Source organism: Akebia trifoliata, chromosome 11 (assembly GCF_017979445.1).
Source record: "Akebia trifoliata isolate Shusen 1 chromosome 11, ASM1797944v1, whole genome shotgun sequence".
Classification (NCBI taxonomy): Eukaryota; Viridiplantae; Streptophyta; class Magnoliopsida; order Ranunculales; family Lardizabalaceae; genus Akebia; species Akebia trifoliata.
In genome coordinates, this window is record NC_141385.1 from 37,075,109 (window position 1) to 37,198,668 (window position 123,560).

Genomic DNA, 123,560 nt, shown 5'->3' on the forward strand with positions numbered 1-123,560 from the left:
TACACTCTGCCACATCAGCACAGTATTGAACTCAGTGTCAAAGGAAGTCAGTTCAACATTATTGAGAAAAAAAAAATGGGAATGGAATATATATATATACATATTTTTCGTGTAATTCTCCTCTAGCACTTTTAAACGGTTGAAAAAGCACCACATCATGTAGCATTAAAAATCACTTTATTTAAATTTGAGAGTTTAAAGCCGTTTATTTTCAAACTTTTGATCAATTGCAAAAACGTAACATTTTTTTATATTAATTTTGTTTAAATTTGATCTAAACCATAATGAATCCTAAAAGGTTATGGTGTTATTTTTTCTTAACATGGCACTACTCTCTTGATTGTGGAAAAAATACTATACGTAAGGAAACTACATGAAAAACATACTACAAAGGATCTACTCCTAAGGAGAAGAGGGAGAGTTAACCACATTTTGTTAAAATCAGAAGGAGAGAAATGCATGTGTTTGACTAATGTTTTAAAGATCAGACTGAACCAATGGTCTGATCATGTCCAATAAGATTTTGTAATAAATTATAAGTCAAAATAAATGATCATTTTATATATATATATATATATATAAAATTTTAAAATCATTTTAGAACACTTTGGATTATAATAGAATTTAGCGAGATATTGGGCTAAACTCGGGTGCAACCCACCTCTTAGGCTTGGGTTGGGCTGAGGACTCAGCCAAGCCTACTGCCGGCAGGCATAGGCAAGCACATGAGTTTTTAATTATCCATTTTATTATGTCATATCTTCGTAATCACTTATAAATATTGGCTGCTTCACTATTCAAAATAGACTTTTTTAACTACTTATATATTATTTAATACATGAGAATGGGTAAATGTAAATGATTACTGATTGAAAACAATAATGATTCAGTAGGCCTAAAACATATATTTAATATAAATAAGATATCTTATTCTAGACAAATTAGTCAAGAAGTTGAGCTAAAAAGAATGTGAAAAACTTAAATTCAAGTTCATTTCTATAACCATGTCAATTAATCATACATAGAACATATAAACATCGGCCCATTCAATCTAACTCTTATTTCTTCACTATCATAATAAAAAGAAAATATCGAATTGAAAAGAAAAATCCATGAATCAAATCAACCCCTTGAAATGAAAGAGAACTACATATATGGTCTTATGATGTATCTTAAATTATGATTAATTATTATCCATTAATACATAAATCCCACTGATAGAACTTATATTTTCCATCATGATAGGTCAAAATTGTCACACAAGTCAACATAAAGAAACACAAAAATGTGATTTTAGGATAAAAGTGGGGTCCATTGATGGAGATAAACATTCATGATGTGACCACCCTTTGAAATTCTCTATTAATCAAAAAGAAAACAAACATAAATGTCTTATTCCTTTTCATCTGAGTTTTCAAAGCTGGAAATGGAATCTTGCTTCCCAAGCTAAACCTCATAGTTCATGAACCATAAAGGGTTAACTATAAGTGGGAATTAGCTGTTAACCCTCATTAAAGTTTGGATCTCGGGTACCCGTTTAAATTATGCCCAATAAAACCAGTCCTTTCTTATTATTGGATTGGTTCATAGTTTCAAAACCTAGTGTTTTGAATTATTTCACATCATATCCATACTCATTTCACTCATCCGAGTCATCTCACTTTCGACGAATTAACCCTTTTAAATTGATCATAACAATTTAAATACGTATAGAATCACGATCCCTTGAATCCTAAGAATGACTTATGTAAAAACACATGATCTCAACCCTTTGAATGCAAAAAAAATCAATGATTGAGATTTATCCCTAAGATAGTATTTTAGAGATGTGTATTATCAAAATACTAATAAATCTGAATCTTTGGATTTTGTATTTAAAGGATTGGGATCATGTGTTTTTTTTTTCATGAGTCATTCATAGGAGTGAGCGGAACCCAACTCATAAGTATAATATGTTATTATTATAAAATGGAGGGGTATATCCTCATTCTCAAAATGTTATTTTTATATAAAAATATTTATTACGTATTTAAAAATAAAATATAGGATTACCATTTTATTTATTTTTTAATTTTCATATATTTAGTTGGCATTTTTAAAATATTGGTTAAGTTATGTCACATTGACTATCTCTCCCAATTGTTTTTGAAATCGGGATAGCTAGTCCATCTTAATTTTTTTATTATAAAATACCGTTTGTCAATTATGATTATTTTTCTTGTTTTTAGTATAAAATATAAACAAAGAAAATCATAATTGATCCTTTTGACAACCAACATAATCAAATCAAATGATCACAACCTGCTAATCCATTAATCAAATTTAATTTTAATGAAAAAATATAAAAACCAAATGGTCTTTACTTTGATCTTTGTATATTGGATATGATATCTTGCTGGAATAACTTTCTTGAGGAAAATTCTTAAAATATTTATGTATTTTTTTAAAATTATTGAACTAAACATATCTTTTAAAACACCAACTTTCCTTTTCATTACCCTAATTTTTTAAATTATTTATCATACCCCAATTAAAAATTAAAATACACCCTTCAAACATTTCAAATGTTTGGTTCAAATTGAAATCTAATATTATAACACTTTTATTTTATTTGGTAAGTTAGGGCTATAAAGGACCTCACCCTTTTCATTAAGAGGGATAAAAATGTTGATACGCATTGGAGATATTCCTTAATAAGATTAAATTAAATCTACTAATAAAAAAAAGATTAGATTAAATCTAGAGGGATATTTGAAGAATCACATAAAATACGTAAACCAACAATTTGAGTTCCTTTGCTAGGAAATCAGCCATTGCATTCACTTCATGCCATGAAAATTCTACCTTGACCAAATCAAAATCATTCTTGATGGAGTGAATTGATCGTAATAACAAATTTTTTAATACCTCAAAAGCCTCACACCTTTTAGACCTGTAACAACAGTTTTCAATTCAATATTTGCTATATCACTTGAGGTTTGGGATCCGTTGACTCTAAAGAATGACTCATAAAAAAAACACATGATCCCAATTCTTTAACTACAAAATCCAATGGTTGAGATTTATGAGTATCTTAATAATAAAAATCTTAGGGATACCTATTCTTAAGATAAATCTCAGTCATTAGAATTTGTATTTAAAGGATTGGGATTATGTATTTTTTTCACGAGTCATTCTTAAAAATCAAGGGATCTTGACCCATCACTTGAAGATGAAGGAGTTTTACTTATAAATTTAACATTATAACACTCCTTCAAATAATTTCAAGAGTTGTTTTTATAATTATGATTTGATTCATATATAGTACTAAACCCAAAAAAAAAAAAAATAACAATCTAGCACAAAAAAAAAAATCTAACAGAAAAAAAAAAAAAAGAGAGAGAGAGAGAGAGAGAGAGAGTTTTTATTGGCATCCCAATTTTTACTTATGCTCAATCGTTCATTTAATTTCCTTATTTTTATTTGGGGTGTATTAAATAAAAGTTAGGGTGCCAATAGAAGCTCTCTCATTTTTAAAAGCGCAACTTTCATTTTCATTTCCCAGATCGACTGCTGGTAACATTTTCCCATTTGGACGGGTCTGAGTATACCAAACCCGACCTGATATCCACACATTGACATTGTTGATATCTATCCATGACATGTCATTGTCAATTGCCTTAATAGATATTATTAGACAATGAATATACCTTACTTTCAATATTATTTATTTAAAATATATATTTTGAAAGATTAAAGAAACCTATGTGTCTCAACTCTAAGTCTTGGATTAAACCTATAACCATAAAACCATTGAACTTCCACCACCACCACCACCACTACCACCCCCAAAACCAGAGCCATGGCTGTACCATCCAATCAAAACCCACCACCTGCTTTTGTAGAAACAATTGATGAGATCATGAGAATCTACAGATCTTTACCTCCAAGACCCACCATAGATGAAGTTGAAGCAGCCATGGCTGTTCTCAAAACTGTAGCAACTGAAGAAGAAATCAAACTTGATGAAATTTCCAAACAAGTTAAACCTACAGATGTCCCAGAAGAGCTTTTTTCTGTGTCACAACAGGTGAAGAAGAACATGGTCTTATTGCAGAGCCATGAACAGAAGAAAGAAGCTCTTCACATTGTTGATCTTGATAATATCTTTCAATCCTTTGATGACCTTATTCAAAGAGCTTCTTTGTTAGTTTCTGGAGATACCCAGAATGACAAACAGATTGATTTGGGTACCATAGGTTCTAAAAGTGAAAGAAAGAATGGATTTGTTATAAGTGATGAAAGTTTAATTAAGAGGAAGAAAGATGAAGGGATAGAGATTGATGATTCAAAGAATTTGGTTCGTAGTTCTTCCATGAAGATTTGTTTATCTTCAGGTTTGTTTTTTCCTATAAATTTTTATTTTTATTTTTTGCTAAAAAGGGTTATTATGATTGATCTGTTTTTTTATCATTTATGTATTGTAAATTATGATATTTACTGAATCTACATGGTGGGTTTTTTTAGTAATTATGGATTAGATTAGTGAAAATAGGGAAACCCATGTGTTTCTTGTCATATTGGAATCAAAGATAAGGTTTGAATTTACAGCCATGTATGGAAGTTTATAATTTTCCTTTGGAAGAAATTTCATCTTTTTATGGAAATTTTCATTATAGTAGAAATTTCTTTTTATATATTTATTATCTTTATTTGATCTAGTCAGGAACAGTGGAAGTTTACAAAAAATTTAAAATTTTCCAAAGGAAGTATTTTTTTGGTAAAATTTTCTAATCATCCATACAATACAGGGTCTTAATTATAAATGTTCTGTCTCTTTTAATCACTCTCAAATTCTAAGGAATAAAAAAAAAATCCTTAGAGATGATTTTAAATCTAGAGGGATTATAAAAAATGTTATTTTAAGCAATAAAATAGGTGCATTATGGATTTAGGGTGTCGGAGAGATGGAGAGAGACAGAGGTAAGGGCTGATTCATTCGATGAAAAAAAAATATTCATGATTCAACTAGTAGCTGATCAGGCAATACCGTATTCACCATATTTTCCCTAATTTTTGGAAAAAGTTAGAGAATTTTGTGACAATGTCCCGAATTTGTGGTTAAACTCTACTGCAGTGACGAACATTAGATTATGTTGAAATCCTAATTTAGAACAACCCAACTCTTTCTCATTCTTTGGATATGTGTTGTGTACTTAAATAGTCAGTGGGACCTAATTGTGAATTCTGAACATAATTACACCTAAGTGGGCTTTAAGCTTAATTTGGTTGAATGATCAGAATAGAATGAGAACGAGGACTGAGTCTTCAAATCCCTATCCTTTATTCTATCTTTTTGTTTGTTAAGTTTTCCTTAATTTTCTTGATAATCATCTATATGGGTTTTGGAATGTTTCCCTTCCATGGTCTCAATGTAGTTTTCGATTACATTTATAGGTGGTGAAGAGATGGAGAAATTAAGTCTAATGAAGGTTGCTGGTATAATTGAAACCTCGGCCAAAACCCGATCTGGGGTTCTTGATCTACAAGGCAAATTGATGGACAAGATTGAGTGGCTCCCATTATCAATTGGGAAATTATCAGACATCACTGATTTAAACTTATCAGAAAACCGAATCATGGCTCTTCCACCCACCATTGGTGGTCTCAAAGCCTTGACAAAGCTTGATATCCACTCAAACCAACTCATTAACCTTCCCGACTCATTCGGAGAACTTGTCAATCTAACTGATCTTGACCTTCACTCAAACCGATTAAAATCTCTCCCGGCTTCTTTTGGGGACCTGACGAATCTCGTCAATCTCGACCTCAGTTCAAACCAATTTATTCTCCTTCCCGATACATTGGGGAATCTAATCTGCTTAAAGAGATTGAACGTGGAAACAAATGAGCTCGAAGAACTCCCTTACACGATCGGATCTTGTTCTTCACTTGTGGAGCTGATACTAGATTTCAATCAACTAAAAGCTCTTCCCGAGGCAATCGGAAAGCTTGAGTGCTTAGAGATTGTTACGTTGCACTATAACCGAATCAAAGGATTGCCGACGACAATGGGTAACCTTTCTAAGTTGAAGGAACTTGATGTGAGCTTTAATGAACTTGGATCCATACCTGAGACCTTGTGTTTTGCAACTAGTCTTGTGAAATTGAATGTTGGGAGGAACTTTGCTGACTTGACTTCTTTACCGAGATCAATTGGTAATCTCGAGATGCTCGAAGAGTTGGATATAAGTAACAACCAGATAAAAATCTTGCCGGATTCCTTCAGGTTATTGTCGAAGTTGAGAGTTCTTTGCGCTGATGAGACTCCGTTAGAGATACCACCAAGAGAAGTAATTAAATTGGGTGCTCAGGTAATATCACTTCTTCTTGATGAGTCCATTTTTCCTATTTGAGCAAATTTAGTCGATTTTTCATTGTGCAATCGGGTTTATTTGTATCCCAGATACAATGGAGGCCAAAAAGAAAACTGACTTTTTGTCTATTTCTCAGGAAGTTGTTCAATACATGGCTGATCTTGTTGCAAGGAAGGATGTAGTAGTTCAACCTTTCAAGAAGAAAGGCTTCTGGTTTTGGTTTTGCTCGTTGTTTCGGCCTCGAACAAGGAATCCCACTAAGAGTATAGAACCCATTGCTAGTCTTCGACCATAATTATGCAAGTTTGAACATGAGCGTATGCTTCCTTGTGGATGCGTTTTATGTTAATGCTTTTGTTGTCTTCACCTTTGCTATGTTTGCTGTTATTCTCTCTGTAATTTGTTTTTTAAAGTTCTTATTATTCCATCCCTGCTCATGTAATATAATACTTGTCAATTGTATTCCTTTGTTGAGATGAAATATATTTGCTTCTATACTTATTGTGAGACAAATCTCATATTAGAGTGGCCAATACAAGTCTCTCTTTATTCAACTCGGTCTAGAGCCTTATCTTCGGGCAAAACATATATCTTTACATCTTTTCTTACTACGTTTGTCAATGTTTTTTTCAACTTGATGGAATATATTTGCTTCTATGCCGATTGTGAAACAGATCTCATATTGGAGTAAAAAATATGAGTATTTCGTTATTCTTTCAATCTATAGCTGTATCTCCTAGCAAGAACATGTATTACATCAATGTAATTTTCTACCTTCCTATTATTGTTTTTTAAGCCTGAATTTTGCCCCAAAGTGAAAAGCACAGAGATGATATTGAAGTAGACATTGCACACTAACCCAAAGTTGGAGCCACTTTAGAGATAAGATTAAAATTTCAAGTGCAGAAAAAGCAACTATCATGGCCGGGCTCTGAGAGAAAGATTTGAGGTCAGCTAAACGAATCATGTTCCTCCATTCAATTGTCCTAAAATTGTGTTCATATCTGCTTTAATTATCTCAATCTATGTTCTTTTAGCTACTTGAGATCGGAATACTACCAAGTATTGACTTAGGGGGATAAGTCGGAGATGACATTAGTCATGACTTTCAGCCTTACGCATTTGCACCCTCGTGAAGAGGATTTTCCAACAATACCCATTTGCATAAAACTCTGACCCATTCAAATGTTGGCCACTGAGTCAGGTCAACAACTTGTGAGTCTATTTTGGACGATTCAAAATCAAAGAAATAAATTACTTCACGTGAATCACGTGATAGGGATATATTATTTGACACGTGTTTATTTATGTATTTTTATTATTTAAAGAAGTCAAACCATAGTTGTAAAACTATAAATATTTTTTTTTTTTTAAATATAAGTTTTAATAATTTAACATAAACAAAAATAGTTTATATTTGTTATGCACAAAAATATTACTCAATCGAATTCTGGACCTTACTCATGCATTTTCGAACGAGTTAGGCTGAGTTGCCTAGTTGATTCAACAAGTAGATGTCATCAAACTTTGGAGCCAAGTCAACCCGAACTCAAACTAAATCGAGTTGACTTCATCAAGTTTACGAGTTTTAAAACTATGGGCTAACCTACATTTTTGAACCAAAAGAAAAAAAAATCCTGTTTTTTGAAAGAAAGTGGGCGTGACCAGGTGAGGCATAAAATCTGATGTCAGTGCTTAGGTTTTATGGGTGGTGGTGGGCCCATCAGTGAAGCTTTGGTGAACTTGTTTGTTCTCTTTTGGGTAGTTAGGCTTCTCTTTGTTTTCTTGTTCTTTAATAGAGTTTCTCACTTATATAAATACTAGTGGGCCTTACACGTGCGAATTTAATTCACAAAAACTGCCATAAAATGAAAGTCAATTTAAGTCTCACTTAATAATATTTACCTATTTAGGATCTTTTGAATATTCTTTTAAGAAAATGATTTAAACTACCATTTTAACAATTTTACAAAGTGGCTTGATCTAAAAAAAAAAACATATCTATATATACCTTAAATAAAAAATTTAATCAATTTATTTGATTATTAATATTTTTGTGAAAAATAAAAAATAAATAGTTTTAGAAAGTTATTATTGCCACACTAACTTTTACTAACACCACACCAACTGTGTGCAACTCTTTAGTGATTTACATAGGCATTGGTGTGGCAATAGCAACTCTCTAATTTTATTAAAAAAATTTCATAAATTTAATATAATTTTATTTGACTCATTTAAGTTTACTTGCTAACTTTTGAATTGAATCAATTCGATGAACATTCAAGTCGAGTTTTAAAATTATGTTTTAATTATTGAAAATTATTTATACATTTTAATAAATCTAACATATATAGATCAAATCAATTTGATGGTGATGATGATCATACTCATCTCCATCATTATCTTTGTTGTAGTCATTATCATCATCCATCTGAGTTAAAGATTGCTAGTTTGAGAAAGAAAAAACAAGGATTTTTTTTTTCTTTGGTCTCTAAGAGATGACCATAATTAAGGGGCTTGTTACTAATTTTAAAACATAGAAGTACATAAAATATTCTCAAATAAATATAATTCTTTAAACCTCAAAAATTATTGACAGGGTAGTCACAATATTTTTGTTTCAAAAATCCTTTTTAGATTAATATTTGATAAAAGAGTCGTGCTGAAGAAACATTGTGGGGACATCGTGAGGTAAAAGTATTTATGGTTATTATATACATCCACATCAGAAATGTCCCTTACAATGTTACTTCAGCATTATCCTTTATAAAAGAGTACTAAAGAGTTCAAGTAATTTTAGAAGAGATTTTTTTTATACAAATTTTCAAAAAATAGGCCTTTGCGATCATTGTCCCAAAAATAAATTCAAATTTAAATATCATGGATATCTCTTTCAAGCATAGCATGACTTTGAGTCATGATATTAAGATGGCTACCTACAAACCAATGGGATTGATTCAAGTAAGCCTAACAAATTCAACTTCTCGATATAGAAAGAACTGCAAGATCCGTAAATACCTAGGCTAGTGACAAAAATAAGACTTCATGGTCTCACGCATATCTTGTAGATTATTGGACTCAATGAACAAAACAAAATGCAAGCTGTTGTAATAATTTAACTATTTTAAGATTTTCAAATACAAAGTGGTTTTAACTATTTTGGTTAAAAGTGGTATACACTTGGCTTTTATCTATTTTGGTGTTATTAAACACAAAAGTAACTTTTTACTTGTTTAAATATATTGGGTATATCCAACACACATGTGATGAGTTTTTAACTTGTTCTCCACCATTCTTTTCTTGAGTTGTCCTAAATTTCATTTTCTTCTCATCTTTTACAAAATGAGCAATCTGAGCTGTTCGACTTTCTCAACCATTATGAGTGCACGCTTGGTTTGGGATACCAATTATTGTATACTGGAGGGTGTTTCACTATACCGATTGCACTGAGATATAATCTTTGCGGGGTGCAATATACTCTTAAGGGTGGTGATTTATCATGTCTCAATTGTTCTTTTTGCAATTGATTTTCTGTTTTGTTAGTTGCATCAACATTTTTTCAACAATCTTAAAAGTATATCGATGGATGTTGCTAACATGAACGTTGTCATGGCTACTATGAACTCTCTTTCGGATGTTTCAAAGGTTGAACAGTTCAACGGTACCTTCTTCAAACATTGGCAAGAAATGATCTTTTTCTCATTGGACATGGTAAATCTAACTCACATCATAACAAAAGTTAGGCTTATGGAAGGTATGAAAAATTATCAAGAACTCTTCAAACAATGGGAAAGAGGTAACAAAATCTGTAGACATATTATTCTTAGTACTCTTTCTAATGAACTATTTTGATATATATTTCACGTATAAGATTACTAAGAAAATTTGGGAAAACTTAGTTAAAAAATATGTTTTCAAAGATGTTGAAAACCAAAAATATGCCATAAGAAATTTTGCGAATTTTCAAATGACTGAGGATAGAGATTTGTCATCTTGAATCCATGACAACCATCTTCTAATTCATGACTTTAAAAATAAAGACATAACCCTACCTGAATTTTTTGTTGCGGGTTTTCTTATTGAGAAATTGTTTGAATCCTGGAAAGACTATAAGAATGATCTGAAACACAAAAGAAAACACACAAGTCTTGAGGATGTGATTGTTCACGTTCGAATTGAAGAAAAAAATAGGTTTAGAGACAGATCAGAAAAAAGCCAAAGAAGTAATTTCTAAGGCAAATTTGTTAGAAACCAAAATTTATAACAATAAACCTAGTAATAGACTTAGGAAACCTCATAATAAAATTTTTAAGCCTAATCAAAAGTTCCATAATCTTACCTTCAAGAAGAAAGGTAACAGTTTTGTTTGTGGGAAACCTGGACACCATGCTCCTTAATGCAAATTTAGGAAAAATAATGATCATAAGCCTAATGTTAATTTAGTAGAAACAAATGAAGTCATTGTTGTTGCAGTTTATGAAGTGAATATGGTGGCAAGTATTAAGGATTGGATGGTGGACTCTGGGGCCACCAAACACATCTGTGGAACCACAAATGCTTTTAATTCCTACATTTCTGTGGGAAAAGGCAAAAAACAAGTGTTTATGGACGATCCAAGGCCCTCGCCTATTGTTGGGATAGGCAAAGTTCTTCTCAAGCTAGCTTTTGGAAAGATCTTGACCCTTAGTGATATTGTGGACATGGGATTTTCATCATTTTGAAACATCCCTCCACTTTGGGGTGTTTTGGAGTCGCCACCATTCATTTTTGAAAATGGGTGTGAATGGTCACCTGAAGTTGTATTTTTTGAAAAATATGTCATTTTGACATTTGATGACTCTCGAATGGATAGGGTACATGGTCCAACCTTGATTCAAGGTAAGGGGGTCCATTTATAGAGTAGGGAAGGTGTTAGGCACCCTACTCCATCCACCGTACGTGGTAACCTCGGATTCGATCTTTTGTTTAAAGTAAAAAGAAGAATAAAATCGAAAAGATTCGATGTGTACCCTCAAGTGTGAGAGGCTTTCGATATGGGTTCAAACCATTGAGGGCACTCTTATTGAAGAAGGGACCCTTTGGTGATTTAAACCATTGTGGTGTGTGTGCAAATGTGTAGAGAATGGGGTGAGTAGAAGAGGGGAGTTGAAGGGTATTCTTTTGTTCAACCCACCTTATTCCCTCATTGACTTCCTTTGATTTTTCTTGATGAGTCTTCTTTTTCTTTTCTTGATTTGTTTGAGAGAATGTTGAAAGTTGAGAGTTGGGTGTTGAGAGTAGAATAAAAGTATAAAGTTGAGAGAGTTTTAGTTTTAGGATGTATTTTTCTTAATTTTTCAGTAGGTGTTGTGAGGGGAGAATGGATGGGTTTTTATAGAGGTTGAGGGGTATTTTAAGGGTATAATGGGGTGAAGGATTAGAATGATGGATAATGGCATGAGTTTTAGAGAAGGAGGGTATGAAATTTGAAATAGGAGTGAGGGTATTTATATAATGAAAGAAATGGGTAGTGTTTTGACTCAAATGGTTTGGATCTTACCCAAATCCATTTGGGTAAGAGTGTTTGGTGGGGTGAGATGAGTGATTGTTGATGGGGTGATGGGGGTGTAAGAGAGTTGTCTGGAAAATGAGTGTTAAGTTGGTTGAAGGGGTGAGGTGTTTAAATTTATAAGAATGGATTGTGTAAGGGGTTAGGTGTTTAAATTTTTGGGAGGGGTAGTGAGAGGATGACATATGTTAAGAAGGAGGAGTTGATGTGGTGATGAGAGGAATTGATTGGTGATGATGGTTGGTTGATTAGAGATAAAAGTATGGGTTAGTTTGGTGATGATGGTGGCAGGTATGGGTTGAGGTGATTTTGTGGGAGTGTTTTAAAGGAAAGTGATGGGTTGAGGTGTGGGAGATATGGGTTGTGATGTGGGTGGTTGATGGTGTTAGAGAATGGGGATAGGTTAGATTAGGGTAGGGTATGGGTTGTGATATTGGTGGTTGATGGGGTTAGAGAATGAGGGTAGGTTAGGTTAGGGTAGGGTATGGGTTGAGGTGATTTTTGGAGAGAAGTGATGTGGTTGGTTGATTAGATGAGAGAGGTGGAAGGGGGTGATGACATGTGTTATCTTTTGGTGTTGAATTGGTGATTGGTTTGATGTGGATGATGGGTTAAATTGGGTTTGGGTAGTGAATTGGGCTTAGGTTATAAGTTGGGCTTTGGGGTGATGGGCTTAGGTTGGGTTGGGTTTATGTTGGATTGGGTTTAGGAATATAAGATGGTTTTGGGTTTTATGTGATGAGCTTAGGTTAGGTTGGGTTTGTGTGTGGGCTTGGACCATTTATGGAGAGGGAAATAGGATTTTTGAAAGTATGGGCTTTGAGGGCCCAATGCGATTTATTATTATTTTTGAGTATTTTTGCGTCGAGGACCCGCTCAAATTTGGGTGTCTACAGATATATTGCATGTGTCGAACATTTGTTCAAACTTGGTATCGATTTCTTTACTCGAAAAGGTTGGAGTTAAGACAACTTTAGAGTTTGATAAAATTATTTTAACCAAGAATTGAATTTTTACTGTGTAAAGAGTATTGTAATCAATGTATGCTTGTTCTTAATGAAGTTATTAATGAAAATGCATCTACTTCTTTTGCTAATATGATTGACTCTATTGATGTATGACATGCTAGACTAGGACATGTGAAATTTTCTTATATTAAAAAAATGAAAGAAATTGGTTTGTTGCCTAATTTATTTGTTTCTAGTTATGATAAATACGACATTTATGTAGAATCTAAGTCCACTAAAAAGTCATGTAAATCAATAGAGCAAGAATCTGAATTGTTAGAATTAATTCATAGTGATATTGGAGATTTTAAGAGTTATTTAACAAGGGGAGGAAATATATATAACTTTTGTTGATGACTATTTTAAGTATACTATAGTTTATTTATTAAGATCTAAAGATGAGGCTTGTGAGATGTTTTTGAAATACAAAGTCGGAGTAGAAAACCAACTCAATAGAAAGAGTAAAATACTTATGATAGATAGAGGAGGATAATATGATTACATTCCTCTTAATGACTATTGTGAAGAACAAGGTATAATTCAAGAGAAAATTTCACCTTACTCACTCGAGTCTAATAGGATAGCTAAAAGGAAAAAAGAAGATATTTAAGAAATGATGAATGCTATGTTGATTAGTTCTAAGGCATCTACAAACATGTGGGGGGAAGTTATCTTATTTGCATGTCATTTACAAAATACAATAATTTTTAAGATAATAGATAAGACATCTTAAAAGTTATGGAAGGGTAGAATGCCAGATTATAAATTTTTAAAAGTATGAGGGTGTCTAGTTAAGGTCTTATTACCTAAACCTAAGAACAAAAAATAGGATCCAAAACCTTTGATTGTATGTTCATAAGTTATGCTCAAAATAATGCAGCAGATAGATTTTTAATGATTAGAAGTGAGAATAATATTATGAAATCTAATACTATTGTAGAATCTAAGAATGCAAATTTCTTTGAACATATCTTTCCTTTGAAATCTAATTTAGAAAAACTATTTAATGAATCTATTAGTAAATTTAAAGGAAAATCTAGTAATAATCTAAATATAGAACCTAAGAAAAGTAAAAGAGTAAGGAAAAAAATTAACTTTGGAGATGATTTTGTACTTATCTTATAGATAATGACCCTTAAACTTATAGTGAAATTATTACTTCTTTAGATGCATCTTTTTGGAAAGAAACCATTAATAGTGAGTTAGAATCAATTAAATATAATCATACTTAGGAATTAGTTGATTTACCTCCTGGAACCAAATCTATTGGTTGTAAGTGAATCTTTAAAAATAAGTTAAAACTTAATAGGTCAATTGATAAGTTTAAAGGTAGGTTGGTAGCTAAAGGCTATAAACACCGTTAAGACATAGATTTCTTTGATACTTTTGCTACAGTAACTAGAATTTCCTCAATTAGAATTCTTATAGCTTTAGCTTCCATTAACAAATTAGTGATTCACCAAATGGATGTTAAGACTGCATTCGTAAATGGTGATCTAGATGAGAAAATCTATAAAAATCAACCAGAAGGAAGTATTATTATAGGTAATGAGCACAAAGTATGTAAGTAAATTTTTTGTATGGGCTTAAACAACCTCTCAAGCAATGGCATGAAAAGTTTGATAAAGTGTTATTATCTAATGGTTATGTGATTAATAAATCAAATAAATGTATTTATAATAAGTTTGTTGATAATGTTGGTGTGCTTATTTCCGTATATGTTGATGATATGCTCATTATAGGAATTAATCTTGACATTGTGATTGAAACTAAAAACTCTTTATCTTTCAATTTTGATATGAAAAACATGGGTGAAACATATATTATATTAGGGAGTAAAATTATTAGAACTTCTGAAAGTATAATCCTTTCACAAAAATATTATGTAAAAAAGATTTTGAGAAAATTTGGACATTTTGATTGTAAATCAATGTCTACACCTTATAATGCAAACTCTAGATTAAAGAAAAACAAAGAACATAACGTAGTACAATTAGAGTATGCTTAAATTATTGGTAGTTTTATGTATTTGATGAATTGCACACATCCTAACATTACTTACACAGTTGGAAGACTTAGTCGTTATACACATAGTCCTAATAAGAACCGTTGGAATGCTTTATATAGAGCATTTAAGTACTTAAGAGGAACCATAAATTATGGTTTAGTTTATAGTGGATTTCTAGTTGTATTAGAAGGATATAGTGATGCTAATTGGATTTCTGATTCAGATAAGACGAATTTTATAATTGGTTATATATTCACCCTTAGAGGAGGTGTAGTGTCTTGAAAATTTTCCAAGAAAATTTGTATAACTCATTCTACTATGGAATTAGAGTTTATTACTTTACAGAAAGCTAGTTTTGAAGCTGAATGGCTTAGAAACCTCTTAATTGATATTCTTTTGTGGATAAGACCAACTTCGTCTGTGTCATTACACTATGATAGTCAGGTTGCAATAGCCCGAGCTAAGAATAAATCATAAAATGGGAAGAGTAGACACATACACCTAAGACATAGTATTGTACGTCAACTAATTGATGATGAGATTATATCCCTTAATTTTGTGATGTCAGAGTTGAACTTAGCCGATCCTCTGACAAAACCACTAGGTAAAAAGCTAGTGAATGGGACATTGAGGGGAATAAGACTTATGCTTATAACAAATGATCAACAATGATGGTAACTCAACTTATGTGATTGGAGATCCCATGAATTATGTTCATATGGGTAATAACAAATCACTAGTTGATCTGGTAGTGCACTATCATTAATTATTATATTGAGAGTCCCTTTTTATGGTGTAGATAGTGAAAATTGCAATGTATGAGGTTAAGCTACACTCTTAATATATGCCATATTATTTTATAGATGGTGTGTTTAAGTTCAGTGAACACTTGATGGATCCACCTATATGAATTTGGGAGTAGGACCGCTTCCTATGAGAATTTAACCAAACTTTCTAGAGCACTCATGAATATCCAAGTATGGTGCACAGCCTATTTGTGTTAACCCGATTAGAATAACTCAGATTTTGAAAAGTCAATGTGGGTTGTGAGTTGACTGGTTCATACTAAAGAATTATGGTTTATAAAACTATTATTTTCACCAAATTCTTGTGGAGTACTATTTACTCACCCTAGGTGTTGACTAATAATCCAAAACACACCAACTCTGAAGCATTGAATTTTCATGCTCCTTAAAATTTTCCTTATTAGTATTTTAAAATGTTGTAATAATTTAACTATTTTAAGATTTCCAAATACAAAGTGGTTTTAGTTATTTTTGTTAAAAGTGGTGTATACTTAGCTTTTATTTATTTTGGTGTTATTAAACACAAAACTTTTTTACTTGTTTAACTATATTGGGTATATCCAACACACAAGTGATGAGTTTTTTACTTGTTCTCTAAAATATTTAATCCCACATCAACTATGAGAAAGACTATGTCTTTATGTACAATCTTGCTTTACTTGTGTGGGAAAGTTAGAAAGGATAGGAGGCCCACGCGGACATAGGAGCCCAAGAGGAAAAACCCAAGATTCTAATTGGAGTTTAGGTCCGTTGATCCAAAAACCTTAATGTGTGTGAACATGTACGACGTAACCGTTTTGATTAAATTAATTGGATGATTATGGGGTGGTCAAACTTTGGTCTATAAAAATGAATTTCTCTAACAACAAATAAACACAGAAACTTTCTTTTCTCTACTATTCTCTTCTTGAGTTGTCCTAAATTTTCTTTTCTTCTCATCTTCTACAAAATGAGTAATTTGAACTGTTTGATTTTCTCAGCCATTGCGAGTGCACACTTGGTTTGGGATACCAATTACTGTACCGTAGAAGGTATTTCGCTATACCAATTACACCGGGGTATAATCTCTGTGGGGCATGATATACTCTTAAGGGTAGTGATTTATCACACCTCAATTGTTCTTTTGCAATTGATTTTCTATCTTGTTAGTTAGATCAACATTTTTCAACACAATCAACTCAATACAAAAGAAGCAAATAGCCAATAATGATAAAATTTCTCCTATTTAAAGTTAAATAAAACACTTAGTCCTATTGGAACGTTTTTTGTTGACATAACCAATAGTGGCTACCCAACTGGACACAAGGACATTCAAATACACCGGAGTTAAATAAAATATGTATCATATTTGTTAGCACATATATAGTGAGTACATAGAAAAACAATATCTTTTATTACTTTAATACTTTTGAATCATCGTTTTCTCTCCTCTTTTATTCGGGCTTGGGATCCAAAATATAAAATATTTAATTTTATCCTGACGGAATTAAAAATGATTAAAATAATATAAGAAATCATAAATCAGACATAACTAAAAAATGATTAATTAATCAAGTATTTCACTATACAAACAAATGCAATATACAACAATACAGTCTACAATGTTAAAGACAAATGTTTCTCACTTCCCATTGAAAAACAAAGCAAATAAAAGAAATGAACGAATTTTGTGTAATATTGCATACCTGAAATAAGAAAGAATTGTGTAACGGGGAGTGTGCTATTATGAAAAAGGGGTATTATATATTATGTTCTCCTTCAAGTTTTTCTATAATTATAGATAGGTGATGAATCGACGTGGTAAATAATATACGGCTGACATGGCAATGGCAAGGGCACATAACCATAGATTTCTTCTCAGGTATACACAAGGTAAAAGATCTACGGTTTCCTACCCTTGCCACGTCAGCCACATACCAATCGTGTACAACTTACCGAGTTGATTTATCATTAGTCTAAATATATTATGTCTTCTAATTGGGCATATAAATGATTATTATCTATTTTATAAATTAAATGATGGATGAAATGAGGTTCTTCATGAAGAACGAGTTTCCAATATTTTGGGAGTGGATTCCAATATTGAAATTCATACTCTCTTGAAAACGAATTCCCTATCGACATATATGATATAACCCTACATTTCTATTTCCTAAACTCAAATCATCTTTAATTTATAGGGTAAAAATTCTTATCCTCATTTTCAACTTCAAGGCTCCATCTCATTAGGCCTTCAAACCTTAAGAGCAAAAATAGTGCTTTTGAGAAAGCTGAAGAAAGATTAAAGACAAGTTAGAATATAGAATAAAAATGAAAATTTTCCAGATCTTGAAGGGTTTAAAATGACTGATTATTTTAGTTGAGGTTGAAGAGGAGGACATTTGGGTCATTTTTCCTAGTCTTTTATTAAAGACCTGTTCATGCCACGTGTTAGACATACATAGCAAAAATCTGCCTGATTGGTGATTCCTTCCCATTGTATTCTAGAATTTCCCCATCATAGGCTCATGGGCTTTTTTTAAGCCCACAATGAAACTATAGATAGGCCGAAAGAGTGCCACAAGAGGCCCAAACGAGACCGGGAGTTGGGTTGAACCCAATCCCTGAAGTATAGGATCTGCATACATAGTTACTCCATTACTTCCTTAGAGGCTCTGTACTCTGGACTCACTGGAACCCCATCACAGGTCTCTTATTGCTCAGATCACAAGGTACGGACTTACTTCAACCCATCTTTCTATTATTATAATTTATTAGTGATATTTAGAGAATAAATCAAAATGGGGTTTTCAGGAATTTGATGTTTGTTCATGATTTGATCAAATAATTGGGTTTTCAGTAAATCTCATTACTTCTCATGTTTCTGCTGTGTTGCAAATTATGGGTTGTTTGGTTGGAGTCCAAACAGTTTGAATTCTTCTAACATGAGTCTGGATTTTGAGTTCTTGTCAATTGGGCGGTGTTATTTTTGGTTGAAACAACTAAAACGATAGATATATGTCCTGGTTATAGTACATTTCTGTTCTTTTTGGGTGAGAAAAAAGCAACCCAGAAGCTTTTTACTATTGTCAATTTTTTCATCCATCAATGATTTAGTTGGTAAAGTTTTCTCTGTTTGGGGATCAATAAATTTGTTGGGATTTTCTTTGGGCATAGTTTTTACAAATTAAAAATTGTTTTTAGATAACAATTTTAATGTTGGAATTTCTATCTCTTAACTAAGATGCTATATATCAGTTAAAAATGTTTTTGAATCCGTGTACTAGGCGGATTGCCATGCTAGGCTATGAACTGTTTAGACAAGCTTAGACTAGGCGCTCACCCTATTTTTGAGGTAGGGGTGCCGAGTTGTCTAGGCACATTTGTAGACAAAAAATTTATTTTTATTTTTTTGATAAGCAAGCGGATTAGTGGTTATTAATTAGTTGGTGGAGGCGGTTTTTGAGCCCAAGTTGTGGTATTGAGCTGTGACGCTCACAGACTTTAACCAACTTAGCAAGATAGCAACTTCGACGAGGTTTTCACATTGCTAGTACTTTCGGTATAAAAGTGTCATTTTTAGAATTATATAAAGTAATAGTGCAGAGGATATTGGATGATTAATAGTCTACTAGTGCCATTCATGAGTTCTTAGATGTTTTTAAAAATTTTGTTGATACAATTTTACGATGATTATTAAGTGCTATACTTTTTGAGAAAGAAAGATAGTTGAAGAGAAGATAACTTGATTACTAATTTTGATTAACCCCTTTGAATGCATTTGTATTCCAGGGAGCAAATGAGATTTTGTATACTAAATACAAGAAAATGGCCGAGTTCTTGGATGAAAGCTCAATAAATCGGGGGAAAAGAGCAAAAATTATTGTTGAAGATACCATGGATCAGAAGACGAATGTATATATTTGGGACATGGATGAAACACTTATATTGTTAAAATCATTGTTAGATGGGACGTATGCAGAAGCTTTCAAGGGTTCAAAGGATATTCAACAGGGTATAGAAATCGGTAAAAAGTGGGAGGATCACATCCTTCAAGTCTGTGATAAATATTTCTTTTATGAACAAGTAAGTTTGTGGTTTAATATTGTTAACCATCCAGTTGCCTTATTTTGTTTGCTTTGGCACATATAATGTTCAGTTTTGGGGATTATGTTCTAAAATGAAGGCTATATCACTAATGTGTTATTGTTGGAGATGGGTAAATTTTGGGACCTTGGAGACTTGCCTACATTCTTGATCATGCAAGGAATATTGTATCAAATTTAAATATTTTGTATAGACACAGTCTGATGATTGCTAATGGGACCAAGAATTCTCTTGCAAAAGTGGGTATTCCAATAAATAGGTGGTATTTCGGGACAATCTCCCTATTTATTTTTATGAGAAATTTCCAAAAAACATGATCAACTCTTGACAAAATTCCCATTCCAGCTCACTGTTCATTTTAATTCCTAAAACATGAAGAATGAGATCGCAGGTATTTCAAAGTGACGATTTCGGTGATTAAAGGTAGTGAGATAGCTGTTATTTTTTTTTTTTTGAAAAGTGACAATCTCACTAGTTATAAAAGTGACTATCTAACAGGTTCACTACTTTTTAGTGAGATCGTCACTATATAAAGTATAAACCAGTGAGATTGTCACTTTTCAAATAAATATCAGTGATCTCGCTACCTTATATCAGCGAGATCGTCACTTTGAAATACCTACGATCTTGTTCTTCATGTTTTGGGAATTAAAATGAATAATGAGCCGTAATCGGAATTATGAAATGTTAATTTAACCTATTTTTATTCCTTCTACTAAAACATTTATTACATATAACAATGGTTTTAGGACCGTGGTCTCTATTTTGAAGTTGTTGATTTTATAACTTCAAAAGTGTTTTGTTGAAGTTTTTGTTTTGATGTGTGGTGCAGATTGAGAACTGCAATAAGCCTTTTCTTGATGCCTTGAGCGAGTATGATGATGGGAAAGATCTGTCTGATTATGATTTCAGCAATGACAGCTTTAGTCCTCCTTGTGATGATCCTAACAAAAAGAAATTGGCATATCGGCACCGTGTCATTGCCCATAAGTATGCAAAGGTGTTGATGACAAATACTTTTTTAGCATTAAATCATTTTAATTTTTTAACACATCTAGATTTTTATTATCTATGCGCTTACTGATTGGGGTTAGAATTCGTTGAAAATCATATGAAGTTCTTTTCTATTATCTACACATTCAACCCATTGTGCATAGAATCTAAATAACTTCATATCAAGTAGTATTTATATGCATTGAGTCCGTTTTTTCATCCCTTTGTCTGTGTTTAAGACTATTATTGGTAGGCTTCATTTAGTAGTAGGAGGATTATTTTCTTAGTCTTCTCATGGTAGGGCTTCTGCTTTGTATCTTGGCTTATATATTACCATTAATTATTTGGGTCTCACAAACAAATTTGGATTGCATAATTTATGGAGTAGAATAATTCAAGGGACATGTACCAAAGGATAAATGGGCCAACTTGATGTTTCAGCATTGTCACAAAAACACAAAAGAGAGAGTTCAGGTTTTGTTTCCTTTGAATATTCAAGTTAGCCATGTGATCATGGCTAAGAAGTTCTCTCTCTCTTTATATGAACGATAGATAAGTACAAACTTCTAAAACAACTTCACAATTGTCTAACAGGAAAATCTTTGAGACACCTGAAATTTATTTCTTGCCCAACTCAAAATGAGTCTCTTTGTGAAGCATTCCCAATATTTGCGGCGACACTTAGATTGCATTTTTACACTGTTGAATAATTCTGCTTTATTAGATTTTTTAATCTTTTGTCCTTTTTTGTCTTTTCCTTTTATTAGTCTTTGTAATTTCACTTTAAAGCCTAATTAGGGTTAATGAAATAATCAACTTTTTCTCTCCATCGTTTTTTTCACTTGGTATCAGAGCTAGGTTCCATCATCTCCTCCCTCTCTCCCATCCTTTCCTCCTTGCAGCAACAACAGCTGGCTGATTATTGAGCTACAGCAACAGCAGGTGCTGTTTAGTGGGCTGTAGCAATAGTAGGTGAATGTCTGGTGGGCTGCGGCAAAAGCTATTGGTTGGTTATTGGGTTGTGACAACAGTAGATGCTGTTTAGGAGGCTGTAGCAACAACATGCTGCTTAGGAGGCTGTAGCAACAACAGTGCTACTTTTTTCTGGCTGCCAGGCAACAACAGGTGCTGTTTAGGAGGCTGTAGCAACAACAATTGCTATTTTTTTCTGGTTGTCAGGCAACAGCAAGTGCTGTTTGGGAAGTTCTGTAGCAACAACAGTGCTATTTTTTTTTTTGGCTGCCAGGCAACAACAAGTGCTGTTTAGGAGGCTGTAGCAACAAAAGTTGCTATTTTTTTTTTCTGGCTGTCAGTCCATTGTTAGTAGGGCACAACAACAACAAATTGCTGTTTGGGAAGTTCTGGGGCACATGACAGCCACTGGACCCTTGGTTGAGGCCTACGACAACGGTAGAACCAATCTTTGGTGTCCCACTATTGGTTTGATGGTTGTTCGGGTCACCTACAACAATATTTAATTATCTTCCACGCCTCTTACGATCGTGTATTGCTACCTTTAGGGTGCTGCGATCAGTTTTTTTGAACTCTCTTCAAACCAACGCCCATCTACTCTTTGATGTCCTCCGAGGCGTCTTCTTTCTCAATCACTGGTAATAGTAATGGATCGGGTGGTCTTCCCTCTAATTCGACCGACTTTCCAGGCATTCAAATTACCACAGTGAAATTAAATGGTCCCAATTATCTTCTTTGGGCAAGATCGGTTGAAATGTTCATTGGTGGAAAAGGAAAAATCGGTTACCTCACAGGGATGGACAAACAACCTGCATTGACCAACCCTAATTACTCCAACTAGTTTGTTAATGATTCTATGGTCCGTTCTTGGTTAGTTACATCTATGCAACCACATATTGCGACAGGTTTTATGTTCTCCACGACAGCAAAACAGATATGGGATTCCGTTAAGAGCATCTACTCGCAACGTCAAAAGAATATCCGCATTTTTAACTTGGAGTGTGAGATTTCCCGCCTCTCTCAAGGTGACTCTTCAGTCACTACATACATATCACAACTACGTGCTCGATGGGAAGAGTTGACCTTCTATTCCTCGTCCTATGCGTGGAAGGACCCTTCTGATGAGAGATTATATGCGTCGGTTCTGGATAAGAATCGAGTCGTTCAGTTTCTAGCCGGTCTCCGGGATGAGTTTGAGTATGCGAGAGTTCATTTATTGGGTATGGATCCGTTTCCGTCCTTACAGATTGCGTATTCTTATGTATTGGCTGATGAGAGTCGTCGTACAGCTGCCTTACCTCATTCTTCAGGAGACCACTCCGTCATGCTTGCTCGCCTACCTTCTCCACAGCCTCCCAGTGAGTCTCTGCCTACATGTCAGCGACACAAGTGTGATCATTGTGGAAAGTTGGGGTACGTAAAAGCCCGTTGTTATGCGCTTCATGGATGTCCTAATCAGCAACGTCAACAATCTCAACGATCTTCAGCTCATGTAGTCTCTCAGCCAGCTACTGATCTAGCACTTCCTTCAGCTACTACCTCTTCTTCGGATTCGGTATCTCTATCTCAAGCCGAGCTTGACAAGTTCAGGAAATTCTTCAATTAGATGGAGGCTTTATCTCAGCTAGTCTCTATTTTCGCTCACTCAGGTACCTTTACATCTGCACATAGTGTTTTCACCATTTCCTCACCATGGATTATTGATTCTGGTGCCTCAGATAATATGACCGGTACGTCCTCCCTATTCCAAACCTATAGTGTTCTGGTCATCGCAAGGTTCGCCTTACTGATCGTTCTTTGTCCTCTATAGCTGGTTAAGGTCAATTTTCTGTTACACCTTCTTTATCCTTAACTAATACACTGCATGTTCTTCAACTTACTACTAACCTCATATCTGTTAGTAGCATTACCAAAAATTTGAATTGCAGTGTAACTTTTTATCCCTCTCATTGTGTCTTTCAGGATCTGGGGTCGAAGAAGACGATTGGCACTGGATGTGAAGTGAATGGCTTGTATATCTTGGATGCACCCGATTCACCTAGCACTCATTCTGTTTCTCAGCTTAGTAGTAGTAATAATAGTCAATCTAATAAGGCTCTTGTAATGCGTTGCTACTTACGCTTAGGTCATATTTCTTTTGGATATTTGAAACACATGTTTCCCGAATTATTTCATAATAATAATTTCCTTGATTTTTCATGTGAAACTTGTCAATTAGCTAAACATGTGCGTTCTCATTATCCTATTAGTATGAATACTATTGCACCTGCTATGTTTGACCTAATTCACTCTGATGTGTGGGGTCCTTCCCCCGTTAGATCCATTCTAGGTTTTCGTTATTTTGTCTTGTTTATCGATAACCACAGTCGTATCACTTGGGTCTATCTTATGAAATACAAGAGTGAAGTTTATGGGATCTTTAAGCAATTTCTTGCTATAGTTCATACCCAGTTTGGTCGTACCATCAAGACATTCCGTTCTGATCATGGTATTGAGTACACTTATAGTGAGGTTTTAAAACTTTGTTTAGAGTCTGGCATTGAGCACCAAATGTCCAATATTAAGACTCCTCAACAAAATGGTCGATCTGAAAGGAAAAATCGCCATATTCTGGAGTTAGCCGGCGTCCTCTCTATTGGCATGAACGTGCCACAATCCTATTGGGCCAATGCAGTTCTTACAGCTGTTTATATTGGACTCCCTCCTGGGTTCTTCAGTTTGCCACGCCCTTCTCTTCTCTAAGCTCCATCCGGATTGTCCTTTGTTTCCACTTCCTCCACGTGTGTTTGGGTGCGTCTGCTTTGTTCAAATTCTTGACCAAACTCGTACTAAACTTGACCCAAAGGCCGTTAAATGTATTTTTTTGGGTTATTCCTCTACCCAGAAAGGATATCGATGTTATCATCCTCCTTCTCGAAGGCGTTTCATCTCTTGGGATGTTTCCTTCTTTGAGCATATCTCATACTATAATGGGTCAATTGATATTCAGCCCGAGTGGTTTCCTTTATATTCTCCTAATGATGATCACTCTCCCTTATTATTTCCTCTTCCCATGCCTGTTCCTCCTTCTCCACCCCCTATCAGCTCGTCACCTCCGTCTTTGAAGGTTTACTCTCGGCAACCACGCAATACGACCATCACTTCTATGCCAGACCAGCGCTCTTCCTCGCCTCCAGCTCCGCCTCCTATTGTTTCTTGTGATGATCGTCCTATTGCCACTCGCAAGGGTAAGCGCACTTGTACTTATCCTATTTCTAATTACATATCTGATTCTACTCTCACCCTCCTATCGGAGCTTTCTTGCTTCTGTTTTCGCTGTTTCTCCTCCTAATACTGTTGCAGATGCTATTGCCCATCCTGAGTAGCGAGCTGCTATGATTGATGAGTTGACTGCTCTTGAAAAGACTCAGACTTGGGAACTTGTTTCTCTTCCGCCTGGGAGGAAGGCTGTGGGATGTCGTTGGATTTTCACCCTTAAGTATAATCCTGATGGCTCTATTGCTCGTTATAAGGCCCGTCTGGTGGCAAAGGGCTATGCTCAAACTTATGGGATTGATTATCAGGAGACATTTGCTCCAATTGCCAAGATGACCACCATTCGAGTTCTTTTTTCTATTGCCACAATCAAAGGGTGGCTTCTCTTTCAGTTAGATGTCAAGAATGCATTTCTCAATGGTGATCTTCAAGAAGAAGTCTATATGGTCCAACCTCCTGGTTTTCTCACACCTTCTTCTCCTACACATGTCTGTCGTCTTCGTCGTTCTCTCTATGGATTGAAGCAGTCTCCTCTCGCATGGTCTGAGCGCTTTACGAGGGCAATGCATCAGTTTGGTTTGCATCAGAGTTTTGCTGATCATACTCTTTTCTTGAGGCACTCTAAGGGCAAAATTGTCGCTCTAATTGTTTATGTGGATGATATTGTCCTTACTAGAGATGATAGTGCTGGCATTACCGCAGTCAAATCCTACTTAGGCCGTCAGTTTGAGATTAAGGACCTTGGCCATCTTCGTTATTTTTTGGGTATTGAGGTTGCACGGTCCAACTTTGGTATATTTATCTCTCAACGTAAATATGTCCTTGATTTACTCCGTGACTCTGGTCAGCTTGGTTCTCGTCCCGTTGATACTCTTATTGAGCAGAATCACAGGTTGGCTGATTCTGAAGGGGAGTATTTTTCAGATATTGGTTAGTATCAACGTCTTGTGGGAAAATTGATCTACTTGTCTATGACTCGCCCCGACATTGCCTATGCTGTTAGTGTCGTAAGTCAGTTTATGCACTCGCCTCGAACATCTCATTTTAATGCTGTCTATCATATCCTTAAATATCTTAAGGGATGTCCTGGTCGAGGTATTTTGTTTAGTAATCATGGTCATTTTCGTATTGAGGCGTGGACAGATGCTGATTATGCTGGGTCAGTGACTGATAGGCGATCCACTTCGAGGTACTGTACTAAAGTTGGTGGTAACTTGGTAACTTGACGTAGTAAAAATCAGGATGTGGTTTCTCGATCCAGTGCTGAGTCAGAGTACAGAGCTATGGCACTTGGAGTGTGTCAGTTTTTGTGGCTCAAGACCTTATTAATTGACTTGTGTCTTCCCGTAACAACTCCTTTTTCACTATATTGTGATAATAAATCAGCCATTAACATAGCAGCAAATCCAGTTCAGCATGATAGAACGAAGCATATCGAAGTTGATTGACATTTTATTAGAGAGAAGATTGTTTCTGGACAAATTTGTACTCCGTTTGTTCTGACATCTCAACAACTCGTCGATATTCTTACTAAAGGTGTTAGTAAAACCGCCTTTGAAGGTGTCTTGTCCAAGTTGAGAGTTGTTGATATCCATGCACCAACTTGAGGGGGAGTATTGAATAATTCTGCTTTATTAGATTTTTTAATCTTTTGTCCTTTTTTGTCTTTTCCATTTATTAGTCTTTGTAATTTCACTTTAAAGCCTAATTAGGGATAATGAAATAATCAACTTTTTCTCTCCATCGTTTTTTTCACTTACACCCTTTTGCGTATTTCCCAAGAGAGAACATACAGCTTCTTTTTATCAAAAGCTCTTGTTCATGTTCTACACTTTGTAAGTTGGATTGTTATCCAAGAAGAATTACAATAATTGTGTAGCCCTTGAGATATACTAAAAGACCTGGAATCTTTTTGTTTACCTCATGAAAATCTTCGTCTTGGCAATCTATCAAAATTAGAAGAGTTGCATTTCTATTTGAGGAGACCCTGCCCCTGGTGCGAGACTGGGTATAATTTGTGGCACTTCTTTGGTACTCTATAGACCACCTTTCTGATTGTTGTCAATGCACATCTTCCAGAAGCTGGAAGACGATAAGTATGTGTATACCATGTTCAAGCTTTTGTTTTGCCTCGGAGTGTCTCAGCTGAAAAGTCTTGGTCTTGGAGGTGTATGGAATGAGATACTGTGGGGTTTTGTACGATTTGCCTCTTTTTTTCTCATTCTTTTGTCTAGAGATCTTAGTTTTTCAACTGACTAGAGACATACCTCAAGACTGAGACTTCCAGAAATGTGTGTACCTCACCATTGTCTCCCAGTAAATATTGGCTATGTGCAGTTTTTGAGAAATAGTCCATTGTTCCATACCTTGTTTTAATCTTTTGCAAAGTCCATTGATGGTTGAAATTAAGTTTATGCCATCAATGCCATATGGTCAAGTTCCCAATAATAATAAAAAAAAAATCATATAATCAAGTTAAATGTTTGATCCATGATTCTTTTTTTTTTTTTTTTTCTTTTTTCAGTAGATGCTTCTCCCTTGGTAAACTTCATTCTTCTGGCTCAGATTTTTTTTTTTTTTTGGTGGGGTGGGGAGGGATTTGAAGTCTTTCTCTTCTGTATTTATTTTCGTCCCATTGCTTTTGTTAAAATAGAACAGTATGATCGAGTGAAACAATTCAACACTCTCCATTACTACAGGGTTTGCACAATGTGTTTGATAAAGAGATGATGAAGCTCTGGGACGATCTGTATGATTTAACAGATAATTATACAGATAGATGGCTCTCATCAGGTATTTTATTGTAAAGCCAACATGTTTTTCTTATGCATTTATAGCTGTTTAAACATTTCCCTCATTGATTCCAAAGTTTGATAAAAAAAATTATTTTATCTTTCCTTTCCCAGATGGTAGATCAATGAAAACATTGCTGACATAGTGACCCCCTAAAGGGGCAATTGGTTAGGCATAAGAAATTAATTTGCATATAATATAATTCAGTTGATACTAATTTTTCCATACCAAGAATCCGGGATTGTATCATCCAACCCGAACACTGAGCATGGAATGTTGATGGGTGGTTCAATTCTTTGATACCCAGAGACGCCAAGAACATGGAGGTGTGGATACTATATATATGCTTCAAATGGAAACATCCAATATGGATTTGACAGATATTTTAAAAAATTTCCGGATAACATTGGCTCAACAGGTTCAGTAAAACTTATACCAATTTTTCTTTAGGAAAAAAGGAGAAAAGAATAGGCGAATACAGATACTTGTGAGACAATATGCAAAATGGTGAAAGATTGCCCTTTCTTTTGCAAGGATAGTTTGATTCTTGTCTTTCGTACCTATAAAAAAGAGGATTTTTTCCTGTGCAGTGTGGGACTTAGTAAATTTGTGCTTATCTTTCCATCTGAACAATTATTTCTACATTATATATGTTCCACTTGTAAGTTTTGTCATTATTTAAATGCAGCACGTGCATTCTTGGAGCAATTTTCAGGAGGAAATGAAGTATCAACTCCTTTTCTTGCTTCACCTGCTGGGGTCAATGATGCTGTTGATACCAAGTCCCAGAACTTTAATGTCTTGGTCACATCTGTGTCATTGATACCCGGCCTTGTCAAGTGCTTGCTCTTTCGACTGGATGATTTAATAGTGCATCAAAATGGTCAGTTTTGCCTCCTTTTTTTTTTATTTCTCTTAGATTTAGTCTATATTAATCTAGGCTTGCTCTTGTTATCTTTGTTCCCTTAGTGTCTTCTCTGTCATTAATGAATAGAGTATATGGACATTGCATTGGATGCATTGTAGCCTATTAGATGAGTAAATATATCTTTTGAATTAAAAATATGTGCAAAGTCAAAACTTTTTTTGTTCACATTTTCTAAAGTTTCTTTCATATAAACTGTACAAAAGGTTGCATGCATACGACAGCCTCACGGCATTGAGTGGCTCAAGAAAGAGGATGTATCAAACTAAATTTTCTAGGGAACTCTTTTAGTGCTCCTGGGTTAACTGGAATTGAAGGCTTTTTTGAGAGTATGGTTTAAAATATCAGTATCGTTCAATGCATGAATAAGATTATAAACCATGGTGTGGAGATGACAAAGGATCCATTTTAAAGGTCCAAACCCATTTGGGTTTGGTTGGCTCAATGATTCTATAGCGGGCTGCTTGTAATTGAGGGGGGCTTTGCTTGATGCCATCTTTTGAGCATTTTGTGAAGTCTTGGGTCCTAGCAAATCAGCCAAGATCATTGATCGTATTAGGAACGTATTTCAGTGGTTCATCACAACTCTATGATGGGCCAGATCATATGAGGTTTATAGGGTTGATCGTTGCACATGGGCAATTCTCTTTCCTAGTTTTTTCACCCCTTAAAAAATATCTGTATTATTTAGAAATTAGTTACAATGAAAAAGGTTGTATTGGTTTTAAAAAAATAATCCAAAATGGCATAAATAATGGCTGTTAAGAGTAATGCTTATATATATAGGGAAAAGGTTGCATGGACTGAGGTCCAAATTCGGGCCACATGTACTTACCCCATTGGTCCAAATGACAACTCAACCCTCTTGTTTGTGGTCTGGATTGGGTTTGAGAGAAAAAAATCCCCCAAAAAGTTTTTTTATTTTAGCCAAATCTTAAAGTTTAAAAATGGACAGCCATTGAACTCCTAGATTTAAAATTTAAATCCAACGGTAAAAAAAGCTCTTTTCTCAATTCTGGTTTTTTTGGGAGTTCATAAAATTTCATGCTCTATATGCATGTGGCATCTGATGGTGTATTTAGGCATTACTTTGACATATGGTCCATAGAGATACGTGGTCCTTCGGTCCATATTACCGGATCTCATATATATATTCATATATTCATTTTTGGGTTGAGGTGGGGGTAAAGAATGGTTGTTCTGTTAGTGCATACGTTACATAATATTTTATTTAACCATACTGATTTTTACAGAATAAGGGTTTCAAACTTAAATAATGGTCCTTATTTAAGTTCAAAATTCAAATTTTGCATTCCAAACTCATTTTAAAGCATGTTTTTATTAAAGGGTTAACAATTATGTAATGGTGGTCCATTAAAACGATCTCTGCCCTTTACCAGACCAACAACAACAAAGCCTTATCATCGGCTATAACCCAGTGACTATATTTAAAACCTTGGAATTCACAAAGGAGAGATCAAGAGGGACTCGATGGAATCCATCTTCCCATATGTTTCATTTTTATTTTTTTATAAGCATAAATTTTATTAAAGAGAGAAAAAAAGAAAATACAGGCAGTCGAGATGACCCACTGAAAAAAGCAAAAAACAACTGTCACATAAAGAGTCCCATCTAAAGACGAAGTCCTCAAAGAAGACTCCCTTAAACTCGGGACTTAATTTACACCAAAAAAACAGTAGCCCCAGAATATTCAACACAATATCCTGAAAACAAGAGACCGCTCCTTTCAAAATTCCCATACGTTGTTGGGAAATTGTATAAATTGTGTTGGAATAGCTTATGCAAGTGAGTGCAGTATCTGTTTTTCACTTGCAGGGAAGTTTGAATCCTGTCCTTTGATGGGTCCAACATAGAGCTCTCCTAGTCAAAATCTACTCCGATCAAATGTGTTTAACAATCCGATCTAGTCTTGTCTTTTTTTTTTGTCTTTTTGGTTATATCACAAATAATCCAATCTAGTTACTCACTCTTCCATTTTATATTTTTTGTAGACATTCCGGATGGATCTGATAAAGCTGTATGGTAACTTGCATCATAATTTATATTTATAATGTGGTTATTTATGATTTTTCTGCCATTTCTTCAGTGTACAGCTCCTGGGATGTGGGGAAACTCCAGTGTTTTACATGGATCAAGGAGCGGTTCAAAGGCCCAAATGTTCGGTTCTGCGTAATAGGGGACGGTTTGGAAGAATGTGAAGCTGCACAGACCATGAAATGGCCATTTGTTAAAATTGATTTTCGACCAGGCAGTTCTCATAGGTTTCCAGGTCTGACATCGAGAACAGTAAGCCATTATATTGGCATTATATATGACACCTCTGACGCTGAAAATGATGAAAATTAGCTTTCAGTTTTTGAATTCTCTTTACAACTTAAGTGTCTGAATCATCTCTACTTGCAAACTGGGTTGATTTTGTTAAAGCTCAAACGTTGGATCTCATCAACATCTGAAAGGCTTCCACGAATTGTTATGTTGTCATGTGTGTGTGTGTCGTTTGATTTTATCTGAGAGGCCATATCTTCGATTAAAATGGCTCTCCGAATCTTTTTTTTTTTTCCACTTTACGTTAATCCACATCATTTTCAGCCATGTTCTTGTTCATCGAGATTTTTTATCTATTGAAAGGGTTATCTTTTGTGGGTGTTGCCAATGGTCTTCATTGCAAATGCACATTTTTTTAAGAAAAAAGGTCTAGATTTGTTGGGACATAATCATAGTTTTGGTGGAGATGTGTTATACAGACTTTTCTGTGTAAAATCTATGACCCCTTATATGTACATTTTACTCATCTTTGTGCAATTTTATTCACCTCTTCTTTATATAAAGAAAAGCTGGCACGGAGTAGGGCTGTAACTCGGACGGGTTGGGACGGGTTAGGGATCAACCTTTGCCCAACCCACACTTGACAAGCACCAACTCGACCTCAGGCATAAAATGCTCAACCCAAACCCAATTCAAGTCGGATTGGTTGGGTTGGCTCATTCCTCAATAATACTAGAAAATTAACTAAAAATAATGGTTTATATAAAGATAAGTGGTATGTAAAAAATATATAATTTACAATTCTTTATCCTAGTTTTGATTAACTAAAGTTTGAAATGTGAATTGTGAATGAGAAAAAAACAAAGATATTTTAAAATATTTTAAAATTATAACCATATTAAGTTTAGGTCTGGGCAAATTGGGCAAAGTTCAGGTTTGCACAATTCGATGTCTATGCACGAACCCAACCCACTTTGGTTCGGTCAAATTTTGTTTGTCCAAACCTGACCCAAAGGCGGGTTGAACCCATCGATTATGGGTTTGGCCCACCCAAGTAACAGCCCTAGCACGGTGCACAGAGTCTATATGTGGTGAACTGTGCTTGGATGATATATAATTATTGTAGGCCCCACTTACACTCCTCTTGGTATGCGCGTAGACAAAGCTTAACCATCCAATCAATTGGCCGAATTGGCACTAAGAATCCAATCAATCTGTAAGTCCAATTACTATCGACCCCAATATTTGGGATGAGGCACAATAAGGATAAGGAGTAGGTGATGATGTAAATCAAATCAGTGATTTTAGATGGGCCCACAATGGTCTAGGTCCCACCACATGTTGGGCTAGTCGAAGACTGCTTTTTGGGGAGATTAAAGTAGTAAACGTATGGAATTTGGCATTATTGGATTTCCAAAATCTTATTTAGGTGTCCTGACAAAATCCATATTTGTCTCTTATTTGCTTATGCAGCCAAATATGTCAATGTTGATTTTTTCAATTAATGAGACATTCCATCTACCCTCAATTTTCATCTTTTGATGATCCCATTTACCCTCATTAACTAGCTATTTGGTAACAATAAAATGACATTACAACACCTCCACTGGTGTCAGGGGTTGTTGATTCAATTCGTGATGGTGGAACTATTGTTTATTAATCTATTCTAGGCTTTCGATTTTCGACAATTTTTTTTTCTTGCTTCAACAAATCTTTTTCTAGAAAAGATCATTTTTCCCACCCTATTTTCCATGCGTGATAGAGAAAATTTTGTTTCCCACAAATTTGACTAAGTAGTCAATTATCACTACTGCTTCTTTTACAAGATCAATGAGAAGAAAATAAAGAAGTTTTGCCAAGTGAATCAAGGATTCAAGAAGCTGGGTTTTCATGATTTGTTTCTCTTTTTGGGAGGTGGGGGAGAATCAAGAGTTGCCACATAAATCAGATATTTTATCCTTAAGGGTTTTTAAAGGATGAGGTGAAGGTATTTTGGTCATTTATGAAATTCTTAAAGAAGATAATGGCCGAGAGCTATGTCTTCAGTTTGAAAATAGAAGTGGTACCTTAAAACTATTCATCAAAAACACAGAGAGGTATCCTACAATTACCCCTAAAAAAATTATTAAAAAAAAAAAAAGTATAATACACTATAATTTGCATAAAATTCTGGAACATTGTGTGGGAATATTCAGTATGGATCAAATTTGAATGCGGAGAAAAGCTAGAAAAAGAACAAAAAAAAGAAGGAAATGGTCCCACTCTTGCATGCATAGCTTTCCAAGTAATGGGTTATTTTTGGAGGGTTCTAAAAATTAATAATCTTCTTTCATGTGGCCTCCTATAAACTCCCTTGTCCTTCTCAATTATTTATTTTACAATTTCCTCTTTTTTCTCTATTTTTTTTTTTTTTTTTTAATTCTGTGGACACTATAAATTTCAATATTTTTTTTAACTTCTATGGAAAAGTAAACTTGGTATTTTCATGCAGACTTAGTGATTGAGTTTCATTATTTAAACCCCATCCTACCTTATTGAGTACATTCCGACTGTTGGATTGCTTATTTTAATGGTCAGGATCATTTTTTTTAATATTGGAAGATATCTCCACCCCCTTTGGGATGGAACTTGTCCCTTCAATCACATAGTTCGACCCACGAAAGCTTCTCACCTATAATAGAGTAAGTAAAGAAGTTATCAAGTTTTGACCACATGATCAAAGGGAGCAAACCCATGTCGCTAGTTTTACCAGTGAACCAATCCTATAAAATTTAAAATCACGGCTTTATATATTTTCCATTTTTTAAGAGTCATCGGAACTGACTCTATATAAGAGATAGGACAACCCATCTGTAGCCTATAAGGAGAGCAAGACATGTGGATGCCATACTCCAGAAACTACCAAATCAAGAAGTTGCCAATTCAAGGAAGTCTATGTATCTTTACTTATTTTTCCCAAACACAATAAAATTGGACACCAATGTGATTGCTCTCCACCACTACTTTTCTTTAAACACCCTAGTTCCAATGCTTGTTTCTTGGGACCACATACACAATGTCCCCCTCCATATTTTGAGAGCTGCCGGCACTCTAACTTTTACTTATTACACCCCAATTAAAAATAAAAAAAATAAGTAATTGGTTGAGAGTAATTAGAAGTAGGGGTGCCTCTAGAAACTCTCTTTTTCCTTTTTGTTGTTAGATTTCTATTTTTTTGAGTTTAAGATTTTATATGAACCTAGTTATAGTTGTAAACATCTATTGAAAATTGTTTGAATGAGTGTTATAATGTTTCATAATGTTGAGATTATAATCTGAACCAAACCTCGATGATGTTTGAAGTGTGTTTTAATCTTTAATTGGAGTGTGATAAGTAATTTAAGAAATTGAGATGTAATAAGTAAAATTTGGGATGTCAATAGCAGCTTTCAAAACTTTTCTTCTTCTTTCTCTTCCATTTTTTACTTAGCAGGCAAAATTAATATGGATCATTTAGGACTCATTTTATAAAACTTTAGTATAAGGATTTTTTAATTAATTTTTTCAATAAAAAACCAAAACTACTCTTTCAACTATTTGTTTTTAAATACTTAAATTAGGTTATGAAACTCAGAATTTACATTGGCCTACCTGTAAACCAAATATCAATTGAGGATGATCATGATCATGCTCGATCGTCTCCATCATAAATTTAATATAATTTTATTCTATTCATTTACGTTGCTCACGAGCTTTCAAGTTGATTCAACGAAGATTGGAGTGTTAAAAGTATACATTGAAATCTATTTTAGTGCTTGAAATTCAGACATTACATTAGTCTACCTACACATAAAAAGTCAATTAATGATGATCATGATCATCCCCATCATCATCATCATCATCATCATCGTCATAGTCGTCTCTAATAGATTTAAGATGATAAGTTTTTGGTAAGAAAAAATAAGGGTTTTTTGGGTCATTTAGACTATTTTCCTTATGAATTTTTAAAACATAAAGGTATCTCAAAATGTTCACCAAAATGTGGATCTCTAAAATAAATCACAGTTGTAATTTATCGAAAGGGTAATTCTAGTGTTTATCTTAAAAATTGCTTTAAAAAATCCCTCTTAGACTATTATTTTATTGAGTGAATTTTAGATGCACCATATTTTTAAGATGAGACTTTTGGTACATATTTTAAAAAAGTAGGCTTTTATAGTCATTGTCTCAAAAGTTTTTGAGACAACAAAAATAAGATATATTTGTAATTTTATATACTTTTCTTTTATAAATATAAATTTTTTATAAATATCAAAAGAAAGAGAATACGAATGAAGCCCTCAAGACGAAAAGTAAAAACAGAGAAGACAAAAAATAAGATCCTACTAATTACATAAGATTTTCCATCTAAATATAAAGTCTTCGAAAGAGAACCCGGAGATATCCTTGATTAACTTTGTCCAAAAAAACAATAGTCTTAAAATCTCTATATATACTAAATGTGAATTGTTCTCAGTTCTTTGGAACACACTGTTGGTTTTCTCTTTCCAAAGACCCCAAACTATGGTCGAAGGAAGGATAGCCCAAAAATGCCTTTTTCTATGAGAGTATATATTGTAAGCCCATCCTTTTAACATCATAAGAAAGTTCTTTGGGAAAATCCAATACATGTGAAACAAAGACATGACAGATGATCAAATTGCTCGGGAGAAAGAACAACGAAGAAGAGTGTGATCCATAGATTCACCATTACCCTTATAAAGGGGACAAAAATTAAAAGTGATACATCCACAAGAAATCAAATTATTCAAAGTAAGAATCCTCCCTAAGGAGACAAGTCAAATAAAAAAGAAAATTTTAGAAGAAACAAAAGAAGACCAAATGAGAGATTCTGAAAAAGTATTCTCCGACTTTGGAAGAATGATTTTATAAAAGGAGCGAACAACGAATCTCTTATCCTTAGTCTTAATCCATTCCCTCATGTCCTAATTATTATTCCTGATTTAGACTTCATTCAAGAAATTTAGAAGAAATGTTACCTTGTTTTTCTTCCAATCATAAAATTTCCCCTAAAACTTAAATCCCAAGAATTAGTAATTTCATTATGGATCAAACAGTGTTTAACAAGGTAATTCCTTTTAAGAGAATAAACGTACAATGATGGGTATTGGGTTGATAGAACCGAATTACCATACCACATATCTTCCCAAAATCTCACCATATCCCCTAAACCTATTCTAAAATTGATATCTCTCGCCAAATCATCGACTACCTTGAGAATACCCTTCTAAACACTACAATCATATAACCCCTTAACACAAATAACCCTCTTCCACAAACTATCCCTCTCTCCACCGAACCTCTATAGTCATTTGCCTAAAAGTAATTTTATATACTAATATGATTATATAGTCGTTGATTGTAACTTTTTGGTATTTGACCATAATTAATAACCCTTTTACCATTAAGTTTAAATACATAGAAGGGGGCATTCATGGGATCAAATTTTGGTGTCAAGCCTCTTTTTCCACCTTCTCTCATTATAATAATAGAGATAACGAAATAGCCACATATAATTTTAATATTTTAACCATTTTTGAAAAATAATTTTCTACTATCAACCGATTAAGACAATTAATATTTTACTAAAAGTATTTCATAGTAGGAAAATACTATCAACACAAGCGTTGGGATGTTAGGGTTTCCCAAGAAAAAGACACCCCTATAAAAAAGTGTATTAACCCTAGAAGATCAAAACTACTTCCTAAGAAATTGGCATTTTTTCTCAAATCCTATTGTTAATGGTTGAGATTCGAAAAGTTCTTTATAATATTTTTGGATTATTATTGTATTAAAAGAGACCACTTAGAGGTGATCAGGGGCAGAGTTAGGATTTTGCCCATATAGGGGTAGAAAGAGTATAAATTTTTTTTGTAGGGGCAACTAAGAGTGAAAAAAATATTTGTGGGGGCAATAATGACAGATTTTTTTTTTATACACAGCTAATATCTACCGCAATTGCTCATTAATCCATAGACTTTGAAAATTCTTATGGGGAAAGTGCCCTTATTGTAAATCCAATCCTGGAGGTGATGCACGTTACATCGTTAATCAAATTAAGGAATTTGATTAGTGCAGCACCAATAAAGGAGACATGGTTGCTTACCATTTGTAAAGTTGTTGTATTGCCTTTTCAAACCCCTTTGATAACAAGCACAAATTTATTGTTATAATTTTAATTATTTTACAGTTAGAATCAACAATGAAGAAAATTTTGGTAAGATTAATTAAGAAACTAAAAAAAGTAGAAAATAATTAGTTATTTTCTTGAAGAATTTAATAGTTGAAACACCTAAAAATTCGAAAAACAAATTTGAATATGCCCTCTCTCTCTTGAAAGGTAACATTGTTCTCGACTCATTCGTTCAACATATAAAAAGATATTGAGAACAAAATATAAGTTAAAAGATGATGGATTTTGAGAAGAAAAATCAATATCAAGGATTTTCGATTCAAGTTGAAGACAAGGGTATTTAGGTTATTTTAAATTTGCTTGGGGCAATCTCTGAGGTCACGATCTTGAGATATTTTTCTCAAATAAACATTTGTCGAATTAGGGTAGAAAATTTCATACCAAAAAAACAACAAGATTTAAGTAGTAAAAAAAGACATGAGTAATAGTTTTAGATAAACTTGGATGGCAAGGGATTTCTATTGGTCACTCTAATATTTGTATTAATGGATAGATGACGGATGACATTATAATAAGATAATTATTGGAAGAGTCAAGGAACAAAGTCTTGTCGATTGATTATCACAAATGTCACTCAAGTCTAATCCAAACTTGTTAAACAAATTAAGAAAAGAAGATTTAGACATATCCCTTCTTATTTGGTGAATATTTGATATACCACACTATATTTTCAAGTTGATAACATGCAACACCATTGACCTTATTCTTTTCTAATCAATTGATGAAAAATGACTTAAATGCCCTTTTCTTCCAACTTGTAATCCCTCTCTCCCCAACTCCCCCCACCAAAAAAAAAATATGTCCGCTTTTTTTTTTTTTCATAACAATTTAAGTTCTTGAGGCTTGTAGGTTGAAGAAAATCAAATTTCAGGATTTGCTATGAGGGCCAAAAAAAAAAAATTTACACAAGAGATTGAAGTAAATTATTATGAGAAAAAAATGGACATAATAAACTTTGAAATTCGATTTTCTTCAACCAAACCTCAAGAATGAGATGGACATTTTTTTATAGAAAATAATGAAATCTTGGGTAGAAAAATCAAGGGTTTTATGCAAGAGGTAAAGGTGGGATTTAAGAACTTAAGATGAGTTTTTGTTTTGATAAGAGATAAAGGAAAGGGTATTTAAGTAATTTTCATTAATAGAAAAAAGAAAAAAAGAAATACAAAGGTCAAGAAGGGCCTGTCATCGAATATAGGTGGGGTATTTAAAGTTCCTCACCCTCCATGCCCCAACCTCCATCCCTCACCCAAAAAAAAAATTAAAACAAATAAATATACTGTTAACTCTGATGTTTGGGACAAGTCATCAATAATGATGAGAAAGTCATGTCGATTGATGATTACATATAAGAGTCAAGTGCAATAACTAAGCAGAATAATGTGAGAAAAAAAGTTGTTTTGATGGTACTTAATACACCTCACCAGTTAGTGGGTCTTATCAATTGCAGCTTTTCGTCGATGACACTCATTAATAGTTAGGGGTAATTTAAAGATACATCTCCACATTTTGGTAAATATTTCAGACACCCGCATGTGTTTTCAAGCTGAAGGTATGCTCTTGACCACAGTCTTCTTTTATAGGCTAATGAAAATGACCTAAATACCTTTGTATTTAACTTGTAATAGATTAAAAATCCCTTAATTTTTTTTTTTAACTTACATGATAAAACCTCATCTTATATTATTACTAGAGTTCTTATGTGCCTTACGCAAGGGCAGCCTCTTAAAGAGTTAAGGGGGTAAAAGGAAAAAAATAAATTGAAAGAGCATTATTTAAAAAAATTTTAAAATTGAAGTGATAAAAGAGGAAATATAATAAATTAGAAGGGTATTACTTAAAAAAGGAAAGATTTAGAGAGGAGAAAAGTAAAGACAAGAAATTTAAGGGGATGAGGTGAGATGTTTATCTCCCACCAAGAGGCCCCACCATTATGTTTTGTTGTATGGATTTTCAACATCACCTAAAAAATAAAAGTGCTAGTATTAAGTTTTCACTCGGTTGAATGTAGCAAGGACTCAAAATCATTGATCTGTCCTCGAGATACACATGTGCAAATATCCATAAAAGATGTTTGTGCATCTTGAGATAATAGATTTATGATTCCGTGTCCATGCCTCGTCAGTCGAGTATTGACTGAGTGAAGACTTTCTAGTTAGAAAATCATTACTCTAAAAAAAAGTTCAATCCTTTACCATTTTAAAAGTTATATTTTGCTCTTGAGGTAGTCGATCAAATTAAGAGAGTTGCAATTGCCACACCAACTTTTGCTAACACCATCCCAACTGTGTGCAATTCTTTGGTGTTTACATAAGAATTATAGTGACATTAGCAAAAGTTGGTGTGGCAATAGTAGCTCTCTAAATTAAATAGAATCTTAATCTTGAAGAAGACAATAATTTTTGTTTTTGAAGGTTGAAATAAATGAACTCTTATAGTTGGGAATTAGGGTAACAAATTTCATCCAAGGTTGAAGATAGATGATTGAATTTAGGGTGAAAAAAAAAAATCAAACATTTTTTTAGGGACTGACTAGTTACACACCTCTAACTTTTGGTTGCACACCAAACTTAAAAAATCCTTTATTTATTTTTATTTGTTTGTATTTTTATTATCTCATTTTAACTTGTTAATGCACTCCAATACCTAACCTTTTATGGTTTAAGCTTTATTTTAACTTGTAGTTTTGTATTCTTTACCCATGTTCTACTTTGATCATGTTTTGGGATTGCTTTTGTTTGAGTTCTCTTTGGCTCCAACTTAATTATGGCATTGATTTTCTAATCTTTGTTTAGAATTTTATTTGAACATGTGTATTACAAGATAACGTAACTTTGTAAACATGGTTTTGAAATGAAAAAAATATTTCTTGCAAAAATTATCAAACTAGCAATAATTTCTTTGGATATAATTGAAGAAGAAGAATTAAAAAAAAATAAAAATGAGTGCAACAATTTTTAACTATTTTTGGAATGTAATCATCCAAATGGAGTTCAAAAGGGGAATTTTTAAATGATGGAGTGCAATTGGTAATGGGTGGTGTGCAACTAGTTTAGTTACTTTGTTAATTACATTTTGAAGACAAGGACATTTTGGTTAATTTTTTTATAATTTAGTAAAGGGGCAAGCTATGGACACCCACTTTTTTCTCGCCACAGTCAAATACTCGTTTTAACAACCATCCTTGTGGGTGTATAATGTGGGAAATAGTTATGTACTTGTTTCACCCATCGATTTTATTTTCTTTTATTTAATAGTAACCCATTGAACCTTTCAATAATTTTTGGTAGATACATACCGAACATTTCCAAAAAGGTTTGGTAATAACATACTGAACATTTTTCACATGGGATCCTGTGTAAAGAATTGTTCGATATGTAACTACTGATCTAAGAATGATAAATTCAATTAAAACATATCGAAAAAATATACTATTATATGGTAGGTACATATCGAACAGTTCTTTACATGGGGATCCCATGTGAAAAAATGAGTTTGGTATGTACTTACCGAGATAGTCTTGACAAGTTTAGTCTTAATTTACCGAACGTACTAGGAATTTTGAAAAAAAATTCTAATGCAAATGATAAAAGATAAAATCTACTTTTAACATGGCTCATACGCAAAATAATTATAAACAATTCCAAAAACAAAAGATGATGAAAATAAATGATAAAAACTCCACTCCATCTATCAAAATGCTTAATTATACTACATAATGGTAAAAAAAGAAAAAAAAAAGATTTTATTAAATAATGTCCCTCACAAATGGAACATGATTTTTGATGAATCTCTAAAAAAAAATCATTTAATTACGTGGGAACTTTGATAGAATTTTTCGATAAAGGGAAAAGTTGCATTTGTTCAGTGAATGTTAGGTAGATGTATGCAGTAAAACACAATAAATAAAAAAGAGATATTTACGTACTTATACATTATTGACATTTACCATTTAAGTGGGTGTGGTGAACAAAAAAGTGGGTGTCAATAGCACCCCTTTAGTAGAGAAGAAAGAGGGCAAGGTGTCTAAATCCCAAGGCTATAAATCACCAATTATTATTGAGAGATTAACCCGCTGTTGCATTTTTATTACAAAAATTCTCTTGGAGTTTTGAGAAACCTTACTTCTTGAAGTTTGTTACCCACCAAACCTCATTTTATCAAGTTTGTTACCGAGCAAACCTTTGGAGTGGGGATCCGTCATAAAAATCAAATTTATGAGGTTAATTTACCTTGGAGTGAATTCTAAACTCATCATTTTTTGACATCTAAAAACATGATATGATGTCATAGGTTTGTAAAGGAAAATATTATAACAATTAAAAAAAAAAAAAAAAAATTGACAAAAAAAGAGTTAATTCACTCGTCGAATTTTAGTTTTAAATTTGGGAATTCGGTATCCATACACTTTCAACACCTACGATTAAACTCAAATTTTTTTATTTTTTTTTTTAAATTTTGATTTTGAATATGAGTTATTCCATGAAACCTAGAAGGCTTCCTTTGTTGGATTTCTAATTTGATAAAACAAGTGGACCCAACAATCATTAGTAAGATTTGAAATCTTACTAAGTTGTCATGGTAACATGATTCATATAAAGTAAGGTTTGTTCAAGTAACAGACATGATAAAGTAAGGGGGTTTTTGTAATAAAATCGAAACAGGTAGGTTTTCCAGTAAATCTCTCATTATTAAATGTATAAGAGTTGCCATAGAAGAGTCTTCCACGTGCTACATCCCACGTGTCAATGATTTCTTCGACAGGAATGGTAGTACCATTACCCTTTAAGGAGCATGGTGGTTACATTACCCCAGTGGTTCCTTTTTTATTTTAACATGTCCCTCAAGCTTTTATAAGTATTTGAGATACCTCCTTATCTTTGGTGGTTGATGGCATGACCCCCTTGACTTTGGTCTTTTCTTTTAAATTAATGAAAAGTAAGCTCAATATCGTTACAACTTCATGGGTTTCCTACCAAAATCCATCATTGTCAATTTCTCTAAAAACTCTATCTTCTTGTTGATGTTTGATTATTGAAAAAAAATAAAATTTTAAAGGTAACAGGTAAAAATATTACCATATTTCACAACTAAGTGAGGATTACCCAATAAGTTAGCCATTTCGTCGATTTAATCAGTTAACCCTAATTTGGAGAATTTTATGAATATTTTAAAAAAATTCAAGAATTTTGTAATTATATTTGTAGGGTCTTTTAAATATTTATCAAAACTAAAGAATTTGGATTGTATTGAATTTGATTGTGGGTCGCTCTCTAACAATCTTATTTTTGTTATTTCTCAAGATTTTAGAGGTGTTTCTTCCTCAGTGTATCATTCTTCTTTTTAAATGAAATCAGTATGATTGATGATTGATGATTATTTACCGTAGATTCGATCATCTTTCATAGTCAGATAAAAAAAAAAAAAATGGCACCAATGAAACAGTGGATATAAAGCTCATTATTCTATATAAGTAAAAGATGTGCCACGTGTCACAAAAGAAACTGGTCCACATCGACGTGCAATTATTCATTGTTGCCGGTACACGGAAACACCGATAAAAGGACCACCAGCTAAGATTCGTCCTTGAATTTCATATTTTAGTGGACCCTCTATTATTATTTTTTTTTAATCTTTCGGATGGCTTTGATAGACATATGGCCCCAGCTACGTGGCCCACTCTGTACCGTTTATACCAAGTGAAAGAAGGTGCGGGTGGTTGAACGTGGTGGAACTCACGTGCATGCAAATGGATTACAATAAAAGCAAGATTGCGGGGATGGTGAGTGGGACCCACAACTATTTTTTCATTTTTAATTTCTATTTTTTTTTTTTTTTTAACAAACTTGATTTTGATGGAGTAATTCTACTAACAATCCAACATAAATAGAAGTGGAGGGATCACATCTCTCTCTCTCTCGGCACTACAGATGGCTTCACTCCACCACAGAATTGACTAAATTGCAAGTTAAGACAAGAGAAGAGGTAAAATATCTTCTTTAACACCACTTTTTCTAATTAAACATCTTTCTCTCTCTCTCTCTCTCTCTCTCTCTCTCTCTCAACTTCATCCACAACCTGAAAAGCTGTGAGTTTGCTCCACTTTATAAACTACTGCTCAGTTCATTGCTTATATATTATTTTGTGCCTTATGGGTATCTGAAATTCAGCTTACTTTATAATTCTAAATGCAAATTCTTTAATGGGTAAGTCTAATTTTGTTTTTTGTTTTTTTTGTGTGAATTTAATTACCCCTTTTATTTTGTGTGCTTGTTATCATAAATTTTGTAATAGATGTATGAGCAATTTGGTTTCTTATGCAATTTTGTTCTTCCTCATTTATATTCTTGTGCTTGTTAATGGAAATTATGTAATGGGTATGTGAGTTTTTGATGTTATGTAATTTTCTCCTAATTCTTTTTTTTTATTAAACTTATAATTGGAAAATTCTGTAACAGGTGTTGATTACTTCAGTTATTTGTAGTGTTCTTTCAAACCCCTTTGCCCTTCTTCCTCATCTCAGGAGTATTTTTTATTTTTATTTTTTTTGCTTTTGTAGTTTAGGTGAGAATGGGAGGGAAGGATCTGTTTTCCATTGTCTGAGGCTGCAAGCTTTGAAGAGCTTGGAGGAAAAATACCTCAGCAGATAAGCAATGCCTGTTCCTCTTGCCCCGTATCCGACGCCCCCAGTACCATATACGCATCCGCCGAGTGGTAATTCACCTCCATCTCCCTCTAATTTTAGCCTGATATCAATGATAGACCACCTTATTACATAATTCTTGAACATTTTCTTCTCTTTACATGCATTATTGGAATATATGGGGTAAGGCTTTGATGATCATGTAATTTATCTTTGAAGGACACAGCATTATTATCTTCCGATTATAAAAGCTGTTTTGCATTTGAGTGATTTAACTGCGGCGGAATTGCTAGGGGTTTTCGAGTAAACTGAACATTAGAGTCTATTAACATTTGCTCTCTTTCGTTCCACTCTTGATAGTATGAGTCTATGTCTGAGAATGCTAAACAACTATAGTTTCTTACCAAAGAAATGGGTTTAGGAAAATGTTGTATGATGGCTGGTATTTCTAAATTGGGCTTGGGATTCAAGAGGATAATTCACAAGTAAAGGGGTCTTTTCTATAGCATAGGGGCTCAACCCAAAGGAACGAGCTCCGGAGAAGAGGTTTCTTGCGGCTGAGAGAGTTGTAGAGGTTTGAGAGCTTGTAATCTTGATCATTGATAGTGGATTGATCTCCCTCTCCTCCATGGATGTAGGCAATTTGCAGAACCAAAAATCCTATGTTCTTTGTGTGATTGCTTTTCGTTTTATCTTTTGCTCTTATTATGCTTCCACACAACAAGAAAATTGTTAACGAACCAATTAGTCCAAAAGACAGATCTGTTGGAGAGAGGGAGAACTATGAATATTAGAGTCACGCGCTTAACTGGGGTATGACACACCCAAGAGTGGAGGAAAGCATACACTCAACACTTCCCCTCACCCATAAGGGTGGAATGAATCTGACCTATACGAACCTAATGCTTTGATACCATGTTAACCAACCAATTACTCCAAAAGACTGAACTGTTGGAGAGAGAGAGAACTATGAATATGAGAGGGTCACGAGGCTTAGCTGGGGTCTAACAGACCCGAGAGTGGAGAAAAATATACATCTGAACAAAAACATTCTGGAGATGTGGATGAGTTGTATGATTACTATATTTAATTTTTTCTTCTTCTTATCTGAATGGCTGCGTAGCTGTGAAAATTCTAAGGTTGGTCAGTAAACCAGGCTTCTTTGAAAATCCAATCTCTCTATAGCTTGGGTGTTGTGAGCGTGCACAATAGAGTTGTTATCCTAATCTAATTTATGCAAATCTGGGTCACCTCAGGTGCACAGAGTCAACTCGTGTGTTCTGGCTGTAGAAACCTTCTTGTCTATCCTGTTGGAGCAACCTCTGTTTGTTGTGCAGTTTGCAATGCAGTAACATCTGTGCCAACCCCTGGTGCGGTTGTTTCTACCCATTTCACTCTACATTAATTTGCATATGAAATCGATGGAGTTATCTGAAGGTTTTGACACTCTTTTTTTTTTTTCCTTCTCTTCTATGCTTTGTTGGATTTTTAATAGGCACTGAAATGGCTCAGCTGGTCTGTGGAGGCTGCCATACCTTATTGATGTACATTCGTGGAGCAACGAGCGTTCAATGTTCTTGTTGCCACACGGTCAATCTTGCCCTCGAAGGTATTGTACTATTTGTTTTTCTCCTTTTACTTCTAACAATTTCTATATCCATTTTATTGATAAATCTTACTATTATAACCGATCAATAAGAAATACCTGTAATTGCATAAATCCCAAAAAATGATACTAAGTTTAATAATATGTTGCAGCAAATCAGGTTGCACATGTCAATTGTGGGAATTGTAGGATGCTTTTGATGTACCAATATGGAGCTCGATCAGTGAAATGTGCAGTTTGCAATTTTTTGACATCAGTCGGGGTCAGTATACTTCTTTTGTTACAATCTATCTGCAGTATATGTTAATTACATCAATGTTTTATTTTATTGTTTTTTCATGCTTGCTATACATTCCCCGTGACATATGTTTAATAACTGAATGGGATTTTCAAACTGAGAAAATAATATTCAATAACAACAACTTTTGGTGCTCATTAAGCTCAGGTAATAAGCAACAATCTTCATATAGATGTTGGTGATACTTAGTTGACTAACAAAAACCAAAATCTTTCTTTGTTACCTTCACGCCATTTTTGATGCATGTGTTCTTGGATCGTGCAGGCTTCACCAAGCACTGCCGAACAGAAGTTCAATAATTGAAATTCCAGAAACAGTATTGTTGGTAAACTCAGACTTCTACTTGTTCAACTATTCTTATTAGTGTCTGAAGTATCTTGTTTTATCGACAGGGCAGAGAGCCTAACCTCTCGTTGAATGTATAGAGTTCTTGTTTTTTGAGTTCTTTTTTTGTTGAATAAGCAAGTTTTGGCAAGTTGGATGTGTGCGTATTATTCTATAAGAAGACTTCTAAGTTGTAAGTGCAGTTGGGAAACTTCAAAGAAGGACACTTTGGTTTTCTTTAATTTTTCAATATGTATCATGGCGAGTCCATGACATATATTTATTTCCTTGTATTTTCTGTCATTAAAATGTTGGACGTTGTGAACATTGATCATATGATTTTAAAGTATCTAAACGAACCAAGAAACCCACATCCCGAGGGAAGAGAGTAGAATTTAATATTCCATCTCAAGTGGCCAACATAGGTTTAACATGATCTATCTTATCAAGAACACACCTAAATGATAAAGCGAAAAGTTCAATAACCTTTGCAATCAAACGAAGGTGTTGTTTTCTACTTAAACCAAACATTTAATTCAAGACAGGACATACTGCATGGTTAATGGTTTAGATTTCTCACATGCATGAAAGTGATTGCAAGTTAATCTTGTTTTGTCTGCAATGTTTCCTCTCCACATGGGTATGTACTGATATTTTGAACTCGATCTGGATTATCTGAATTAGACAAAAGCATCCGTATCGAAAGATAAAGTAGAAACCTAAAGTCTCCCACAGAAAGAAAATATGAAAAGCTATCTTGTAAGGTTTAGGATAATTAAGATGTCAAAAACAAATATGAGTCAATTTCAATAATCTTGAGAAAACAAATTTACAAGAAAAATAATTTCTACCAAACAAATGCCAAGTAATGCGAAAAAGTGATTTCATCAGGAAATGATTGTCGACACCATTTAAAATTGCAACACTTCTTCAGCTCAGTTTGGGTTATCCTTTGTCTTACTTGAAACCACGATTAATTTAATAAAAGTGTTACGAGAAACCTTCTTTCTACCTTAGAAACAAATATCTACATCAAAATTCAGTCATTTGAACATTATCCATACATTGATGTTCTTCAAGCGTAAAAGATGAATGTTGCACATATCAAAAGATTGAAATCTTTTCAACCAATGTACATTTTTGGGCATGGCAAATCCAAGTTCTACGAACAAACAAGTTGCAAGTTTTGCGGTCTCAGCACAGAAAATTGAAACATTATTTTTATTAAGTGTAAAAATTTATTGATGAGAGGACAAGATGTCCTCAAAGAGAGAGACAGCAGAAAACGAAAGACCACCCTCTCCCCCATTAAACCAATATCTCACCTAAAGAGGATAACTCAAAAAATGGAGAAGAGCTGCATACTGGCCAGGAACACAAATGGCCCATCATAGCAACCCCTGACGAATTGTCCCATCATCTTATCCGACTTTTCATAAAAAAATCTGTCACACTTCATAACTGAATCTTCTAAATGGACTAAACCAACAGCTTTTCTGAACAATTAAAATGGTCAATCTTCAAATGGTTTAAAGAATATGGAACTCACCAAGAGTCTGGCCTGAGTTGTAAGATAAAAACTGAAGAGGAATAAAAAAGATGAAGGAAAACATCGAGAGGAGAACTGTTAACCAACCAACTACTACAAAAGACCGATTTATGGAGAACTATGAATATAAGAGGGTCATGGGGCTTAATTGGCTATGATACACCCGAGAAGGGAGGAAAATATACACTCAACAGTCCCCCTCACCCATAAAAGTGACATATATGAATCTAGTGCTCTGATAACATGTTAACTAACCAACTACTCCAAAAGACTGATCTATTGGAGAGAGGGAGAACTATGAATATAAGAGGGTTATGAGGCTTAGTTGGAGTATAACAGACCTGAGAGTGGAGGAAAATATACACTCAACACTCCAATCACCTATAAAGAGTGGAAAGATTTGAACCTGTGACATATATGAACCTAGCTCTCTGATATCATGTTAACCAATCACTTACTCCAAAAGATTAAATTAGTGATGAGGGGAAGAACTCTGAATATAAGGTCACATGGCTTAACTGGGATATGACACATCCGAGAATACTGGAGGAAAATATACACTTAAGAGAACCAATAAAGACAAAATATCTTAGATGAACAAATAAAGGTAAGAGGGTGTTGAGTCCTTATCAATAGCGTGAATTGTCCAAACATTGTTGAACAAATTTTTCTTAGAGTATGAATTAGAAGTTACTTTCCATTCCATAATGTTCTTTTCGATATGTGGGGACCTGCCTGTCTTGTGTTTAAAGATGGCTATTGTTATTTTATTATTTTCATGGATGATTTTTTCTGTTGAACATGCTTGTATCTCACGAAGATTTGCAGTGAGGTACCACATCTTACTAAAAAAATTCAAAAGATGAACTCACTCAATTTGATAAAAGAACAAACATGGTATGATACATCAAAAGTACATATTCATTAATAGAATGAAATGGAAAAACTGAAAAAATGGTTATTTACTTGAAATTACTTGAGAAGATAGAATGCTTATAGCCACCTAACATCAAAGCCATATGGCATTAGTGTCCTCAAGCTTATATTTAGAGGGAACCAGAAAAAAAAAATCCTCCTTGCCTAGTTAGCATGTTTGGGCAGGAGGAGTACTATAAAGATAAGTGACATATTAATTTATTTTTTACTGTTTCACTACTCTCTCTCTCTCTCTCTCTCTCTCTCTCTCTCTGTCTCAAATCCCCTCCCCCCTTCTCAATTAAATTAGGCGATTCGACTCCTTTTTTTTTTCTCTGTCTCTCACCCCCCTCCCCCACCCCTCTTTTCAATTAAATTAGGCAATTCGACAGACCCTATATGATTTACAACCAAGAAGATATAATTGAGGCGTAAATTCATCATAAAACCTAAGGGAATCATACCCAAATCATTTCTAAATTAAAGGGGAAAAAAATATCAAAATTTGTCTATGGTGCCCAATTTTTTGAGTCCACACACAAGAATAAATAAGAAAAACCCTAATTATCAAATTCAAGTAACAGTGATGCTAATTGTTTCAGAGACAAAAACTACATATAAAGAATCAATTTGATTTCAAAATGAATCAAAAGAAGGCGAGACAACTGAACTGTGGACTGGTTTTTGATCTTTGGATGAGGAGCAAAGCTTCAACCCCTGCCCTTGAAATCAGCGAGAGAGAGAGAGAGTGTGTGTGTTTTGGCGGTAAAGTTTTGTTTCCGTGAACATGTGCATAATATTTTTTTCGGCTTGATTTTGTTAAAATGCGTCATATTCATGAGAAGGAAAAAATTGTTGGACCACATACCCGGTGGGACTCGAACCCACAATCGCCTGATTAGAAGTCAGACGCCTTATCCATTAGGCCACGGGTACCTAGCTGAAAGCATTGAGCAGTTTATTTTATTTTTACTTTTAAATACTTTAAATTAATTTCTTTTGACTTGTTGGCGCACGCCCCCAACACTCCTTTCTCTCTCCTATCTATAGTGAAAAAAAGAAAATTTTCTGATCTAATCACCTTGTGACATTCAAAAACATGATATGATGCAATGGTGTTGTAGAGGACAAAATTATATGAAGTTTAAAAAATAGTTATTTTTCACCGTTGAATTTTATTTTTAAATTTGGATGTTCGGTAGCTATTGCTTTTCAACTTCTTGGATAAAGCTCGAAAAATAATAATTTTTTATTATTTTTAATATAAATATTTTCATGAAATCTAAAAGGTTATGTTGTTGGATTGTCAATGTGATAATCAATGTGGGCCCAATGACCATTTTTAAGATTCGAAATCTAAAAAAATAAATTTGTGGGCATCGAACAAGAGAGAGAAGCTTTCTCTATTGCTGATGCCATTCACACCACATGTTAAACGTTTGTTGGGCTGTCAGCAAACATGCCAGGAGATGTCAAGGGTGAGCATTAAAAACGACGTCATATTATCAGCACTCTTATTTAAAATATATTTCATAACAATTTTGTAGGACGCAAGCATTTAAACCCTGGAACTCCTTGAAATTAGTTTAAATTCTTGAAATAGATCTTCTTTATCAAAGTCTTATCCCAAAGATTTGGGTTGGCTAAACAAATCATATTATTCCATTTCACCTTGTCTATACTTCAAAGAAATGTATTCATCATTGAAATTGAGTTCATATCCATTTTCACTATCTTAATCTACATTATCTTAGGTATTTCTCGTCTTATAGAACATTCAACTTATTGTGTATTTCTTGACTATGACTTTAACGGGTTTTTGTTGAACATACCTAACTCATTATTTTCTTCTTTCACTATGTATTTGATAAGAAAACCTTTTCTCCATTCATTTCTGTCCAATCCTCATAAATTGTGACTCACCTTTAGAGAAATTGGATTATTATTATAAGTTACTTAGTAGTAGTGTTATACATGGAGAAGATGTGATCTCTTCTAATGATCTTCCAATAGAGAAGGGTTTTGAGCGAACAAGTTAGGGGGAATAAAAAGGAAAAAAGAAAAAGAAAAAGAAAGAAAGAAATATGTCTTCAATGATGATGGTGTGTTTTGTTAGAATACAATAAATCGTGTGGCCTATTAACTTCACGATTTGATGTTTTAATATTGAAAGGGATCCCGATATCGTTGGAATTAGAAAGTATTCTTTTAAGGTTAGTAAGAAACCTTGATAGATATAAATCTTACTAAAAGGAAAACTCTAGGCCTTTAATCTTCATCTACAAAAGAGGATCAACAATCCCAGAATGGTGAGTGGCAAACGAGGTGATATCCATCAATCACTAGAACCCTAGTCGATTCATATAAAGAAGAGGGAGAAGGTAAGTTTAGAACTAAAGGAATTAAACGATTGGGATTCGAGTACTTCGATAAACATGTGGATTGTAAAGACACACCTCCAACGATTCTTGAATCGATGATTTCATTATGGCATATGGTAAGTACCTTAACTTAATTATAATTTACATAAATAGTATTTTTGAGATATGTGATTGATTTTGGTCTTATTGGGAATTATTGTTAAAAAGTTATGTTAAAGATTTATATATTTAAAATCTTATATTTGGTATCAGAGTCTTAGGTTTCTTGAATCTCATATCTTGATTATAGACTATTCATGCATGATGGTTACCATGACTTAAAATTCTCTTTCCAATTTTTCTCTTTGATTGTGCTATATATATAACGATGATTGGGTTTTTAATTGAATTTCAATTTTAATACTAATCTAAGATTTTCATTTTTGAGTTCATAATATTGATCTCAAATTTTGGTTTTGGGTTCATAATATTGATCTCAGATTTTTTGTTTTTTGTTTTTTTTTTGTTCATAATGTTGATTAAAGATTTTCAATTTTGAATTCATAATTTTAATATCAGATTTTTCAGTTTTGGATTCATTATATTGATTAAAGATTTTCAATTTTAAATTCATAATATTGATATTATATTTTTGGTTTTTGGATTCATAATATTGATTAAAGATTTTTGATTTTGAGTTCATAACATTGATCTTAGATTTTGATTTTGGATCCATAATATTGATTTCAGATTTTCGATTTTTGGTTCATAATATTGATCTTAGATTTTCGGTTTTTTGATTTCATAATATTGCTTAAAGATTTTCGATTTTGAGTTCATAACATTGATCTTAGATTTCGATTTTGGGTTCATAGATAGATTTTGAATTCAAAATATTGATATCAAATTTTTTGGTTTTGGGTTCATAATATTGATCTCAAATGTTCGATTTTTAGGTGCATAATATTGATTAAAGATTTTCGATTTTGAATTCGTAATATAGATCTTAGACTTTTGATTTTTGAGTTCATACTATTAATTAAAGTTTTTCAATCTTGAATTCATAATACTGATGTTAGATTTTTTGGTTTTTGGGTTCAAAATATTGATCTTAGATTTTTGATTTTTTGATTCATAATATTGAGTTCATATACCCATGTTTTCAATTAACAATCTTCATATGTACCCATTGGGTTCAATGTAAGGGCAGGTAAATATAGGAAAGTTGATTTTGGATAGAAAAGCCTATATTTTTATAGGTTAGGATTAAGATCATTCTCAATATAGTGAAACTCTCTTATCTTCATCTGTAGATAGACTTAGGCAAACAACATAAATCTTTTGTTTTCTCAAGTGATTTCCGACGCATATACCACAAAATCTAAGAATTTGTACTCTCAAAATGCATTTGACATTCCCTTAAGAAACATACCTCAGAATTAATTTAGGAGCATCGATGGATGTTCCAAAAAAGAAGGTATTCCCAATGAAGGATGTCTCAAGATGATCAATCCATCAATTGAAACTCAATATCGGTCATAAACATGCCATCTTCCCATGAGAACAACACCATATGAACTTAAATGATTAATTAATGCTATATATAAACCTCACGACCAATGTATACAAAGTGCTAATATCCTATTTTGGCATTAATCCCTATTTCACTATAGTGGCCAAGTCATCTAGTCTTTTCTTCTCCATCAAATATGCCTATCAATTCATGACCATTGAACCAAGCCATGATCACAATCTTACCAATCACATAAATCTAGTTGGGACACTTTTGGGCTTTTTCATTGAGAGAGGGACTCTATAATACCCTGAAAAATAATGAAGTGTATAAATATAATATTATATATATATAAATGTATGTTTGGTAAAACATACTTGATAATTTATAGATATAAACTACCCCTTTCTGCACTTATAATCTTTTTTTCTTTGAGGGTAAAAATATAATTTCACATAGGGATAGTTTTGTCACTTTGAAAATATTATCATAAAATATATATATATATATATATATATATATATATTTTTTACATGAGTTTGATGAATCCTTAAATCTAGAAAATATATTTAATCGAAAAATATGAATTCCTTTATATTAGGGATGTAACCGTCATTTTTATTTGAGTAATTTGTATTTTTTGACACCTAAATGTCAAAATATTACTTTTAAAAAATATATAAGATTCTTAGAATATAATTTTACAAAACATATTAGATTTTCTAAATTTTAGGAGACAGAAGATTTTTGGACTATTTTGCTTTTCAAGTATTTTTTTTATAATTTTATTTATTTATTTTTATATGATTTATTTTGTAATAATATTATATTTTATCATGATAAATTATATAATAAAATTTTAAAAATAATATGATGATATTGATGGTCTATTGGTTAAAAATTGAGAAATTTAAAAAAAATTGTATTTTCGTCTTTTTACACGATGTCAAACGAGGAGGGTTTTTTCTAAAATTTTCAAAAGTGAAAGAGTACCTCAAAATATTCTTTATGAATTAAATTTTTTTTCTTTTGAACTATGTGAGAGAAAAATGAGGTGGTTAATTGATGTTTATAGCATAAATTTGAGAATTTTAAATTTGTAAAACTATTATACCACATGTCACTTTCTTACTACACATAACCCTATTTCTTTTTATCCAAAAGTAACATGTGTTTTAATATTATTAGTTGATTACATTGAACTTTAAGATGTTTTCATGTCGTTTAAAAAAATAATAATAATTGGCTATGATGAAATATGAAGTATTTTAATATAGGCAGGTGCAAACTATAGGATCAAGGCCATATCAATTTGTTATTGAATATTTATTTATTTATTTTTGAAGACAGAGGGGATGATGGAGAAGTTAAGAATTAACGTACTATAGTTCAGCCTATAAAATCATAAAAAATGGTCAATGAGCAAGTCATGTACAAAGTATATACATGCTTGCTAGAATTTTTTGTGGGTTTGAGACTTTGGTGCAAATTCACATGGATTTCACTCTTTTGACCTTCAATCACTCTCTTAATACTTATGTACTCACTAAGGAGTATATTTTCTTTGGTGTGGTCTTAAAGACAAGTCCATAGGTTGGAAATGTCCTTAATGGATCATCACATTTGGCATGAGAATTTATCCACTATGGGACTATTTTGTGCATTTAGAGTTATAACCTTGGATTTAGCAAGATGTCATGTTTTTGATTCACAACCCTTTGAAATAAAAAAAAGTGATGTATACAGTATGTGTATGCATGTAATATTGACAAAGGAACTTATTGAATGGACTTAGAAAAGAGAGATTGCTTCACAAATTGTTATGCATAAGCATAACAAGAGTAGAGATTAGAAAGTAAAATGAATACACAAGATTTACGTGGTTCGACAAATTGCCTACATCCACAAAGGAGAGGAAGAAAAAAATCCACTATTAATGAATGATATTACAAACTCTTTGTCCACAACTGCAAGGAACCGTACAAAACAAAAATAATAATAAAATCCTTTTGAAAAATACAATATATATACTCAAAAAATTCGATTCGGTAGCGATTCCCAATCGAACCCATTCCATATTGGGAAAGGTCACTTTTGATGTTGCTTTGCCTTTTGAAATCCAAACCCAATGGGAATACTAGACATTGTGCAAATACATTGTGAAGACTTATTCTCTCCTCCTTAAACTATTTACAAGAAGCTAAAAGGGGCTAAACTAAGAATTAAAACTTGTTATTAGAAACTATATGCTCTCTAAAAAGGTTATTATAAACTTAAAAGGGGAGATTACCTCACCTAAATGAGGGTTTACTCCCTACCTCTTTTTTGCCATTAAAAATAAGAAAGCAAATTACTACATTACAAAAAACGAAAAAGTACTTGAAATTAAATAATGAGAGGAGTTAGGAAGGAGAATTAGAGGGAATTATTACATAAAAATAAAAACTAAAATTTACATCTCACCTTGGTTTTCTCCCTCTTTTTCTTCTTGGTTTAGGCTTCTAGGATGTACAAGACAATACTTGGATACAATTTTTGGGCACTAGAAGGTTTCAAGAAGAAAAATTGACCAAATTTTGGGTTTTACAGTTGCTTCTCCCTTTTCCTTGGATATGTCATCTATTTATAGGCTCTAGGGAGACCCTTGAGGTATATGTGTTCATTTTTCTTAATTTCTAAATATTCTCAAGAATACTTCAATGAATGACTTCAAATACCCTCCATTAACTTGTCATTGATTGTTTTTGCACTTCTTTGAGTCTTACCAGTTATGATCATTAAAGGATAGAGGTTTCAAAGCACTTAAAATTCTAAAGAATCCTAATTGAGAGATAAATTAAAGTGTCTAAGTCCCTTTAATGTGGTTTGTTTCTAGAGAAACTAGTTGCAATGACATGTAATTTGGGATTGGAATTTTGGACTTTTATGATATTTGTACTAACAAGACCCCTAATAACTTGAGGGTAAGAGTGTAAAAGGTCTAGAGGTTTTAGAGAATTTTTTTGAATGGATAAAGGGTCAAGATTCTTTGATTCTAATGAATTTGCAAAGAATTATGCAGACAAGGCTTTGAATTAAAGATTAGAAGGATGAGATTAAAGGCCAATTTTCCTAATTGACTCTTAACAAATTGGAGACAAAAAGGTAATTGGCTTTTTGTGGAGACCAAATGAGATCATCGGTCAAAATTGATAGAATGTGAGAATTACTTGAAAGCCTAGATAGGAAAATTATGTGAAGCCTAATGCAAAGGCATAAAGGGGAAAAAAGAGAGGAATAAACCACTAATGGAGGGTTTAGGGAGTCATTTCCTTAAGTAAATATTGACCATTCATGTGCTCCCATTCCCAGCACAGTTGTCTAATCAAAATGGCTTTAGGTGAGTGAAGACTAGTGCATTTTGGCCTGTACAATAAGTAATTGAAGGTTAATACAACCAATAACCTGGCCTTTAGGTGACCAAAGGCCAAGGCAAGCTTGTATTTGGCCGTTTGTCATACCTTGATATATTCAATTATGCTTAAAATGGGTTCCACTCGATCAACAAAAATTCTCTTGAATACATGCATCTTTCTTCAATGGATTTGATTGAGCTCTCAAGTTTATTTTGGGCAAATTGGGGTGTCTACACCCATGTTTTCAATTAACAATCTTCATATGTACCCAATTGGTGATGAAGTATATTGGGTTTGATGTAAGCGTAAGTAAATATAGGAAAGTTGATTTTGGATAGAAAAACCTATATTTTTATAGGTTAGGATTAAGATCATTCTCAATATAGTGAAACTCTCTCATCTTCATCCGCAGATAGACTTACGCAAATGACATAACTCTTTTGTTTTCTCAAGTGATTTCCGAAGCGTATACCACCAAATCTAAGAATTTGTACTCTTAAAATGCATTTGACAATCCCTTAGGAAAAATACTTCAAAATTAATTTAGGAGTATCGATGGATGTTCCAAAAAAGAAGGTACTCCCAATGAAGGATGTCTCAAGATGATCAATCCATCAATTGAAAATCAATATGGGTCATAAACATGCCATCTTCCCATGAGAACAACACCATATGAACTTAAATGACCAATTAATGCTATATATAAACCTCACGACCAATGTATCCAAAGTGCTAATATCCTGCTTTGGCACTAATCCCTATTTCACTATAGTGGCCAAGTCATCTGGTTTCTTCTTCTCCATCAATTATGCCTATCAATTCATGAGCATTGAACCAAGCCACGAGCACAATCTTACCAATCACATAAATCTAGCTGTGACTCTCTTGGGCTTCTTCATCGAGAGAGGGACTCTATAATACCCTGAAAAATAATGAAGTGTATAAATATAATATTATATGTATAAAGGTATGTTTGGTAAAACATACTTGATAATTTATAGATATAAATTTTATTCTACCCTTTTCCGCACTTATAATATATTTCTCTTTAAGGGTAAAAATATAATTCACCTAGGGATAGTTTAGTCACTTTGAAAATATTATCATCAAAAAAATATTTCCTTATGATGAATCCTTAAATCAGGGAAATCATAACTTAATCGAAAAATATGAATTCCTTTATATTAGGGATGTAACCATCAGTTTTATTTGAGTAATTTGTATTTTTGGGCACCTAAATGTCAAAATATTACTTTTTATAAAATATAAAAGATTCTTAGAATATAATTTTATAAAACATATTAGATTTTTTTAATTTTAGGAGGCAGAATATTTTTGGACTATTTTGCCCTTCAAGTATTTTTTTTTTTTTTATAATTTTATTTATTTATTGTTATATGATTTACTTTGTAATAATATTATATTTTATCATGATATATTATATAATAAAATTTTAAAAATAATATGATGATATTGATGGTCTTATTGGTTAAAAATTGAGAAAATTTTAAAAATGGTATTTTCGTCTTTTTACACAAAATCAAACGAAGAGGGTTTTTTCTGAAATTTTCAAAAGTGAAAGAATACCTTAAATTTTTATTTGAACTATGTGAGAGAAAATGGGGTGGTTAATTGATGTTTATCCTATAAGTTTGAGAATTTTAAATTTGTAAAACTATTATGCCACGTGTCCCTTTCTTATTGCACATAACCCTATTTCTTTTTATCCAAAAGTAATATGTGTTTTAATATTATTAGTTGATTACATTGAATTCTAAGATATTTTCATGTGGTTTTAAAAAAATAATAATCAATGGCCATGATGAGATATGAAGTATTTTAACATAAACAGGTGCAAACTTTAAGATCAAGGCCACACCAATTTGTTAGGAACTTAGACTACTATTGGAGGATGAAAAAAACAAGCTTTTGAAGTATTAAAAATCATAGAAGTCTTCCCAATTTTGTGTTCACCTTACCTCACAATAGAATACTTAGAGAAATATCATTGTTTTCTAGAAAAACACCATCGGAGAAGCCCTTGAAACTTTTATCTGCTAAAGTCATTTGTTCTCGAATAAAATAATAAAATTCTTCATATAATCAAGGTTTAAAATATACTTTATTTCTAGACCATAATATTAGATAAGTGTATACCTATATGTTTTTCTTGATATTTTCGTATAATAATGTTATTTTATTTTACTATAGTTTCCTACGCATCTTTTTTTTTTTTTTTTTATGTAAGAAAAATTATGTGTTTCTTTTTATATATTATTTATGGGAGAAGAATCATTAAAGATGAATGTATCATGATAATGAGATTTGAAAAATGATATTGTTGCATTGGCATAATGGATTGATAAAAATCTTGATTGAACAAAAATGAGTCAGAGTGCCCTAGGGTGAAAGGCCCCAAACGTCCCATGGAAAACTCTACGTTATATGGATTTATGATCTAGTGCATGCATGCCTCGTGTTATGTGGGTAAAAACCTTTGCATGAATTATCATTGTATGACATATTTTCTTTATTTAATTTTTATATCCATTACACAATAAAAGATTTACAATTATTCTTCATTTGCTCGATATGATTATTATCTCGATTAAATTATGGGAGAGTATAGTAGTACCTACAAAAATTTTTCTCACGTTATTTATTCAATTTTTTTTTTTTAGATACTCATCCTGAGAAGGTGTCTTATTTAGATTTCAAAATTTTTTATCTTCGCAATCATTCTATTTCAATTTTATTTTATGTAAAAATAAATGGTGGAAATATTGATAAACACTTGGTGGTTTATTTTATTTTATTTGTGAACTCTATGTGACTAGTCATTCAAGAAGAATATTAGGTTGGTCTTATTAATTTCTTTAAATAATGGATTGAGATTATGTTTATTTACTATTTATTTTTGAGTTTGGAGCAGATCGGATATAAATTAAATTTAATTCAATAAATTATTAATTTTAGAATATTCTACCATTGTGGTTTGATAGAGGTCAAAAATATCTTTCTAAAATGGGCAAAATAATCAAAATCGGATAAGTATTAAATTTTATGTCTTTTTTTTTTTAAAGAAACCATTGGAATATGAAGTTTTGCAGTCTTTGTAAATATATTATGTTTTGGTCTATTTTTCTCCCATAAATTTTTTTTTTCCTGAAAATAATCAAAACACAAAACTTTTAGGTTTACGTGTTAGCTTTCCAACCCCACTGACCGTTCGTGAAAATAGTGAGCGTGTTGTTCGTAGTGACCATTTCTTTAAAATGGGTTTGTTTTGTCCATAATTGGGCAACACACATTTACTAGCTTTTTCTGAAATTTTCTCTCATATTTTATCTATAACTTGTAACTACTGTATTTTTTATGAAAATATATTGGTTTGAGAATCTAACATCATATCAAGGTTTCTTGAAAATCGAATAAAATCACACATACTTTTTATATACCTTTAATAAATAAAAATTTTCTGACCTTCAATATTCAGATCTACATCCTGACTCACGGATTATGTTTCGGGTCGTGGACTAGAATTTTTGGGCATCACAAACTTACTATTCCCTGAAAATATTGACACCTTCAAACAAGTCTCATTCTCGGACCACCTAACCTTGTTCTCCACCATGTACCAATTTAATATTAAAGTAGAATTCTTTAATTAAATTCAAAGCAAATCATAACTTTTTTTCTTCATCATTATTGATCTCAATCACTCTCTAAGCACAATAGAAAGCCATCAAACGATGGTTAACTTCAAACCAGCTTTAACCCATTTAGAATTTGATAGGTGATAGGTTTTTTTTTTTAACTTGCTCTAACATTAATAGATATCTCGAATACTAATCTGACAAATACACAATCCTTAATAAATTGGTTCATTCTACGTTGATGGTGCTTAGAGTTTAGCTCTACCAATGCCAATAGGATTGGATCTACTTGCAAGCTCTAAATCTTCCCAATCTTCATCATCGACTTTGGCGAAATACCAATCCACCCTTTCATTGCTAACTAGCTCCAGTTTTGAAGGTTCCCACTGAAATCAGAAATATTATGTTAAAATGTAACTCTAGACAGAATTCCAGGGATGAACAAATTCCTTCAGCTGAGCTGATCCCAAATTTTCTTATATGAGGCTTCAATGATGATGAGAATGGTACCTTAGGTTGTTTGTCCTTGTCAAGTAGAAGTGCCCTACAACCCTGCATTTGATTTGAGATTGTTTTTAGAATGCTGATTCCATTCTAGCAAACTATTCATTTTAATTCCGAAAACAGTAAATTATTAACTTTGGAATTAAATTTCTACCAAATAGAAAAAAAAGTTAACTACGAAAACATTTTCTTATTTGGTAAAAATTTGATTGTAAAAATGGAAACTGTGTTTGAAGGGCAATTTTCGAAAATCAACTAACATATATAATGAACCAAGCTCTAGTTATGAGTTAATAATTCTGTCTGACCTCATAGAAATCCCTATTGATCATTCCACGTAGCAAGTGAGAAACGATTCTGTATTTGCGGATTAGACACTGACTTATGTCTTGCGTCCGGCCTTCTCTGATCTGATATATCAAATGTCAACAAAATCCAAAACAAATTTGACATGAATTTTTTTTTTCTGTTTGATTTATCAGAATAATAATGAAACTCAATCCTGTTTTATACCATAATTTTTTTTTTTTGTTACCGATTTAAGAAATAATTTAAGGCACGTTGGTGATGCAGATTTTATAGACTTGATTGTGGCACTAAGCCATTTCTCATCTGCTCCATTTAAAGCTTCAAGTTCCTGTAACAAAGAATGTGAGCTTCCTCTTGAGTACCAAAAGAAAAAAAAAATTTAATTAACCTTAATACCAAGTGACTACGAAGAAAAACATATATAATAGCTCAATTGATGTATGATTACATCAAATAGAGAAGGCTAATATATAATAGAATCAAAGAAAAAAGTTAAAAAAATGAACCAATTGATTATCCTAATCATCAAAGCTTTCTTATTTAAATCAAATTTCTTACCAATGCAGATAGTATTTCTTCAACTGTTTTTTCCGAAAAGCATTTGTTGATAATCCCTAGCCTGCATTTTCATTGCAAATCATTCTCAAAGTCATATAGTATTGTTGCATTTAGTTTGGATTTTAGTATCCAATTATTTCCGATAATCCAATTTCAATCTGATACTACATTTCACATATATGGATTATAAAAGCAATTATCCAATAATAAGAATCAGAAATCAGAAATGGGGCGAACCCGTTTCTTGTGACATTGAATAAAAACTGTTTCAAGTATTTCTAGCAAAAGTGCATTTTCTAGTTTAGGTGATTTAAATGAAACAAAGTCAGCAAAAGGAGATTCTGAAATCTGTTCCTAGAAACAGTACAATTTTGGGCATAATCTGATTTTGACAATCCAAATTGGAATCTGGAATCAGAATCTAAGGATATAAATTCTTAATTCCTTGAGTCTTTCCTTATATTAATCACACATTATAAGACTGAGGATAGTAATTGAATACCTACTATAAGCACTTTCTTGCTTCAGAGATACTCTATCTGCAAATCCATCGATTACTTCAGAAACAACAGTTTGCTCCATAGAATTCATTCCACACAATGCTTTTTCCAGCAAATTCTGTCATCAATAGAAACCTAATTAAATTATTCCTTTACTTCTTTCTATATCAGCTTTTTCTCATTAATACAATCCTTTACTTCTAAAACAGAGAAAATTTTTAACGGAGAGATGGCAGGTATTTTTTTCACCGAGATCACTGATTATAAAATTGTCAATCTCGCTGGAAAACATGTTTTTGGGAATTAAAATGAACAGTGTATAAGAATCGGAAATTTTCCATATTCAGCTCACAAAATGGTAATTTTCCCTTTAAAAAAAGAGTCGTGATCCAAAAGGTGTCCGTTCCTATATCAACATTAGGTGTCTACATGGCACATTTTTGTTGGAGTTCAAACACATTGGGCGGTGTGCATGGCTTGGTTAAGAGCTCCAGGTGTTTCAAACTCCAACAAAAGCATTCCATGTAGACACCTTACCTTTATTATAAGAATGGGACACCGTGACCTGTCTTTACTATTATAATAAGAGAAGGCGTAGTAGAAGTGGTTCTGTACCAAAATTTGGACTCCAAAAATGCCACTACGTTAACATTTAAACTTAATATAGTTGGGGTTACTTTGGTAAAAAATCAATGTCCCTCACATCACATGCTTGTTAGTTTTTAAAATTACAAAAATAGTTTTTTTACTATGTAATGTTCAAAATCACCATTTAATTAATATTTTTGAATTACAATTAAGCCCTTCAGATAGATGTGTGTTTGCACATGCCACCTTCTAGTTTTATTAATAAAAAGAAAAAGAAAGGCAACGGTTGAGTGAGGTAGCTACTTACAAAGATACAAGAAAAAATTACAACACATTTAAACAACTCACTCAAGCATAAATTAAATAAAAGTTCCTCTTGGAATAAGAAATCCTCAAGAAATATTCATCTAAAATCCTTCAAATCCTACTCCAAGAGAATATGAGCCTCATAATATATGGACATAATAATCACATGAAAAGGGTGCACCCTCCTTTCAAAATTAGCATTAGTATTCCATTTGTTAATGGACTCTACAAATAAATACCTTGGAATAAACAAAGTGAGTTGCAAGGCCACATGCAAGCATTTCTTCGCCATCCAACCGAGCACCAGTGAGCCCTAAGTATTCTCCTGTAAGCCATTGTTAACATGAATACACGAAAGTGGAGTGATACAAATCAATCAATTAATTTTTTGCAGAGGATCGGATGAAACATGGTGCCAGAATGATGGTTATAACAAGACTATGTCCATGTATAAATTAAGCTGTGGTACGGTTGGCATTAAAAAATTATTACCAAAGAAGCCTGGAAGCCTTGATAGAAAATGAGATGCGCCCACATCTGGGATAAGTCCCAATACTGATTCTGGCATAGAGAATACCTGCAGAAGTCAATGACCAATACTTCTAACTTAGACTACATGTACAAGAATTCACATCTACATCTTAAATAAAAGATTTTATAAACACACTCACACACACACACACACACACACACACACACACACACACAACACGCCCGAAGAAATCATGGCTTTAGCCAATTCGAGTCCAAAAATCCTGTAGCTCCTTATAATTTCTCAAGCCTGAAGAAACGTGGCAATACCAATCTAAATCCGAGAAATGAGGCTCAAGCAATTATTCAAGTCCAAAGAAATTATACCATGGTTTCAAAAACTTTGAGTCCAAAGATAATGTGGCTCAAGTTCAAGCCCAAATCAATGGCTTCACCAATCCGAGTCAAAAGATACTGTGACTCCATTTGATTCAAGCCTGAAGAAATCGTGCCTCACCAATTTGAGTTTCAGGATACACACACGCAGGCGTGCGTGCACACACACACGCAGACAAACACACACACACACATGGAGAGAGAGAGAGAGAGAGAGAGAGAGAGAGAGAGAGAGAGAGAGAGAGAGAGAGAGAGTACAGAATTCTCAGTGACAACTTGAAATCTCCCAAGAATGGATATTCCAGCACCACTACCCATGACAATTCCATTAAGAATTGAAACCTTCAACCACGCTTCTCCGTTAGAATGAAAGCAATATGAATAATAACAATATAAACAAGGACAATGGCGTCAGGACTCAGGACCCTAGTGGTCATCACCCCATGAAGCCATGATCACAAGCTAATTCTAAAATGGGTTATCAAAGAAGGTAAAAAATGCTAGAGTAATAAGGGTATTTTCTTAATAAAAATGACCATAAAAAGGGTTATTGTTAGGTTAAATTACCATTTTGTGAGCTGAAGACGACGAAATTCCCATACCAGCTAACTGTTCATTTTAATTCCCAAAATGTTAACATCAATATTGTAGGTTTTTCAAGTGACTATCTCGCAGCTATAAAGTAGCTAGATCACTGATAATTTTTAGTTTTTTTTTTCAAGTGGACAATCTTGCTGGTTTATATAGTGACGATCTCGCTAAAAAGTAGTGAACCTGAACCTGCGAGATTGTCACTTGAAAAACCTACGATATTGATGTTCACATTTTGGGAATTAAAATGAATGGTGAGCTTGCAAAAGTTAGAGTTTGGATGAAGTCTGGAAACATATGACACTTACAAAAACAGATTTTCTTGGTAGACTAACCTGGAGTTATTTACCATTGCCGTAAGAGTGATTTTGAAACAAATATTGAACTTAAGGGTTTGGTATGTTCTTCTGGTTCCTCTTGCTTAGTTGCATTCCTTAATTATTTCTAAAGTAATATTGGTCACAATTAATTTTGAAATCAAGGTACACCTTGTGTATGAGGTTCCTAATAGCGAGTGCATCATTGATAAGTTGGAAACTTCAACCAATATGGGTCTCATGAACAATTTTTTTATTATAAATTTAATCATAATTAGATGCTTACATAGTAATGAACGAATATAATTTTTCTTCTAGAAAGGTTTTTGAGCCATTGTGGAATCGAACTTACATATGCATTAATGGGCTGGTATAATTGTTCTCTTTTTTTTACTTTAGGTTTTGTATTATTAAAAACCCATGTTGTGGATTGTTCTTAATGATGATATACATTAAAAGAATTACATTTTTTTCAAAATTTGAAATGGGTTTGCTTTGATGATTTCTTTGAGAGGTGCAAAAGACGAGGATACAAATATCTGCGTGAACTTGAGCAAATCCAAGGGAAGTTCGCACTTATAGTTAAGAATCCACTGATTATTTCTTTCATGTGAGTCAGAAAAATAAACTCAAGTTCTTGTTAGGTATAATATATTGGAGTTTGAAGAAAACACAATAAAAAACACCTCAAAGCTACATAGTTTCTTTTTATTTATTTTGGATATGTTATCTTCCAAGTAGTGATTGAAGTAACTTTGATGCTTGGAATTTTTAGAGTTGTGGTGTGTATTTTTCAATTTGGTAGGTTCAATATGTATTTATATTTATATAAAAAAAATTTATCGTGGACATTTTAAAAGAAAAAATCCACCTCTAAATGCTATATATATATAGGGAGCGGTTCGGCAGCTCTAAAGTTTGCCAAGTTTGGTGCCAAACATTTTTTGTAAATCACTTTTGATGGGGTTAGAAGTTTTGGATTAGGCTGATTTTTAGTAAGGATGATCTCCTCATCATAGAGATCATCCTCACAAAAAATCAGCACATTCCAAAGCTTCTAACCCATATTTGAAAAATGTTTGGCTCCAAACTTGGCAAACTTTAGGGCTGCTGAACCATCCCCAAATAAATATATTTATAAAATTAATTATAGAAGCGGATTTTTTTATCCACCACTATAGATACCATTTTAGTGGTAAACCATAGCTTCAACCACTAGTTTTAGTTACAGAGGCAACAACAAGGGAAAGGATTTCCGCTGCAATAGGCGGAAATTGGGAAATTTTTTTGAAGCAGGCAGCTCGCTTCAAAATTTTGGTAGAACCCTCTTCTATGGATTACACGCAGCATATTTAAGGAGGTATCCCAAATATTGATAAAAAATAATGGTGTGAAATAAATAAATAAAAGCCACATGTCCTGTTGCCAAGAGGGTTCTATCGAGATTTTGAAGTGGTCTGCCAGTTTCAAAGTTGGACTTCTGAAATTGTACCCTATTGCAATGGATTGATCTGCCACTGCAGCTCATAAATGATATAGTGTGGAATGGGAATTTTGTCAAAATTTGATCACATTTTGAGAAATTTCTCTTACGTCAATCCCCCAAAAATGATTAGTTACCACTTTCAAAATTAAAATGAATGGTATACTCTTTGGTGGACCTATGTTCCAAAAAATTAGATTGATTGATGATTTCTTGCTGTTGGTTTGAGCAATTTTTTTATCAAGGGATTTAAACCCTAAATGCTTTTTAACCATTGTCTTGGTTAACAATGAAAAGAAGCTCAGATCCAACAGCTAGAATTAATGGAGTCAGCAAGCCCAAAAGTGGGTCTCATGGCATTTTTTTCGTGTTGTGTGACTCTAGTACTCTCGGGCCCTGACAGTATTGTCCTATAAACAAAATCTCTACCAACTTAGAAAGAGAAATAATATTGAACACGTGAATCTCACCAGGGGCTTCTTGTATGTAGCTACTACATAGACTAAGTTGAGCAGTTTTCGGTAGTAAATTGGACCAAAACTCCAATAACCTGACTATCCAAAAAAAAAAAAAAAATGTTAAAATTAAGGTCATAAGACAATTAAAGAATTTTAACGAAGTGAAGTCAAATTACTTCATCTATACTCCTTTTTAAGATGGTAATTGGGCTTCACCATGAGGCATCACTTGCATAGTAAGGAGTAAAAAAAAAAAAAAAATGAAAAATAGAAACTTCTCCTGTGTTAATTTTCATTACAGTCTCTCTCACTACTTTAAAATTTGGGGAAATTACTTAATAGACCCTGTGGGAGGGGACAATCCCTAACTTTTGGGCGTTAGTTTGATAATCCAATTTATTTCAATGATTTATAACAAAAAATAACTAATGAAATTGGGATTATTTTTTTTTTTTTTGTTTGTTAAAGATTTCGTCATAACTTTTGGTTCGAGTGCCTGTTTCACAATTATAATATATTCATTTTGGGCATTTTGAGAACATCTATTCATTATCGAAGTAAAAAAGAAAGAAAAATCTAAATCACATTTACAATGTCGAATTTGTAACTTTTTATACATTCTCGAGTTCAACATTTTTTATTGTTGAGATGAATATTTCTAAAAATAAATGTTGATCTCATCAATAAAAATTGTTGAGCTCAACAATAAGAAATGTTCAACTCAACAAATTTTTAAAAATTGCCCAACTCAATAATAAAAATTGTTAAACTGATCTACACTAAAAATGTTGAACTTGATGACAAAAAAGTTGAATTTTACAATAATTGAACAAATTTTTTCAACTTCGATGCTAGATAGATTTTCACGAAATACCCAAAATACATATATAATAGTTAAGAAATGGACACACAAATGAAAAGTTATGATGAATTCTTCAAAAAATTTAGAATGCCAACTTTGTTTGTTCATTTTTTAAATTATAAATCATCGAAACAAATAAAAAATATATCTAAATTTAAAAAAATTAGGAGCATATCATTTTCCATTCGTTGTTCACGATAAAAAATAGTTGAAATGATTACAATCTCCATTGAATGACCTAAGTGTAGATATGTGGAGATTCAAAGGAGAACTTTCATCCTCATCAACAAAGGATTTTGGAGTCGTCACCATTCAAAGAGTTTAGGAGTGAATGAACACCATAAAATGAGTTTTGAAATTCTTTTTAGACTAATAGTGACTCACTTTCAATGGATAAATAAAGTGTCTAGCTAAAGACTATGTTAGAAGGTTCGATTAAAGGACAAGGAAAGTGTTAGACACCTTGTTCCTATCTATTGATGGTTACCAAAGGTATGACCACAAAATGAAGCATGAAAACTAATTTTGTAGGGTTTTGAAGATAGAGGCGATTATAGAGAGACTATAGAAAAAATTGACTATAGTTTTATTTGTAAATTAGAGAGATGGAAGTAATGAGCAAACCACTACTAGAATTAGGTGCTTATTGGATTTTTTTGTGGGCTTGGGACTTGGATGGAAATTCACTTGAATTCCACATTTGTGAGTCCCCAAACATTATTTTCTATTTAGTAGCTCATTTTGGAGTCTTTATTTGTTGGTTTGGTCCATAGGTAGTGTCCATGGATTGAACAAAACCTTAGTGAAGCCAAGACCTTATGCATGAAAATATTGTCCACTTTGAGTTTATTTTTGTTGGCTTTAAGAGCCAGATAGAGATCTATAAGGACCTACACCTTAGCTCATAGCCATTTGGAAGTTGTGAGCATGCGCATGTTGTGTACGCATGTATGAACTTATAAAGAGAATATTACCTCATAGAGGGTTTACTCTTTAGCTCTTAAGTCTTTAAAGAATTGCACTCTTGCCACTAACCAACAAATGTTGGGCATAGTGGCCAAGTCCTCCCTTTAAAAAAGAATGAGGTCTTAAGTTCAAGTCACCTTTTGCAATGTTTGATTTACTCGTTTGTATGATCTTACATTTATTATCAATAAAAGGGGGGGGGGTTCCTATTAAACCCCAACTTACTGATAAAAAATTCATAAAGAAAAGAAGAAAAGAAACTAAACTAAGAATTTTAAATTGCAAGGAATTGAAATAAAATAAGGAACAACTATTCTACGGAACTAAAATGCTCACTATGGAGTTTATTAAGGACTTATAGGGGGAGATTACCTCACAATGAGGTATTACTCTCTACCAACCTAGCCTCTAACCTAAGAAACTTAAAGACTTACATTGCTAGAAAATTAAAGGTGCCTAAAATAAAGAATAAGGGGTGATAGAAAAGGGAAATTGGAGGAGGAAATTAACTATAGAGAAAAATAAATGTGGCACTCCATCTTGGTGCTCTTCTTGATTTTTCGCTTCTAAGAGGGATGTGAGTATTTGGATAGAATTTTGTGGTATTTGGAGAGCTTAGAGAAAAAAATTTGATAGAGTTTGAAAGCGTAAAACTTCTCCTCTCATTTTCTTTGGATATGGGTCTTTTTTGTAGGTTTTTGGGAGACTCTTGGGGATATACTTATCCAAAATCCTAGAGTTCTCAGTATTTTCAATAAAACCATAAAGAATGACATCAATTTTCCCTCATCAAATTGTTCTTGATTGCCTTTTACACTCTTACGAGTCTTAGCAATCATGATGAACAAAAGATAGGATTGTAAAAGACAACAAGATTCTAGAGAATTTTAGACGTTAAAATTGTTCTAGACATTTGACTTTGGGTTAACTTGCAGAAAATTAGGCCAAATGACATGTAATTTGGTACTTGATTTTTAAACATTCTAGACTTTTTACTTAATTAGGCTTCTAACAATTTAGGGATAAAAACATCTTTGCACACAAATTCTAGAGTTTTCTTATGGTTAGACAAGATGACCATGGCCTTTGAAATATGGTTAAATTACATTAAATTTTCTTTGAATGGTAAGCAAGGTTGGGGGCACTCGAGTAAATTACTTCTATTGAATCTCAACAAATCATGGTTAGGGAGGTAATTCAACTTAAGTGGAGACCGACAATTGATTTGGAGTCAGGATTAGAAGAAGAGGTAGAAGACTAAGAAGCCTATGCTTTGGAAGATGGTAGGGGTTTAATACAAGAGTAAGGAATGAAAGAAATATGATTTTCTTGAAGAATAAGTCATTAAGAAAATGTTTAAGGGGTTATTTCCCCTAAGAAAATCTTGTAAGCACATGAGCTTTAATAAGCTCAACCGAATATGTCTTGGGTAGGGGTGTTGGAATGCAAATCTTTGCTTGACTATTTAACCTACCCAAGGTTATGTGCAAAAAAAAGGCATGAGCTATGAGTGATCCACGGCCTTAAGAAAATTTCCTTTAGGTTGTGGGTTACCTATGGCCTAGCTTAAATTTAGCTTTGAAATCAGCTTTGGTGAGTTGGGCTCCACTGAAATGGACCCCACTTAATCCAATTTGAAGACTTGAATTGGGCTGTTTACACTAAGTATGTTAAGATGATGCGAAAATGATAGATTTTTTCCTTCAAAAATATTATATAAGGAGATGAGGAACCGTTTAGATATAAAAAGTTTATAAAATGGAGTATAAAGTCCCCCCCTCCTCCCCCAAGTTGTATTATGTACTTTTTACTAAAAATTTACTACCCAATTTATTCACCAAGTGATTTCGATTATAAAGAATACATATCTTGATAGAGCTAATTTACAGAGAAAGAAGGTCATTAGAAAAGGTTGGCCCCAAATCATTAGGATAAGGCTTCAATGATGATGTGCTTGACGTCCACTATTGCATTAAAATTGGAACAAGCTAAATATCTAATAAATAATTGTATTTTTTTTTTTGTTTTGGGGGGAAATGTATAGGACATACAAATATTGGTAAGAAATATATAGAAAAACTCTACCTATTGTCAAAAAATTGATGAGTGATACAATATCACCCCCGACACTAAATGCTTTTCCATTTCCCTACAAATGAGAATGAGTAAGTGTATTTATTGAACAAATTGATACGAATACATATTCATATTGTAAAAAAAAAATTATATATATAGAGGCACTTGCATATCAAAAGACCTATCAGTAAGAGTAAACAAAATTTGTGGAGTATGTAAGTACTGATGTAGGCGGAGTTTGGCCATTGATTGGGCTTTTCTAGATCGAAACACATATCAAATTCATGTAGAGCACTAACTAAAACAAGTATGAATCCTTGTAATTCTAAAAGCCCACAGAGGAACTTAATCACATTAATAATGAATGTCATTCAATTATGAAAAGTCCATTTACAATGTTTTCATATAATTAAGGCTTAAAATGATATGGATTTTATTTGATATCCGAATCCGAATTTAGCTGGTTTGGTTTCATCTAGTCTATTCGAATTAAAATATAGTTTGGATATGGGTTGATTTTCTTAAACCCGAGTCGGATACAGTTTCATCCTTATATCCGCCAAGTTTGAAATGATATATTACTTTGCAAGTTGTATTGTAATATTTTTTAAATAATTTTTGATCAACCAACAACGGTTGGGTGTAGTGGCCAAGACTTTTTTCAAAATGGAGAGGTCTTAAGTTTTAGTCATATTTTAGCAATTTTATTTGAAATGGTTTTAAATGATTTGACATTATCCGACTCGAATCAATTAATTCAGTTAGATCGAATCCGGATATGATTTTAATGAAAGTAAAATGGTTCAGATATGGTTTTAGCTAGTATGATCCCTATCAGATTCATATTCGGATAAAACATTCAGATATGGATATGGGCACAATCATATCTGGTCCAAAATCGACCCGTTTTAAGCCCTATTCATAATTAACATTTACTCACAAGGAAATAAAATCACAAAAAGCTACGTATATAGGGGAATAATAAAGTGAGAAAATTTTTTGATCAAGGGTTTTTTGTCACATCATTCACAGTCTCTGCACTGCATGACATGTGTTGCTTAACAAGGGTAGTTTTGTAAATTTTGGAATTCCCTCAATACATGTGGGTTAATGAGATTGGTCAAACCTGGATAATGTGAGCCAAGAATTCTGTAAACAAAGAAATTTCATGCTAAAGCCATTGAGACCTCATGGGGACCCTTAGATTACTCCACAACTTTGGATTTTCAAAAATACCTTTATTTTTTCTCCTTTTGGTAATTTTTGGATGATATTTTTGTTAGTATCAAAAATCATAATTGCATTATTAGAAATACATTCATTACGCAAGGATAATTGCTTTTTGAGAGTTTTGTATTTACAAAATATACCGTCCAACAAATATCAAAATGCTCTTCTTTTTTAACTAAAAGACTAAAATATATGGACATTTTTTTCGATTGGATTTAATTTTTAAATTTGGGAGTTCAGTGGCTGTTTATTTGAAATAATGCACAACATGAAGAAAAATAGAAGATCTCTCTCTCTCCCTCCTATATATATTTGAGAGATGAAGGGAAATGCACAATGTGAAAACATGATTTGGTTCAAAAGGATCCATTGACAAAACTTTAAAAAAAAAAAAATAATAATAATAAAAATGCTTAATGTCACTAGGATCCTCTTAACATGACATCAAAATTTGTTTTTGTACATTGTCAACACAAGCTCATTGACACTGAATTTTTTAAAAAAGTATTCAATGTCAATCGTATCTCTTTGACATGAGATCAGAATTAATTTTTGTATAGTGTCAAAATGATCCCATTGTCATTGAATTTTTTTAATTTAATTTTATTTTATAAAAAAGGGTATTTTCGATATTAAAATTATAAAAATTACTATTTGTACCGTTTTGGTAAAATAAAATATTTTCGAAAATTATAATTTAGCATTTTCGGTAATAAGTTCAAAAGTACTCCGTTTAGGGAATTATTCGATTTTTGGTGCATGTTTTGGCAAATATGCCGATATATTAATCTAGGTTTATGAAAGATTAAGAATATGAGAGGTTAAGAAAATATAGTTCGATTAGATCTCATTGCCTAATGGACCAAGAATCATGAATGGTTCTCTTCAGACTGAAGGAAATTGCAATTTTTCCAAAATTTTGTTTGTTTGTTTGTTTTTTTCTTCTTTACCGTTTTAATACTAAACATCTAAAATTTAATAAATAAATATTGAAGGATCATAAATTCATAGATATGCAGCATTTCCACAATTTTGATATTGTATAATTTAAACGTTTGAAAGAAACGTGTTCTTAAATCAAGAACAATTTTAATTTTGTAAAGCAATTGATCATGATTTCAGTCCCTACAACCTAATATCCTCCAAAAGCGAGCATCTAAGGAAAAAAATGGGATAGATTTTGGCCAACTTAAAAATCAAAAGGTTTTGGTTAACTATGTAACCAGCTGTACGTTTTTAAAATGAAAAAGGCTGAAGTAACATTGAAATTGACATCGTTTCAGACATTTCTGACATGGATGCATGTGTAACCATAGATGCTTTTTATTGAGATATGAGTGAGAAGCATTCATGGTTCTCTCCACACCAGTATTCCAAACGATGTCAATTTCAATATTACTCCGGCACTGACTCTTTTAAAATATTCATGTAGCCGCATAAATTTCCTTGCCTGCTATGTAAATTTTTTTTGTAAATTTACCTTTATGCCCCTTAAAATTTTAAAATTACATAATCAAGATTTTAAAATGAAAGGGTATAAAAGTAGATTCACGATATAAATTTTAACATTATGTAAATATTTTAAATTCGAATTTGCTTATGTAATTAGACCAAAAGTCTTCATCTATTTCTGTAGTTTCATTGGTAAAATTTGTCAAAAGTTGAAGATAAACTTCATTTCATCTGGTCATATACATCAATACATTGTCAAGTCATTAAGCTTATCTCAATCTTCCTCGACGGATAAGCTGATTAAAACAATTAGCCTCTCCTTAAAATAGGGTATTTATGGAAGAAAAAAAAATTCCTTAGGGACCAATCCAAGACTTTAGATCACCCATATTGATCCTATAACCATTCAACTTGTCAAAAAGACAAAACTACTTGTTTATTAAGAGCCCGTTTGGATACACACGTAAAAGTAATATTTTGACTTTTGAAAGTTAAAAAGTATGTTTGGATTCATTTTTGAAAGTTACGTTAAAAAAGTAAAAAATCCTTACTTTTTAAAAGGCAAAAGAAAATTACTTTTTACTTTATAAAAGCTATTTTCTTCAAAAACTACTTTCTTTCTAGTTACTTTTTTTTAACTTTCTACTTTTTATCCAGGCGACTTCAAGTACAAAAAATGTTTTAATTATTCTCATCCAGTAAAGTTCCCAACGTAATCTACTCTTTCTTTTAGAAGTATTTTTTCTCCTTTTTTATTTTCTCTTGGGGATGGTTCTTGCAAATTTTGAAATGGATCCACAAGATATGTTTCCATCTCTTAGTGGAAGAAATTAATGGACAACAACGAGGAGGCGTATTTGAAATTAAATGTTAGTTTCTTACACTTCTAAGGTGTTTGTAAATTTGGAGCACTCCCTTTTTTTATTTTTGGAACAAGGTATCTCTAAGTCTAACAAGCTGACCATGATCCATTGGGCTTTGCCCAACCCATGGGACAATCTTATACATCAAAACTAATCCCTAGGTGTCACATCTCAACAAACACCTTGTCGCGTGACACCATTTAAATAGCCACATTGCTGTGGAGAGGCATATAAAAACTCGAAGTCAGGACCTAGAGAGCATACTCAATCCTTCCTTACCATCTCAACTAATCCCCAATGGGTAATTTTTCACTCTAACTATCATATCATAAAAGTTGACGTGACATCATGTCCAAGTTTAGTGCCTTCTTACCTTTAAAATAACCAACTTTACACTTGACTCTTCCGCGTAGGCTTTGAGGTTCTTCAATAATTGGGAAATATGGAGACAAAAAAAGCATTACAATTGTTAGTTCTTTTTAGATCACATATTTCATACGTGTTAATAAGTAGAAGACATGACTTTAGATAGAGTTAAATGAAGGAACGAGATTCGTCGAGTCAATGTTAGAATTCTATAACGTGTGACCCATTGATCTCACGATTTTTGGTTGTTTAATTGCACTAGAATTTTACACATAAAATGTATTGGAATTTAAGGAATCCCAATATCGATAGAATGATAGATATTCTTTAAGTTTACTAATATATCTTGATGGAAAGGAATCTTACTAAAAGAATAACACTATGCCTTCAATCTTCATCTATAAAAGAGATTAGTGATCCCATATTGGAATACACGAATATAAAGAACTAAGTGTGGAAAATGCACAACGTAGAGAGTTATAAAAGAGTGATATCTATCAATCACTAGAACTCTAGCCGATCTACATAGAGAAAAGGAAGAAGGTGTGTCTAGAAGAAATGACTAATTTGAGTGGGGTTTTGAAAGCTTCGAGGAACACGTGGATTGTAAGGCACATCTCCAACGATATTGAATCAATGACTTTATGATAGCACAAGGTAAGTACCATTAACTTGTTTTATTAATTGAATGAATAGTATACTTGAAGTATGCTATAGATTAGATCCTATTGGAAAATCATAATTTATTAAAGTTTTATGTTTAAGATTTTGCATGTGTAAAAATCTAACAGGCAAATCCCAAATTTTAATTTGCATTAATAAGGATTTGAATATAGATAATGATTAATGATCGAGTCAATCTTTCTAATTAGACAAATGATGAAGAAGTTCAAAGGGGGAAAAAAAAATCTCATGAGAGTTGCGAAAAATGTGTTTGGGCCCAACCATTCCCTCCCAACATAAGTTTTGAAAGTCAAGTCCCTCATCGTTTTCCAAACTAACATGCTCAATGAGAAAAATTACATTGGCATTGATGAAGATAATCTTCTTCCCGGTATACATATTCACCAAAACCAAATCCATATGCAACTTTCATAACTCCGAACTTTCAAAGAAACCTAAGGATAATCAAGGAAGGAAGTTTGGAAGATTTTTCCATATTTAACACACACTTATTAGTGGTGAACAACATACCAATAATAGATAAAGAGATGAAAAATACAAAAATGCCTTAAAATTTGACCTTAATAATACTCAACCTAATGCATAACCCAATTACACCCCTACTAGCAGATTAGTTGATTAGTACGAAAGCGTGATGCATAATCATGGAAATGACACTTACCATATGAAATGTGAGAGAATTGAGTTTTTGAGGACGATTTAGTATTAGTGTTTTCACACCTGAATTTTCTTCCACCCAAATTGAAAGATCAAAAGATAAATATTCATATATAATGTACAAAACAAATTGAAAGAAAAGAAAAATAGGAGTTATGAATGAATACATATCTATAATAGATTATAGATAAATCTATATTTGAAAATAGTTGAACGGAATAATTTGAAATATAAAGAAAATAGAGCAAGTACTATAAGACAATAGAGTAAGTCTTGTAATGTAATTTGGATTCATTCTAGAGTGCTTATTGGAAAATTCCATAATAGTATTAAGATATACTTGGAGAATGATATCTATTATTATATATGCATCTCACAAATAATATTATCTTATAAATGACTTAATAAAGTTTTCGATGAAGTACCTGATCGAGTTCGACATTATAAGATGAGTGATTAGAAGCCATGCAGATATATAGATATGTTCTCAAAAGTTTCAAGAATTGTAAAATGGTGATGAAAAATCACTTGAAATATGCACCAATTTATATGCAATTATTGAAAGTCGTAGGGAGCATACCCTCTGTAGTGCGTCTTCCCTGTAGTGCTTTTTAATCGGTAGAGATTGAAATATTGAAGATGGGGACAGTCCATTACCTTCAATTTTTTAACGAAACAGAGTTTTTGGCTATGTGACGTGGCTATCGTTCAATCGTCTAATATCACTATCACTACCTCAAAAAAGCTAAAATTCGGCATTAATATAGCGTTAAATTCGACAGCCCAAGTCTCACGTTTATTTGGGCCGCCCCAAAACCTGCAGTTAAATCTAACAAAATAATTCGTTGGTAATTCGACGGGCTAAGCCCAACGAACCATCACATTTATTTCTCTTCTAGCAAAGTAACAAGTGAAGCCCAACAAAATAATTCGACGGGCTAAGCCCAACGAACCATCAGATTTATTTCTCTTTTTAACAAAATAAAAAATCGAGAATTTTCATTGAAGAACACCAAAGCTCACATTCGGTCTGTTGTTCATCGAAAACTCAGAGCCATTGGAGAGCACCCAAGAATACCGAACGAAAACTGACATTCGATCTCTTGTTCCATCGAAAACTCACAGAGCCATTGGAGAACACCGAACGAAAAATCACATTCGATCTCCTGATTCATCGACAACTCACATTCGATCTCCTATTTCGATCGAACACTCACATTCGATCTCCTATACATCAAAAACTCACATTCGATCTCCTATTTCGATCGAAATCTCACAGATCCCTGTATCGATATCCCGTTTTGATCGAAAACTCACAAATCCCTCAATCTCCTGTTTCGAGAATTTTCGAACGGTCTCTCACTCTCACTCTATGCCTTTGTCTTCAATCGCTCACGTCCCTCAAATCGAAGAACACCTAGCTCTTTTCACTTCGTCGATGAACTTTTGATCTCTCGGAGCTCAAATCAAAGTTCAAGTCGAAACACTAAGAACTAAAGCTCACAAACCCTAAAAAAATCACTCTAGATCTCTCTTCTTTGTCTGAGGTATTGCTTAATTTCTTTTGATTTTTTTTCTTTGTTGTTAATCTGTTGATACATTGCTTTTTGATTTTGTTTCTTTGTTGTTAATCTGTTAATTTCTTCTGATTTTGTTTCTTTATTGTTAATCTGTTGATACATTGCCTTCTAGTTTTCAATGAAAAATGGTAGCTATTTCAATTGAATAATTTTATTGAGTTAAATTATGTTTTGTAGAGAGCTTGGTGTTTGAAATTTTTGCATCTTTGTTAATCTGTTTATTTCCGTCGTGTGACTTTTGTCATCATTTTTAGGCTACTTCAAGAGTTTGTTGACCAACATGGAAGTGATATATACCTTGTCTGGTTGGTTAAAGAGCAACGCTTCAATCTACCATATACAGCTTGTTTCCAAACTTATGCTTGAAGGTCAGATTATGTGGCTAAACGAAACACAATGCTTCTATTGTTGATTCTAATTCTTTTGTGTAGAAAGGAGTAACTTTTGCATCCATCTTATAATTTTAATGACTATTAAGCATTTCTTTGTAGAAATATGGTTTAAAGCATTATTAATAGAATTTTCATGATACTCTTGCTTTGTTTTATTTTGGACTTCCCTAGTTATCCTTCTGATGTACCTCCCCAATGAATGCTAGTAGTCTTAATTTGGTGTGCTCTCAAGTTCGTGACTTTTAATCTTTATGTCCTTTACTTAAAAGGTGGTTACTTAATTGACTTCACTTGACAAGGTGGAATGGTGCATCCAATCCGAGGATTAGTCATGTTGGATAAGATTAGATAGGACAAAGCACAACATCAACAATGAAATGTGAAGTACTGAGAGAATAAAGTCCACACAAAAGCTCTGTAGATTTTCGAATTTAAAAACTCAAAGCAAAACCTCATATTCTTATTCAATGAAATGTGAAGTATTAAGAGAATAAAGTCCTACATCAACAATTTTCTTATATTTGATTGTTGGTTAGATTTTACCATTCCTTTGAATGAATATTTATGATTTGTATCACATTTTTATAAAAATTAAGAAAAATATTTATTATTATTAGTTTATACTTTAATGTCTGACCCAATTACTTCAAATAAGCTAAAACATAACTAAGCCAGGTTTAGTGATTATTCAGGTTTCATTGGCACAACTCTACTTTTAATAGAAGTACTTCAGTGGAATCACTTTTATAAGAATCTCCATTGCTCAGTGTTAGTTTCTGGAAATAATGTTTGGGAAGTACTGTTTAGATCCTTGAAATATTTCCCAAGGGTGGGGTATTGAGAACAATAATAACTTTTGTCTGTAAAATTGTGTTTGAATGGCCATAATAACTTTCCAATTCTCCCCAAGGCCTATGAACAATCCATGTGAATAGAAATAGTCAGAGTAAGAGTAAGCCCAATCCAAATGAACCTGACACAAAAATTTGATGCATATCCAGATTGGGCGAGTTCTAGATGAGGACCTGATATATTTTTTTAAAAATAATACCCTATAGCGACGGCCTGCGACCGTAGCTAAAGGTTTAATATATTTTAATAAAATACCCTATAGTGACGGCCAATAACCGCTGACGCTATAAGTCCATATACCGACGGGTTGTTCCTCTATAGAGACGGTCGGCGACCGTCGCTATATCCTTAAATTCTATGATTTTTAACTGCCGAAATTTTTTTCGACAAAGCAAAATTCGATAGACCAATTTGACGGTCGAGATTGTCGAATGGTCTCATAATTCGACGGTTTTGGACCGTCGAATTTTGAAAATTTTCACGTAGTGTATAGGGTACTATAGGGAAAACTCACGGCAAAGGATCCACTACCAAACACATAGGATGCACAACGCGTGCTTCATCATCAAAGCCTTGTCCTAAAGAACTGGATTCCATGAGTGTTGCACATGCTTCACAATAAAAATGTGTACATACGTCCAAAACACCATTATTGAGTCGTGATGAATGCACGTGATTAGACATGTGCCTGACATGGCAAGGGCACTGAATCATAGATTGTTTTCATCGGGATACACAGGGATGTGTAGTTCTATGTCCTTGCCACATCCACCGTGTACCTAACGTGCATTCATCATTATTCTTAAAATAAAGTTAAAATGTCGTAATTAAACCTACTTTATTTAATAGAGACAAAAGTTTAGTTGATATGGACATAATAAGAAGATTTCATTTATACGTAAATTTTATAGCACAATGAGTACTATGAGAGAGAGAGAGAGAGAGTGTGTGTGTGTGTGTGTGTGTGATAGTGACTACATCGATGGAAGATAAGAATAAGGTTATCCTTTTAAAGGCAAGAGGCAAGAGGTGAGGTGTCTTTGATTAATTACTTATATTTTTATTAAAAATTATATTTTTTAATAATTAGTTATTATTTAATTAATTATTTTTTACTATTTGGTCTTACAATATTTTGTTACCATTTGGACTTAACGTTCCTAACAATTCTTCTAGTTGTTTTTTTTTTTTTTTTGATTGATAAGCTGGGGTTAAAGGGACCCCACCCTAAAACACTACTAGCGAGTGTAGATACAAATTAAGTCTTCCTCAACAATTCTCCAAAGTTCTTGAAGAGTATTACATATATCTTCAATAACGAAAAAACCATCTGAATAAGTACACAATTTCGCTAAATAATCCGTTGCCTGATTTGTTTCTCTCCACAAAAACTCAAACAAACAACTCACAAAATTTTGGCTCTGTTCTGCAATTTCCAGCAGCATTTCCTCATATTTCCATGATGAAACGATTTCATTCTTTATGCATTTAATAGAGTATAACGAATCGGAAGAAATCAGAATACGATTCAGTCCCCTAGCCTTTGCATATCTCATAGCTTCTAAAATTGCTTGCAACTCAATTTGGATAATGTCATCTACAGAAATATTGCTCCAGCCTACAAAAAGTAATGTACCATCGCTATTTCTGCCAATAAACCCCAAACCCGAGCCTTGCACTGATCGAGCTCCATCAGTATTAATTTTCACCACGTCCACCTCTGGTTTTGACCAAGAAATGAGCTTTAAATCTGAATTAACAATGGAGTAGCAACAGCTCCAATTGTTTAAAATCTGCCCATATACATGACTAAATCTTTTCTCAATCGATAAGCCATCAAACCGATTTTGTATCACCTTTCCAACCTGTTTCAAAACAACTTCCTTTGGGGAATTAATTTCTGCAAACACTCTCTGATTTCTTTCCTTCCAACAGTAGTAAACCACTGCACAAAAAGAAGTATAAAGCAATTGTTTTATCTGTTTACATTGAAATCTCACACTCTTAATCACCTGAATTTCCACCTCTATTGAGTCCATTCCTACTCGCAAAATTCCAAACTTCTTCAAACACTCAATCCAGATCCATCTAGTATATGAACATCGAAAGAACAAATGATCATTTGTCTCTTGATGGCTATAACACAAAGAGCATCGAGACACCCATTTGAATCCCCTCTTATTTAGATTTTCCACTGTAGAAAGCCTTTTCTGAACCACTTACCATGCAATAAAAGAAAACCTTGGAATACAATTACTCCAAATAATTTTCTTCCAACCAATTGGCTCTTGCCTTTCACATAGCGCCTCGTGAGCTGATTTAGACGAAAATTGTCCATTTGATGTAAGTTTCCAAATTATTCTATCCCTCATCAGCATCTTAGGGATTGGTCTCTCTGAAATGATATCAATAATTGTTTGCATGCGATCATTATATGGTCTTGGAAACACCCACCTTCTGTCCACAATAAAATTTCGAATAACTGCATTTGAGTGACTATCGAACTGATTTATAACTCGGTTGCCAAATCTGGAAATAATGCTCCCTTCTTGTAACCATGGATCCTTCCATATGTACGTGTCTTCCCCATTTCCAATTAAAAATCGGACATTCTTTCTAACAAATTCTCTCTCATTTAAAATACCTCGCCATGCCCAGGATGCATTATTTGGGGGTTGGCATCCCCAGATATCTGCATCCCCCACATATCGCTTCCTCATCCATTCTGCCCATAGGGATTTATTCTCCACTAGTCTCCAGAATAATTTAGCCATACCAACTTTGTTTATATCCCGAAGACGTCGAATGCCAAGTCCTTCTTTTTCAAACGAACTACAAACTCTAACCCAACTGATTGGATGAATAGAACGCTCAAGAAAGGGACCACTCCACAAAAAATTATTAAGAATATTCTCAATCTTTTTCAACACACTCACCGGGATATTGAAAGAAGCAGACCAATAGACTTGAAAACTTGATAAGACAGATTTAATTAATTCAAGTCTTCCCGCATACGACAAAAGATTTGATTTCCACCCCTCTACCCTTTTGGATACTTTATCAATCAAAGGTTGACAAAGTGCATGAGTAAGTCTAGAAGAGAATAAAGGGAGACCCAAATATCTGATAGGGAAATTTCCTTTAGAGAATCCAAGAATAGCAAGAATATCATTATGATTTTTACAAGATTCACTAAAAAAAATTTGACTCTTTGCTTCATTAACTTGAAGACCGGATGCCTTGTAAAAAAGAATTAGAACATCTCGAATAGATTTTATTGACGATTCCTCATTATTAGAAAAAATTAGAACATCATCAGCAAAAATCAAATAGGAAATGCTCGGACATCCCATAACTCTATGAATACTCAATTGATTTGAAGAAACAAACTGATTAAGGATACAAGAAAAAGCTTCCATAATCATCGTAAATAGATAAGGAGAAAGAGGATCTCCTTGTGTCAGACCTCTTTCACTTCTGAAAAACCCATGAGAAGTACCATTAATAAGAATTGAAAAACTGGGTGTGGACACACATTCCATAACACGTTCTACTCAAATTGAAGGACATCCTAATTGAAAAAGAATTGATTTTAAAAAGCCCCAATTAACACAATCGTAGGCTTTCCTAATATCAATTTTGGCACAAAAGATTTCTGGATATTTAGAATTGTGAAAATTGTGGACCATTTCATGAGCAAGAAGAATATTGTCTTGTATATTTCTTCCCTTAACAAAAGCCGATTGATTAGGAGAAATAATATCAAGAAGACAAACGGCTAACCTATTTGCAAGTAATTTGGAAATGATTTTGTAAATAAAGTTGCAAAGGGCAATAGGTCTATATTTTTCAAGGCAATTGGCATTCTCTTCCTTTGAGATTAAACAAATTAATGTGGCATTAATTTCCCTCAGCATCCTCCCCTTTTTTTAAAAATCCAACACTGTTACACACACATCTTCACCCACAATATCCTAGAAATTATTGAAAAATTCACCCCCAAATCCATCCGGTCCAGGATATTTGTTCCTTGGGGAAGCAAATATGACAGATTTTATTTCCTCCTTTGTAATAGGATTTGATAATATTTGCACATGTTCCTTAGAGAATTTTGAATTGAAAGGCACTTGCATACTTACAGTATTATTTGGGTTGCGAAACATTTCTGAAAAATATTAAGTGGCCCATGCTCCAATCTTCCCTTCATCTTTGAGTAATTCTCCTTGATCCGTGAACATCTCCATAATTCCATCTCTGTTTTTTCACCATTTTTGCGTTACCAGCGCTAGCAGCATCAGACTCTTCCCGATTCGTTCCTGTTCTTTCCTTGCTACTGCTAACAGACACTTGCACATGCTCTGTTTCAAGATTTTCTGTTTCAAGATTTTCTGCTTCATTTCCAAAGCTTGGAAAGCATTTTCCATTCTCATCGGTTGAACATTTAGAACCACCTCCAGATTTGCTGCCAAAACCGGATTATCCACTTCATGCTCCGCTCCAACTAGTGTACCCATATCCGCTCCAGACTTTTTTGAGGAAGACCCACGTCTACTAACTACACGGTTCCATCCATCTTTTGTTGGAGTAGATTCCGGCCTTGATTATCTCACAAAAGACTCCGTATCTCCACCCAACTCCGACCCACATGCTGATTTCGAATTTGAAACACCTTGAAATTCAGAATTTGTTGCAGCCACGTCACTCCCATCATCTCCAATTTGATCCATCCTACCTGCACCTGCGTCAGCCCCCATCTCATCCAAAACATCCAATTTTTCTCCTACAGCATCATTGTTACGTCCCATCTGTTCCGATATCACTTCGTTTACCCCTACTGGCTTTGCAGCCCAAGTAACAATCGGTATTGCAGGTTTCTTCCTTTCCAACTTCGGACATTGATCATGGCTATGATCGAAAGTTGCACATACTTTGCACGGATTCGGTTTCCATTCATAAACCACGTGTTGATTGTATTTCATTCCATTCTCCCTCTCTAGAATAACTATGTATGGGAATGCACATTTGTAATCAATCTCGATGCATATATGAGCAAACCCAAGTCGTGATCTATTAGCAGTTGCCTCATCCGAATGCAATGGAGTTCCTATTCTACTTCTTATTCGACCCAAACAGATTGGAGACCAAAACTGAATTGGCAAATGCGGAAGTCTAACCCAAATTGGAATCGTAGAGAGCATTTCACGAATAGGTTTAGCATCCACCGACCATTTTCGGAGAATTAAAGGCCTACCTCCAATACTCCAAACTGCAGAATTAAGAACCATATTGCAGTCCTCTGAATTACTGAATTTAAATTAAAAAAATGCATCCTCCATGGATAACATCTCAAGATTACCTTTAATTTTCCACATTCTTTGAACTGCCATTTTTAAACCATGAAAGTAAGGCCTTTTCCCTAGGAGATATCCCACCAGAGAGTTCTCCCATCTAGATGCTTCAGATTCTATCTTCTCTTCTGGCAATAAAATTGTATCACCATTGATCACGTCGGGGAAAAAATCAAGCCTTTTCTCTATCGAAGAAGGGCTACCACCCTTTAGAAGATCTTTCCAGGAAACTCCGGACGAAGAGGCCGCCATTAAATCCTAGAGTAAAAAACTACACACAGAAAGTATGGTGATTCTATATTCTTCTCCGCAAAGAAGGAGAAAATCGAATCTTCCTACACCTTTCTTTTGATAGTTTCTCTCTCTAGAACCTCAGAACTTCTCACCCACCATTCTCATTAAAGATATTTACTTTTGTCTCAATAACAAAGACTTCTAGTTGTTTAAATTGTGTTAATTAAGGTATTAAAAATCTATCAGTCATTTAGGCTTCTATTATCTATATATTCAAACTTAATCCATAATGGAAAGTAGGTCTCTCCCTTCTTCAGCAAAAGATCTTCTTTACTGTTCTTTTGTACTCAAGTTTACTCTAAATTAAATTTTTTTTTTTTTGCTTCTATTTTCCTAAATTAACAATCTGTTTTTCTAGGTAAAGATTTTGGGTGTTAATTTGGATTCTTGTCTAAGGTGCAGTAGACAGAAAAAAAATCTAGTTGATATTGAGCCATTGTATCCTGGGGGTATTGATAAGGTCCCAATAATCTCACTTTGGGACCGTAATTTCACCGAGATTACCATCGTATAAATACTAGTTCCCTTAAAATAATAATAAATTTTATTAAATCCCAAATTAATGTGGCTAACAATAGTTTGTTACTAATTTCAGGTAAAAAGGGCACATTCGGAAACCAACAAACGGTGTAACAATTACTGTTACAACATGCGAGCAAAAAGGAAGCATCCGGCAAAATCTCAAGGATTTTGGGCGCCACGTCACCTCGCCGTGGCTAGCCAAGACCACACCACGGTCATTTCGAGGAATTTTTCTTCGAGATTTTTACAAAAGCTTCGATGGTTGTAATTGATTGGGTCATTTGAGTCGAATTATCCGCAAAACCACCCTGATTACCCGAATACGAACATTATAAATTGCGAGGTTGATTTTAGAGAAAATGGTTCTTCTCTTCTTCCATAATTTTTGATTTTTCTTTCTTTCTTCTTTGTAATTTTTCCTTTGGGTAAGCTTTTGAGTGTAGTGAGAACATCAAGAGTAAGCCATTGGCTCTATTGTAACTCTTTTGAGAGATTATCAAAAAAGGAATCAAGTTGTATTTCTATTTTACATTTTCTTTCCATCTATCTTCTTGCTTTTAGTATTGTTGCAATATGATCCTTGCGATGATCGGCTAGATTCTCATTAGAGAAGTCAAGAATGTCGGAGCAAGTTCACTCCATTAATGCTATTTTAATTCATTACTTCTGTTTTTTATGCTAATTTTATGAATCTCTTCATGATAAGATCTTCCAATTTAGACTTTTATTTCAAGCTTTGATGAGTGTTACTTAGATAAGCTCAAGAACATTCATGCTTTGTGATGAATGGAAGCATAAGTCGGATAGTCTTGCATAAACAAGAGACATTCATAAAGACTTTTGGGTTCCAATCAATGGTTACATCGAATCATCTTCCGATCCACGAGCAATGACTTGCTACGTGGATTGAGTTATGTTTTAGAATTAATTAGCATTTTTGGGTAACTTGCAAAGGTAATCTTAAATTCTCTAAACTCTTTTCCTTATACCTTCAATCTTTATTATTAGTTTAATTTCATTTACAAATTAGTTGCTACTTTCTTCTCTGTTTTGTTTTTACAAATCAATTTATTTTAAGAAAAATCTGTTTTCTAATTCTGTTTTGGGTCTTTTATCTGATTGAATCTTTGAATCTTTATTGTCCCTGTGGAACGAATTCGACTTGCCCAAAGTTTTAGTTCACATCTTAATCTCTACATTTATTTAGCAAATTTTACAATCGATCAAAATGGCGCCGCTGCCGGGGACAGCGAGTTGATTCATTTTCCAATTCGGAAAGTATCCGAAACAGTTTCCGACACAGAATTGAACGTGTTTTGCTTGAAACAGAAGCCAAATGAACAGAAAAAAATTGAAAAAAATTTCATTACAATCCGCAGGATATCAGAAACCATTTTCAATTTGAAAAATCGATTTTCATCAAAATTTTACCGTGCCGCGGTTGCCCCTAGGTGCTCCGCGGTAACGTGGTAATATTTTCTGCTGATTTTTGTTGAACAAGTTTCTGACATCATGGACATTGTAATGGACATACTGGTCTTTTCTGTCGCATTCTGATTTGAATAATTTTTGTTATTTTCAGGTGACGGACTCAACGAAAGTCGATGAAAATTGACGGAAGGCGACACGTGGAATTTTTATCCACTGAATTGATTCTATCACCAAGAAGATCGGCAAATTCAAATTTTCTCTGCATTTTTATTTTTCTTAGAAAACAACTTGTATTAGGAACTTGAACTTGTATTAATTTTTAATTTCATTCGAGAGGACTCGGATTGTAATAGAATTAGGGACGGATGATAGTGGGATGAAACTATCTCAGCCCCTCGAGTTCGTACACCAAATTTGGTGTTGGTGGCCCGAGTCGACTCAACTCGATCATCTCCCGTCTAGAACGGGAGGTAAATTTTGAAACACTCACGTATCACTCGCTAGTGAGTTTCTGTATTGCTTTTGAGTCACTAATCTATACACATTGGATTGCACATAGTAAAAGGGCACCCTTACGAGGATGGCACCATAAGATAAGAATCGGAGTTCATTACCGATATCTTGCCCTTCTAGGAAAATCAAATTCACAGCAAATTAATTAATTAAAATTAATTAGACTGGACTTTAGGTTCCATCGAGCTCATTAAGCAAAGCTAATCAAAAGTTGCACCAATTGCACTTCTTGATCGTGAACAGTGCATAGCGCAATCTTGCCCTGTAGTTCTACGTGAATTCAGGGGATAAACACACGTCCATTCAAGACGAGAGGTGATCTAAGAGTGCCCTTGCTCAGCATTGTGTGCCACCTCTCCTCTGTAGATTAAACTGGCTGTTCCAATTTCAGAGATTTGGGTTGGAGGCTTTGATTAATCCTTTGAACCAGTTAGGAGCTGTCTAGTAATAGGCACCCAGTTCTCATGTGTGAATTTCTCCCTCCTATTGTGTGCAATTTGGTAGTGTATGTTAGGTAGGAGATCGTAGAAAAATCCAATTATTTTTTATCCGGAGATCACAAGGTCTCACCCTCTACCTAAGGTTAGACGAGAAAGCAACACCGTTCTCACTCCACCAGTCCCAGAAATGGATCCACATCCACTTCCACCTCATCACATCCATGAGGATCAACGAACGCTCAATGAGTTGTTCGCACCTATTACTGCCAACCCTCCATCATGTATAATTTTACCTACCGCAAACGTGGCACAATTTGAAATTCGGGCAGCTACCATCAATATGCTGCCCAAATTCCATGGTTTCGAAAGCGAACAATCGTACAATCACCTCAATAAATTCTTGACCTTATGCCAAACATTCAAAAATGGTCACCTCAACGATGAGAATGTCAAGCTTAGGTTATTCCCTCTTTCCTTCGAAGACCATGCTGCGGCTTAGTTAAATTCCTTGTCCTTCAACTCTATCACTACATGGGATGAGTTATCGAGAAAATTCATGGTAAAATTCTTTCCTATGGAGAAGACGGAACAATTCAAAAATGCCATTCGGAACTTCAAGGGAAGACCGGATGAAGAATTCTCCCAGACTTGGGAAAGGTTCAATGACCTTCTTGTCAAGTGTCCACATCATGGGATAGACAAAGCCCAATTAGTTAATTTCTTTTACCGAGGTCTCCCAACAGTTCAGCGTATTCTTCTCGAGTCTATGCATTAGGGTAAATTCATAAATCAAACTCCTAATCAAGCTTATGAATTCTTAGTCGAATTGGCTGAGAATGCTCGAAATTGGAGCACAAACATAGGGGATTTCGATAGAGGAGATTTAGGAGTCAAGAAGCCGGGCATGTATGAGGTTAAGTCTGATCCTGAACTTAAGAATGTCATGAATAGCCTTGTGAGTAGCTTACAAAGTCTCAACAAAAAGTTTGACGCTTTCAGTGTCAAAACCAACTTTCAAGAATCCACTCCAATTCTACAAGTCGCCACAGAGACATTTTCATCATGTCAGCTGTATGAGAATTTCAATCATTCTACGGAGAATTGTCCTACCTTGACTCCTTCGCAGTCAGAGCAAGTCAATGTTGTTGGTAATTACAGCACATATAGGAAACCCACTCCTAACTCCTATTACCAGACGTACCATCCCGATAATAGGTTTCACCCCAATTTTTCATATCGACAAAGTGAACCTATCCAATCAAGAGGTCCTCCAGGATTTCAGAAAAATTTCAATCGTCAAACTCATGCTAGTGTTAACCTATCTTTGGTTCCGCAACCATCTTATTCTTCACCTCAAAATTCTGATCAACGGGCGATCGTTGTCGACCCTATGACCAATTACTCTCCTCCTGTTGTTTAAACTAACTCAGCATTGGAATCAATGATGGCTGAGATATTAAACAACAGCAACTCATACAACAACAAATCCAAACTACCCAGAACCAATCTCAGACAAATCAGGTTACTGCGCAAGCAATCAAAAATTTAGAGGTTCAGATGGGTCAGTTAGCTTCATCCATAGGAGAGAAAAATAAATGCTAGTTTCCCAGTCAAACTGTGCCTAATCCAGCAGGAACTGTTCCAAGAGGATAGTATGAAATCAATAGTCAGGCAGGTCCCTCTAATTCTGTCCAAGCCGTCCACACCTTACGATCTGGCAAATTGGTGGACAATAAAGTTGAAATGCCTGAGGAAGTGCTATCCAAAGAAACAACCTCTAGTGCACCTTCCACAGAAAAAGAAGACCAATCTAAGGAAAGACCTCCTCCTCTCGAGAGTCGAGTGATCATTCCCAAAGTCTCGTTCCCTCATAGACTTCTAGACAACAAAAAGGGAAAACAATTGGAAGGAATCTTAGAAGTGTTCAAGAATGTTCAAATAAATATTCCCTTCTTTGACGCAATTCCTCAAATTCCCTCATATGCCAAGTTTCTCAAAGATCTCACCACAGTGAAGCGAAAAACTCCTGTGCCAAGAGAGGATGTGATGACAGCTCAGTCTTCCTATTTGATTCAACAGACAATTGTTCCTAAATTCAAGGACCCAGGCTGTCCTACAATTTCTGTGCACATTGGAGAAACGATGATTGAGAAATGTCTATTAGATCTTGGGGCTAGTGTGAATCTTCTTCCTTTCTCAGTCTACCAGCAATTAGGTTTAGGTGAACTTAAACCTACGGATATCACTCTGAGTCTAGCAGATAGATCGGTGAAGATTCCCAAGGGAATAGTAGAGGATGTGATTATCAAAGTGAAGGATTTCTATATTCCTGCCGACTTCGTAGTGCTTAACACTGAACCTGTCATTAACCCAAATTCTCATGTTCCAGTCATCTTAGGAAGACCCTTCTTAGCAACTTTCGATGCAGTCATCAAGTGTCGCAATGGTATCATGACCCTATCATTTAGGGACATGAAGGTCAAAATGAATGTCTTCCAAAATAAGTTTCAATCTACTGACATGGATGATTTGGAAGAAGTCAACATGATCGACACCCTGGTCAGTAGCACTTTTGAGGAAGCGGAGAACAAAGATCCGCTAGAAGAGTATTTTGGCCAATTCGGCCTTGAGTTCGATATTGAGAAATCCATCAGGGAGGTGAACTCTTTTCTTGAATCCGTCCCTGTGATGGATTGGCAGCCAAAAATTCAGAGTCTGTCCTCTCTCTCGTCATCCCCAATAGTGGAAGAAATTCCAAAGCTTGAGTTAAAGTAATTGCCTGGTACACTGAAATACGCTTTTTTAGGGAATGCTGAAACTTTTCCTATCATTATCTCCCCTACTCTGAAAAAATCATAAGAAAATCGATTACTTGATGTTTTGCGCGAAAATCGAGAAGTTATTGGGTGGACCATAGCTGATATTAAAGGCATCAGTCCTTCTATGGTCATGCATCAAATTCATCTTGAGAAAAATTTCAAACCATCGAGAGAACCACAGAGGCGACTTAATCCGGTGTTACAAGAGGTAGTCCGAAAAAAAGTCATCAAACTTTTAGATGCGGGTATTATATACCCCATCTCGGATAGTAAATGGGTTAGTCCAGTTCAGGTTGTCCCTAAAAAGTCAGGTGTCATAGTTGTGACCAATCAGGATAATGAACTCATACTTACTCGAGTCCAAACCGGAAGGCGAGTTTGTATAGACTACCGAAAACTGAATACGATGACACGTAAGGATCACTTCCCTCTTCCATTCATCGATCAGATGCTCTAACGTTTAGCCGGTCATGCCTATTATTGTTTTCTTGATGGATATTCGGGATACAACCAAATCCCAATTACTCCTGAAGACCAAGAAAAGACAACGTTTACTTGTCCATTTGGGACCTTCGTCTATCGACACATGCCTTTTGGGCTATGTAATGCTCCTGCAACCTTTCCAAGGTGCATGTTGAGTATATTTTCTGATATGGTCGAAGACTTTCTTGAAGTCTTCATGGATGATTTTTCTGTATTCGGGTCAAGTTTTGATGACTGTTTGAATCATTTAAAGCTAGTTTTGAAAAGATGTCGAGAGAAGCACCTCGTGCTAAATTGGGAGAAGTGTCATTTCATGGTTACCTCTAGGATAGTTCTAGGACATATCATTTCCCATAAAGGAATTGAGGTAGACAAAGCCAAAATTGATCTCATCGCAAATTTGCCTCCACCTAGAACTGTGAAAGAAGTTCGTTCATTCCTAGGGCATGCAGGGTTTTACAGAAGGTTTATCAAAGACTTCGAAAAAATTTCAAAACCCCTGTATGATTTGTTAGCCAAAGACATTTCTTTCGAGTTCTCTACCGCTTGCTTATCAGCCTTTGAGAAGCTAAAAACTGAGTTGACTTCAGCACCTATTATCCAACCACCCAATTGGGATCTCCCATTTGAAGTGATGTGTGATGCATCCGATTACGCTATAGGTGCTGTATTGGGGCAACGAGTTGACAAACTCCCCCATGTCATCCAGTATGCCAGCAAGACACTTAATGATGCCCAGCTCAATTATTCCACCACGGAGAAGGAACTACTAGCAGTAGTTTTTGCCTTAGATAAATTCCGTTCCTATCTTATAGGGTCAAAAGTAGTCATTTTCACTGATCATGCAGCGCTGAAATACCTTCTTGCAAGAAGGATGCAAAAACGAGGTTGATACGATGGATCCTTCTTCTTCAAGAGTTTGATCTCGAAATTCGAGACAAAAAGGGATGTGAGAATATGGTTGCAGACCACTTATCTAGGCTAGTAGTTGAAACTCCCTCTAACTCTTTTCCAATTTCTGAAAATTTTCCTGACGAGCAAATTATGGCAATTTCTAATTCTGGCACACCTTGGTATGCTGACATTGTCAACTACTTGGTGACAGGTCAAACTTCCACCTCATGGAATAAAAAAAATCGCCTGCGCTTCCTCGCCCAAGTCAAATGGTTCTTCTGGGATGATCCATATTTATTTAAATACTGTCTAGACCAAATAATTCGTCGGTGTGTTGATGAGAGAGAACAAAGTGGTATTCTCGAGTTCTGCCACAATCACGCTTGTGGTGGGCATTTTGGAGGAAAGAAAACGGCAGCTAAAATCTTACAGTGTGGTTTTTATTGGCCCACAATCTTTCGTGACGCTCATCTCTTTGCTAAATCTTGTGATAGATGTCAACGTCTAGGAAAAATCAGTCGAAGAAATAAGATGCCCCAACAACCAATTTTGATCATCGAAATCTTCGATGTTTGGGGTATTGACTTCATGGGTCCCTTCCCTATTTCACACGGATTCCAATACATTTTAGTCGTAGTCGACTACGTGTCTAAATGGGTTGAAGTCACAGCTTGTCAAACGAATGATCATAAGGTTGTTGTTCAATTTCTCAAAAATACAGTGTTTGCCCGATTTGGTACCCCTCGTACTATCATTAGTGATGGAGGAAAACATTTCTGTAACCGAGTTTTCGAAAGTTTGATGCGCAAATATTCAATTACTCATAAGGTAGCTACTCCGTATCACACACAAACTAGTGGACAGGTCAAAATTTCTAATCGTGAGATCAAAACCATTCTTGAAAAAACCGTCAATCCGACTCGTAAAGATTGGTCCTTACGATTATTTGATGCCTTGTGGGCCTACAGAACATCGTTCAAAACTCCAATAGGAATGTCCCCTTATCGGTTAATCTTTGGTAGAGCCTGTCATTTGCCAGTCGAACTCCAGCATCGAGCTTATTGGGCGATCAAACATTTAAATTTTGATCTAGCAAAGGTCAGAGAGCTTAGAAAACTTCAACTCACTGAGTTGGAAGAATTAAGGAATGATGCTTACGATAGCGCAAAACTTTACAAAGATCAAACGAGAAACTGGCATGGTAGGCACATTCAGAGAAAATCTTTTCACGTAGGCCAGAAAGTGCTCCTGTATAACTCTCGCCTTCATTTATTTCCAGGAAAATTAAAGTCCCGTTGGACTGGACCATTTCTGATCCACAATATTCACCCTCATGGAAACATCGAGGTATTCAATCCAGCCAATGGAAATATTTTCCAAGTCAATGGCCAAAGGTTGAAGCCATTTCAGACTCTCCCTCATTCATCCGAAAAAGATTAATTTTTGAGTAATCCTGTATACCAGGATTAGCTCTAATCCCATGTCTGGCTGAAGACATTAAACTTAGCGCTACTTCGGGAGGCAACCCTTGATTTTTGTACATATTCTGCGTGACCATGTAGGATTTATTTTTCAATTTTTTCTGCATTCATTCACTTTCTTTCAGGTATACACCCTGTGTAGTGTGCTTTTCACTTTTACACCCTGTATGGAACACTTCTTTTGGTTGTACCCACAACTTTTGCAACGTAATGACATCCGCTTTCAGGTTTACTCTAAACCTCTACTCTTTGATCATTGAGGACAATGCTAAATTTAGGTTTGGGGGTGTGGGATAGCACATTTCAAAATTTCAATTTTTGTACATTGTTTTCGGTAGATTTTCAAATATACCTTCATCAAAATGTTTATATGTACTGTCATCATACGAATTTTTAAACCAGGCTCATGTCCAATTTGTTTATAAATTCTTATTCCTCAAAAATAAGATATTTTGAAAAATAAAATTCACGTCACTTCTGATTGTAGTGAAAAAGTTATTTTGGATTAAGAGTTGTCTTCTTCGCTGTCTAGAATGAGAGGGAAAGCTTGAAAAATACTGAACTTTGACCTCCTTGTCCTTTGGTTGGCTGAATAGAAGAAAAACAGAACTGTAGTTGATATTTTTGAGACAGCAACCATAGGATTAGACTGGGTACCTTGAAAAGGGCTACCTGCTTTTTGAAAAAAAAAGAATATCGAAAAAAATGATAAAGCATGAAAAACGTTGAAAAGAAAAGCAGAAAGATGTGAATGTTAGAACTGAAAAAGTGCAAATTGTGAAAAGAGTCCAATGTGGCCAAAATAGTTCAGTAGGGTGAAAGCTGTCAATGGTAAAAACGTGAGTACACTGGAATATCACAGATAAAGTCCCTTAGAGGTATTAAAGTAAACATCCATACTTCTCACAATCCTAGACAAGTGGCTCAGTTTCGAGTTAGAAGTTAGGCAGACCCAACCATCTTAACAGTTAAGAAGGGAAACCTTGTTTCGAAAAATCTATGTTACAATCAGAAAAATTTGTGCACACACTCAAGATATTTCTGAAAATGAGGAATAAAAAGAATTTCTGCTCAAATAGACCTTTGACTTGATTTTTGAAAATTGGTGTGATGGCATTATATACAATAATTTTGAAGTTGTTATCTTTTAAAATGTTAGAATTTTGTGGGTATATTCACTGCAAACCCTCACGAGTCAAACTCGTCCACTAGGGGTAACCTAGGGGTTTAAGGGCTTACTGCATAAGCTAAATGCATTCGGGAACCTCACGAAAGAGGAGTTGTTTACATTTAAGTTTTGCTCGGGACTACCAAAATTGAGGTTTGGGGGTGTGATAAGGTCCCAATAATCTCACTTTGGGACCGTAATTTCACCGAGATTACCATCGTATAAATACTAGTTCCTTTAAAATAATAATAAATTTTATTAAATCCCAAATTAATGTGGCTAACAATAGTTTGTTACTAATTTCAGGTAAAAAGGGCACATTCGGAAACCAACAAACGGTGTAACAATTACTGTTACAATATACGAGCAAAAAGGAAGCATCCGGCAAAATTTTGAGGATTTTGGGCGCCACGTCACCGCGCCGCGACTAGCCAAGACCGCGTCGCGGTCATTTTGAGGAATTTGTCTTCGAGATTTTTACAGAAGCTTCGGTGATTGTAATTGATTGGGTCATTTGAGTCGAATTATCCGTCAAACCACCCCGATTACCCGAATACGAACATTATAAATTGGGAGGTTGATTTTAGAGAAAAGGGCTCTTCTCTTCTTCCATAATTTCTGATTTTTCTTTCTTTCTTCTCTATAATTTTTCCTTTGGGTGAGCTTTTGAGTGTAGTGAGAACATCAAGAGTAAGCCATTGGCTCTATTGTAACTCTTTTGAGAGATTATCAAAAAAAGAATCAAGTTGCATTTCTATTTTACATTTTCTTTCCATCTATCTTCTTGCTTTTAGTATTATTGCAATATGATCCTTGTGATGATCGGCTATATTCTCATTAGAGAAGTCAAGAATGCCGGAGCAAGTTCACTCCATTAATGCTATTTTAATTCATTACTTCTGTTTTTTATGCTAATTTTATGAATCTCTTCATGATAAGATCTTCCAATTTAGACTTTCATTTCAAGCTTTGATGAGTGTTACTTAGATAAGCTCAAGAACATTCATGCTCTGTGATGAATGGAAGCATAAGTCGGATAGTCTTGCATAAACAAGAGATTCTTCATGAAAACTTTTGGGTTCCAATCAATGGTTACATCGAATCATCTTCCGATCCACGAGCAATGACTTGCTACGTGGATTGAGTTATGTTTTAGAATTAATTAGCATTTTTGGGTAACTTGCAAAGGTAATCTTGAATTCTCTAAACTCTTTTCCTTATACCTTCAATCTCTATTGTTAGTTTAATTTCATTTACAAATTAGTTGCTACTTTCTTCTCTATTTTATTTTTACAAATCAATTTATTTTAAGAAAAATCTATTTTCTAATTCTGTTTTGGGTCTTTTATCCGATTGAATCTTTGAATTTTCATTGTCTCTGTGGAACGAATTCGACTTGCCCAAAGTTTTAGTTCACATCTTAATCTCTACATTTATTTAGCAAGTTTTACAATCGATCAGGCATCGTGCCATTGTTCTCCTTGCACTTCTAAAATTTTGCAAAGGCTCGAAACACCTTAAAGAGAATGACTAAGTTTGTGCCTCGATTTAATTCAACTATTATTGTCTTGCAGGTTAGATAACAATGCTACAAAAATTTTGATAAAATTCCAAAGGATCAAGATTAGATAACATCAAAATTATTAGTCTCTGTTATTTTAAAAATTGATCAACAACAACATATATACCAGTAGTATTAAGATATGATAGTGATCTTCTATGAACCCCACGTATTATAAAATCTAATAGAAGCCTTAATAAAATAATTTTGATGTAGTAACTTCTCAAGTTCAATGTTGAATGAGTGATTAGAAGTCTCATATGAAATCCTATCTTACAAACTACAAAGACATCCAAAAAAGTGGTAACTTAATTGTGATGAAAAAAATCTGGTCACTTTGCACCCTCTTAAATCTAATTATTGGAATACATAGGAAGTAGAACACATATTTCATCATTGAAACCTTATCCTAAACAATTGAATTCCATGAGTATTACGTATATTTCTATCTAAAATGTGCACTTATATCATTGAATCCATCAATTATTGGAATCTTACTAAAATGAGAACTCTAGGCCCTCAATATCCATCTATAAAAGAGGATCGACAATCCCATAATGGTGGGTGGAAAAGGCACATAAATAAGAGAGTTATGAAATAGCGATATGCATCAATCACTAGAACCCTAGTCGATCCATATAGAGAAAATGGAGAATGTGAGTTTAGAACTAAAGGAATTAAACGATTGGGTTTCAAACACTTCAACTAACACTTGGATTGCAAAGGCACACCTCCAACGATTTTTGAATCATGATTTCATTATGGTACATGGTAAGTATCCTAACTTAATTATAATTTATATGAATAGTAATCTTAAGATATGTGATTGATTTCGATCCTATTGGGAATTATAGTTGAAAAATTATGTTAAAGATTTGTATGTTTAAAATCTTACATGTGGTATTAGAGCCTTAGGCTTCTTGAATCTCCATATCTTGATTATAGACTATTCATGTGACGTCCCGTCAAACGCTAACACAAAGCTCCATGTCAGATCTCGAGGCAAAAGGTGGCGCCTCAAAATTTCGGCATAGTCTCCTCTGTTTATGTTAGCATTTCAAGGCGTTCAACCTGCACCTAATAGACGACATACATAATATCCTATATATATATATATATATATATAATATAATAACTAGCAAAAGCTTATATACATCTAATAACATACAAAAATAAGAGTGCAGAAGAAGAAGTTTATATATAGGATTATACAGAAATTCTTCACTCTAACAAAATTTCTAACGTTCAAAACCAAAATCTATATTACTATCTAGACAACCTGACGCCGCTAGGTATAACCCAGTGCTTACCATGAAAAGGACTCTAATCGTCTATCTGACCCACCAGATAATCCTCACTCGTGCTTTATACCTGCCTCGCTAATCTTTGAATCTGAAACTAAAAAAATGGAGAAGGAAATGGTGAGTAACAATGGTTATCCAATAGGGAAGCAAACAATTTCTACTAGTAACCTCTCCTAACATTAACGAATAAATATACTGAATTAGTTTAAAATATGTAAAGTTTTACAGAAAAAACTACGACTAACTGATACATAAAATTCACATTACATCAATCAACAGTACCTATTATAGTATTTTCTTTTTATACAAATCTAATTGGACCAAATAGAAATATTTTTCCTTTTATACAAATCTAATTGACTAAATGAAAATATTAAACATGCATTTCATTTTATATATCAAAATAAGGCAACAGATACATAACACACAATGGTGGAGTAGTGGAATTAGAGAGTTGGGATTCATGACTTGATCGTTCCCAGTCGGGACATGATATTTCATAATAAAGTATTAGTTCATGATTTTGTGGTTGGTCGCTGTTTACCATACTTGCGAGACCATTTATCCGGCTCAAGCTGACTGTTTGACATGACTGTAAGCAATAGGTCTTTTTCGATGTGTCAGAACGTTTGACTACTATAGATTGTTAGTGATCACTGACTAATCATCTTCATCTATGCCTATCAAGCATGTATTTGATTCCCAAATATACAAACCATTTGTGTAAGACCACCTTTACATTACAAGTTCACTGATAAAGATATAGATGAATAAACTCGGATTCTAGTTGTGACTCCACTCTCATACGCCTCTCATACGCATCTCATACCACGTATGAGCTTGGTGGTCCCTACTGTACATCTCAGGATAGTACACCACTCCAGATGATATACACACTAACCCTTCAGGCATTCATAGACTTTTTAACAACTCACAAAATAGTTATATATATATATATATATATATATATATTTTCATTTGAAAATAAAAGAAAAATTAACAATACAAGGTTGAGAATGGATATCCAGTTTCATACTATGCAACTGTGGCCATCCGACCTAAAATGAATAACGAAACGAAAAAGTAAACAGTGCATCGCGCTAACAGAAAGTAAATAAACATGCAACCAGTAACATTATACCTGGATATCTATTCACCAACCTACACGTAACACAATAATGTAAAATGCAGCCATCATCCCTCGGGTGTGACTTTGACATTTTACCGTTTCATACCCTTTTTATGATTTTTTCAGTTTTTAATCTCTCAAATAAAATATCCACTTCTTGATATTCATCAACTCAATATGAGTTCATTGAATATTAAATCATTTTTTCCACTATGAAATTTATTTTTATTAATAACATTGAAAAGTAAAAAACTTAGATCAAAACGGGGTCCAAGTAGTGCACATGACCCAACTGACGGAAATAACCCAATGAAATATCCTACCCACGTATAATTTATTATTAAGTACAATCAAACATATCAAATATGCAAGTTCTTGCATGAATTTGAAACAACAAATTTTTTTTTATATTTTAGAAATATATAACAAATTTTCAATAAAATCCTAAATGCAATTTTCATAAATCTACGGTTACTGATAGAGATTGAGAGTCCTTACAATCTCTGTGCAAGATAATATGTAGCGCCCTGCCAAACGCTAACACAAATCCCAAGGCCGCCTCGAGGCACTAGGTGGCGCCTCAAAATTTTGGCATGGTCTCCTCTGTTTATGTTGACGTTTCATAGAACTCAAACCTTATAAATCAAATCCAAACAATCCTGTATAAAGCAACATATCCACAATGAATAAGAAACGGAAGACGGAAGATTTTATGAACAACAAAAAATAAGGTCAGAGTTGCACAAAAAGGGATAGAATTATACAGGATTATAAAATTTTCCTCACTCTAACATAGACCTCTCCTAGGACGAACAGACTCCTAGTAGAAGTAGTCATGATGCTCACCGGGTAACGAATTCTGGTCGTCTATCTGACCGACCATATGTTCCTCAGCTAATGGCTCAACACCCACTTCACCAACTGTAGGCTCTACAATTAAAAAAAATATGGAAGGAAAGGGTGAGTAACAATGGTTACTCAGTAAGTCCACAAACAATTCCTACTAATAACCTAACCTAACGTGATCGAATAATCATACTGCATCATTCCAAAACATGCAAGTTTTATAATTGAAATTACGATTAACTGGTACATATAGCCAAGGATGAGCAACTAAACAGTTTAAAAATTACACATAGCATCAATCATCCATACTCATTATACATTTTTCGTTTATGCAAATATAGTTGACAATATTAAAATAGTAGACATGCTTTTCAATTTATAATTTGAAATATAACACAGATATATAACACAAGTGGTGGAGTAATGGAATTTAAACGTTGGAATTCACGACTGGATCGCTCCCAGTCGAGACATGATGTTACACATAAATCTAGCTTTTAGTTCATGATTTTGTGGCCGATCGTTGCGCTTACCACACTGGTGACCGTTTATCCGGCTCAGGCGGGTCGTTTGACGTGACCGTAAGTAATGAGTCTCTTTTCGATGTGTCAGAATGTTCGACTACTACTAGATTTTTAGTGATCACTGATCAATCATTTTCATCTATGCTTATTAGGCGTGCATGTGATTCCCAAAATAACATTTCACTCGTATACGAACACTTTTAATTTACACGTTCACTGGTAAAGATTAGAAAGGAATGGACTCGAATTCCAATTGTGACTCCACTCTCATACGTGTCCCATACCACGTATGAGCTTGGTGGTCCCTACCGTACATCCAAGGATAGTGCACCCCTCTAGATGATGTGACGCACTATCCCTTCAAGCATTAACAGCTCACAAAATAACTACGTATGTATATAATTTTTCATTTAAAATAAAAGAGAAATTAATAGAATAGGATTGAAAATGAATATCCAGTTCCTACCATGCAACTGTGGCCACCCGGCCTAAAATAAATAATAGTACTTAGCGCACGCGCTAACATAATCTTAAATAAACATGCAACCCTTTCATTAATAACCTGGATATCCTTTCACCTACCTACGCACAACATACAATGTAAAGTACAGACATCACCCCTCGGGTGTGATTCTGACATATTACCATTCATTCCTTTTTTCATTCTCTCGACATTTTCATTGTTCGTCTCTTCAAGTCAAACAATTCATTTTTAATTTTTCAAAGTCATTTTTTATTTTTCCATTGAAAACCATAAAAATTTATTCAAAACGAGGTCCCGATGATGCATGTGACCAAAGCTGTTAAAGACAAGGAAAGCTGGTGAAAATTTGGCTAAGTGTCAGAAACTCAAATTTTCAAAGTTCTTGAAATTTTAAATGGGTTTTTGGAAATGAAAGCCTCGATCACGAGATTTGACATCATATGATTTTTGTAATCTAATTCAAAGTAATGCGAAAGTTATTACATTTTAAAATTTTACCGAAAACGTCAAAAACTACGTTTTATTTTTGAAATCAAAATTTGGATTTTGATCTTTTGAGATTTAGATCTCGAAACCATTCCCATTATTCCGAAATGGGGGGTAAAGAACTTAAATGTTTTTAATGAAATAAAGGGTGGGAAATCAAGTATAGGCAATAAGGAGGGCAAATCAAGAGTCAGAGTCTGATTTTTGACTCAAAATACATTGTCGACGACAGAAGGGTGTTATGTCGGTGGAACCGACTGTTCTTACCGGCAAAAGGTAATTATCGGTGGTAGAAGCTTCATTCTGTCAGTGGGTGTCGGTGGGACCGACAGTCCTGCAGACAACTCTGAACTTCCTCGCGATTTTGGGTTGTTTGATCCCTTCTTTGGATCTTTGTTCCGTTCTTCAAACCCCTCAATTCACCCATGAATTCAACATTTAAAACATAGATAAAACACATCAAATCCTTATTTCTAGCATGAATTTCAATTCAAACAAATATTTCTACGATTTAAAACAAACAATAAGTTTTGTTAAAACAACCTAAATGTACATTTCGAAATCTAAAGTTACCAATAGGAATTGAAAGTCCCCTACTTGGTTTGTGGACGCTAAAGGTGATGAACTCGTACAAGGATCAAGGGTGGTGGTAAGAGAGTTAATATTGGGCTGAGTTTGGTGCAAAGTGAGCGAGAGTTTGCAACTCTTTAGACGACGGCACTCTCCTTTACTTCTACCTTAGAAGACGAGCCTCTACTAACAAGGTGAAGCTCCGAATTTGATGATACCCAAATGTACTTGCTGATTTTTGGTGGAAGGTGAGAAAAACAGAAGGAGGGTAAGGTTGTAGCTATCGTCGTAGCCGACAACTTTGTCTTCTTTATTGGGGTTCAACGGTTCTTCCTTCTCAATGGATCTCCTGGTAAAGAGAGGAGAACCCTAGGTTGAGAAAAGGGCTGATGTTTAGGTTCTTTAGAGAAGAGGGAACAAATGAGGATGAAAGAAAGTTTACTTTCTTTTATAAAAAAGTTGAGGGCATACTTGTAATTTTCCCATCATTTTTAGTTTCGATCGTAACTTAACTGTTCAGACTTGAAAAATGACAAGTGAGTATACCATTTCAAATAATTTTTTGTTGCGATCCTAATGGTGTGGTCGAATCTTTCTAATTCTCCCTCTAACAAAAATTCTCTATTTTGAGTCCCGCTCAACACGAAATTGAAGGATTTGCTAATTTTTTCACCCGAACTTAAACTCAAACTTGCTTATAGGCTAAAGTATATATTATGATCATTCTGAAACTAATGGTAAAGTCGGTTTTCAACAAAAATGAACATAGCCTAATCTAGGCAGTTTACTCTAAGTTATCTTTTAAGAATATTCCTCGAATTAACATTATCTGATTTCTTTGAGATAGGAGTTAAAACACGGGGTGTTACATGATCAAAGCGCGAGAGCAAAAATTGAGACGATTGGTACGAAAATCGAGGTGGTTCAAACTTCGAGATGACTGATTTTACAATCTAACCCAGTGATTTCGAAGATCTCAACGTTGTCGTCTTTTCTCCTTTCTGCGACGGAGGATGGTTTGATCCTGAAATGGATGAAATCTTAGGTCGAAGTTGTGAAATCCTCGTATATATATAGACTGTTTTTTGACGATATCAAAAAAAAAAAAATGGAAGGAAATTGGGTGGATTTTGTAGAGAACGAGGCTACGGACAATTTCTCTTTTGCATCAAAGGTCGAAGACGGACCGTTCGTGACGAATCAGAGTTGGAAAATCAGACGAAAAATTTAAAAAAAAACCATCACTGGTTTTGGATGCGTGAGAATGATGATGAATATAAAAAAAAATTAAAAATTTTATTTATATAAAGTCTTGGGACGAAATCGATATTTTGCCTATCATTTCAATCGACGATAACTTGACTATCTAGACTCTAAAAATAACGAATGAATACTCTATTTTATCTAATTTTTCATTCTGGATCTAATGGTATGATAAGTTTTTACAAATTCTATCTCTAACAATAATTTACATTTTTGACCCGATGTGACCCTAAACTTGAAGTCGTTTTCGTTTTTGATGATAATTCGACTTTCTATGCTCCAAAAATGACAAGTAAATCGTCCATTTTCTATAATTTTTCGTTATGAATCTAATGGTATGATCAAATCTTAAAAATTCTTGTTCTAAAAAAAAATATTATTTTAACTTGATTCGACTCGATAATTGCGGATTTTACAACTTTTCTGTTCGGACTCGCATTTGAGTGAGCTTACAAGCTAAAGTATGTTTTCTAACTATTTTGAATTTAATGATACAGTCAAATTTCATTCAACATGGTCATAACAAAATCCTATAATTTTACCTAAGTCCCACTTTTAGGATTTGTTTTTTGAAATTCAATTATTTATTTATCCTCGAGATCCGAATGAAAACTCGAGGTTTTACAATTCATGTATGATGGTTGCCATGACTTAAAATTCTCTCTCCAATTTTCCTCTATGATTGTTTTATATATATATAACCATGGTTTCATTTTTAATTGAATTTTAATTTTAATATTAATCTCAGATTTTCGTTTTTGTGTTCATAACATTGATCTTAGATTTTGATTTTGGGTTCATAACATTGATCACAGATTTTTAGTTTTTTTTTTTCTAGTTTATAATGTTGATTAAAGATTTTCAATGTTGAATTCATAATATTGATTTCAAAATTTTCGATTTTAGGATTATAATGTTGATTAAAGATTATTTTATTTTGAATTCATAATATTGATATTAGATTTTCAATTTTTGGATTCATAATATTAATTAAAGATTTTCAATTTTGAGTTCATAACATTGATCTCATTGATCTTAGATTTTCGGTTTTGGGTTCATAATATTGACCTTCAATTTTTTGTTTTGGATTCATAATATGGATTAAAGAATTTTGATTTTAAGTTCAAAACATTGATCTTAGGTTTCGGTTTTGGGTCATACTTCGATTTTGAATTCAAAATATTGATCTCAGATTTTTCAATTTTGAGTTCATAATATTGATATAAGATTTTTGATTTTTGGGTTCATAATATTGATTAAAGATTTTTGATTTTGAATTCATAATATTGATCTTAGATTTTTTATTTTTGGGTTCATAATATTAATTAAAGTTTTTCGATCTTGAATTCATAATATTGATCTTAGATTTTTTATTTTTGGGTTCATAACATTGATCTTAGATTTTTGATTTTTGGATTCATAATATTGATTAAAGTTTTTCAATTTTGAATTCATAATATTGATCACAGATTTTTCATTTTTGGATTTTGGATTCATAATATTGATTAAATTTTTTCGATTTTTGAATTCATCATATTGATCATAGATTTTTCATTTTTGGATTCATAATAATGATTAAAACAATTTTGGTCTATAGTTTATTTTATTAATTTTCAAATTTTCGTTTCTAATTGTTTTTAATTAGATTTCAAATTTTGTTTTGAAATAATACATAATACATAACATATTACGATTATGTTATTTTGAATAAGTTTCCATAATAAAATTTTTGTGCAATGTTATAGTTGTTGCAACTTTTGAAAATTATCCAAAGATCTAGTAAATATTGTTGGACAATTTAGATGTACATAAATTCTATTAATTTTGTAACCATCAAAGTAGCCTGAATAAGTAAAATTTATGGAATATCTAATTGCATTAAATTTGGTCATCGGGATGACATTAAAGAACACTAATATTTACAATTGCAGACTTAATTAGGTAAATGAGATTAGCCTAAAAGAGAATTTTATTTAACTAATTGAAATCTAGGTAAGGTAATATAATTTACATGAATTTAACATAACTACGATTAGATACCTAATGCTAATAAGACTGATTGAATAAATTATGTAAGTTTTATAGGATAAATAAATTAGTCATTATCCTAAAATGAGTAAGCAATAAATGTGCCTGGTTTAATCCAAAGGATAATGTTTTCATCATTATCAAATAAAATTCAAATCACATATTCGAGTATTGTCTTTATTTTATTTCTGTTCTTGGTTCATTGTATTCTCATGCATCCACTGTCCCAATCCTTATTGGATCTAATATTTTGAAATGGTATAAAAACATCAAATTCACTCTAGGTGTTCAGGATTTAGACTTAGCGCTCATTTTTGCAAAACCTACGGACTTCACTAGAAGCAGTATGATAGAGCAAGGGAACTTGCCTCTCGCTTGGGAAAAGATTGAATATACTTAATTTGATGTTTATGAGGATGACGGTCACATCAAGATATCCCTACCTCTGACTGACAATACACAAAAGTATTTGAAAAATGTGGAAGAAAAGTTCAAGTCTGCTGATAAATCATTTGCAGGCACTATGATGGCTGAGTTTATGAATAGAAAATATTGCAAAATTTAGATCGCTAGAAATGAGCGTCGATGATCCTTCCTAGTACAATTCATTCTTAACTCTCTCTTAACTTAGTTCAATAATGATAAGTGGAGTATGAATGGAAGGGAAACAATCTATTTTCATACTGACTCAAGGAGCAATAAAGAAAGGAGGAAAGTTAAAGAAATGGAAAATCATCTAAGAATGTAAATCAGGTTGAAGGGGAGAACGTCAATGGTATCAAATGCTACTTTTGTGGCAAAGCAAGGCACATAAAGAAGGACTGGGTAAAACGCATAAATTAATTTGAAAAGAAAGATATGTTTCTTTTTTCTGTATGTTATAAATCAAATTTAGTTGAAGTACTTTCTAATACCTATTAGATTGATTTTAGACTCACAAATCATATTACAAATTCGATGCGAGGATTCTTTTCAAGTAGGAAGTCAATGCAAAGTGAAAGATATATTTTTATGGGGAATTGTCTTCGAGCGCAAGTATTAAATGTGGGAACCTATCATTTGGTATTGGAGACTGGTAATCAGATGGATCTGGAGAGTATTTTTTTATGTTCTTACTATTTCTAGGAATTTGATTTCGTTATCCATATTAGATAGTTTATGATATTTAGTTTCTTTTGAATGTGGACAGTTAAAATTATTTTTACATTCAGTTTTAATTGGATTTGGAATTTTAATTGATGGTTTATATAAAAAATTAATTTAAAATTTGATTATGTCTAGTCTTTATTTTCTTTGCATACGAATAATGGTTTGAAACGTGGCTTGATAAATGAAATTTTTTTTATCTTGTGACATAAGCATTTGAGGCACATCTCTAAAGTTGGGATAAAAAGATTAGTAAAAAATAAAGTTTTGGATAATTTAGACTTCATAAATTTCTCGATATACGTGAATGCATTGAAGGAAAATAATTGTTTATAAAATTTACTGTGTAAAATAGAGATTAAGAGATGTAAAATAAGACTTTGGGTAAGTCGAATTCGTTCCACAGGGACAATGAAGATTCAAAGATTCATTCGGATTAAAACCATAACAGAGTTTTGAAATAGATTGATTTAAAAACAAACCAGATTTGTTGCACAAATGATATGAAAATCAACTTGTAAATTGAAATCAAAACAGAAACTAGAGGTTGAAGATAAAAAAAAGGGAGATTAGAGAGTTCAATGTAGCCTTCACAAACCATCCATAATGTAAATTAATTCTGAATTTAACTCAATCCATGTAGCAAGTCATTGCTCATGGATTGGAAAGTGGAGCCGTTTAATCATTGAATGTAACCAAGGATCATTCATGAAAATACTGATTTAATTAAGATTGCTTAACCTATAATTCAATTCTTCACACAGCATAGTCATTCTTGAACTTATCTAAGTAATGGCTATCAAAGCTTGAATCATAAACATAAGCTAAGGGATCTAATCAAAGGAGAATTTATAGAATGATTAACAAGACAAGCAAGAATAATGAATTTAAACTACATTAAATGGATGGACTTGCTCTGGCATTATTGAACTCTCTAAGGAGATTCTAACCATTCATTGCAAGGATTATAATTGCAGAAAATAATAAAAGAAAAGAGAATATGGGTGAAGAAGATGAAGATGCAACTTGGTTCCTTCTTGAATGGATCTCCAAAAGAGTTACAATAAGAAATAAAGGATGAAATCACTCTTGTTGTTCTTACTACAATCAAAAGCTCTCCTAAAGAAAAAAATTACAGAGAATTAAAGATAGAAAAACTAAAAAATTATAGAAGAAGAGAGCCCAAGAGGGACTTAAGAGGGGACCCCTTCTCTGAAATCAACTCTCCAATTTATAGCATTCATAATCGGGTCATTGGGTTGATTTTTCGGATGATTTGCTTCAAAAGAACCATTATATTACAACCACTGAAGCTTCTAGAACATCTCATGCAAATCTCAAGGGAAAATTCCTCGAGATCATCGCGAAGCACCCAAGTCCAATCGCGGCACGGTGACGTGGCACCATTTTTAGCTCATTTTCGATCATTTTTCTCCTTTTTGCACGCATATTGTAACCGACTTTGTTAATCGTTTGGCAACTTTCACACGCATTTTATTTATCTGCATTTAGCAATAATATCTCATTAGCTCTATTAATTTGGATAAATAATTTAATTTTGCAATTATTTATGGGAACTAATAATTATATGATGATAATCTTAATGTAATTATAGTGCCAAAATCGAATAATTGGGACCTTATTACACCCCCAAACCTCAATTTTTCTAGTCCCGAGCAAAACTTAAATCTAAAAACTCCTCTTTCGTGAGATTCCCGACTGTATTTAACTTATGCAGTAAGCCCTTAAACCCTTAGGTTACCCCTAGTGGACGAGTTTGACTCGTGAGGGTTTGCAATGAATTGAAATCGGCTCGACCCTTTTCCACTCAATAATGGATAGGGGTCCAATTGATAAATTGGGGACTTTTGAAAAATGGGAGTCGCCACCTAGTTTAGGTCTAGGAACTATAAATAACTCCAAACGGATATGGATCGATCCACAGATCAAAGATATGGGTAAAGGGTCAGATTATGGGTTTCGAAAGGTGTTAGGCACCGAACCCGTCCGATCAAAATGATCGGTCTCTACTACAATCCAAAATCATCCTATGGTCAACATACAAAGACTACAGTCAAGGTCACAGTCCAATCATCATCATCAATTTATGTGGGTTTTGCCAAACAAATCCTATGAATAGAATCCTTCAATTATTACATGATTGTTCCTTGAAGTCCACAAAATATGGAAGGATTTGAAAAAGTCCTAATTAGCTTCATGACCTGAAATCAATTAAGAAATTCCACCTACAAGTATTTCCCAAGCTATCCGAAATAGAAACTCATGAGAATATTCTAAACGGGAAGATTACAAATAGAAACTTGTCAAATTGGGACTTATAATATTTCCAAATTAGGAACATAAAATTTTCTAAATCAGAATTCAAGAGATATATGCTGAATCCCCAAATTAAAATTTTAAAAAGATACATTTTTTAAAACAGAACATTCCGAAAATGTAAGTTTCTAAATTTGAACTTTCTAAATATAAGAATGCGAAATCTTTTAAATTGGAAATTTTTTTTTGAAATGCTACAAAAGGGCTGAAAAAGGAAATATTGAGCTGGGTAATATGAAAATTGGTTCGGCCAAAGATGGCCTCCTTAAATAAATTCATCATCTCCTCGTGTTCCTCTGGGGGTAAGTTAGTTTCAATTTGAATTTTTTGATAATTATTTTTTCCGAGGTCAATGACCTTTACTTCCTCGATTAGAGGTTGAACCTGACCTTTGTCTTCTTATTCAAATAGTTTGATTGATTTGGGAGGGGATTCCTTGTTAGAGGATCATCTCCTAAAGCAAGATTATTAGTTAACTCGTTAATGCGTTCGAGGTATTCAGAAATTTCTTTTATTCAATTAAATTCAGATGAGGCGACAGACACCATTGCAGACTCGACAAACTAACTTGACTCAGCAGAAATAAAAGGCTAAACTCGATCTAAAAAGAATAAGACATTGCAAAATAAATAATAAAATAAATAAGACCCAAACTAAATCACATGACTCATGAAAAATTAAAGATAAGTACCCACAATGGGTTTGATTACAGACTGAGGACTCAAGACATCGCTTTCAACCGGTAAGATTGAAACATGGTAATCTTCAAGGAACAACTGAGTAATGTTAAGAGACTCTGTGGTAATTTGCCAATCTTAAACTTCTTCTTCAAATTCTTTGTCCTTTTCTGACATTTTCTTATTTAGACTTGATTCTTCTCCCTTGGCCAAGGTCGTATCGAGTTCAAATATTTAGAGAGTTCTTTCTTCCCGAGACACATATTTATGTTCATTGCAATAGAGGGAGAAATATTCGTATTCTTGGTCTAATAAGTAAGGATTTTCATCTTTTAAGAAACTAGATTCTTCCAAGTCCATTTGAGTGATAAGAGTAGAACTATCATAATGGGGTGGAGACAAGCAATATATTCCATCTGAAGTTAAGTTGAATGATTCACAGCCAGTGGTGAGAACTTCCTTGGGGACTATCATTCCAATAAACGAAGGGCTAGGTGATTTATGATTGACTAGGTGGATGAGGACGACTGGGTCAAATGGGAGATGGGTATTGGACACCTTGTTCAAGGTCTGGGGAGGTTGGTATGTGGGTAAAGGATTGGTGGTAACATTTGGTTACGCAGGTGGGTAAATGTTTCCCCGTTCTTTTGCTTAGTTGACTCTAAATCCCTTCGAGAGGTCTCAATCTCAGTGTTATACTTGTATTGGTGCCAAAACAACTTTGACATATTCTCCAATGTCCTGATTGTAGACGGATCTTAAGACATCAACCATAATAGTGCTGATCCCGATAGAGTGCGTTGGAATAATGATGTCATAAGTTCATCACTTAAGCCCAGAGTGCGCATGTTAGTGACATATACTTTGAGGTGTGTTCTTGCACAACCTACCCCATTGAATTTTTTTATTTCTTGCATTACGAACTTTTCAGGCAAATGGATTCTAGGGATTTGATTTAGGGCCTCGATGCCTGCTGTGATTTCATCAATCCCTTTTATGCTTTTCAAAGTTGTTTCCAACTGAGTCATTCTATTAACCAGCACCGAATTTTCATTGAAGTGTTCTTCATTTCCATCAAGCTCATAAACATCTTCTAGATTTCTAACAATGCTTCCTTCTGGTCCTTTGCCCCTTTGATCATCAGGGGGATTTCTTATAGATTCAAAGATCTGTTCTAGCACTTCTACCTTGTTTTTGATGTTGTTTATATCCATTGCAAAGACGGTCAAGATCTTACGAATTTCTGCAAGTTCAGATTCAGAGGCTATTTCTAATGGTTCACTTGGTGCTGATGTTCTCTTTAACCGACCTGACTCTCGGCTCTAACTAGGTGGTAGACACTTAAGCTTAGGAGCAATGATATCCTGAAATCCCATCAATAGTGGATTATTCGATGAAGACCTGAGGGTACGTTTTAACAATTAGAACTAAAGGTCCCTTTTGATAGCATTTATTAGATTAACCCCTTAGATTCAAAGTCTCTAACCGATGAAACATTTCGAGCACGGGATTACATAAATATGATTTGCCGATTGATCAAGAATCTTAGAAAATTTTTGAATCATAATTAAGGATTGTACGACCTTCAAAAAGTAAGATCCAAATTGTACCAATCGATACATCCCTTAAAATGACTTTACTAATCTCGGTCTTGTTGATTATAAAATATTCAGTCTATTGAATTAAATTAGCCAATAAAAATGATTGGGACTATGTACCCATTTGAGTTTGGGCCGATTCGACCCAATGGATCTGAATTATCTACTCGAATTATTTCATGTACTATTTTTAAGCCAATTAGTCCAACCGGTCTATGTGTTGATCAATAAGATCCATTTACCAATTGGGCTAACTAGTTTAACTTGACATTGATCAGCATGTTTCATCAATTATATTTATTGGGTTGGATCGGTATTACGGGTTCAATTTGAGCAGTATGGACCGGTCCACCCTCTTACCTTTTGGTAAAATTAAGTAGAGCAACCCAGGAGCACTATTGATCGATTCGAGTCGTGGCCTAGTGGGACCATACTTAGGTTCAAGGTTCTAAGCTCACTATATGATTGAGGCTAGGTTAGGACAAAGCTTAGGTCATTTCAACCCGAAACATCGATATACTATCCTAGTTTTACTTGGTCAAGCAGTACGTGGTGCTCCAGTTTGATATACCCGAAGGTACTGTACTGAAGTTGTAGCGTTCACGGTCATCCCCTGTGTCCCGAAGGACCAGGTTAGCTTGGATCCGGCTACGGAAGTTTATAAGGATATGTCATGATGCAAACATATATATGCATGCTCGTGAGTGAGTGCAAAGGGACAAAGTGCGCCCGGGGCGTTTTTGCGAATATCAAATCATCAAACCAATCACAATGAATACAATAATTGATTACATACAATTACAATCCAATGAAAAAAAGGAACAAATCTAACCTAATCTGAGAGTCTCATTGAGTCAACTGGGTTGACTCGAGCAAAAGGTCAACCTAAGGATAGTCTTGGATCGGGTCAAGTTTGACCCTAAAATCCCCAGTGGAGTCACCACTGAAATCGCTTCGACCCTTTTCCACTCAATAATGGATAGGGGTCCAATTGGTAAATTGGAGACTTTTGAAAAATGGGAATCGCCACCTAGTTTAGGAACCATAAATAACTCCAAACGGATATGGATCGGTACACGGATCAAAGATATGGTTAAGAGGTCAGATTACGGGTTTCGAAAGGTATTAGGCACCGAACCCGCCCGATCAAAATGATCGGTCTCTACTACAATCCAAAATCATCCTATGGTCAATATACAAAGACTACAGTCAAGGTCACAGTCCAATCATCATCATCAATTTATATGGGATTTTCCAAACAAATCCTATAACTAGAATCCTTCAATTATTACATGATTGTTCCTTGAAGTCCACAAAATATGGAAGGATTTGAAAAAATCCTAATTAGCTCCATGACCTGAAATCAATTAAGAAATTCCACCTGCAAGTATTTCCCAAGCTATCCGAAATAGAAACTCATGAGAATATTCTAAACGGGAAGATTACAAATAGAAACTTGTCAAATTGAGACTTATAATATTTTCAAATTAGGAACATGAAATTTCCTAAATCAGAATTCAAGAGATATATGCTGAATCCCCAAATTAAAATTTTAAAAAGATACATTTTCTAAAACAGAACATTCCGAAAATGTAAGTTTCTAAATTTGAACTTTCTAAATATAAGAATGCGAAATCTTTTAAATTGGGAAATTTTTGAAATATGAAACTTCTAAATTAGAAATCTATGAACGTACATTCTCCCAAAATAGAAAAAATCACGCAATCTCATGTTAGAAAGTTTCTGAATACAAATATTTCAACGATTCACTAATAATTTTCTAAAAGAAGAGTCATATAAAAATGAAGTCCCAAATTAAAAGATTGTGGATTTGTCAGGAATCAACTAATTGGAAATTGACAAATATTATTGCAAGAAAAATTCTCAAGTTAGAAAGGAAAACCATAAGACAATTCTAATAGTCATGAATCCCTAAAATAACCAAACAAGCATGCACGCATGATTTTTGATTTTTGTCAAAATAGCTATCATTCAATAACATGCACAGCTGTCAAGTCAAGGAGTACATTGAACACATGAAAAAATCTTAAAATAATACGAAGAACTCGAACATCATCATAGATCATGTAAATTCAACTCGATCATAATAATCATGATAAAAAAAAATTCTTATAATCCTACCAACATGCGAAAATAAAAATAAAATAAAATAAAGACTAACAAATAAAATAAGCATGATGAAACCTAAAAATATTTTCCTAACCTATTAAAAAACAATAAAGAAAAATAAAATAAAAACTAAGAAAATATACACAATGAATATTTGACGAACCCTATTGATATACAAAGACGAATAAATAGTGAAAAATAATACAAAAAAGAAAATTCTCCTAATGATAAAAAAAATTCATAAAACATAGAGAAGAATATAAAAAAAAAATCCTAACCTTATCAATATGAAAAATATAAAAAAAAAAACTACATAAAAAAAATATCTTCCTAGTCCTCGCTATATAAAAAATATAAAAAAAAACTAAAAAACATATAACATAAATATCTTCCTAATCCTATTGACAAAAATATGAAAATAAATAAAAACATAAAGAAAGGAAAAAGGAAAAAAAAAAAGAAAAAGGAAGAGATATATAGTAATAGCAACGTAAAAAAAATGGAGAATACATATATAAAAAATAATAATACAAATAGATAAATATAAAATAACAATAAACTCACCTATTAGTCCGAGAATGGTGGCTTGATTCCTTTAAGTACAAGCGAAGACTTGTGAATCCTTGTCGTGGCTGTTGTGATGGAATGGAGGAGTGCTGGAGAGAGGGTGTTGTTGGGGTGAAAGAGAGTGTTGGGACTCAGCTAGGCAGCAAAAAATACATGGTTGCAGTTGTCTGTTGTAGAGGCTTGGCTAAGAGAGAGGTGATGTAAGTATGTTATAAGAGAGAAAGATGAAAAAAATGCTATTGAGAGAGAGAAGTTTAATGGCTTAAAAAAACATGGGGAAGAGATCTGAGAGAGGAGAGATCAAAGGAAAATGAAAGATTAGAGAGAGAAGCCAGAGGGATTGAAAGAGAATGGGACGTTTCGAAAGAGGTGGGCTGTTGCAGACCGTGAGGTGAAAAAGATGATTGTGAAGTGAGTTGTAGAACGAGATTTGCAGGTTCAATGTAGGAGGGGAAGGGACTGTTGCAGCAACTTTGTGAGGGAGTAAGAAAGTTTGAGAGTGAGAGGAGAAGAGATTGTAGGGAGTGAGAGGGGGCTATGAGCGGCAATTTCGTGGGAGAAGAAGATGGTCTGAGACGTCTGTAGAGAAGGAGGAAGCTTCAGCCGAAGGTAACAGCAACAATGTGGTTACTGTTGGAGGAGAGGACGTCCCAATTCTACTGTTGTTAGAGAGGAGACCCAAAGAAGATGAGTAGGGAGAGAGACGTGCATAGAGAGAGAGAGAGTCGAAGGAGAGACGAAGGAGATCGTTTTTTTCCCTTGAGAGAGACGTCTCTCTTTAAATAGAAATTGTTTCTATTTCAGTTTTTTTTCCCTTTCTAATTTTTTAATTAACATGTATTTACTTTTTTTTTTTGCTTTTCTTTTTTTCAAATTGGAGAATGATGGTGGGGATTCCCTGCTACTCGTAGTATGATAGTCCCTTATGGTCGATTGGTTTTAGCTTTGATTTTTTATTTCTTGTCGATTGTATTCGTTTTGCACGATAGATTAGATTTTTATTCATTTTGATTGGTCAATTATTTAAGATTTTAGGTTTTGAATTTTGAGTTTTTTTAATTTGATTTTTCATTTTAGTGGGTTATGTAATTTTTAATTTAAGTTGATTTGATTTTGATTTTGTTAATTGATCGATTAAATTTGGTTACTTAAATTTTAATTATTTGATTTAATTTTAATTGCTTGATTTTAAATTTGAATTTAATTTTTTATTTCATTAGATTTAAAATTTTAATTATTTGATTATTTGATTTAAAATTTTTTATTTCATTAGATTTAAAATTTTACTTTGATTTTATTAAGTTAAATTTTAATTGTTTAATTTTGAATTTGATGTTTATTAGACTTTAAATTTTAATTGTTTAATTTTGAATTTGATTTTTATTAGACTTTAAATTTTAATGGTTTAATTTTTTTAATTTGGGGTTTAATTTTTGGGATTAGATTTTAATTGTCATGTTTTCCTAAGAATTAGGGGCTCTAGGTCAAAGTTCGGATCTTAAGAAGCGTGTTGGTCATTTTTGTGATTTTTCCTAAATTTCTCTTTTTTTGTCGGTTCGGATCCCGTTAGACTAGAAATCATTTCTGAGTGCAATGGAGGCACTTTCGAGGTCTTTTGGAGGTCCGAAATTCATGAAGGGTATTTTTGTCATTTTGTCGATTTTTGCAAATTCTTTCGTGAGGTTTCTTTCAGTCCCAACGTGATTATTTCTATGTTTCAAAGTCGTATTTTTCTAGCGTAGCGAGATTTCTAGGTTGTCGAATTGTGTAGCGAACCTAGGCATACGTGCTTGCTAAATTGGGTGTAACGTGTAGCGATCCTAAGCGTGCGTGAATTTCTATGTCGAGTCGTAACGAGTACGAGAGATGAAAAGAGTGAAAACAGAAAGAATCAGGGATAGTATTCACAAGCCTTCGAGTTTTTTATGAACATCATTAGGAATACATGGTAACCGAGTGACGAATTGTTGAATTAGGCAGATGCAAAAATGGAATGTCTACATGAATATACCCACAAAATTCTAACATTTTAAAAAGATAACAACTTCAAAATTATTGCATATAATGCCATCACACCAATTTTCAAAAATTCAGTCAAAGGTCTATTTGAGCAGAAATTCTTTTTATTCCTTATTTTAGAAATATCTTGAGTGTGTGCACAAATTTTTCTGATTGTAACAAAGATTTTTCGGAACAAAGTTTCACTTCTTAACTGTTAAGATGGTTGGGTTTGCCTAACTTCTAACTCGAAACTGAGCTTCCTGTCTGGGATTGTGAGAAGTATGGATGTTCACTTTAATACCTATAAGGGGTTTTACCATTGGCGGCTTTCACCCTACTGAACTATTTGGTCTCATTGGACTCTTTTCACAATTTGCACTTTTTCAGTTCTAACCTTCACATCTTTTTGCTTTTCTGTTCAATCTTTTCCATGCTTTAACTTTTTTCCGATATTCTTTTTTCAAAAGCAGGTAGCCCTTTTCAAGGTACCCAGTCTAATCCTGTGGTTGCTGTCTCAAAAATATCAACTACAGTTATATTTTTCTTCTATTATGCCAACCAAAGGACAATGAGTTCAAAGTTCAGTATTTTCAAGCTTTCCCTCTCAATCTAGACAGTGAAGAAGACAATTCTTAATCCAAAATAACTTTTTCACTACAATTAGAAGTAATGTGAATTTTTTTTCTTCAAAATATCTTGTTTTTGAGAAATAAGAATTTATAAACAAATTGGACATGAGCCTGGTTTTAAAAATTCGTATGATGACAGTACATATAAAAATTTTGATGAAGGTATTTTAAAAATGTATTGAAAATGAAAACGCCCTCGATCCGCGGGATGCGCGAATCCGTTTTTGACCCTTGAAGTTTGGGAGTCGCCACCTAGTTATTACGGTCTAGGAACCGATCAATGACTCTAAACGGATAATAAACTAATCTGGAACTGAAAAAAAACTAAATTCGGGGATCATGTTACGGGGTTGGAAGGTGTTAGGCACCAACCCCGCCCGGCCAAAGCCGGTCTCTACTAACTTTGCAAATAAATTACATTGCTAAAAAAAACCTAGATAATAATAATAATAATAAAAAAGATTATACCTTTCCGATAGTAAAAACTTTGTTCCATCAGATCCGATAAAAATTACTCCTTGTACTGTACTCCCTTGTTTCGTTCTGTCTCCAGATTTGATTTCCGATCTCCGAGGCAAGGTATCTCTTCTTTCTTGGATCTGAATTCTTCGAATTTGTTAATGAATTTTGGAGTGTTCTTGAAGGGCTTTTGGGTGTTTTTTAAGCTAAAATCGAAGAAGGGATGTTAGGTAAGGAGTTGGGGCTCCAAAACTAGGGTTTATGGGAGGCTAGGGGGGCTTTTAGACCTACTTCTCTTAAGATTTATGATTTGATCCGAAAATAGGGTGTGAGCACCCCTATTTATAGATTTTTTTAGGGGTTGATTTTGATAGAGTTAGTGTTTAATTAGAATTCTTTTAATTAGAGTTGTGTTTTAGTTAGAATTATTTTAGGTAGAGTTGTGTTTTAATTAGAATTGTTTTAGGTGGAGTTGTGTTTTAATTAGAACTCTATCAGATAGAGTTATTATTTAATTAGAACTTTATTATGATTTTGACTTTTGGTCTTATTTGATTGACTTTTACTATTTTGACTTTAATCTTAATTGATTGACTTTTAATATCTTGACTTCAGTCTTGCTTAATTGACCTTAATTTTGACTTTAGTCTCACTTGATTGACTTTAATACCTTGACCTTAGTCTTGCTTGATTGACTTTAATTTTTTGGAGAACCCTCCTTTATTATATCTTTAATTCTTTGGACCCCCAAATGGAGGGGTCCTTAAAGAAATATCTCACGAACCCTCAACAATTTTACTTGAAAGTCCGATTGATCGATTTTTTTAATTCAAAATTTTAAATTAATTTAATTAATGTTTCACTTTAATTATTTAATATTTTATTTATTAATTTCAAAATTTTTAATTATGAAAATTGTGAAATTACCGTTTTACCCCCAGAGAGGACTTTTCACGTTTTAAGTCCGTTTTTAATGTTCTAGGATGTTTTAAAATCAATTTTTCATAAGGAATTCAATGGAAATATTAGTTTGTATCATTTATGAAAATTTTTGTGTGAAATGGTCATGAACTTTATGAGGGGCATTTTCGTAATTTTATCGAATTCTGTTAAAATTGGTGAAATGAATTATTCGATTTAGATTTGTTGTTTTATGTATTCAAAAGAGTTTTCCTAAGCGTAATGTAGGCTCTAGGGTTGTTTTGATGTTAGGGGTATTTTGGTAATTTGATTAATTTTTAATGATTTTTATCGTGAAGCTTCTTTTTGGTCTGCAAGATGATGATTTCTGTGTTTTTGGGGTCGTATTTTCCTAGCGTAGTGTGGTTTCTAAAGTTTTGTAGTTCGAGATACCTCATCCGGATTTCTGAAACATATTTGGTAACAAAATAAAACATTGGAATAAACATCCATCATTGGGAACCGTTGCGATCGGGTTGACGAGTTGATTAATCAGGCGGATGCAAAAATGGGGTGTCTACAGATGCCCCTCTTTGGCAGAGGGTTGAAGCAAACTAGATAGCAAATCTATTTTGGTAGATAGTGCGATATCCGAATGCCAAAGCTAGTGACAGTTCATTTTGCAGTCTGATTTAGCAATTCTTCAGGACGTTCGGATCCTTGAGGGTAAAACTCTTCCCGAACAAAAAGGTTGTCAGGTCCTTGAGAAAGAGCTCTCACTGACAGTGTCAGATCTTTGAATTTTAGAGAATTTTCCTTAACTAAAAAGTGCAAGTGTGAGTGTGTGTACTGTGTGAAACTGAGTCAAAATTGAGAAAAAACTGAGTATAATCTGAGTAAAATCTAAGCATAAATTAAGCATAATCTTAGCAAAAGTGAGCATAATCTGAGCAAAATTGAATGTCTTACTCTACTTACCCTAGGTGAAAGAGTAATAAGCTAATTTTTTGAAAGTCGTACTCTACTTGCCCAGGGTGAAAGAGTAATGAATTAATTTTTTTGGGAAGTTCTACTCTACCTACTCGGAGTGAAAGAGTAATGAACTAATTTTTTTTGGAGTCCTACTCTACCTGCCTAGGGTGAAAGAGTAATGAACTAATTTTTTTTTTTTGGAAAAGTTCTACTCTACCTACTCTGAGTGAAAGAGTAATGAACTAAGCTTTTTGAGAGTCCTACTCTACCTGTCCAGGGTAAAAGAGTAATGAACTAATTTTTTTGGGAAGTTCTACTCTACTTACTCGGAGTGAAAGAGTAATGAACTAATTTTTTAGGAGTCCTACTCTACCTGCCCAGGGTGAAAGAGTAATGAACTAATTATTTTGGAAAGTTCTACTCTACCTACTCGGAGTGAAAGAGTAATGAACTAATTGTTTTGGGAGTCCTACTCTACCTGTCCAGGGTGAAAGAGTAATGAACTAATTATTTTGGGAAGTTTTACTCTACCTACTCAGAGTGAAAGAGTAATGAACTAATTTTTTTTTGGAAGTTCTACTCTACCTACCTGGAGTGAAAGAGTAATGACTAATTTTTTTGGGAAGTTCTACTCTACCTACTCGGAGTGAAAGAGTAATGAACTAATTTTTTCTTTTTTAGGAAGTTTTATTCTACCTGCCCAGGGTGCAAGAATAATGAACTAAGCTTTGAGGAAACAAACGGGGGATTAACCTCGCATTTGATTTTTTTTTTTTAATAAAAAGTTGGATTTTATGAAGATCCGGTAAACATTTTAACTCTCTTTGAATTTGAGGAGTTTTCAAAATTGCTATCAAGAGGGTAACCTTTAATTCAAAGTTAACCTTATCCTTTGGGGTTGGAATTGACCAGGTTTCAGAACCAAAATGCCCCTAGTTTGACAGGGAATATTGCACTGGGGATAATTGAACATAATTTGAAAACGAATGCCCCTAGTATAAGGGGGGAAACTGTATTCTTTAGAAAAGGAAGTGCCTTTATTATGAAAATTTGAAATCCTTGATTACCGCAAGTGCAATAAAGGTTTAACTTTTAATTATGACTTTTTATATTGAAGATTTTGAGTCAGGCTCAAAGAAATTAGAATAAAATATTTCTTTCTGAAATTCATCATAGAATTTATTCTTTCTCCTCGTTGATTCACTTAGGGATATGAAACTCTTCAGATCAATCATAGACAAGATACTTGTATCCACTGAGTCTATATTTGATTCAAACTGGATATTGAAACTTGATCATTCGGACTTCTGATGTTTCGGCTCGGACTGCCTTTTCAGCTTTTCAACTCAACGGAGATTTTTTTTATTTTTTCGTTGCTCTAAGTTTTGCCTAGATTGTCTTTTCAGGTTTTCAATCTAGTGAGCATACTCTAGCTTTTGCCTAGATCACCTTTTTAGGTTTTCGATCTAGCGAACTTACAATTTTTTCTTTTTTTTTTGCTCTAATTGTTGCCAAGGTCGTCCTTTCAGATTTTCAACCTTGCGAGCTTGCCTTAATTTTTCGGGTTTTCAACTTAGCAGGCTCTTTACCCTTTTTTTTCATTATAAACTTCTGGAGTTACTGTTTGATCAGCTTTACTACCTTCCTTAACTTTTTCGCACAGTACTTAGGAGGACTTTTATGGGTAGGCTTAGGACTAGGTGTAAAAAAAAGAGGAATCTTGAGGCTCAAAAAACCCAAATGCCTTTTGTGTGGCATTTCCTTTTAAATTATTTTCTTTTTCCTTGAATTTTCTTCCCCACTCTAACAATATTTATTTTTCTTTTGAATTTTTTCTTTTTAGATTTTTTTTTTGTCAAGGAATCTACTTTTTTTATTTTGATGTGGTCGGGCCTGAAGTAACTTCTCAGGTTACCTACGTACCCCAGAATTTTGGGATCAGACCAAGGCGTAATTCAAATTTTTCCCTCCCCTGGGTTAGGTGATCAGGCTGAGAAAGAAAAAAGGTATATATATTTTTTGAAAAAGGTTGCAAAGGACTGAGAAATGAGATATTGAACTGGATAGTAGAAAAATTGATTCGACTTAAGATGGCCTCCTTAAATGTAGTACCGCTTGATCTGGTCAAAGTTGGTTGACTCTGATAGTTTGATTTCATCATGGTCTTGAAGTCTGACAGTTTTTCCAGATAATATTTTTTTATGATGAACAGATCTCCCCAGTTAGGTTTGAACTTCCCTCTGGGGTCAAAAATAAGTGCCTGATTCTCTTTGAGTACCAAATCTCCGACTTGTAAGTGACAGGCCTTGATCTTTTTGTCAAACGCACGGGCGACTCTTCTTTAATAAACCTGCACGTGGTACAAAGCTTTTAGGTTATTTTTTTTAGTCAGGTTCAGTTCTTTGTACTAAGGTCGGACTCAGTTTTTTTTTAACAATTGACTTTCCATCAAGTCCTTGATATACGGGATCTCCATTTCAACTGGTGAGACTGCTTCCATATCATACACTAGAGAATAGGGAATGACTCCAATGGAAGACTGTATTGAAGTGTAATATGTTCATAATGCGAATGGTAACTTCTCTGACCAATCCCGGTGTGATGTGTGATTGACACATTTTCACGATGATTGTCTTGAGATTTTTACTGGCTGCTGCAACTATTCCATCAATTTTAAAAATTTACACTGATACATTTGGTAATCTCTCCTCTGACTACGTGAGTCTATTCTTGTTTGTATATATGGTATTCTCACAGGATGGGTATATATTTCATGTTGAACAACACTCCAAATTTAACCGACATATCCTCTAGGACCATGTAAGCAAGTATTTTGAATTTTCTGAATAAATTCATCATCTCTTTGTGCTCCTCTAGGGATAAGTTAGTTCCAATCTGAATTTCTTGGGAATTATTTTTGTTCCGAGGTCAATGACCTTTGCTTCCTCGAGCAAGACATTTATCTTCTCATTCAAGAGGGGGTTCCTTATTAGAGAAATTTCTCCTTGAAACCAGTTATTAGTTAATTTGTTAATGCGCTTGCGATATTCAAAAATTTTCTTTATCCAATCAAATTCAGAAGAGGCGACAGACACCTCTATAAACTCGATAAATTAACTCGACTCAACAAGAAAAGAGTAGACTCAATCTAAAGAAAACATGACCTTGCTGAAAAAAAAGGACTCGAACTAACCCAAATGACTCATGAAAACACAAGATAACTACCCACACCGGGCTTGATTAGGACTGAGGACTGAGACATTGCTTACAACGGGCATGACTGAGGTACTGTGATCTTCAAAGAACAACTAGGCGATATTGAGAAATTTTGAGGTCATTTCTCACTGTTGACTTGATATTGACGTTTGTTCGACCTGATTGGATTTACAACCCTAGCTAGACGATGAACGATTGAGTTTAGGTACAATGATAACCCTGAAATCTAATCGAATATGAATTTAATCAACTTTAGTATTACCCCCTTAATAACATTTTAAATGAATCCTGAGATTTTATTGAATTCTGTGCACCAATCCATAAAATAATTCATCCGTTCAATGATCATTCAGAAGGAAAATAATTTTATTGCACTCTTGAAAATTATTGGAAAATAATGTTTTTATTATATACAAATTTTCACAAATCTGATTATTTTTTGCAACATTTTTTGGTAATGTTCCAAGGTCCATGCAAAAATAGATTTTTTTGTAAAAAACATATTTCGAAAATTTTCCATGCAACAATAGATCTTTTGTAAATCATTTTTCCTTCCTTCTCTTTTCTTTTTGCAAAACATTTTTTCTTTGGAAAATATTTTTCATTTGGAAAATACTTTTCTTTTGAAAAACATTTTTCTTTTATTAAAATGGATTAAAACCCGAATTAGAAAAGAGGTTGAATTCCATTTTGATTCAAATGGATCGGCCCATAATGATCGTTAGATTGAAATGGACTGGATCATTATTGTAAAATGATGGATTCTTTATTGGGTCGGTGCACCCATTTTAATTTCTAAAAATAAATTTTTTTATTCTTGAGGACAATCATACACTCTGATCTCATCATCCACATCATTCACATAAATCACACAGTCTCATAAGGTTCCATTCAATAAACAACCCGGGAACACCCACGATAAGTTCGAGTCGTGACTTACTGGGAAGGTTTCTAGACTCTAAGCTTACTATGTGCAATGCATTTTTATCTGGCCACCCTTGCCCAAGCACACCTATATACCTTTCGATACGTGGTGACTTGGTTTAATATACCGTATAGGTGATAATCTAAAATCTCAATTCACTTCTCTGAAGCCAAAAATAGCCAGTTCGATCTCCAGTTGAGAGGTGGCGTACGATGCTGAGCAAGGGCCCACTTAAATACCTCTCGTCTAGAATAGACGTAGTCTATCCCCCTCGTACAGTAGTGTACAGCGAGGCAAGATCTTGCTTAGGCACTGGTTTGACCAAGAAGTGCAATTGATATACTTAGATTATCTTTTACATACCTATGGGTACGAGTCAAGAGTTGTAACTTTCATAAATGGTTTGGCATCCCACGAGGGGACTGACCACGTACTAGTACTACATTAGCAATCAGGACGTGTGACTGTGTGGCTTACAATAGGTCAAAGGCTGAGGTCGCTCCAGCCTGGGTGCATCAATATATCTCTCAGAATTACCTGATCAGACGGTATTGATGCTCCAGTTTAATATACCCTAAGGTACGTGACTGGAGTTGTGGTTTTCATTAATAACGTCGCATCTCCGAAGAGACCGGGCCACGCACTAGTGCCACGTTGGCTATATGGGACGTGTAAGTGTGCAAAACAGTAAACGTGCATAAGGTGTGTGCAAAACAGAGTGGGGTGTGTCCGGGGCCTTTTTCAAACACATGGGCCCATGGGCTAGATTGTGTCATCACATATGGATATCAAATGAATATTGATCAAGAAAATAATACAAAACCCATCACATTGAAATTAAGATGAAAGCAAACACATCACAAATATATCTGTCAAGATCATGGCAAATCAATTAATGAGCATGGCATATAATAATTGATCAAACAAATATTGCAATAGGCATAATTTTTATAATTTTTAAGGTCCAATCAATGATCACTTTTGGGTGATCCAAAATAAATCGAGATTCCAATAGATGTTACATTGATGATAGAATGACAATGGTTGAGATGAGCTCACTCTCAAGAACATTAATTATGCCAACATTAGATAAATTCAGATTTTCTATGAATTAGGAAAATACAATCTGAACTTGCATCGATAATATCTAAGCCTCCCGATAACGAAATCGAGTGAACTCAGGTTCTAAATTAATGTACTCGATGAGATCTACATTTTATTAATAGGTATCCAGACTTAGTTCTCACTAGAATGTTCTGTAAAAACGTTTTAACATTGCTGTCCCAACTTTCATTTAGCAACAATTCCAGATTTACAGATTGAACTTGCATCGATGATATCTAAGGCTTCCGATAATGAAATTGAGTGAACTTAGGTTCTAAATTAATCTACTCGATAAGATCTAAGTTTTATTAAAGGTTCCTAGACTTAATTCTTATTAGAATATTCTATGAAAACGTTTTAACATTGCTGTCCCAACCTTCATTTAGCAACAATTTCAGATTTACAGATTGAACTTGCATCGATGATATCTAAGGCTTCCGATAATAAAATTGAGTGAACTTAGGTTCTAAATTAATCTACTCGATGAGATCTACATTTTATTAAGAGGTTCCCAGACTTAATTCTCCCTAAAATATTCTGGAAAAACGTTTTAACATTGCTATCCCAACTTTCATTCAGCAACAATTTCAGATTTAGAGATTGAACTTGCATCGATGATATCTAAGGCTTCCGATAATGAAATTAAGTGAACTCAGGTTCTAAATTAATCTACTCGATGAGATCTACGTTTTATTAATAGATTCCCAGAGTTAATTCTCACTAGAATATTTTGTAAAAATGTTTGAACATTACTTTCCCAATCTTCATCATTCCATCATTTTCATATGTCAATTTGAATATTTCATTATTTAGGGGTCATCAAAAAGTGATCCTTAATTGGAAAAAAAAATGCACTACCCAAAATCATCTACAATCAAGTCAAAAAAATAAAAAAATAAATAAAATAAATAAAATAAATCGAACTAAATAATAAAAAAAAAACTAGGTCATCTTGGCAATGCTCCCATACTTGGGGTTTTTCGAGTTGTTCCTCAATAGTCCCCAGTGGAGTCGCCACTGAAAGCGCCCTCAATCCGCGGGATGCGCGAATCCGTTTTTAACCCTTGAAGTTTGGGAGTCGCCACGTAGTTATTACGGTCTAGAAACTGATCAATGACTCTAAACGGATAAAAAACTAATCTGGAACCGAAAAAAAACTGAATTCGGGGATCATGTTACGGGGTTGGAAGGTGTTAGGCACCAACCCCGCCCGGCCAAAGCCGGTCTCTACTAACTTCGCAAATAAATTACATTGCTAAAAAAAATCTAGATAATAATAATAAAAAAAAAAGATTATACCTTTCCGATAGCAAAGACTTTGTTA

At 33.7% G+C, this 123,560-nt stretch overlaps 5 protein-coding genes and 1 non-coding gene across 13 annotated transcripts; 4 read left to right on the plus strand and 2 right to left on the minus strand.

Moving 5' to 3' along the window:
- The first annotated feature begins 3,727 nt into the window (after positions 1-3,727).
- LOC147391470 (plant intracellular Ras-group-related LRR protein 5-like) lies at positions 3,728-6,869 on the plus strand. The gene is made up of 3 exons (XM_086460085.1): positions 3,728-4,376; positions 5,437-6,353; positions 6,493-6,869. Exons 1-3 carry the CDS (start codon positions 3,842-3,844, stop codon positions 6,649-6,651), a joined length of 1,611 nt encoding a protein of 536 aa, XP_086316211.1. The 5' UTR covers positions 3,728-3,841; the 3' UTR covers positions 6,652-6,869.
- An 11,407-nt stretch (positions 6,870-18,276) lies between these two features.
- On the plus strand, positions 18,277-31,362 carry EYA (eyes absent-like protein). Of its 2 annotated transcripts, none has more exons than XM_086458150.1 (6): positions 18,277-18,436; positions 19,497-19,790; positions 20,644-20,811; positions 27,731-27,824; positions 28,513-28,707; positions 30,857-31,362. In XM_086458150.1, the coding sequence occupies exons 2-6, from the start codon at positions 19,533-19,535 to the stop codon at positions 31,114-31,116; spliced, it is 975 nt and encodes a 324-aa protein (XP_086314276.1). In that variant the 5' UTR covers positions 18,277-18,436; positions 19,497-19,532; the 3' UTR covers positions 31,117-31,362. The 2 variants fall into 2 exon arrangements, with proteins under 2 accessions (XP_086314276.1, XP_086314277.1); XM_086458151.1 differs by lacking the exon at positions 18,277-18,436 and adding an exon at positions 18,587-18,757.
- Positions 31,363-43,118: 11,756 nt separating this feature from the next.
- On the plus strand, positions 43,119-46,487 carry LOL1 (lsd one like 1). Of its 5 annotated transcripts, none has more exons than XM_086460183.1 (6): positions 43,119-43,252; positions 43,827-43,981; positions 45,167-45,280; positions 45,406-45,519; positions 45,669-45,778; positions 46,079-46,487. In XM_086460183.1, the coding sequence occupies exons 2-6, from the start codon at positions 43,921-43,923 to the stop codon at positions 46,115-46,117; spliced, it is 438 nt and encodes a 145-aa protein (XP_086316309.1). In that variant the 5' UTR covers positions 43,119-43,252; positions 43,827-43,920; the 3' UTR covers positions 46,118-46,487. The 5 variants fall into 5 exon arrangements, with proteins under 5 accessions (XP_086316309.1, XP_086316311.1, XP_086316310.1 ...); XM_086460185.1 differs by lacking the exon at positions 43,119-43,252 and adding an exon at positions 43,265-43,355; XM_086460184.1 differs by lacking the exon at positions 43,119-43,252 and adding an exon at positions 43,276-43,351 and having other exon boundaries at positions 43,825-43,981.
- A 2,978-nt stretch (positions 46,488-49,465) lies between these two features.
- On the minus strand, positions 49,466-49,538 carry TRNAR-UCU (transfer RNA arginine (anticodon UCU)). Its single transcript has one exon. It is a non-coding gene; the product is annotated as a tRNA-Arg (tRNA).
- Positions 49,539-59,553: 10,015 nt separating this feature from the next.
- LOC147391474 (3-hydroxyisobutyryl-CoA hydrolase 1-like) lies at positions 59,554-73,961 on the minus strand. 3 transcript variants are annotated; one of them, XM_086417428.1, is made up of 12 exons: positions 73,830-73,961; positions 69,921-69,984; positions 66,020-66,103; positions 63,417-63,500; positions 62,784-62,868; positions 62,531-62,616; positions 61,400-61,515; positions 60,898-60,958; positions 60,566-60,667; positions 60,339-60,440; positions 60,037-60,078; positions 59,554-59,912 (listed from the first exon to the last, which is right to left on the minus strand). In XM_086417428.1, exons 4-12 carry the CDS (start codon positions 63,474-63,476, stop codon positions 59,775-59,777), a joined length of 792 nt encoding a protein of 263 aa, XP_086273554.1. In that variant the 5' UTR covers positions 63,477-63,500; positions 66,020-66,103; positions 69,921-69,984; positions 73,830-73,961; the 3' UTR covers positions 59,554-59,774. The 3 variants fall into 3 exon arrangements, with proteins under 3 accessions (XP_086273554.1, XP_086273552.1, XP_086273553.1); XM_086417426.1 differs by having other exon boundaries at positions 66,020-66,099; positions 73,830-73,880; XM_086417427.1 differs by lacking the exon at positions 69,921-69,984 and having other exon boundaries at positions 66,020-66,099; positions 73,830-73,864.
- A 14,317-nt stretch (positions 73,962-88,278) lies between these two features.
- On the plus strand, positions 88,279-90,729 carry LOC147391475 (uncharacterized). The gene is made up of 3 exons (XM_086459070.1): positions 88,279-88,620; positions 88,744-88,981; positions 90,653-90,729. The coding sequence occupies exons 1-3, from the start codon at positions 88,279-88,281 to the stop codon at positions 90,727-90,729; spliced, it is 657 nt and encodes a 218-aa protein (XP_086315196.1).
- The last annotated feature ends 32,831 nt before the right edge of the window (positions 90,730-123,560 follow it).

Excerpts from the sequence above, each read along its gene's own strand:
- LOL1 (XM_086460183.1), top strand. The coding sequence starts at position 43,921 with ATGCCTGTTCCTCTTGCCCCGTATCCGACGCCCCCAGTACCATATACG. Across the intron at positions 43,982-45,166 it reads ATATACGCATCCGCCGAGTG|GTGCACAGAGTCAACTCGTG; the intron begins GTAATTCACCTC and ends GGGTCACCTCAG. Across the intron at positions 45,281-45,405 it reads AACATCTGTGCCAACCCCTG|GCACTGAAATGGCTCAGCTG; the intron begins GTGCGGTTGTTT and ends GATTTTTAATAG.
- EYA (XM_086458150.1), top strand. The coding sequence starts at position 19,533 with ATGGCCGAGTTCTTGGATGAAAGCTCAATAAATCGGGGGAAAAGAGCA. Across the intron at positions 20,812-27,730 it reads TTGCCCATAAGTATGCAAAG|GGTTTGCACAATGTGTTTGA; the intron begins GTGTTGATGACA and ends CCATTACTACAG. Across the intron at positions 28,708-30,856 it reads TTTAATAGTGCATCAAAATG|TGTACAGCTCCTGGGATGTG; the intron begins GTCAGTTTTGCC and ends CCATTTCTTCAG.
- LOC147391475 (XM_086459070.1), top strand. The coding sequence starts at position 88,279 with ATGCCTGAGGAAGTGCTATCCAAAGAAACAACCTCTAGTGCACCTTCC. Across the intron at positions 88,621-88,743 it reads ATTTGATTCAACAGACAATT|CAATTAGGTTTAGGTGAACT; the intron begins GTTCCTAAATTC and ends TCAGTCTACCAG. Across the intron at positions 88,982-90,652 it reads AGTCATCAAGTGTCGCAATG|GGTCAAAAGTAGTCATTTTC; the intron begins GTATCATGACCC and ends CCTATCTTATAG.
- LOC147391470 (XM_086460085.1), top strand. The coding sequence starts at position 3,842 with ATGGCTGTACCATCCAATCAAAACCCACCACCTGCTTTTGTAGAAACA. Across the intron at positions 4,377-5,436 it reads GAAGATTTGTTTATCTTCAG|GTGGTGAAGAGATGGAGAAA; the intron begins GTTTGTTTTTTC and ends TTACATTTATAG. Across the intron at positions 6,354-6,492 it reads TAATTAAATTGGGTGCTCAG|GAAGTTGTTCAATACATGGC; the intron begins GTAATATCACTT and ends TCTATTTCTCAG.
- LOC147391474 (XM_086417428.1), bottom strand. The coding sequence starts at position 63,476 with ATGGGTAGTGGTGCTGGAATATCCATTCTTGGGAGATTTCAAGTTGTC. Across the intron at positions 60,959-61,399 it reads CAAGAAAGTGCTTATAGTAG|GCTAGGGATTATCAACAAAT; the intron begins GTATTCAATTAC and ends ATGAAAATGCAG. Across the intron at positions 60,079-60,338 it reads TCAATAGGGATTTCTATGAG|GGTTGTAGGGCACTTCTACT; the intron begins GTCAGACAGAAT and ends AATCAAATGCAG.